The sequence below is a fragment of the Lampetra fluviatilis genome, chromosome 14 (genome assembly GCF_964198595.1).
Source record: "Lampetra fluviatilis chromosome 14, kcLamFluv1.1, whole genome shotgun sequence".
Classification (NCBI taxonomy): Eukaryota; Metazoa; Chordata; class Hyperoartia; order Petromyzontiformes; family Petromyzontidae; genus Lampetra; species Lampetra fluviatilis.
In genome coordinates, this window is record NC_136288.1 from 5,490,956 (window position 1) to 5,619,699 (window position 128,744).

The window sequence follows — 128,744 nt, forward strand, 5'->3', positions numbered from 1 at the left end:
CACCACGCATCTCACGTGTAACATTGCCAGGGAACTGGCGAAACGGTATCATGCGGGTAACAATTCTTCTTCTTGGTTCTTTCGGTAAAGTCAAGTAGAAGGGAAATAATAAAGTAATAAAAAAAAATAATAAAAACATTGATTTTTTTATTTTATTATGTTTAATTTTATTATTTAATTACTTCCCTTCTACGTGACTTTACCGAAAGAACCAAGAAGATGAATCCCTGCAGTCACGAAAGCTTTAAATCGAAAAAATGCAATTATTATTACTTTGGCAATTGCATTATTTAAACAAAGTGCTCGCGAGCATACAGTCGTGGATGTTGACTTCAAATGATATCCATAATGCGGGGGCGTGCCTGCCGCAGTTTAGGAGCTAGTTGCTGACGAGAAAACCAAAGCGTAAATGGTCTCCATGCTCAGACAACAGGCGTTACTTTATTTCCTATGACAGCCTTGAGAAAGTAGCGAAAATTCCACATTTCTATGTCAGGGGCTGTTATCTCTAAAGGTCAACCAATGCTGTAGAAAGTTCTGATATGAATCACCGTGAGTGGCTCTCGAAATGGAGGCGGAAAGTCGATTTTAATGGGGTCTAAATAATACAAGAGGTTCGATAGCCAGCAGCTGTGAGGTTATGGATTTCTGTTGAATAGCAAAACACATTTCGCAAGCAATGGTTTCTTCGTGGGAATTCCCACTTATTCTAAACAGATGTATTCAAATGTATTTTCAAACATTTCAATCACACACACAACGGATTCATATACCCTTGCAAATTCTGGGAGAATATTAGAATATGAGGAAGCATTGAGTTCTGCAAAAACTTATGTTACCCGTGCCCATAATCTTCTTATTGTCCACCATCATCCGCAATTTCAACGATGGAATGATGTCCAATTACCTACTTATTATCAGCTGATTGTCTTTTCCCCATGGACAAGTAGTGTAGTTGCGAATAACCCCACGGAAAATAGGATCCACAATATTGGTCTCCATATCATGACGGATAATTGTTCTCCTGTCCTACATTGTGCCCGGCATGGAAGCTTCTCTCACATTATCTCAGTTGGGACGGTCAGCTGATACACCACATCATGGCTATACCGTACTGGATTCCCATTGGCCATTGTTAAAGCCCCAAAAATAAGCGGTTAACTTTGCAAAGTAGGCCGAGGCTCGCTTACCTGTATGACATACCTGGTTTAGACAGTATTAGATTTGGTGTTTTGTGAACCACAATACCTTGTTGATCTCGTCAAGGATCATAAACCATCACACGAACTCCGGTCACTCTCGCAGCGGATTTTGTCTAGTCATCGAACAAAGACGGACACTGCATTGCGCACTTTCAGATGCGCTTCTGCAGCCGTCTGGAATGCTCTTCCTTCCGATATTAAGAAGCCACTGGAACAATGCACCTTTACATGTCGATTGAAATCTCATTTCTTTAGAACTGCTTTTTTGTCTATAGTTTGTCGTCCTTTCCCCCAACCTCCGATTAGCACGGTTGGCGACGTACGGTGCAAAATAAGTGAACCATACATGCATTGTGCCCCACAGGCGTCCCACTGCACGGAGAGGGATGACATGCACCAAGATAAACGTGGGTTTGAGATGGCAGGAGCGAGCTGTACCCGCCCGAAGCAGCAGGGCGTCGTTGATTAAAAATTCCAATCCGTCTTCAGTCGGGCATAACTGTTGAATGTGCCTTTGTTAAAGCACAGCTCATTCCATGGCTTAACAGTACTGGGAGGAGGAATTGTGTCTTTACAAGGTGACACGGCCTCACGTTGCAAACAAGCTGTGCACCATTGGACGAACGCTATTTTAAAATGTGTTCACCGCGTACACATGCCACGATATGTATGCTGAATATTGCTACTAACTTTGTCAGATTGTATTGCAGCTGGAATTTCAGCAAACAAGGACAAGTGTTTGATTTGTTAACGAACACTCCACAGTATTTTAGAAAGCAGTGTTAAGACTGACCAGGTGGCTCAGCTGTGGAGGGAACAGCTCGCAATAGGAAGGCTGCAAAGTTCAAAACCTGGTTAGTTGGTTGGCTTGACCCATCATCCCGCTGTACTCAGTTCAATGAGTACCGCTTTGTGGGAGACGTTAACATTGTTTGTGCTTCATATAGACGCACCCCTGCCATATGAATGTCCACCACTTAACTGAGGGATGTGAGCGGATGAGCACCGCCGTAATGCTCATTTGAATAAGGCATCACTCTGACTCTTTCGGCTGTGTTTAAATAAGTACAACTGTGTTATATGTGAGCTCGTCTATATTTTGTAAAAGTGTATTCGTTGAAAAAAGAAGTCACGTTTTTTTTCTTTGTTGCCAACTGTTTCCAGCACAGTAGTTTCTGAGAGATCATGCATATCTATCAGTACTTGTGTGATATCATATATGCTCCCATTTGAGTCATTGCAAAACTTACATTTAGGAAAGTTTTTTTTAATTTTACAGTCATTGCAGAAATTGTCAAACCATAAAATGTCGGTCTAATGTAAAATTGGCCACGCAACTTTGGTCATTCATTTTACAATTCCATTAGCCACATTTCCAAAAGCTCATGGTTGTCTAAGCAGATTAAATATTGGGCAAGCTTAATTATCTGGTCCTGGATATGTCAGCCCAATGTGTAAAAAAACCTGCAGGGAGTCAACAGCCAAGTAGCTTTGTGGTGGGGTAAAGTGTGAGCAGCCTTTGTCCAATGTGCCAGTTGCAGCTAGCTTTAATACATGTACAGAAGGCACACTGTTCTTTATATGACGCCTAATGTGTCTTGATGTTTCAACAAGTAGCCAGTTATAGCCACAGTGATTTGCAAGTGTGGTGTCTTGTATTTGATGGGCCTCTTTCTTAAAGGCGTATACCACCATCTTCTGGTGAAGAGTAGATATTTTCCAGAGAGCACTATGAAGTGACAGAATGAAGGTGAGTACATTGGATCTAATGCCGATCTCGACACAATTGTGGTCCTTTCGCATGAATAATATGAATAAAAGTGGAAACGCTGAGTAGCAATTTGTCGCTTTAGAAATCTGTAGAAGCATGATAATAATTATCGATGTGCTTGTTGTTACTGCTGTGATTACTGAGCAACATAACGCCACGGATTCACAACTGCGATTTGACCAAGTTACATTGTTATTTTGGATTAAAACAGTTGATCTGAATTTTTACCTTTCGGTGTCCCTTTGACCTTACAGAAATTCGTATTTTCAGTTGTAAACTAAGGTTTATTTATTTTTTGCGATTTTCTTTAGAGGTTGTCCTGAGTACAAGACGGCCATTCCGTATTTTATTTTGAATAAAAAAAAATCAAACTGATCAAAAAACTTTAGCTTACATTTACTCAGTTTTTAAATCAGTACATTGTCGCCGATTATAATTATGATTTTAAAATGCATGAGTGGAGATTCAAATAAGTTAATTAACTACAGCGGTATGGTCAGAGTAGCATAATTCATGGTCTGTTATTACCAATGTTACATAATCCAGGCTGATTATAGCCATATCACTGTTGCAGTACCAAGGGCGGTGTGAGTTTAAGTCCCAGCTTCGGTCAACTAAGCACAATCATCCTGCTTGAATACCCAGAATTTAGCACCACTTAATGGAGCATGCACAATGGTTGTATTGTGGAGAGACTGGTCCCTGTCATTAGGACAGAAGAACTTCCACCACTTGCCCTGGTCCAATTAATTGATACGAGCAGATCTCAAAATAAATTTGTTGTATATGAGCACACTGTGATCTGAAAAAAACTTTTCTGAAAATATTAACCTTACATTGGACATATTAAGGCATACAAAGTAATGACCCATGGCACGTGCAATATTTTAAGATAAATTTTAAAAAGCACACCTGAACACATCAAAGTTTTATGAAAAATACACGTAAAAATACAAAATGCATAAACTGAACAATATTATTGATCGAAATAATGAAAACATACTTTGAATAGCACCATTTCAAATGTTTACACAAAAGTACGTGTTACTTGTGGCAGCTAACTTGGAATATGGAACACGTAAAACAATGATAACAGTAACAACGTATGACTACGGTGCGAAATGTTAATGCTAAAGCATGCAAAGCACAATAAATACTGCATATCTTTTACATTTCAATGGACAGATTTTTGGAAACAGCAAGACGTGGTGCAATGACGGCTCAGCCGCTCATGCCTAACCATTGCCCCCCACCCGAACTCGAATTCATAAATTACAGGGCATCCAATAAGCAAATAACTGTTCATGATTTGTTGACAGATGAGAAACTCATTTCTTTAGAACTGCTTTTTGTGTTTAGTTTGTTGTCCTTCCCCTCGCACCTTCGAGCGTGGTTGGCTACGTACGGCAGGGAATAAGTTCAACATACATATATACAACACAGTTTTGACAGTGATCTAAAAAAAATGCACACTGCTCTAAAGTCCCATCTTCTCGATATTAATCTGAGATACGTTTGATTTATTCCATCATGTTGTCACGATCGCCTAGGATTTGTAGTACACTGGCATATGGCATCAGCTGTTTTAAATGGTCCCTTTAAAATGACACGTGTGTAGTGAAGTGAGCCACAGGACAAGAATTGGTACACTCATAAGTGTGACAATATTCATGGCTGTGGGATGACATGCACATGTGTTCGGGCATGTATCATGAAGGCAGAAGCGAATTGGCATTTCACACCGCAATCAAATGAACTTAACAGTGATTGTTTGTAATACCATTCACTTCCCTGCCTATTGACATTGTGTTTGGTTAAGCCCAGCCGAGCACAAAGAGGCCCGTTAAGTGGAACATTCTGTGATCAGATGGAGGGCAAATGCACGTGGCACATTTTGTTCCCTTCGATCTTGGACGTGTTCAAGAGCGACGAGTTGGTTTAAGTGCGGTAGCAAGTTGTGGATCAGACAAGACTTGAAATCCGATAGAAAAAGAGACTCATACAATGGTGCCGGTCAATGTGTGCACTTTTTCTTTCTACTATACTTTGTTGGGATTTAACAACGCGCGAGTGTGTGACATTAAAGGTTGAAAGAGACACTTTGGTTAAGTGACTTCACGTCAATATAAAGGGGGGGGGGGGGGGTAGAAATAAATGTATCGATATTCACTTAAGTTCATGTGTTAACGGAATATCATTTTTATGCCAAAATATTGCATGTTATATTCTGCCGATCGGTCACTTTCTCATCATAGATCAGTGGAAAATTCGATTATACCAACACTTGAACCTAGCCCTTACTATAGTCGTTGCATGGCTTACAGGGTGCAGCTCAAGATGCGGTGAGTTCAGGATTGTTAACGTTTCGCACAGAAACAAACACCGATGATGGGCAATTGTTGCCATATGTGTGCTTACTCGAGTACATGAGTAGTGAAGCGGGAACAGGCTTCAAAATAAGCCCAACATTAACTTGTTGTGACTCTTTAGTGTCGTGTTCTCAATAACGTTTGGACTGCAATTCACTGCAATTCACAAGCATGTGTGCGTGAACTGCGAAGAGCAATATTAGAATAGAGAAGCCTTAACAAAAACAAAACGTAAAATAATCGAATAAGTCCTGATAGACAAAGCGATGGACAGCAAGATATGTAATGTCTTGAAAGTAGCACAATTCAATGCTCGCCATTTCAGAATATAACACATGATTATAGGGACTTTTTGTATTGTGTTGTTTTAACTACAGAACTGAAACTGTAGGTCACAGATCAAACAAATATAACCCAAGACAACAATTGTTAGCACACGTTTCATTTGCCATCGAAGTTTATATTAGAAAGCACCAAAGCGGACATGTAATGCTAAAACCGTGAATGAAATAATATTGTTTCACAATGTAAAGGTGGTCACCGTACGCAGGGCACTGCGGCCATTCGTTCAGCAATTGCACATTCGCTGTGGTGTATTTCTGCACGGAATGAAAATGCGTTGCACAACGGGGGGCTCAAGGTACAACGCTTACCACGGTGTCTCAGTCTGCCTCTTGTGCAGGATTGAATAACGATGATGACGATGACAACAAACCCCATTAAAATATAATAAGCGTGACGATTTTAGGAAGCGCTGTTTATATCTATGTAATTCAGACTAATGTGAGCAACTGCCAAATGGGTTAAAATCAAAAGCTTAACAAGCATGTTAAATCGTATTTCGTAGATATTTGTTATATTTACATTATTCCCTGCTCTTGTTTTTTTTTTTAAACATAATGCTCGATAGTATTGCCACAACATAAGTATAGAGTCAAATGCTTTTTAAATCACTACCGTTGTTAAATGCTAACTTAATCCATGGACACAATTGTAAAAAAAATGCGTTTATCAGACATTCCCTTACGAGGCCTATAACATACAAAGTGGTCTACTAGAAATGTTAAAGTATCAGAATATATATATAAAAATACTGAATATAAAACATATGAAGGAATGTGTTGTATGTATGTTTGAACAAAGCCAAAATGACTACTGCTCACTTGAGGGGACACCTTTGGTAAAGTTAATGCACTCTCTCCTTCAACTCAAGAGCTTGACTTATCAGGACACAAAAGTAGGTGCTGTTGAGCGTGTGACATTGTGATGTGTTCTATGATGGACTGGAGTCATAAGAGTTCGCGATAACACATTTTCAGACCTACTTAAGTAATGGCGAGCATGCGTCCAGAGATAGCCATCGATATTGGTTCCATGTGCTGTTATGGCATTATTTGTCTTTATCGTAAACCCTACCAATAATTATTTTAACATTTTTAATCTATACTGAAGATGAAAAGGTACAGATTTAAAATAAATGTCAATTAAGTAATTTTTTTAGAATGTTCTTGTTATAATATAATCCAACAATATTACCATTTGTATGAACTGCCCACTTCACTTGCTTCATCTCTATCAGATAGTCAACGGCCACTTTTAGTGAATGGCTGCGGAGATACACATACCAAGTTGAAAAGTGATATCTTAAATCTTGCCTACACACGGTGACATCCCCGAATAAACTCCGCACAGAAACTCCCTTCGGACCTACATATTTGTACAGGCTCTGGTGCAAGTGGTTAAGCATGGGATAGTTGATATGATGTCTTAACTACTGTACAGGGGAAACAAAGAGACCACTAAAATCAATGTGTGGTCTGGTGTAAACGACCCAGGCACCCAGGAACATGGATTTTTTCTTTCAAGACTGGGCTAGCACACCATTAATTCACTTTGAAAAAGGTCTCCAGTCAAAGACTATAGTGCGTTATTTTAGTAGCATTTTCCCAATAAATGTTAGATGAGCAGTGATTGAACATGTATATTCATGTTGAACATCATGTCTGCCTTATTCTTTGTCATACTCACATCATAGTACTTTACTCTTAGGCGGGATAATGTAATGCACATTAGTTTTAGAAAAAAAATGATATTGTAAAATCTTGCCTCTAACGATGATTAAGTTTTTCCCACACCAACTATAAAGAAATGCTTTCTCCAGCGCAAGTCACAATCTTCTATAAACCCTATCTCTCTCTGCTCTGATGAAAAGCCACTGAGAGAATTACGTGAACGTATTACATATTTTATCCAAGTAAAAAGGCAGCTTTAATTTTCGATTTAAAGCTTTCGTGACTGCAGGGATTCATCTTCTTGGTTCAAGAAGAGGCAGCTTTAATATTATGGATAGTAAGTGTATCATTTCTATATATTGAAAAAAATGATCTAAGCATAAACTGAACTTAAAATGATTGCCACACTACAACTGATAACAACTGAAGGGGTACTATGAAGCTGTCATGAAATCTGTCGACAGCGTGCCCTGCTAACTCAACCCCTGGCCTGAAAGTGTGGCCTTCGCCTATGTTCCTTGCTCTGCTGATGACGCCGCGGTCCCATTCGACCGAGCTCAAGGTCCCTTCACGTTCTTCTGAGACATGCCCATGTCCACGTGGCCCCCGTGGTGGAAGCATTGGTGAGGGGCGCACTGCCCGTCGCGGCCAGAGGGCCCTTTAGAACCTGTCGCCCCAGGGACCCCCGGGTTGCCTTGAGGCCCCATGGAGCCCGGCTCTCCACTTTTTCCGTAGCCTGGAGGCCCTGCTGGACCTGAAATTATAAGGCAGAGACACCAGACGTGAGTACACACCCGCTGGCCCCATAGAAAATATACATTCTCAACATGTGTGTGTTGCTCATTTACCACCGGCACCATCGCCATCATCACCACCACCAGCAACACATCACCATCACCACCATTGCCATTACCAACAACATCACCACCATCAGCAACACCAAACAAAGACAAATATCCTCCAAATATCCTTCAACAGACTGTTAGGGCAACTGCTTTTAGTGGTCACATATAAAGGCCAGCACGGTACACAAGGGGGTGGGTGGCCAGCACCACCCCTGACTGTCTTTATTTACCTATTCGCAATATTTTAACCACACCAGGTCCAGGTCATCATTTGAGGCTGAGTCGACCTAGGGAAGGCCAACAATCGGTTCAGAGAATCGTCACTGGTGTTAGCCATGAGTGGGAATTGAGCTACTGGCACCGGGTTTATAGCGCAGTGCGGGAACCGCTGCACCACCACTTTGATGCCGGCACAGACGTGTACTACCACCACTAGCACCCACCATCACATGGGAATCCAACATCGAAGTATGCCAAAAGTGTACCGATTGAAAGCGTGAACAGCATATTACCATTGTAAGATGAATTGGCAAACACACGCAGATGCAGTAATGTTGCATGTAATATTATTAATGTATTACTGAATTAATAATACCCTTGATATGCTTCTGTTTCAACAGTAACATCTCATATGATTAACTAATTCCACTTCTGCCTTACCAGGTGGGCCAGCAGGGCCCGGTTCTCCAATGATGCTCTGTCCAGGTGACCCCCTTTCTCCATTCGTACCTGGTTCACCTGTTGGAGATACGATTTTTGTTTCATTGTGCATGGCATTTTGTACTTTGCACCTCCGATAAGCATGGTTGGCTACGTATGACGTGAAAGAAATTAAAAATACATACAAATCACGATTACATTTGGGATTAATGCCATTCTCATCACGCAAAGTATACGAAAAAGGCATTGTGTTTCACAGCCAAATGACAATCTGCAATAGTTTTACAGCAGGGCGCATGTTTGAAGTTGCTTTACCAAATTGGCCAAACTTGGACACGCACACACACAAAAAAGACAAAGATCCCCCGTATAGCCTTAACAGACTGTAGGGGCAAGTGCTGTTAGTGAGCACCTACAAAGGCCGGCATGGCAGACGAGGGGGTGGGTGACCAACACCACGCCCGGCCGCCTTTGTCTCCCCAGTGGCGATGTTTACACATCGCAATGGGTACTCATTTGAGGCTGAGTCGACCTAGGGGAGGCCCAGGACCGGTTCAGATAATCGTCACTGGTGTTGGTCGTGAGCAAGAATCGAACCCGGGTCGCCAGTTTCGTAGCGCAGCGCACTAACCGCTACACTACCGCTCCCCAACAAACACACGCACACACGCACACACGCGTGCGGTCTAATCATTTTTGAAGAGCGTCACATCGTTGGTCTCCAACCGGGAACCTTCACAACAAGCAGCGACTGCACTACCACTCGCCAACATTTAGAGGCTGACACCACCACTGTGCGTAGATGCACATATGCTCAAGATGCAGAAACCCACGCAAGTCACTCTGAGATCATACTCCCTGTGCCATAACCTTAAGCCTCATGTTAATTATCATCATCAGTGCAGCTTCCGCTTCCAAATTACAATGTCCTTATGTGCTTTGACAAAAAAATTGGATGTGCATAATAACTAATTTGATTTGATATTTAATTGGACACTTAGCCCATCTTTCTTAATTCAAATGGAAATTGAAAAGCAACTGACACAAAACATGATCGCTGTGTGTTGAGTTTGATAAATCCATTCGATTGCTTCAGAACTTGCTAAATATATAGCGTTCGTACCTCCTATGTTTGTGTATAAAGGACAGCAGTCGATTTACGTGAATAGCAGTGTGCACTTCACCAGATTCACAAAAGGGTGGCTCTCTCATCATCCCTTTGTGAAGGAGATAGCCACAGCTGCCGTGTGATACTCGAACGCAGTGAGGCGCAGCCCAATTGCCTTCTATGCAGGCTGGTGCCAGTCGGGTTATAGACTGTGCAGAGCCTCAATAAAGGGGTCACTTGATGATGTGCAACGCAGGTGGGGGGAAACTCATGATAATAAGGTCATACTCATTCCACACAAAGTACCTGCCACAAATGAACCATCATACCTTGCTGATCTCGTTAAGGAGTATAAACCATCATGCAAACTCTGGTCATCCTGGCTAGCCATCAAACAAAGACGGTCACTGCATCACGCGCTTTCAGATGAACTTCTGCGGGCCATCTGGAACGCTCTTCCTTCCGATATGAGGAAGCCACTGAAGCTATGCCCTTTAAAAACGAGATTGAAAACTCACTTCTTGAGAACTGCTTTTTGTGTTTAGTTTCTTGTCCTTCCGCCGCACCTCCAATTAGCGCGGTTGGCTACGGACGGTGCGAAATAAGTTCAACACAGGCACACACATAATGTATACCTTTGTGTCCAGGAGGGCCTGGCCGCCCCTCTCTGCCAAAGGGGCCCTGAGGGCCGGGCATGCCGGGAGGTCCTGGCCGGCCTGCGTTGCCATCCTTGCCAGGGGAACCCGGGGGTCCGGGTCTCCCCGGAGATGGAGCCACGACGGGCGGTGCGGGAATGCGAGCCAGCAGCTGGTTTAGCCGGCCTGACGGTAGGGACACACGGAGACTTAGACTCCCTTGGATGACAAGTGGACACCACCACTCAGGAGACCGTGTGGTGTGGTCTGTTTAGCGATCGTTTCACAAGTACAACGTGGGCTGAAACAAAGTGTTGCGCGTGTAATGTGGTGTTATTTAATTATAATCTTGATTAGCATACACAGCACAATGGTGACATCACAAGGTGGTATCAATGTTGAAGTTGAAGGCAAGGGTATATTGTAGATATCATAAAGTTCACCAACCCGATCGTAAGTGGAGCTCCTGTCTCTTAGGCACTTGTGACTTAGGCAGGATCCAAAGCGAATCACGGGGGGTGGGGCAAGGAGGGAAGTTTGGTTTTGGGAGGTGCTCTGATGTAATATCAACTCAGAGGATTGGTGTCCACTACAAGTGGGTGATTAACAATGAAGGGAACCGGATCCCAAATTATTTCTCGGTTTAAAATGATGTATAACCTATTGGTCCGGTGAAACATTAATGGGCTGGTTAGATATAGAGGGAGGCTCATGATTTTTTTGATAGATGGTTGTAATGTATGGCTTTTATAAACGCTCAAATGTTGATAAAGCTCTTCCTCTGAGAGTTAACAGGTGTTATTTTTCTCTCTCCAAGGTTTATTTCAGTTCTCCCATCAGCATCATGCCATAAGATGACGTGTCTGTCCATTTGGAGCACTCAGGCAGCACATTCTTACAGAACATCCTGTGGCAACGATGCTATTACAGAACGATTTCTGCTACAGCAATAACTAAAACCCATCAAACCCATGTTCTCAGCAGTCCTGGCTGCAGTACTCTGACCCACGAGCCACCCATTCACCTCACGATTCAACATTTCACTCCTTTAGGAGGATCAGAAAGGGCATGGCGGATGAGAAAGACAAACCACACACGCCGTGTACTCTTTTAAGCATTGAATAACGTTGAATGTTACATAACTGCAAGGGTGTAATGCGACAATGTTAGTAATTTTGTCTTATTTGACGTTATTTGCAGCTGTGTCATGAACTATTTTTGCAATATTTTAATAAGACCCCCAATTGGCCACATTTTCAATAAAGTTAAGCATGGTGTGAGACCTGAACATTCCCACACTTAAATAGGTTGACTGCAAAATGAACACATTACATGTGAAATATCCGATGTTTTTATTCTGTTCATAGTTGCGGTTCTGAAAAGATGAACTGTTATATTGCATAGTCTTTTGTGTTAAAAATGTGCACTCCTTCTCAGTCTAGGATATTTGTCATAAAGTGTTCACGGTTATGTTAGCTACCCACTGTGTGTTGAGTTGGCAGGCACTTAAAACTTGACAGGTATCTAAACAATTGTTAAAAATCCATCCATTTTGGTGAGAATAACCATATAAAACCCTTCACGTTATATGATAAACATGCTCGTCTCTTATGATGATGTGTTTCAGCATTACGATGATTGCCTTTGCCATATTTATTTATCAAATGCCACAAGTGAAACAACACCACTACTTAAATAGACGCAATTCTAAAAAGTAGCAAAATCATCGCAGCAATTCATTTGTTCAAGTTCAATCAGTTCCCCTCAGCGTTTCATCTGTCGTGCATATTTAGAGTGTACGATTATTGCATAGTTTTTTTAAAGTATGAAGCCAGACTTTTAATGGGTGCCATTTATATTTTTTAGGAGAAACTACTGGACAGATAGTTAATGTGAATGAAAATCAAAAATTGTAATAACAGTAACATCAGGTCTCACGAGGGTCGGAGTGTCTATAATTCTCCGGCAGAAAAACCTACCGTCAAGCTGCCTTGCAATTTCATCCACAATGAATCTCTTTATTTCATCAAACGATGGAGCTTCACCCTGGCAAAGATCATAGTTGAGAAGCGGGGGAGGAAGGGGGGGCAGGGGAACCCAATGATGAACATGTCAATCACGTTTGAATGATACAGAATCCGTGAATAATTCGTATCCATTTACAGGTAATGCATAATTTACGTCACCCAATTTTATACCTGAACATAGCCACATTTTAAATTCGACGTATAAAACAATGTATATCAAACGTTTAGGACATTTTTTTGAATGCTTTTTCGTAACGTATTATTTTGCGTATGCCTGTTGAACTCCTTTCGCACCATACATAGCCAACTGCGCTAATCGGAGGTGTAATAGAGAGAGGATATGGATGCTCATGATGAATGATACGGATGATTTGCAATGTCAAGTGGTCTAACATGTATTGGTGTTTGAAAAGTTTAATTAACACGTGAAAAAACAGAATGCTACAAAGATCATAAAAATCACATGTATATCTTATTGACAATTATAACAAATGCCAAAGTTTTACTCATATTTGTTTATCCATAATTTTATGCTGATCTTGTTACGTGTCACATCATGAGATCAAGTTTCCATTTGGATTTCGAGGTCAGCAATGCAACTCTTCTTGCTAGAGAGTGGCGAATGCAAGTAGATATCACAGAGCCACTTTATGAGATCCCTTTAAGTGACCTCTGGCCCACACAGTAGGAGGGCAGCACTTGTTCACTCACTCCACATATGGTAAGACATTGACAAAGGCTGATGATGACGATGATGACATGTTAAATAATACACGTTAAAATTGGCACACATATTGCAAAATGAAGTCACGGAGTGTTCTACCACTGCGAGGGAAACAACTAAGGCAGCACCTGTGGTCCAGGGCTGCCTGGTGTCCCTGCGGTCCCTGCTGGTCCTGGAAATCCTCTTTCTCCTGGAAGTCCCCTGGGTCCGCTCATGCCCTCAAAGCCCTTCCAACCAGAATTCCCAGGCGGTCCGGGCAATCCCCTTTCTCCAGATGTGCCCTTTGCTCCTGCCACGCCTTGTTCACCCTGCACAATTGAAATGCACACAAAGCAAGCTCATTCACGCACGTAACCACATGAGCGTAACCACACGTTTGCAAAACGGTCAAATGGAAAGGTGTAACCCTGTCATTTCTTGCTCACGCCACTGCTGGTATAGGGGGCTCCACTAGAGATAGCTATAAAAAGGCCCTGCGGATGATGTTTTGGCCTACTCTTCCATGCTGGCCAGACATCTTCGAAGAAGTGTCACTACCCAGGCTTTACCCCACTACAAATGATCTTCCAAATTAGTCACTGCGGTGTATCCATATATGCTGTTGGGTGAGCATAGTTTAAGAAACGTGTCCCATTGTTTAAAGTGAAGCGCCAGGAGATCGAACCGGCGACCTCTAGATTGCACGTCCAATGGTATTAACCATGACGCCATGGTGGCAGCATCACACACCGTAACCTGGGCACTATGTAGGCAGAGTTTCTGTACTCGTTGTGTGTAAGGCTAACTCGTAAGGCTGTAAGGCAGCATGTGAGAGCCACTACAGCAATGGGTTCTTTCACCTGACCTGTGTCAATGTTGGACACAGTATCTCCTCATATTGTGTGTGTTTTCTAGGGGTATCATGAGTCATTGCCAATGCAAAGTATGTATTAAGGTTATGGCTGAACATCCCGAGGAATGAAATTAGAGAAAATGAACATTTGATTGTGAACCCCCATCCACCCCCGATCAAATGTTGCAGTTGGATGTGAAATGAATAGAATGCGAGTGCCTCTTACAGGTAAGCGTGAGATGCTGTGTTTCGTAACATATATAGCGCATAACAACACCACGTGCATTGTGTCAATCAGGTGATACTGACCTGGTCTCCTTTAGGCCCCTTTTCACCAGACTTTCCTGGTGAACCCTAATAAAAAACACAAACGGGAATATAACATAAAAATAAACGCAACAAAAAAGTGTGCGCAATTTCCAATACACGTGAAAAAAAAAATCATGACATCAATATCACATGAGAGGTTGCGAAAATAATGTCGCGATTAGAATACAACGCATTTTTAATAATCAAACACACATCATTTGTCGAGTTTGTTATTACAATAGAAATCACGAGCACACTTGCTCTCTGTGCCATTCTTCTGGCGCACGGTTATTACGGGGGGGAGGGGGGGGCGTTATGTCGCAGAGACGATGATAGTTTGCAGCTGTCTCACAGGAGGGGGGCGATGCTGCTATGAAGCGGCACCCAATTAGGTAATTTGCGAGTCATTTTTTTTTCCCATTTTGTACCGGCTCACTGGCACACATGGCCTACAAATTGTAAATGCCAATGCGGTTGTAATATGATAATAACAGGTGTTTTAAAAATAATATTTGACAGCCTTATCAAATACATTACCTCTTGTGAGAAAGATTTGGGTAAATGTAAATACCACGTTATATCGAGACAGCTACAATTTATGTACTGTGACGTGTTTTTGTGGGTTGTATTCGCATTTGAAATTTGGGCTATAGTTGACCTATTTTTTCAGGTGATGCATTTAATATATCTTTAAAGACCTAGCAGTAGTAGATGTCAACTGCACAAAATGAATGTTTTGAGAATGGCAGGAACTGAAATGTGGACTCCACCATAGAGTAACTCTGAGTAAAATGCACTGCCCATGATATCATTCAGCAGCTTAAACATAGATCAGGCTATGACCATCATCACAACTTTAAAACACACATGAGGGATATTGTCATAATATAGGGTATTTATTTTAAGTATTACATCTTTGGCATGGAGATTAATTTGCTAAATGTTACCTTGGTAAAAATTTTTAATACATTTTTTTTTAAAAGCTCTTTAATATGACATTTCAAAATCAACACAAAAATATGTTCATTGAATTGACAGCAAAGCACAATTGATCTTACATCTTTTCCTGCTTGACCATCAAAGCCACCAGGGCCCTGTAAGAAAACACCACAGCATTATTAGCAAAATACATTTTGTGAAGATTATTTTGGAAATGTGTGCATCTTTACGTGAATGTGTTCTTTAGAGTAAGGTCCACTGTACACTATGAGACCTCCTTTACCAGTGGCAAAATATAGTAATAGGTTTTTACCCTTTTGGCGTCATCTGGTCCAACACCAATGGAGACTAGGCTCTAAAAAAAGCTGTCTCAGATGTGGACCAATCAACTTCAAGGACAGTGCATATCATTATCATCATCAGAGTTGTTTATTTTTGTTTGCATTTTTACTGCTTGTGTTGTGGTTATTGCAAACATGATGCCTTGTATAAAGGTGTCAGTTTTGTACCAGTTGAAAGGGTAAAAACCTATTACTATAAGGTCCACTGTGTCTATGTTCGTACAGTGCAAAGTGAATTTACTCTCAGAATCAGAATCTTTATATATCCTGGAGAAATCCCACGATCAATGAAGCTCTTTTTCACAGATGTCCTTTAAAGGCAGGTGAGAAAGTTACTGTGGTGAGTGTCCTCTGTGAGTGGTGGTGAGTGAGTGTCTCAGTTACTCACCGGTTCTCCAGGTCTTCCTCTGGGACCAGGGAATCCAATGTCACCTGATGATCCCTTTTCACCTTTTCCACCCTGCATTGACGAAGCAAAATGCAGAAATCTCGACAAGAAATCTGCAATGATGTTATCTTGTGTATAGGTGGGACGACGTCTGTGTAGGGGGAATAATGAGAATATTAAAACAATTCTAATACATTCATTATACTCTGAATTCTGGTTAAACCATGTTGGGCATTAAGAGATTTTACTTCATTGGGTTTGGTGGCATAGTGATTAGTGAAATTCCATAAAACTAACAAAACATGTTTTGTGATACTGCATTGGCAGTGGTGCACAAGTACAAATGATGCCATTTTATATAACAGGCGACATTTTGACAAATTAGCATTCTTCACAGCACACTAATGGCAAATATGTCTCTGCTATGAAGAAGAAACAGTGCCGGAAACACCGGCTGGTATATATATACATATTTTCCCTCTTTAGGAAAGAAAACCATGATTGATTCAAACCTTTGCAAAACATCGTTAGAAACGAGCTTTCTTTCAAATGGCCTGGTCCACCGCAATGTCAACTCAGCCTTAACAACTCCATATATTACTTTTTTGCATGAGTATCAGGACACAAATGTGGCTGATTCATAATTAGTTTCTTTTTGGTTAGATCATGTAGGTATAATGTGAAATCTAAACTATAACCCTCCAACACCTGAAAAAACCAAGCTATCGCAGGAGAGCGTAGCTTTTGTTAACACCCGAGAACCCTCGATGTAATCGCCAGTAAAACGTGGTACCAAATTGGCAACATTAAGCTTGCTTTCGAGTGGTGGAGGGTTGTAGTTGAAACATTGACATTATACCTACACGACGATCTAACGCAAAAAACACAATTACAAATCATAATATTTGTTGTGAGAGCCTCCGCATAAAATGAACCAACCTCTATGGGGAGGATACAAATGAGGCTTGAAACAGGCACCATTACTGCTGGTGGCCTTGCTTGTCTTTCTGCCCTCTGCTATACTCACCTTAATATGTGCTCACAAACACTACGATTGTTCGTGCTAAGAGGGTATTATATAAGATAATATTTGTAGGATTTTAATGCCTATACAACAAGATGACCATACTGTATGTGCAATATCCAACTGTGGCACAGCAGGTTATAAAATGTTCAAAGGTAGGTTCATTGAACAGACACCCAAAGATGCACTGTGGATTTTAGAATAGTACTGTCCCCTGCCAGAATGCGTCGTAGTCACCTTAACATTTGTAATCATAACTTAAAGGGTAAAGCCATTCAATATCTTGACATTGGCAAAAAGAACCCCACAGATAAAGGAGACTTCCTGTTTTGGAAATGCTCTTCGCTGTGCAGAAACTGATGCCGGAAGCACAATTTTCAAAGGGCATGTGAAATTAAGTGTCCTCCACTTACAGGTTCCCCAGATGGCCCAGGTGACCCATTACTTCCAGATGGACCAACAGGACCCTGTGTATAAGAAAGAAAACACAATTAATCAAACATTTTTCCAAAACGTTTAGCACCATCAATTCTTACAACATTACAGTCAGGCGATGGGCAAGACCAGAAATTGGTACCAGCTAAGATGATGGGATTTTTATGGTACACCATAAACACCACAGCATGGGGAGGTCTTGATCTATCACTCTATAGAAAAATTAGATGTGTTTTTATATGGTCAATAAAAAAGAATTATGTTATAATCTTTCAATAAAGTTTTGAGTATATGCACATATGCATTGCATATTCTAACACACACAATATATATCGTGCACATTTCAGTCTTCCAGTTTATATAATTAAATCAGAAAATAACAACAATAATTAACTAATTTAAACAAAATCATAATGCAAAATCAATAGTCTAATTATGTCCCAGAACCACGTAATGGAAGGGAATAAACAGCCTTCTGCAAATCTCACATTCAGCAGAGCCTATCCCTCACATCATGTCAGATAATGGCCCCCAGAAAATGACACCACAGAACTATGTCTGGAGTCACTTCAAGAGGCCTTTCTAACACTAGACCGGTGCTCCTTTATGCTCACTGAAGCGTGGCCTTTTTCCTGTCAATCATCCAATATATTTTTAGATCTGTATCGCTCGGGGCTGAAATATGTCAAATTGATTTAATGTAATGGGTATTTTTTTTCCTCACAGTAATTGGTGACCAGGCTGAGAATATCAACTATCCCAGGATTTCAGAACCTGTTTTTTTTTAGCTCACACTGGTAGCTGAAACCTGGATTAAAACCCAGGTATTTGATGGCACTGCCTCAGCGCTATAGCATGGGTAATGGCCACCTGTGTCACTTTGGCCTCCTCTTGCACTTGAACGTTATTAAATCCATTACCGTCTCCCCTCTTGTGCCTGAAGGTCCCTGTGGCCCAGGGGGCCCTGGTCGTCCCTGTGGTGAAAAGAACAAAATATAAATCAATATCATTGGCTTAGACATAAAATGATATATGAGACAAATTATACACCTGGTGTCTCCACTCCTGCCATTTTGTAGTTCGATGGGAAAAAAAATAATTGGTGCCATTTTGTTGTCAAAGGAATGTCCATCTGCAGCAGGGTTAGATTTCAAAGCTCCTGCTGTAAATATAAAATTAACATTGTGTCTGGAACCCTCATCTGATTGCATTCCAGACTGAGCACTTAAAATGTACGTTTCTTATTTGTATTTCCCCTGATGTTATTCTGATTGTCCTATTGGCATAATGTTTTTTTCCGAAACTCAGAAGTTCGTTTATTTCTTCATATATTGGGTCCACTTCATAAACCTCGTATCACAAGGATATGGCTTCTTCATGAAGATCATTGGGAACAGACTAATTAACCATTTAGTGGTCAAGAAACCACATGAGAAAGCTGGATTTAGAAAAGTGAACAGATATAAACTTCCATTGTGCCTAGTATTTGTCAGTTATGATAACGCATTTGACTCAGCGGACATTGATATAGTCATCCAAGTTCTCACAAATCAATGACTAAATAAAAAAAACATATTTCAAGATTATCAAAACCATCTACAAGCATATAACAGCTACACATCTTCTTTGTCGCGTCTCCTGTCCAACCTCTATGGTATTTGCCCAATATTCTGCACAGGCCACCGCTTCTGGTGTTGGCATTGCCGAATCTTGAAGAGTGCATTGTGGTGCTGCAGGGCATCACAGGACATGACCGATGGTTTGCTTCTCCTGACAAGCACATTGGTCGGTTGTGTAGAAGTCTCATGATTTCATGAGAGCGGCACTAACAATGCATACATAAATTACCAATATATATCATAAGAAGAGTCAGGCAAGGAGATATGCACTTTGCGCAAGTTATCCAGAGTGATATGATAAGATATCTTCTGATAATGTATTGAATAAATATTGATACAGATTTAGATGGAAAAAATATTCACCATCTCGGATTTGCCCATTAAATAGTTATACCAACAACTAATGTAAATTAATTACAGGAAATTGTTGAAAGTTGGGGTCAAGATGAATAGGAGAAAAGCTAAAACCGTGTAAAAATTTTGCAAAAAATGCAGATATTTGTTGGTGGAACACAACTGGAAAACACATCATGGTATGTATCCCGAGGGCAGCTACAATTATGTATGGCTACCACTCAAAATCGCATAAATTGAACATAATTTTCCAATAAGAAACAAAGGAAATTGTTGGGGTTAGGGAGAACACGCTCCCGAACCTCATTCTTATGTCTACATATTTCACTGGTTACAGTATATATTATATTTACAATCCACCATACATGTATTAAAGATAGTAACAGCTTATTCAAAGAAAGAAAAAATAAAGTAAAAAAATATTTAAAAAATTATGCTTACCAGACATTATTCGGCAAATGTGTGCACAAGACAAAGTTCACGCGGACAAGATCTTCACAATGGCGTGCGAGAAGAAGATGCTGATGCTGCCCGCGCTTGTGGTTGTTGTACTGCACCTCAGGGATTGCTACTGTAGTTTGCTTCCTGACTAACCATTAGCTCGCAGCGCGTTCCGTACACCATGGCCAACACGTTGGGGCACGTTATTTAAAAAAATAGAGCGTGCACAACAGAAATACGTGTAAATTAATCTAACACGCTATTTCAAAATCGCATTACGTAAACATGCGTAAAACGCGAGGCGACTGTACCACATAAGCAAGGGAAGATTGCAGTGCTTTTGAAAAAAAAAACTGAATTTGATCATATTAAAATAGTGAGTGCGCAATGTATGGAAACGTGGAGAGGTACGCGCCTTGATTTACACTGAGAGACAGCGAGGAGAACACACTGATCACAGAATAAATGCAACTTGGTAATATCATATCGACCCTGAAGAAAAACAAGTGGGCTTGGGGTCAGGACACATCACTATAAGGGTCGATGGTTGGATGGTTGAGACTCACGACGGAGTAGCAGTTGAAAGAGGGAACACACGCGGAAGGATGACCACCTTAGAAATGGACTAATGAGATCAGCCCATGGGCAGGAGCTAGAGATGACAATGACTTGAGATCTTCATACAGCAGTGGATAGAGCACAGGTGATACATTTTACCACCGGCGTTGGTAGTAAAAATGCATCTGTTGGCATTAAGCAGTCACAGGCCTTTAAGCAATTTTTGGTAGGTGACCAGCAGAATATAAGTATGCGTGAGCACGATTATCTTTCCAATAAAGTCCAATATTTCTAATATCAGGCCACAGGGCTATTGGTCATGATAGAATTGCTCTTTAGAAGACCTTGTTAAAACAAAGTTGATACATTAAATGGTATATCTGTCATGGTGCAGTCACTCCCCTGTGAATGAGCATCAATGTTGTTCACACGTTTTGATGGATGGTTACATTAATGCTCTAAAGCAGATGCTTTTAAACCAGTTACAAGCACATGCAGCTGTGCAATTGGTTTGGAGAATTGATGTTGTCAGACTGTGCAGGGATCTTGAATTGTTCATTATCAACGCGTTGCCTCTCACGTGTGATGTAGAGTGTAGATGGGATGCATTCTGGTGGCTTCTGTTTTAAAAAGTAAAGTTTTTTTTTTAACAGAAAAATGTTCAGCATAGTGGAAAGAAATGCCATCAATAAAATGGGTTACACGTTTTAAGCTTTTAATTGTATAACACTTATGAATATAATTGTGTTAAGATACATTACGATTTAATATTACCCTATGTTGTGGGTGAATAATAATGTGTGTAGTGATACACACAAGCACACTGTTTTTCACTCGCGTATATCCCAGTCATGCTTTTACTGCCTGTACTAAGTCACATTTTCCGAATTCCAAATCACCCGGAATACATCCTATCTCGTGAATCCTGGAAATTAAGCAGACCTTGAGCACGAATAGTTATTGGATGAGTAACCACCATGCATGCCAGGTTGTCACAGGGCTTTTGGAGCTAAGTGATGGGCAGCAGAGAACATCATTTGTTGTACTGCACGCCTATGCTCCTACATATATGCTGCCCACCTTCACCAATCCGCACTGATCAGCGTGGCGAAGTATGGGCAGCCGATTGACAACAGGGCTGTATTCGTGCATTACCTCATTTTCTTAATTAAAATAACATCGCAATCATTAAAACTTCTCTACCCCCGATGAGCATGGTTGGTTACTTTCGGTGCGAAAGAAGTTCAACACACATACATACACATTTTCCTCCAAGTGACTTTAACGCGCATTTGTTCTGAGATGTAATGCAGTTCACGAGCACAGGACATGAATGTTGCTGCCAAACTCACATCTGTCCCTGGAGGACCTTCTCGGCCAGTGATGCCCCTTACTCCAGAAGGTCCCTGCGTGGACAAAACACCTTCAGTTCATCAACTTGCTACATGTTTTTACACCATTGGAACCTCATTTGCCAGTAAAAAATATGATAATTGTTTTTTTTATCCTTCTATCTGGCAACACAACTGACACCTTTTTTACAAGGAGTCATGTTTGCATAGACCACAATACCTGCAGTCATAATGCAAACAAAAAAACATAACTATGATAATGTGCACTGTCCTTGAAGTTGAAAAAATGCGCCTTTTGGCGTCATCTGGTCCAACCCATGTGAGACAAGGCTCTAAGGAAAGCTGTCTCGGGTGTGGACCAATCAACTATTAATGAACGACAGTAATTTCGAGAAATAAAAAAGGTGTCAGTTTTTTTGCCAGATTAAAGGGTAAAAAAACAATTCTCATATTTTGCTACTGGCAAAGGAGGTTCCAATGGACAGTAATTTAGATTGCATAGATTTAGCTGAATGTTTCTGCCAATCTACATAATCTATTTTATAGATTAAAAGTAAATGTTCCAAGTCTATTATGGAACCAACATTTTGACGTATTTAAATGTAAGTTATATTTCTACAGTTTCTTTCAGTAACACCATTACAGGTATGTTTTCTTTAAAAATCCAATGTGATAATACGAAAGAGTGGGTGGATTTTCCTATATGGCATTGACATTTAAATCTAATCCCGGTTACCCAAATCCAATTCATGCCACGCACAACATTAGTGGCTGTTATTATCTGAAATTCACTCTGGGACAGTTGAGTTTTTGCTCCAGTGTAGTGGCCACAAGACCTTGATATAATCCACACTGCCCCTTAAAAAACATTGTGTGTTGGCCTTAAACAGACGTTCACTAACAGCTCTTAACCAGATGATCTATACAGCAAAGGTAAATGGGAGATCTCTGTCCATGCGTATCCGTAGAGGACTAAGGGTCAACAAAAGCTGCATAATGCCAACACGTGAGGGTTTATGTGCGGAGTATATCCAATTACATTCCATAATTCATCGAATGCAGGGAGGTCATGCGTCAGCAGATTCCCTGGTGCTCTCTGCAACGTGCGGACCCTATTGTGAACTACGACACGGCCCTAATGTGTAGCATTAGGTTTAATGACTAATAAAACACCATCATCGCCATCACTTACCATTGGGCCTGGCATTCCAGGTTCACCCTTGTGGCCTTTGTAACCCTGTTGAAGAGGCAGAGCAATTTGTCAGGTCAGTGAACCTGCGAGACACGTGATGGTAATTTCACGCGATTTTCTTTTTTACCTTCGGAGCAAGGAACGTGTATACCCAGGATAGACTCCTGGGTATACACTGCAATGACGAGTACCTTAAAGATGCAAAGTTGTATGAGTTGCATTGCCTATACACACACATATGAAGGTATAATTCACTTATACAGTAATGACATAGATGTTAAATGCACCGCTTTATTATTTACATTATCATCCGGTTAAAATCATATTCCAGGTTCAGCTTCCAATGACAAACATTGGAATCTAAACCTCGAATCCCTGCCTAAGTTGACTCAAGTGGTTAATATTAGGATTGGGGAGACAAAGGTAGCCAATTATGATGGTAGCCAAACCGGCAACATCTGTACCATACTGACCTTCAGTGCTCGCTGACAGCACTTGCCCTGACATTATTTCATTATAATTGGATACTCGTTGTCTACATACACGCAGATATGCATCCATCCATGCTGCCATCAAACTCTTCTTCTGCCCCAATTAGAGCAAATGGTTACACTCCTCGTAATGCAATTTCCAGATGGTAGTGAAAATCAAGCTACTGAATCCATACGTAATGGCTCTGTAGCAAGCTCACACGGGCTCAGGCATTCAGCTGTGCAATAAAACCTGCATGGACGAAAGTCAGGCTTCCACGCAGATATAGTTACGAAATTAAGGAGGCTTTTCAATGGGGAGGAAAACACCGGAGATCTGTTGCTGCATCAGGAGGATTTTCTTTGAGGCATGCAAGTGATAGGCTTGGTCGACACTTGGGGGCAGGTCTTTGATCCATGAGCATACTGAGCTGCAGGCCATGACAGATACTCCGAGAAGCGTGGCATTAAGAGAACGTGGCCTTGAAGAAACAACAGGGCTCCTCAGTTGTGTGCGCTCCTCTTGAAAGATGCATGGTATAACTGGGTAGGGGTGGGGGGGGTCACACTGCGAGAGTCTCTGCCATCCATGCTTTGGTGCCAACTCAAAAATGGGGTGGCACCCTTTTTTCTCTCTATCGCTGTGCCATAGTTGTAAAACCGTGGACGGCTCTGTGGTATGTGTTGTCGACGTTCGAGACAAGATTCCTCTACCGGATATCCTTTGATGCCATCTTTCCCAGGAGCACCTGGGGCACCGGCAGGCCCCTGCAATATAAAACATGTGATATGATGAGAAGCGTGCACATTCGTGTACATTTAATTCGGCTCTGCAAGAACATGGTTGCTTCACAACGTTATATAATACGGTACTGGTTCGGTATGGAACATGGGCCCTTCTTGACGATGGAGTGTCCTAGGATATAACATCTGAAAAATTCAATTATAACACACCTGACTTTGCTTATGAGACCCAAAAGGTGAGAGTGGGTCCAGGGTTTTCTTATTTGAACAAATGCTGTCGGATGACATTCTTTTAGAAAGCCCATAGGCTGATACACTCAAGTATTTATACGTAGAGAAATAAGCCAAAGTCTGCTAGTATCCATACCCATATCCATACTCCACGACCACAAATCATTATTTATATTACAGACATATACACTTGATACATATGTAGTGGTGATACGCGCTGGGTGTATATGTCGTGTGCCAGCGCGTATGTACGGGTGTGTGTGTGGTGACGCGCGCTGACGGGGAGGAGCAGGCGTCAGTGCGCGGGTGGGGGTAGTGCTGCTGATTGGCTGTGTGCCGGTGACGCGCCCAGAGGGAGTGATCGGGTAGCAGCGCGGTGTGATTGGTCGGGGAGTGGAAACACGCGCTGAGCGGAACCGGATCGTAGGGATAGCGCGTGGGGATTGGGTAACTGAGGAGCGGTGCCGACGTTGAGGTCCGCATCCGCTCCGTCTCCCGGGAAGAAGGGGTATATAAGGTGATGCACAGAGGAGCAGGGGCAGAAGTGGAACCATCTAAGAATGAAGACGAAGGTGCAGAGATAGAGCCCGGAGAGGAGAGTAATGGAGAGTAATGGAGAGTAGAGGAGAGTAAGGTATAAGTGTGTAGCCAGCGAGAGAGAACGGTCTACACGAGCTGAGTAATGTATAGTGTGTAGCCAGCGAGAGAGAACGGTCTACACGAGCTGAGTAATGTATAGTGTGTAGCCAGCGAGAGAGAACGGTCTACACGAGCTGAGTAATGTATAGTGTGTAGCCAGCGAGAGAGAACGGTCTACACGAGCTGAGTAATGTATAGTGTGTAGCCAGCGAGAGAGAACGGTCTACACGAGCTGAGTAATGTATAGTGTGTAGCCAGCGAGAGAGAACGGTCTACACGAGCCGAGTATGCATACGGTGTAGCCAGAGAGAGAGGAAGGTCTACACGAGCCGAGTATGCATACGGTGTAGCCAGAGAGAGAGATGCAAAGTCTACACGAGGCGAGTGGAGAGTGTAGCAGAGGCGCAGAGTCTACACGAGGCGAGAGAGGAGTGTAGCCGAGGCGCGGAGTCTACACGAGGCACAGAGAGCCGGCAGCACAGAATCCAGAGTCAAGAGAAGCGCATTGTGAAGAAGAGAGGCCACGCGTTGTATTGTTACAAGTCAAGATTTAATAAAAGAAGTGTGTTCCCGTCAAGGAGTTTCCTGCCGTCATTTTCAAATACTTCATCTGGCGTCAGAAGTGAAACGGGCTTCCAAGTATGGAGACGAGGAAGACCCGTAGGACCCACGGGATTGACCGCGAGGAAGACCTGGACGACTCGGGGCCGCTGGTGGCGGGGGGTGAGGAAGAGGACTTGCCCACGCTGCAGGGTCCGTCGACGGCGCCGGCCGAGCGACCGGGGACAGACGCCGGGCTTCGTGAGGCGCACTCCCGACTGGCGGAGCTGCTGCTCGCCGCCGCGTCCATCTTGGCGGAGATCAGCTCGTCGGGAGGAGCGGGGACGGTGGGGGACATTTTACAAGGTCGCCCCGCAGATTCCCGCCAAAACGAATGGGGGATTCCCGCCATTGCGCCTGGGCCTACTTTTGGCGGGAACGGCGAGCGCCACGTGGTGGTGGGTTCCCAAGCGCGCGCATCGACGTCATCAGCGCGCGAGGGGGTCCGCCATCTTACGTCTGCTGCTGGAGCCGCCATCTTAGACACCGACGGACAGGCGGAGAGGAACCACGAGGCGGATGACTTCATTTTTCAGCAGCGCCTGCCCACGTTGTCAGCCTTCAAGGCGGAAGGCGGAGACTGGGGCCAATTTCAGCGAAGGTTTTTGGTGCATCAAGAGATGTCAGCGTGGTCCGATGCTACGGCGCTGCGGGCATTGCCCGCCATGCTGGACGACGATGCGCTCGCGGCCTTCAGGGCTGCACGGAAGTCGGACCGCTCCACGCTGAAGGATGCGCTGGGTTTGTTGGCCAGGGTCTACGGGCCTCCCTCTACGTGCCGCCATCAGTTCTACGCAAGACGGAAAGCGGCCACGGAGACCGCGCTGGCCTATCGCACGGCGTTGCTGGCTCTTGCTGATGCTGCGTTCCCTCGGATGGACGAGGAGGGCCAAGACGCGATGGTTTTGGAGCAGCTGCTCAAGTTGGCGCAGGACCTGGGGGTCCCTATCAACACAGCTGACGAGATTGATATTTCTTCTTTGAGAGTCGCCACGAGTATTCAAGCGCACGAGGCCCTACAACGGAAGCAAGGCGTTGGTTGCAACGCTGCTGTCGTCGCAGCCCCGGGTTTGGTGGTCGCCGAACCCCAAGTCGTCAGCCCACGAGAGGAGGCGTTCGCCACGGGACGACCAGGGGACTGGAGGCCGGGGGCCCGGTCGCCTCTGCGATCGGGCCGAAAGTCGGAGCAACCAAGATCTACTCCGACCCTCGTCACGTGCTATAACTGCGGCCTCCGGGGCCACGTGGCGTCCGGGTGCCGCGCTCCGCGGCAGCGCGCCATGGGAGCTCGGCTGGACGACGACCGAGAGCCCAAGTCATCTCTACAATCCCCGGTGTCTCGGAACTGACAGCTGCCGATCACCGGCGGCCGGATCTCCGCGGCGGGGCCGGCCCTTTCAGGCCCGTTCCGCGCCGTCTGGAGCAGCCGGAACCGCCGGACGGTCGTCAGTGTCCCGCCCCATACGATGGACCAGCCAGACGGACTCGCGCCAGGTCGTGCTACTTTGCATGACCTGCCTCGTGAGGAGTCGGGGCAGTTGGAGCGCCTCGTCAATGCGTGTAGTCGCAGGGACGTGGGGCGCGTTCGTTTCGAATTTGCTCGTATCGTGTTATTGTTGACTTTTCGGGTTCATTGTCAATCTGTACATAGTTATTCTTGTTGTTGTTGTTGTTGTGTTATGTTACGGGGCACACTCGGGGGGTTACGGGGTTTTTTTTTGTTGGTTGTCGTTTTATCGTCGCGGTTGGTTGTTGTTAGCAGCCGGGCCGGCTGCGAGCTATGTGGGAGGGGGTGATGTAGTGGTGATACGCGCTGGGTGTATATGTCGTGTGCCAGCGCGTATGTACGGGTGTGTGTGTGGTGACGCGCGCTGACGGGGAGGAGCAGGCGTCAGTGCGCGGGTGGGGGTAGTGCTGCTGATTGGCTGTGTGCCGGTGACGCGCCCAGAGGGAGTGATCGGGTAGCAGCGCGGTGTGATTGGTCGGGGAGTGGAAACACGCGCTGAGCGGAACCGGATCGTAGGGATAGCGCGTGGGGATTGGGTAACTGAGGAGCGGTGCCGACGTTGAGGTCCGCATCCGCTCCGTCTCCCGGGAAGAAGGGGTATATAAGGTGATGCACAGAGGAGCAGGGGCAGAAGTGGAACCATCTAAGAATGAAGACGAAGGTGCAGAGATAGAGCCCGGAGAGGAGAGTAATGGAGAGTAATGGAGAGTAGAGGAGAGTAAGGTATAAGTGTGTAGCCAGCGAGAGAGAACGGTCTACACGAGCTGAGTAATGTATAGTGTGTAGCCAGCGAGAGAGAACGGTCTACACGAGCTGAGTAATGTATAGTGTGTAGCCAGCGAGAGAGAACGGTCTACACGAGCTGAGTAATGTATAGTGTGTAGCCAGCGAGAGAGAACGGTCTACACGAGCTGAGTAATGTATAGTGTGTAGCCAGCGAGAGAGAACGGTCTACACGAGCTGAGTAATGTATAGTGTGTAGCCAGCGAGAGAGAACGGTCTACACGAGCCGAGTATGCATACGGTGTAGCCAGAGAGAGAGGAAGGTCTACACGAGCCGAGTATGCATACGGTGTAGCCAGAGAGAGAGATGCAAAGTCTACACGAGGCGAGTGGAGAGTGTAGCAGAGGCGCAGAGTCTACACGAGGCGAGAGAGGAGTGTAGCCGAGGCGCGGAGTCTACACGAGGCACAGAGAGCCGGCAGCACAGAATCCAGAGTCAAGAGAAGCGCATTGTGAAGAAGAGAGGCCACGCGTTGTATTGTTACAAGTCAAGATTTAATAAAAGAAGTGTGTTCCCGTCAAGGAGTTTCCTGCCGTCATTTTCCAATACTTCACATATATACAGTACATCCATGAATCCTCAATGAATGCAGATGGCATCTACGCATGACCAATCTCTCCACAGCACAGCCACTCTTGACGTCCCACAAAATGGTGCCAACTTTTTCATCTCCGGAAAAAAACATGATGGGTTGAGTCAATCCCAGGCGGGGATATGAACAAACACCATTACAATTCTGATCATAGCGTGCGAACTGCAATGCCACCAAGCCAGAGAGATACGACAGTAGAATCCATTGCAGCTGTACCTTCTCTCCCGGAGGACCTTTTCTGCCATCAGCACCCTCTAGTCCAGGGGGACCCTGTACGAACAAAGTGCATTATTGATACATTCGGGACACACAACTATACACGTGCATATGTTTGTGCGGACGTGAATGCAGAAAACTGATAGATTAGCTGACCTGAGCGCCTGGGAGCCCCGGAGGTCCTCTAGCTCCTGGAAAACCATCTTTGCCCTGACAAGAGCACGGAAACACGCATCACCTCGGTGTAGCTCTCCGACGTGTGTCCAGGTTGTACCCTGCGCGGCGTTCGACATGATGTCTGGTGTTTACGCCCCACGTGTTGAGAACTCCCTAAAAGAGCGGCTGCCGAAGCTCCCAGCACGCGGAGCGAAACGTCGGACGGACGTGCCAAACAACGCGTGCGGTAAAACCCGAACGAAACAAGCTTTGGAGAGTGGTACAGCACAACCGCGATAACCTCAGTGGTCACAATAAGCTGCAGCAGCCAGAAATGGATGCCAACAATTTTCTAAGCTCTGTGGTCTCCCAGTAAGGAGGGGGGGGGCGATATTTGCTGTGTGCCATGCCAATTGAGTAATTTTCGGGTAATTTTTTACATTTGAACCATGATGCCTGCACACAACGGTCTACTGCTGTGACTGACGTCACAGGATATATAATGTCCATAGTTAAGAAGACAGAGCGTAGTAGTAATTTTAGGATTATTACGCCCGCAGTATTCAATCGAGTGGCCGCTGGATTTGAACCATGAACCTCTGAAACGAGCAGCGATCACTCTACCCCTCAACCACTTCACCGCCCCTTTACTTAAAATTGTAAATGCGTGCAGACATACACGTAGCACGGGATCGTGCATATGTGTGTGCTTATATGACATTGGTTTTAACCAGGTGATACAAACAAAACACTGGGTTGCTAAGAATATGTCAAATGTGAATCACAGTTGCATGTTCTGTACAGATGTCACTGATACTGCACTCACAGAAACACAGTTGAAATAACTCATTAATTAACGGTGCTGTTAAGGTATGTTATTTTTCCAACCCTTTACCTTATCACCAGAAGTTCCGGAAGGTCCTACAATTCCTGCTTCCCCTTTAGCTCCCTGTAAAAACAGAATGTTTTGTATTTGTTAAAGCCATCGACCTTATACATTTACCATCACTAACTTCCATTGTCGCTGGAACATAGCTTTGGTGAGAATGTATCTCCTATTAGTCTATTAAGTGATAATACAAATTGGTTTGGAGAAATAAAGACATCAAGATGCAAGTCTTGACCATCTCAGATTCGCTGATGACATATCACAAGTAATGGTAACGAAGACAAGGAAATGATGGAAGAAATTAACAAAAAGAATGCAAAGTTGCGCAAAAGATAAAATGAGCAGACAAAAAGTTACGGACAAAAGTTGGCAGAATAAAAATAAATATGGTGTCAGAGAGATTTAACTGGAAATGACAAAAGAGTTTGTATTTCTAGAGCAAATACTAAGTCCAGGATCAAAATGATAACATAAAGAGGTGAGTGAGAGGAAGGTAGAGTGTTTTTGGAATATAAAAATAACATACCAATGTGCCAATAGAAAAATGACCATGACATATGGACATAAAAATCGGACGAAAAAATACGGAGCAAAATCTTAAAAGTGTGCAAAGAAGCATGGAGAGACACGTGCTGGGAATTACACATAGAGACCACAAAAAGGAACGCGTGGATAAGAGAACAAACACAAATGGTAGACTTTATATTCAATGCTAAGAAAGTTAAGTGTGCTTGAGTAGGACACTTCACTAGAAATGAAAACAGATGGACAAGACTGGTGATGGAATAGCAGACAAAGGAGTGAATACACTTAAGAGGATGACTACCAAAGAGAAGCAGCGATTTGATCAGCTTATGTGGATCGTGGTTGCACAGGATAATACGGAATAGAAATAATTGATGAAGGCCTTCGTCCAGTCGTGGATAGAAAACATAAAAAGTGACACATGACGTAAAGAATAATAATATAACAATACAATTGCTATTCTTTTGGTGTTTCAGTAAAGCCAACGTAGATAGAAAAAATAATAAAACTATCACGATGTTTCGATCGCAACACAAGTAATTGTCATCAGGTGAAAAAATACCTATTAGCAACATCAGTAAGGATGAGCGCTTTGAGCTTTCTCAACTAAAAAATAGAGATGACAGAGTCATCCTCTCAGCCGACAAGGGCAATGCCACTGTCATCATGGACAAAACCACATACAATAACACAATTCAGGACCTACTTAATGATGGTAGCTATACCAAAATCAATAGAGATCCCACCAACCGCCTGGTTACGAAAACCAACAGTATCATTACTGATTCAACATCTTTAATCGAACCAACCAAGCGGCTTTCCTTAAAACCCTCTACTGCTAGACCACCCAGATTTTATGGCTTACTAAAAATTCATAAAGAAGGTACACCACTTCGTCCCATCGTCTCCACCATTGACTCACCCACCTACCAACTGGCCCGATTTCTGTCTGAGACCTTACAACCATTTCCTGGTAAGACCACCTCAGCTGTACTTAACTCAGCTCACTTGATATCGTTAATAAAGGACATCTCACTATCTCCATGTGATTTGCTTGTCAGTTTAGACGTAGTATCTTTGTTTACCAAAGTTCCTGTGCCTGACACCATTGCAATTATTGAAGATTTGGTCCAACAAGGACTGCATTCTAATGTACCGGCCCTGGTTACATACTGCCTCACAAACACATACTTCACCGGGAATGGAACATTCTACAAACAAGTTGAAGGTACCCCAATCGGTTCTCCCTTATCTCCAGTTGTAGCCTATGTTTTCATTGAAAATTTTGAGACAGATGCCATCCAGGCATCCACCTTACATCCTTCCTTGTGGAAGAGGTACATAGATGACACGTTCGTCATCTGGCCACATGGCCTACCAGCTCTGGGCCAATTCTTCAACCACATCAATTCCATACAGCCAGCCATCAAATTCACCATGGAGGTGTAAAGGATGTCAAGTTACCATTCTTGGATGTTTTAATCGAAAAGAGACCAGATGGCTCAATGGGACACTGTCTACAGGAAAGCCACCCATATGGATGTCTACCTAAAACTTGACTCCCACCACCATCCATCCCAGAATAATTCCCTCATCAAAACTCTACACCATAGAGCTCGATGTTTTCCGACCATCACCACCTAGCCAGTGAACTGGAACACGTACACCAAGCCCTCAAGATGAATGGATATTCAGACTACACAATCTGTAAAGCTATCACCCCAGCCGTTGGGAAAGAACCATCTGAGGACCCAATCAAAACTATCACCTTGCCATACATAGCAAGGGTCACTAAAAAATTTCCAAAATCATGAGCAAACACAAGATCGAGGTTCGATTCAACACAGTATATCAAATTCGTGATCTGATCTCATCTGTGAAGGATGTGATCCCTGACATGCAATACCCCGGCGTCTACAAACTAAGCTGTGTCTGCGGCAGTAGTTACATTGGGGAAACTAAGCGACATGACTCGGACCGTGTTCGTGAACATAAGGCAGATCTGAAACACGGTAGGACCAATACCTCAACCATGGCTAATCATTGTTTTAACGCTGTGGGCACACACAAAATAGATTTTTCCAAGACGATGGTACTCTGCAAACACACTGGCTATCAGCAAAGATTCGTTCATGAAGCCATCCAGATATATAAACACAGACACAATTTCAACCGAGAAGATGGGTACAAACTGAGCAATCATTGGAAGGACATTATTAACCAGGTTAAGTCATAACTGGCTGTGATGTTTAGTAGTTATTTTCGACTCTCTGGTGTTACATTAACAGGTTAAATGTCTTTACATTAACAGGTTAAATGTCTCACCAACACAGCCACCATTGCTCATTTTCCTCGATTTGGCGGTGGCTCTACAATCTTACATTGGCATGTAATTCTCTCACAATACAATGGCCAACTCCACAGCTTCGTCGTCGTGGATGTGGCTCTCCGATTTACCCGATCTTACATTTACATGCAAATTTCATCACTAGCCCTGCCTACTTTGCTCATGACCCTTGGGCTGCACCCATCTCAAACCATTATAACATCCTGCCTCAGCAGCTTCACCTGATGACGATTGCCTGTGTTGCGATCGAAACGTCGTGATGTTTTTTTTTCTATCTTTACCGAAAGACCCAAAGAATATGAATTCCTGCACTCACGAAAGCTTTAAGTCAAGATTTAATACAATGACTGTGGATGTCACTGATTGTATATGCACAAATCTCCCAATCCTGACAACAGTGCTGCGTAGGGCCCATCACCATTGGTGATCCTTAATATATGGCATGTAATATTTTTTACCACAGGGACTGGAATCTCCAGAAGACAAACAGTGCTGAATTCCCATCAAGCGGTGCAGCTTCACGAGGTATGCTCACTTTACCTACCCCAGGGAGATGATGGGCTAAGTGGCCAGAATTTTAAATTGGTAATTCACTTTTGTCTATCTGCTGCTCAGCCAACCGAGCTGTAGGCTAGTGGTTATATATATATTGAAGTATATGAAAGGCCGTTAAGTATATGATTGGCCTTTAAGTATACAATTGCTCTTTCTTCTGTAGATACAGCACTGCATCGTAGGTTGCTAGGATGATATGTCAGCAACGTTTGCTAATTTTATTAATGTTTGTCTTTTGATTAGTTTGTCTAGTATTCAATATCAAATAATGTTCAAATTCCACTTTAAGTATGTTCACCTCTAGATATGTCCTTAAATCTGCATTTATATCAGGGCCCCATGGTCTATAGTGCAGCCTCCAACTATGCTTCACTCAATCGCACTGCCATCCATCTCTCTGCTATGAAGCAAGTCCATTGTCCGAAATGTATCCTATTATATCTACATCCTCTTTCGTTCAGTTATGAATGTATTGCGTTTTGAAATACATACTTATATATTAGGCATTTCTAAACCAAGAAATTATTTAGATACTCACAGATGAGCCAGATGGACCTGGAGGACCTGGGTACCCAGGTTGACCAGGCAACCCCTAAGTGGAAGGCACACACAAGAACCACCGCAGCATGCATCAATAATTCAACAGGCAAAATGCATTTGTTTATTATGGAGCCTGGTTGTTGCTGGACATTACTAATAACAGAACAAAGCAGAGAGGAACATGATAGCTTTTCTCTGTCTCTGCAGTAAGGCTCCGCTTAACAATATCCTCGTAATAACTGTTTTGTATTGTTATTGTCGACCAAAAGTATTATTATACTACACACACATACTGTACATCACGTATGTACATGTACACATATTGTGTACATAGCTGTATTGAGATAGTAGAATAGATTCCGTTGCCTTATATTAGTCTCTGGCACTCCATGTCAATATGTTGTTAAAGTAATTAACAGCTTGCCTAATTGAGATCAATACACATTTGTCAATGTCTGAACCAATGGACATTACTGCCAGCAAGCGCTGACCTTTTTCAATCACCAACCTTTCCATTCCTTTGTGATTTAGGTGAAAAAAACCCATTTCCCTCGGTTTCAACAAAATACTTGCTTCAGTGTGACTAAATCGTGCATAAAATAATGGATGGGAATTCTTACATACAAAGTCCATTATACGTGAAAAATACCGAGGAATGATATGTACACACAAAATAGGATAATAAAATAGCTAGACCAAGTAACCACTGAAATTCTGTAAATCAGCAAATTCACAAAAGTATGCGTAATTTCTTTAAAATTTAAATACAGCCATTACACACAGAGGTCATTATCATTACATTTAAAACAGTGGTCAATATCTTCTTGTTGGTGGGGGAGGGGGAAATCACATGACTAACCATTCAGGTTGTTCGTGATTGACATTTTAATTTTCAACTGTGGGTTGTAAGTTAATTGCATGACTGGAGGAAAAGTATTCCTTACACTGACCTTTATGATAATTACAACAGATGAAGATGATTGTTTTTTATACGGTTGGATTGATGTTCGGGAAAGCATAGACATCGTCGGCATGATGCCGCAGACAGCACTGCTCCATTTCACAGTGGCCCGTACATTGTAGTTATATCGTAATAGCCAGCATTTTAAGCCATGCATGTATGGTTCGGTTAACTTAACCTTAAGTGAGAATTACAGGCATTGGGAAGCAACTGTAATGCCTGGGCATGGTGCTGGCGAGACATACAATCGCCATCTTACGTACCAAGGGTGAAAAGAACGACACACCAGCCGTGCTTAATTCGAAGTCCATCCACAATAAAGCCTTTTCCCTTAGGCACGAAGATATTTCTATTGCGACCACTCAGCGAGAATGCGCCGATAATCACCTTCACGCATTATTTCAGTCAAGTTATACGAGTGGTTTAATTAGGACGAGACCCCTGAACCGCAATGGAAGGCTTTTTTTGTCATTGTAAAAAATGCATTAAACGGAGGAGAGGTACGATAATAATGTCTAGAGCAGGGTAATGTTGAGGTTCGCGCAGAGCAAAGCCTGCCGCACGGCAGCGAGTCCACAATAGGGCAACAGGCGTGTGAATGATGTCCGTGATTAGGCACTCACTTGATCACCCTTGTTAGCAGGCGACCCAGGCATTCCACGTTCACCTTTGGCTCCCTGATTAAGAAGGGAGGAGGAGGTGTCATTTGAAGAGAAGGGCAAACGCAGGCTATGAAATATTTAGCATCATTAAGTGAAGCTGCTCGACTAAAAACCATTAATTAATTATTAGTTTATTTCTACATCGTGGCAATCACACCGATGTATACCGCATCAGCTGCATTCGTATGAATTAAAAGGCATAGATAACACAATATAAAAATGAGCAAAAAACAAGTATGTGTATGTTCATCACCTTAAGGATGATTGCTCTCACTGATAGATAAGTCAGTTGAAACAATGGGAAGCACAGCGGGTTGCGAAGCGTCGAGTCACATACACACACAATGTGCAACTATATGTATGTAGAAAATTTTCCGCACCGCAAGTAGCCAACTGTGCTCATTGGAGGTGCGGGGGAAGGACAACAGAGCGGGGCTTCACATTTACCCATGTAAAGAGCCGCTCTGAGCAGAAGCCCACTTATTTGCACCACCAGGAGGTGCTATTAGCAAAGACAATGGGGTGTGCTCGTAGGCAGAACAATACATTTTGATTTAAAGCTTTCGTGACTGCAGGGATTCATATTCTTGGTTCTTTCGGTAAAAAAATAATAAAAATATAAAACAATACAAATTCTCACGACGTTTGAGAATTTGTATTGTTTTATATTTATATTATTTCATTATTATTTCCCTTCTACGTGACTTTACCGAAAGAACCAAGAACAATACATGTTCATGGGTAAACGTTTTATTTTGTTTTTCCATCTTACACTTGGTCCCGAGGATCCTGGGTCACCTGGAGAACCTGCTTCTCCTGATTCACCCTGCAAAGTGCAAATTATCAAGTTGCATCACATCATATACACTGTGTAGCCTTTCCCATGATCTATATATAGTGTGCAAGGCTGGTAGAGGGGGAGATGGCAGGGGGGGATCGAAGGGTGGGTTTTCCCGAGGCTTTACACATACAGAGGTTCTCACAAATGGCTCGTGGATGGAGGAATAATGTTGAAATAAGGGGGCCCATGTGGCGTTCTCCCTTGGGCCCGCAGGAAGCCCCTTGGCAGCTCTCATAGTAGGGGCATATCAGTGGATTCGTTTTGCTGAAAACAAGCTAAGCAGAAGCACCATATGTCATGATGTACATGCTCATCAATACTGACATGAATTCCAGCTGTCTATTGAAGCTTTTGTCTTTAAACAAATACCCTTTTCTACGAGTTTAACACGTAGGCTTTTTCTATAATGCAATGAGTGATTTCCAATCTTCCCCTATGCATATAATTATCTCACTTATCCAGATTTCAGAGGTGTTGTAAACAATAACACAGATTTTGAAAAATTCACTGGATTTATGAAAATGCTTTTTTGTCATAGGAAACACATTTGAGCATTTGCAAAACCTATTCATTGCCATTCCAAAATCATGTGTTTCTTAAAATCACATCATAAAAAAAGTATCCATGTCCCTTTTTTGGCTCCACGGGCAGTCTCAAAGGATTTTCTAGCCTATGTTTTATAAGGCACTTGCTTAGGATATTTGGCCAATGTTATCATTGGGTATTTTCATGTGTTAGATAATGTGAGTGGCTGGATAGAAAACAAGCACATATCATAGGAAATAATGTTCAAACACTCACACAAAGCAGTCAACAATTTACTTGCTGGTCTAATACAAGCTACGTATCACATGTGCCTATGGGAGTACAAAGCACACGATGAACTCTGTGTGATAACTCAAATGAAGTGAAAAAAAGAATAATAGACTCATGCACATTTGAGCTTTTCAATTTAGTTTAGTCTCATTTGCTGCGTATATTGTCCCTACCGAATTCTTATTCAACATTGTATTTGATCTGCACTCACTGAGTAATAATCTGAAATACCTCTCTGTCCTGTCGCCTCGAGATGTACTGCATGGGCGGCATAGTATAAATAATAATGATAATACTTCATGATGGTGATGCTGATGTGATCACCAACCTCATCTGCAATGTGTCGGATTAACGGCCCTTTGGTATGGTAACGGTAAAATATGTTTGTAGTCAACGTTATTCGAGGGTTGTTGCCGGACAAAACGATCAGAGCGGGGCCAGCTCTGGGTCAGGGTTCACCACGGTGTGGCCAGCACTGTTCGTCTTACCTTGTATCCGTCGCGTCCTGGAGGGCCCAGTGGGCCAGGCATCCCTCGGTCTCCCTTCATGCCCGGATAACCCGGGATGCCAGGATGACCTGCCATGCCTGGCTCGCATTTGTTGCACATGCCCTGGGAATGACGACAGACACAGACCCACATCTGTCAGTGCGTGTTAGTCACAGGCGTTTAACTCTCGATAGGTCTCGATGCAGGATTCTGATGTGCGCTAGACTGAATGGCTAATCTCTCCGACGTGTTTTCGTGTTGTTTGGCACGATGTCCGACGTTTCGCTCCAAGTTCCTGAAGAAGCTTTCAGCACGTGGAGTAAAACGTCGGACAAGCGGCACGACTAAAAAACACGTCGGACAGCTATGCAGCACAACCGCGAAAACCTACACAGTAGTACTGTTGGCTTCCCAACAGATTAGTCTTTCATAAGCAACTAAAACAAGACCCACTTTTTTTCGCAGCATTTTATTTTTATTTAAAACTTTCACCAAACATTCCGAAATTAGAGCCAAAATGCATAAAATATGCCTGTTCACAATGCTTATGTAAGACATACATTTAAGATCAAGATGGTGTTTGAGAAAATGACAGTATTTCCTCTATCCACACACTTACTTTGACCATATCTTGAATTTCCCGTTGAGTGGTGGTAGAATATGGTGCCTTAAAAACAAAGGAAATAACACATTTACATTTTGTATATTCATTGAATCACTTCTTTGTTGCCAAAATATAGTTCTAAAAAAATGAATATTATTTCAATGTAATTTTGTTAGCAAATTTTAAAAAGGACATACAATTAAATATTTGCTGAAAGATAAAAAGTAGAAGTTTGTTTTTGATGAAAATCAATGAGCTGTAACATTAACCAACTATAATTTTCTTTCTCAGCATCATTTTGTATTGCCTTGCATTTTCTCAATAATTAACACATACTATCATGGCAAGCAGCAATAGCAGCAGACGTAGCAAGGAGCTGGGACCATTAACAAAGCAAAGGGAATTGTATTTAATGGACAATGGCATGCTTACATTTGGCCCTGGTGAGCCCGGAGGACCAGGTTTTCCATCCCGCCCAGGAGAGCCCTAGGGAAGAATCCACCCGGAAGGTAGCAAACGTTAAGACGGTCTGAACTTGAGATGGTGACGGAATGTCTTGTTTTGTTTACTTACCCGAGATGTATTGAGAATCCGTGATCGCTAATGTGACTTGGGCTGTTTCCTTTTAAAAAGGGACATGTGCCACCCAAAATGCACTGCACTAACGTTTATAGATTTTTTTTGCTTTTATTTATTGCTGTTTGGCTTTTTTGCAATAGGTACAATTACATCACTTCTTATTTTCAAGTTGCGTTTAATAGCTCTAATTAATTTCATTTGTAAAGCATCAACACATTTCATGTCTGTCTGCTACATGTAATTGATTTGAGATATTGGAAAACTATTCATGTGCCAATATTTTTTACAATGTGTTGCAATTCGAAGACAAGATTGGTGCCTTTGTGGGTGATTACTGGCATGTTATACGATATTAATACATGAGTTGGCAAAATGTACCAATGCAGAATGCTCCTGAAAAACAGTTTAGTGGGGCTTTCCTGGATACATATTATATAAACATTCATTCGTCTATTTCTTTTCTATTTGTCTCAGAGGTTAGATTTAAATGTGTCCTTCATTACACTGTGGGTATTCATAATGGACCTTAGTTGTATTTCTCTATCGCTGATGTTAGGTATGGAAAAGTTCACATTCTTCGCGTGAAGATTCGGATGATAGCAGCCAAAATACCCACGTTCTTCATTAATACTACTGTACCTCATAAGATAAACATATATATAGAAGGCTAACATTGTAAATAATAGAGAGAAGGCTGAAGGATTGACTAACATGGAGACCTCCTTCTATAGGGTGGCGCCTTTAAGTCGTAAATTGATGAATGCTGACATATGAACAGTTTTGAATGAACATATGAACAGTTATCAATTACTAGATGTTGAGTAGAAAACACATCGCTAACAAGTAGAGCATGAATGTATAAGCTGCCTTTGGTTTCAGGTTTCCACTGGGATTAAGAGTTAATAAATCAGAGCCATAAAATTATTAAAATTAACTATAATACCAAAGAGCTGCATCATGGAATCCATGAAGGTATAAAATAAACAAGTAAAAATAAATATATACATTCATTAGCCTATGCGCTTGCTGAATCATTTGTTTAAGTAGGCAACACGGGGAAGTTTCAAATTTCTAAGTCTCATCAGCAAAGTTTTGCCTGTTAAACAAGTACTGCTGGCCGACCTGACGTTTAAAGTTAGAGCACTCCAGAAATACCGGGAGACCGATTTAGCACAGTACAGCAATATTTCATCATCACATTATTTTATAAATCATGTTGGTTTGGGTTTAATAATAATACAGAGGCGGGGCGTTTCACTGGGTCAAAATAAACACATAAAAACTAAATTTTGGTTCATCAACCTCTGAGTGCCAGCAATGTTATTCAGCAGAAGCAGTGAAGGCAATATTTGTTACGGTTGATGTGGTGCTTTGATATTGGCTACTTGTAACAGTGGTGGTTGGGGTGAATGAATGCACTAATGTGTGGAGGGGAACATATCACTCACATTCTGCCCAGCAGGACCGGGTGGCCCAGGTGGCCCAGGAAAGCCTCTTGGTCCCTGTGGAATGTTACAGTGGCATTTAATGAGGCAACACTACCAACCAAGATTGCACGTACCAGGTTTCTATTAAGGAGTAGCACAAACAGCATGAGAATATGCGAGTTAAACTGCATGAATACACGTTAAGTAAAATATATTGGCGTGGCCCTGCAATTGATTGGCGGCTCATTCACTGTATCCCAAATGCAGTTTTTGAAAAAAATATAAGGAACACAAAATGTTTAGGTTCTCAGAAACTAGGATATATTTAATTAGGGTGTATGCATTTTCATCACGTGCATTTTTGGGTTTCTTTCTTCATTTAATCACAATGTATCTACCTGGCCCTTGTAAATGGTTTGTATGATTTCGATTTTTTTCATTTTGACCTTCGTTTGTGACAGCTGGGCATAATGGTATTTGACATTCACTTGAACTTTCCATCATGGGATTGTATTCATTTGACTGATGATAGAAAAGCCTTTTCTGAATATGGCTTGCTTAACGGTTTGCTGGCATTGTCATCGACCTTCATGAACAATTTAAGCACAAGGCTCTAAAGTGGAGTGGGACAAAGGGGTACACTCTTGCTTAACGAATAAAGATATTTGTTGGGTGGGGGACGCATAACTGCATAACATATGATAATACGTGAACGTGGGACAATTATTGAATGTGGAGCAAAATTTAAGCGATAAAGAGGTGGTTCAGATTGCACTGCGTTCTGTCCGGCATGGTGCCCGACGTTTCACTTCACCTTGAGAAGCACCCAGCACGCGGGGCGAATTGCCGGACGTTGCACCGAAGAACGCGTGGTGCAACCCGAGCACTGTTTTAAAACTACACCGTTTCTACTTTACCAGCAAGGCCCACTGAGCTATAGAGCTCTTTTGCGGAAGCGACCTGGTCACAAATGATGACTCAACTAAGTGGCTTATCATCACGTGTAAATTTACAGCAGTCAAATACTCTAAACGCGTGATGTTGATTCCAAATGTGGAGGGAAAAACCGGAAGACCCGGAGAAAAATCCAAGTGACCACAGGGAGAACATGCAAACTCCAAATATGTATAGGCATCATCAGGGTTGGGATCGAACCCACGACCTCCTGCGTACCAGGCGAGGGAGATAACATCTCACCACCGCGGCGTCCCAAATACGTGGGAGAACTGTTCAGTGCAACCGAAAAAACCTGTACAGTAGACTTCAAATGTATTTGCAGTTATACATGCTTGCTTGTGAGAGAAAGTGCAATCTTTATGCATGTGATTTTTTACCATAGGATTGTTTTACTTCCTCAAGCAACACGTGATATCATACGTAAAATGTTTACGTATGACATTGGATGTAAAACATAATAATATATACTTTCCCCGTTTCTTCAAATAATAAAAATGAGTTTTTTTTCTGTGAGGGAAAATATATAAATAATACGAAGCACGCAATGTATTGAGTAAAATACACGAATAATACAATAAATCGGAAATGTTAAGTACCTCTTGTCCTTGCGAACCAGGTGACCCACTAGATCCCTGTTAAAAAAATCAGAACAACACGGCAGACATAAATTAAACAATGCGTGACATTAAAAATAACGACATCGTCATCGTGGCCCAAGCTGTTGATGCCACCATGTTACCAACTCTCCCTACCCTCCACCAGATCCCAAGGTTGCTGCGCAGTTCAAATGCACTGCTTTTTGCAAATGATGAAAAAAGTCATCGCAACTATATTTACGAATCCGAATGAGGGATGAAAACGGCCTCTTTGAAGCATTGCTGCCTTCTTGGGATGGCCACGTCTTTCAACCCTTTGAGTTGATGGTCTCAAACAACAATACGACCACACATTCAACTCAAGATTATGGTGGTCTGGACAAGGCTGAGACCATTGTACTGTGCATGCGATGTGGTGATCGCATGACATGAGTGCAAAACACGATGGGCGTTGTGTCTCCTTGTTTGTTTGTTAGCACAACTTTGCACGTCATTACAGCTGCTTCATCAGTAGATGCGCGATCTCCAAGATCTGGCCTAACGTCATAATCCCACCATATAGTCACAGTGCATTGCGTGATTGTGTCATACGAGTATAATGTAAAGATGCTGAAAATAATCAGCCGCGATTTACCGGCTGGCCATCGCGACCGATCCCAGGAGGACCCTTCATGCCGGGAGGCCCCAAAAGACCAGGGAGGCCTCTCTCTCCCTAAAGAGGAGTAAATAATAACTTTACAATACAGCAGTAATTACGAACACAACAAATGTAACCACCGCTTATGGCTATAGGGGTGATGTCAACCCATTACATGAAACATATAAAATAGAAAACGTTAGGTTCATGCGCATACAATTTTACGCAAAATATGTGAGTTTAAGGATATATATTAATAGATGCATTGTTAAATATTAGCCACTATTTAATATATATGAAAACACATACATTGTAAAACACGTACATTGCATTCATGGTGTGCATGCACAATGTGCATGCATAATGTATGTTGATTACCCTGAATAACCCAACCAGTAATGCGCATCTATTGTAATTATATGCATACATTCACTCCCCTCCCCACCCCACTCCTTTGGCCTTCGCACCTGATTGGCTCACAAGTGACGACATCACATTTATCAACGTATTTAAGACCAAAACAGGAGGATGTCTCTACAACTCTGGCTGTCGCCTGATGATGCTAGTTGTAATTACTGGCGAAACGTCATAATCGAATTGGAAATGTTGTGGGTTTACTCTCCAACACACTGGTGTGCTGTACTAGTGTAGTGTTGTAATCACGGACAAATAAACTTCTTTATGAGGCACACTCTGTTTATTGTCTTTCTTCCGACACGGTCCCTAACACACACAAGGGGTATATGGTCCCCTTACACGATACCTAGAGAGGTATGGCCTCCGGACTTGGCGGGACCTACTCACGGGTTACCCGCTAACCTAACGTCCTCCGGCTGGGACCTAGAGGAGGCTAATTGACCCGACCACGGAGTCTGTGGGTCCCGACCACTGGTTACACTGAGCCACAGCCCTTAGAAGGGCTGCAAGGCTTGGTTCCAGGGTCCTATCTATCTTCAGCCCGGGCTTCGGTCTTCGGGTGGAGAGAACTAACTCGAGCTCTCATTGCTCTGTCTTTTATGCAGGTTCGTGGCTGGCTCCGTCCCAGCCACGCCCCTTCTTGGAACCTTCTGATTGGTCCTTCCCGAACCTTCTGATTGGTCCTTCTCAAACCGTCGTTCTGATCCGCTTTCACCTTCTCTGACCCCGGGAATTTCCCCTAGTAGGAATTGGTGTTTTGATCCGCTCTCACCTCTGTTTGACCCCAGGCTTTTCCCTAGGGAGGTAACTCAGTGGTACTGCAGGTTACTGAATGGTGAGTGGCGATCACCTCTACACTAGTAACGAATTGGCATGTTCTGTTTACGTGACAAACCTTACTGATTGGCTATGTCAAGTGGTGGCGGATTTAACAAAACATTTATATTTACACGATCTAACCCCCCATAAAACTCTATTATGCGGTGTAACTATTTATACTGTTAGATGGACAATGGCGGGGAGGGGTGAATGCAGGTGGGGGGCGGGGGGGGATTTAAGATACCCGCCGCATTGTTTCAACTGTGGCATTGTTTCAACTGTGGCATTGTTTCAACTGTGGCATTGTTTCAACTGTGGCATTGTTTCAACTGTGGCACCGAGAGAATGAATCAGCGGCCACTGCGTTGCAAGTTGAGTGTGCAGAACCACTGCACCACAACACCCCAGAACCATTGCACCACAACACTAACCCAAAAACCTCTATTGTTGATACATTATAAAAGGAAGTAACGAGAGACCGAAGGAAGTGAAAAAAATTAATGGACACTTACTTGCATTCCAGGGACACCAGACGGGCCTTGTTTTCCTGACTCACCCTGAAAAGAAAAGCCAATGAGTAATCATCAAAGGTATTCACAGGAGACTAACGGTGTTGTCCTACATTCAGTGGTGTGGTTTTTATGTTCTGACCGTAGAGTATGAGAGAGGGGGGTAAAAAACACACACAACAGGAAGATATCATATTTTTATGCTCAGCACATAACCCTGGCTTGCACTTGACATTGCATGTGCCGGAACGCTTTCAAAAGGTTTCCTAAAATCTATGGCATCGAGGCACATATCCGCAAATGAAATCTGTGCAGATCTAAAAAAAAACGATACCACCAGTCCTGTAATGTCAAGAGATGGGTTTTGCTTATTACATTTAAAGCAAAAATCTAATTGCAGCCACTTGTGAATATTAATCACTGATTGATAATAATTTTGAGCTATTTCCTGCATATGCTGGCCATTTAAATGCACAGCAGCAAAGATTGAGAGTGTGGGTAATCAGTGAATCTGATTAGATCACTCAGGCCATGGCTCATACGTTAATGAGAGAGCGCAGCTACACCAGCTTAGCTGCAGCGCTCATTGAAAAGTATCCATCACTGGGATAGCGAATGCTATCGTCAAATGTAGCGTTCGCCATTTTGTGGGATATAACGGTTCACAACAGTAGTTAGCAACAACATAGCTACAAAATCCAGTGGTTTTTGCTTACAAAACCAATGCATTGCAGCTTATCTCCGCCAAATGGATAGCCTGCAAACACGAGGTGAATATGTAAGTGTGTGTACTCATTTGAGGTAAAACACAACATGTAGGCCACACCTCCAAAACTGTGACTGCCACACATGTCTGACAATGGATTTTCAGGCTTACTTGCCGTGCAGCACCACGTCTGTTGACCACTCATTGATATGCTATTTTTTTCTCTAACCCCCCTTCCTTCTCTCTGCCTCCGCCCCCCCCCCTCTGTCTATTTAAGGCCACCCCACAGAGACGATCACCCCTCTCTGTTACCTGTGTTGCTCCCGCTATGTATCTTGGTGATATCTGTCTGCTAATATGTCTGTCTATAGTTTTCTGGTTAGATTTTATGTCGCTATTTCATTATACCTGATGATGATTGCTTGTGTTGCAATCGAAACGTCGTATTCTATTATTTAATTTAATTTATTATTTTATCTTTAGACGTGACTTAACCGAAAGAACCAAATAATAATTCCTGCAGTCACGAAAGTTCTAAAATTAAGGTCTGACAATGGAATTATGCATTTCTGTGAATAAATTGCCGTGTACAACAGGCCAATGACTACACAAAGTAATGCACACAGCCCACTTCTACACCCACGGACCATTTCGTATCTATCCACTCTTTACGCTGGTTCAAAGGAAGGTAGCAACATTTTGTGATACATTTCTCAATCGTGTCTTTGTTAGAAAATCTCACAGGCAATCCCTGAATCCCCTCTCCGATGGGGCCTTGCATTCCTGGAAGCCCAGGAGGTCCTCTGCTTCCAGAGTCTCCCCTGGATCCATCCAAACCCCGGTCCCCCTGTAGAAGAAGGCAAAACACAAGATACACACAAATACAAACACACGTAGACACACAGGCTTACACACATACACAGAGATATACAGAGATACACACACTCGCACCAGCATGCACACACAAACACACTATCAGACACATACAGCAAAGAGAAAGACAAGATGCCCCATATAGCCTTAATAAGATTCTTGGGGCAAGTGCTGTTAGTTACCACCTGTTAAGGCCAGCACGGTACACAAGAGGGTGGGTGGTCAGCACCATATCTGGCTGTTTTTTTTGTCTCCACAGTGGTGATGTGTGTACACCACACCAAGTACTCAGTGAAGGCGAGGTCGGCCGAGAGGAGTCGCAGGACCGGTTCAGAAAATTGCGACTGATGTAAGACATGGCTGGGAATCGAACTCAGGTGGCCACGTTCGCAGCATATTTTGCTAACCACAAGCCTCCGTTCCCCACACAAAGATCTCCCCTATAGCTTTTAACAGTAGGCCAGCATAGCACATGTGTGAGTGGGTGAACAACACCACGCCCGGTTGCCCTTCTCTCCCCAGTGCTGATGTTTAGACACTGCTACAAGTACAGTACTCATTTAAGGCTGAGTCGACCTAAGAAAGGCCCAGAACCAGGTCAAATACTGTATTTACCACTCTTATGGGTCGTGAACAGGAATTTAACTTGGGACAGCGGGTTCATGGCACAGTGCGCTCACCACTACGCTTCCGCTCCGCACACATAAAGACACCCAAACATGCGCATTCATTCACACGTCTATATTTGCATGCACGCATGCACTTCTTATAAATGAATGCCTCCCCAAGCCAGATTGTTCATGGGGGTGTTTAACCATACTTCACCATGCTGCTCAGTGCAGGTTTGTGAAGCAGGAGATCAAGGATCAGTTTAGATATCACTGAATGAAATTCACCAGGTTCATAGGTCACCAGGTTCATTGCTCAGTGCAATAATTCATTGTGCCAACACTCCACACGCACGCGTGTTGCATAGCACGAGAGAGAGAGAGGTTCAATAACTCACCTTGTCTCCTTTCAGTCCGGCAGGTCCAGCTGGTCCCTGTGGTCCCTGGAAACCCTGGGGATAAAAAAACAACACGAATGCAAACCAGCGAGTTTCACACCTCACTCGACTCAAACTGTGTCCGTTTCCTCTGTTGTGCGTCTTCCGCTCTGTTCTGATCGCATGCAACTCACGAGTGCCTTAGCCTTTTCTGTAGAAAGAGGACACGTTTGTGTGAATGTGCAGACACAAATGTGCATATAACGTAGGCCTGTTAGCACCACACAATGTATGTTTATAATTGTGACTCACTCGTGTTGTGCACTATATATAAATTGCAGCGATGAAGTGTTCTTGTTCCAGTGGCTATGGGCCAGTTTCATATAATAAAATAAAAACCAACGCAAAACATTGTTTTGATAATTTTGCCCAATTATTATTATTATTATTTATCGGAGACAGATATATTCAGAAAAAACGACAAAAAGGTACAATCTATATATTATGCTAATGTTAGCTGATGGACCAGGAAAGAATCGTGATTAAATGTATGTAAGTATACATTAATATAGTATATATAAAGTATAAACAAGCGGAGTGCTACATGAGACAGTTTATCTCTTGGACAAATCATACCAAAATAACGGGTACATAATTCTTTAGGGTGATATTGCATCTAAGCTTAGACTTTTTTTCTATACGACTTAATGCGACATTAAACTAAGCACGCGTCAGGCTGTGGTCGCTGCGTAATTTATTCACAACTTACATATTCAGTGCATTTTCTAATGAAAATACGAAATGCAAATATATGAGCAAGGGACACTCACGTGAGGTCCAGGCACACCAGGAGGCCCCATTGGACCCTGAGATCCTGGCACACCCTGAACAAACACAGACACAGCTTTAATGAAAACAAGTATTGTATTTAAATGCCACACATTCATACATGTCAACCCATACGGCTTCTTGTACAGGAAAATTTAGTTTCCAAGGTCCATACGGCGTACAGCCGTTTCAATACGGGAAACATGTTTTTTTGTCTATTTGTTTGTGTTTCTCCCTTGTGATAGGACTCTGTAGGGTGAACGTTGAGATTTATAAGAACATGGGGTGACCAATGGGGTCTGAATTGGTATTTAATAAGGTAGGCACTGATAAGCGGTTGACAGGTATGCACATTAGACCACGCAAGGTCATTTTTTTTTTAGTCAAAGTTCCTCCATGCTCAAGTGAGCATAAAACGGCACTCTTTACAATTCGTTTTCTTGAGTTTGTTGGTATGAATTCCAAGTCATTGTGGCAGGGACAGGCCTTCCATGGGACAACCACTGAGCTAGGCTGTGATCATTTTACTGACCCATGCCAGCACTTGAACCCATGAGCTCATGAATGGAATCTCTGTTGTCCTACCCACCCAGCGCTGTCCTGGCTCTGAATCACTATTTTGTAAGCAAAGCTAACACATAACCAAAGGTCACCAGAATCTTTAAGCTATACATTTAACTAATCTTCATTGTTAACAGCCAACATTAGACGAGGGGCTGCAGTGTACATTAAACGCTTTTGAGATCCTGTTCTAAATAAGGCAGGAAGACCCTTATCACCGCCTGGCCTGTGGAGGATACGCAAGGCATTTGTCTAAACCTTCATTAAGAGAGGGTGACTCCTAAAGGGCGTGAGAGCACGGTGGCCTGAAGGAGGACGGTGCCCCCCATGAGCACGGTGCCCACACATCAAAATATGTTTTCTTGTTCATGTTTTTGTTTGTTGCGGTTGCACCCGATTCAAGAGCCGAATGGCTCAGAGGGCTATACCTAATAAATTAAACTGAAAACCCAGCGAACACCTCAGACAACGCATTTGTGAGAACTCACGCAGTTTCCAAAAATGTTTTCACATTCATCGGCATCGACGAGGTTCCCGATCATGACACCAAGAGGCGAACACGCTAATTTCTCTACTCACCTGTGTCAGTTTACACTTGCATGCAATGTATTCCTATACCATTGCACAATGCAACACGCCCAGCTTGGTGCTTCTTTCGTTTGTCAAGGTGCACTTATGTACCTTGACGACGACTTAGATTGCGATGATGGTGATGATGATAATGAAGTGGAAAATAAAACACTTCTGAAAGCATTCCAAATCAGCCCGTGTGCATGTGCTGGGTGGCTTTTGTGTCAGCGGGACCATGGAGGAGGACGACAGCTTGGGGAGGCCTTCATCCAGCAGTGGAATGACCATGGCCTTATGGTGATGTCGATGAAACATTGCATAATCCATGCATATGCGTGCCTTGTCCATGTGCCTTATAGTTCTACGACTCCCTGCTGTGGAGTCTGCTTTGTGTGTATTATTTTGGTCAAAACTTATTGGAGCACAAGATGAAGTAAACTCGAAAATGATGACATGGGACAGCCAAGGTTAGCCATTTAAGCACTAGCTATAGTATGACTGTGCAATACACAAGCCATTGAACAAAGATGTTCACTGCATCGCGTGTTCTCTGATGCGCTTCTGCGGCCGTCTGAAACGCTCTTCCTTCCGATATTAGGAAGCCATACACAAGCACAACCCAATTCAAGGCATGCTATTTATCTCTGATAGGTATTTCAACATGGCACTTGGGGTCAAGAGGCATTCAAGAGTGTCAGGACATCTCGCTTGCTGATTACAATTTCTATCATGACCATTCGATGAGCCATTGCTTATTATAATCGGTACCATATTTATGCAGAATCGGCCAAAGTATATGGTTGAGTAGTTATTCCTGAGCATGTAGTTCATGTTATCAGTGTAATTAAGCACACTAATGAACATTATTTAGAAAATTACAGCAACTATGTGGGGAAGTGACACCGGCACATTGAAGATACGGACGCAAGCCCTGATCCACGCCACCGCGGACAAAGCACCGTGCCCCAGTGTGGAGTGCCAGCTCTCACACAGACCTCGTCAACCCCGAAATCAACACCGCACTTCGTATCGTCAGCAGCGCACCTTGAAGTCCACTCCACTCCCGTGGCTTCCGGTGCCGGCGAACATCGCCCCGGCCGACATTCAGGCACGATGCCGCGACAACCCGGGAGTAACCACAAGATTTATGGACATCGTCACTCTGCCGCTCCAACGAGACCTACAAGAACCCCACTTCCCGACGTCATCAGTTCAAATCCACGAAACCGCATTCGGGCGCAACGTGGGAGATTAAAGGATCGCCGAACTGCGATTGCAATGAGGTCCAAACCGCACAGCGTCTAATGCTTCCTCATGGGAACGGTTGACGAAAGTTAACGTTCAACTATAACATTTTTCACAACTCTTGCCTTTCCATCCTAACGTGAGCAAGAAGAATAAAGCACGCACCATGTCTCCTCTATCTCCGGGGAGGCCCGGGGCACCTGCTTCTCCTCTTTCACCCTGGGAAAAAAAACGTGTTTAAAGAAGAACAAACCACCAGCATCATAATATATCGTAATGTGTACACCCTTGATTGCCTATTATTTGGAAACTGCTGCTATTCTGATGTCCTTATTAAACGCCTTTTGTTTTTGATTGTTTTAGTTTTAAAAGCTTTAACATCTCCGTTTGCCCACTGTAATAACTTTCGGGGCAAGTTGCTGTGAGCGAGCACCTAACGAAGGGCCAGAACGACACACGAGGGGGTGGGTGGCCAGCACCACGTCCCGCCACCTTTGTCTCCCCAGTGGCGATGTTTTTACGCACCGCACCAGATACTCATTTGAGGCTGAATCGACCTAGGGGAGGCCCAAGACCGGTTCAGACAATCGTCCCTGATTGTTGGCCATGAGCGGGAATCGAACTCGGGACACCAGGTTCGTAGCGCGGCGCGCTAACCGCTACACCACCGCTCCCCCCAACGAAGGACAGCACGGTGCAGTGCACGTGCGCTTTGGGACACGCGCGACTCTTCGGTGAAGTCACCAGGAGGTGGCACCGACGCTGCGTCGTACTCGGAGCATGGCGGCAACAGATACATCTCAACACAAGGGGGTTTCAGGCACGGGCAAGCGAGGTGGGGAGCCACTGCACACACAGAGGCTTACAAGGACACTAATGAAATCAATCGTCGTCTATTTAGTGATTAAACAAAAGCCTGACACAGAAGGAACGCTTTAGCCTTCAGCCCATGGGTATTTTTCAAGAGGAGGAAAAAAATATCGCGCTCAGCATTTAGGAGGGGTGCACTTGAAATGACCTTCATAATCCACGAACTTACATTCATGAAGCATAAAAACTAAACGATATTGTGGGAGAAGATGCTTTAGCATCATCGGTATCAGTGGTCAATTGCAAGCTTTTAATCAAGGTGAGACATGACGCTTTGATGGATATGCTGAGCTTTGTAATGTGTCACTGCTCTCACCTTCGGTCCAACAGGGCCCATTATGCCAGGAGAACCATCTCTTCCAGCATATCCCTAAAACATTGCACGATAATACGTGCATAGTAAATACATATATATACACACACACATCATACATAAACATGCAATGCTGGCTTTTCACAGAGGCTCCATCTTAGAATCATGATGGACAGTAAACCTTTAACTAAGATCATAACTGGGGCTTCCTAACCCCCAAACTCCAGAGCTTCGGCTGAAATTGCGTTGTTGAGAGTCATGACTCTGGCATCACCTAGCCACATTATATTTACATTACAGTGTTTAACATTTCAGTAAATTAACGTGTTGAGAGCAATAAGACAGCAAGAAAAAATGTTAAAATAATGACGCACTAAACGGTAATTTTCTATTAACACGCAGTGTAAAGCTCCGTGGTTTCTTTCGTTAATAATATACCAATTTTGTCACTAGCATAACAAGAAGTCCCCCATCAACAGCACAGCAACACGCCTTGACAGATAACAACCCTGAAAGCTGACACTCGTAAACTGGCCGAGCGTTCCAGCTTGCGATAAATTACGCGTCGCTGCTTCTTGGAATGTTTTATTTTATTTATTTAATTCTCCAACGTGACTACAGCCTAATTATATACGCCAATGCTATTTTTGCACAGTGTTATGCGTGCAATCAATGGTAACTAAGCCGAGTTCATAAAACTCGCTGATAAAAAATGTACCTAAATCCCAGGTGGCAACCCTGGGCTGGGACATAGAGGTGCAGCGGTTGAGTGTTGTCGGGGTCCTCGCTCAGAATTCCAACACAGTTTTTAGAAGAAGAAAAATGTTGAATGTGAAATCACATTGGGAGATTAAGTGCTCAGTATGAATCATCATCATCATCATCATTATTATTGGTATTTTATTGACCTTGCGCATGCAAACACCAGTGATGTCATGAGGTGATGGCAGGGTACTGCTGCTGCTGCTCTACTTACCCTCTCGCCTGGCTCCCCACGATCCCCCTTCTCTCCCCTCAGGCCTGGCACGCCCTGCATCCCATTGCACAAAGGTCACACTCCAGAATTTAAGACAATTTTGAATCATCAACACGTGCAATTTGTTTTAAGCAGGTGCGTGATAATTATACAATAGAGTGGTGGGTAGAAGTGACATAGGATGTTTAATACTGTATGGGCAATCCTATTAGTTTTGAAAAAACCTGATGTCGTGGTGGTTACATTTCGGGCCAATTGATTTAAGTCCATATAACATAATTATTGTCATCCAATTGGCAATTTGCTGCCAGTTGAAAGCTTCCCTATGCCACGTCGATCATCAGAGTTGTTGAACAACACTTCACGCTGATCAGTGTAGGTTAGTCAAGAGGAAGAAAAAACAACGTTTTCTTTGGTTAGATCGCGTAAATATGAATGTGTCGTTACACCGTCACCACCTGACATAGCCAGTTAGTAAGGTTTGTCACGTAAACTAACGACTGAAACAAGAAAACAGGAAGACTTCTTCACAATTCATGAAGCTGGTTGTAATCACCAGCGATAAGTCGTACTCAAATTGTTAATGTTGTGGGTTTGCTCTCCAACACACCAGTGTGCTGAAGCAGTAACTAATTGGCATAATTTGTTTACGTGACAAACCTCACTAATTGGCTGTGTCGGATGGTGGCGGGCTAACGACATATTTATATTTATGCAATCTATTCCAAAAAAGCCCTTTTTGATTAATAATATTGGCCATGAAAGCTTACATGGTAAACTGATAGAGGAAGGTGGTGGCCTGGACTGATCCATATGTCATTATATGCTAACAATAACTATGGCGCCCCACGCTCAGAAATATATTTCTAGGCATTGGGGAATGGTGAGATGTTAACTCCCTTGCCTGGTATACAGGAAGCCGTTTGCTCAATCCCGACCCTGACGATGCCTATATATTTGAAGTTTGCATGTTCTCCCCGTGGTTGCGAGGATTTTTCTCCAGGCCCTCCGTTTTTCCCCTCCACATTTAGAAACATACGTGAAGAGTATTTGCCTGCTATACATTTCCACTTTGTTGAGCTATAATTTGTGGCCAGGTCCCTTATGAAAAAAGCTATATAGCTCAGTGGGCCTTACATGGTAAAATATACACGTTTTAGTTTAGTATTCCAGGTCAGAGCACCCCATAACACAGTGCACAAATGACGGAGCCAGCATTCTCCCCATAGGCTTATGTTTGAGTGCTTAATTAAAATAAAATATGAGAAAATAAATTCAAGAGCACAATCATTACCATATTCTTGTAGTCACATCCACAAACACACAAATGTTCAGACCTCAACTTGCATGAACAAAGATAAGTCGGCTAACACTTCAGGGACCGAGACGTTTAAAGATGTATTGCTACTACAAAGGACACTGGCATTCCAGTGTATGGGCACACACTGTTTAAATATTATGGTGGTTCTGTGGAGTAAAAAATCAATGCTACTTACGTGCATCCCACCGTCCAAGTGGCTTGCCATTAAACCGTCTCCCTGAAGGCAATAATTGTTTTAAACGAGTATAAAAAACCACTCCATAACGAAAGCTTGGTGTCACGGAATCACATCCACAGGTATGTTTCAACAAATAATAGACTTTCGACTGAATTTTAGATTCGTTATTAAATACATCGATATTGTTTTGAGATTAGTAATCAATAACTACGTTTTCTGAAAGATTGCCACATGTGTAATACATTTTTTTATATATATATATTACAACAACAAAAAATAAAGTTTCTAAAATATACATTTCACTTGAGTTTGGAAAATATGCAGACACTAAGTATGGTAATGCAATACTTAAAATAAGCGAAAGAGTAAAGGTGCAACCCTCTCATTACTTGCTCACGCCACTGTTGGCAGACATGCATATCTTTAAATGCTCTGAAAATGTGACGCAAACTATTTGGTTTTTTTCGGTGACTTTACCGAAAAAACCCAAGGAGTATGGATCCTTGCAGTCACGAAAACTTCAAATCTAGAATGTGTGACCCAAATTAAACAAAATAATTATTTTAATTTATTTCCGAGAGCCGAAACTTCGTGCCAAACTATGAAGTGAAACTTCCAAATGTAATATCGTGGCATTTCTGTGCAGTCATTGTGACCATGCTTGAGGCCATCAACTCGATCAAATGAGGTTCAGGGAAATGTGCAGCCATCCGATTGTCTCAAGCCACTGGTCGCCCAGGGGGCGTCCACTGGCCAGCTCTCCAGAGCCCCTCTGGAGGGTACGTGGATTGCTCTTCCATGCCGGCCAGACATCTTTCAAGAGGGTGGGGAGTACCCACACTTCACCGCAGCAGATGCGACCTGTCCATAGACCCACTGTGGTGAACCACCCGTATGTACTGCTGAGTAGACAGAGACGCAGGGGCATTTAAGAAGTTTGTCCCATTGTTTTAACTGCCGTGCGCACGAAAGAATGAACCAGCGACCTCTGGATTTTTATGTCCGGTGTGCTGACTATTACGTCATGGGAGCAGCATCTCTTAAGGCAAACAGATTAGAGTACATCTTCAAGAATATAGTTCTCAAACCCATTTCCAACAAAAATAAACATACTCGCACAACGTATGAATAAAGGCACACAAATACCCTTTACAATGGGCACATATTAAAATAGATATAAAAAAAGGTTATTCAGCAAGCATGAAAATATCCATATATGAAATATAATCTCCATTTATTAATATTAGGTCCTAATGATATGACATTTTTCCCAAACGAAAGCCTGGGGGAAGTGGGAAATTCATATTTAGTTATTAATACATTCTTATTAACTCGTTTGCAGTATTTTTTTAAAATGTGGGATTGGGGCTCTGATATGAGAGGAACAGGACCAACTTTGGTGAAAGGCAGCAGAGGGTCAGCTACATTTACTTCCCAGCAGATAATGAGCTTTGACAACGACAATTTATCCAATGAACGCTATCCTCCACTTGCTTAATAAACGCATTGTTAAGCAATTAGCGGATTTGAACGATTCAACACATACAAATGAGCCCGGTGGCAAATCATTGTTTTCAAGCCATGTAATCATGTGCTGAGGATATAAAAATAAACAATAACTATGACTCAAGAGCTATTCTGTGCCCGAGGCAAAGAATATTATTTCAATATGAATTTTAAACACTCACGATTCCTGGGTAGCCTGGAGGTCCTCTTGGTCCCGCATCCCCCTAAGAAATATAATTACAGGGCAAGATTAGTCACATGTTGTTAGCAATTCATTTGTCAGCACCAATACACATATAATGTAAAGCTATGTTGTCAGGCAACAATTCGTAATGGTAATTGTGTTGCCAATACAGTATTTACAAGCACATTATAAATGTATGTCCCATGAACATTACAGCTGATGCAATATTTGTGAGTTATACCAACATGCTGGACTTTAGAGCCGGTAGGCTATGCAGAATTAAACAACAAAACCCCTAATTGGAGATCTCCACAGAGTGGATTCATGTCAGAATACACACGGGCAATAGTAGAGTCATAGAATAGCGTCATAGAATAACTTCAAAGGGCATTCATAATAGAAGAGCTTCGAAGAGTGGATTCGTACAGACGAGTCTGATTGGAGATCATATCTGAGGATCCTCATCGGAGCGATGAACAGTGAAGCCTCGTAAAGAAACCTCGCGTTGAACTCTCAAAGAGGGGGAACGACAGAGCCTTCTCGGAGAGAAGCGTCAAAGCCCCCCTATGGGGGTCTCATCGAAGGGGACAACAAATAATATCACAACACAAGAAGCTTATATGAGAACCCCATGGAGGAGCCTGGTAATGAACTCATAAGAAAAGGCCCATAAAGGAGAGCCATTGTGAAGCACCTCGGAGCAGTATTCTATAAAAAAAGCCACGTAGGCATCAGTCATGGTCATAACGAAGAGTTGTGTAAGAAACTTTACAGCTCTCAATAAAAGAGAGAGAGATAGAGAGAGAGATAGAAGCTTCACAACAGCCTGAGGAGTCTCACGCCTTCTCTCAAACATTTTCCCGGTCCCTCACAATGACATTTTTTTGCCAACAGTCTGTATGTGTGCATAACTGCATATAATGTGAGGAGCGGTAGTGCATCGGTTAGCACGCTGCACCATAAACCCGGCGACCTAAGTTCGAGTCCCGCTCATGGCCAACATAAGTGACGATTATCTGAACCAGTCACGGGCCTCCCCTAAGTCGACTCAGCCTCAAATGAGTATCTCATGCGGTGCGTAAAATCATCGCCACTAGGGAGACAAAGGTGGCCGGGCATGGTGCTGGCCACCCAGATTATCGTGTGCCGTGCCAGCCTTCATAGCTGCTCGCTAACAGAACTTGCCCCAACGGTCTGCTATAGGCTATGCTGGGGGATCTTTGTTTTTATATACAAATATTGCATTGAGTAAATAATCGCAATTCAATCGTTAATATGACGTACGTCTTCATGTCGAACAGTAAAGGACATTCCAATGGAATGTGGTCTTCCGTTGTGTGAGTGAATGGCAATGGGGCATAGGGCAAAGAACCTCACCCTTTCTCCTCGGTCCCCTTTGTCCCCTTTAAGGCCTGCATATCCAGGGGCCCCCTGTTACACAAAAAAACAACAATCGTTACATATCACAGAGCAGTGTAAAATATATAATAATTATCATTATGCCAGGTGCTTAATGATATTTAACCTACTCACGCCGGCTTGTGCCCGCCCTCACAGTCGGCCATATTTACGGAATACACCACGCCGCCGTTGACCCTGGCCATTGACTGAGCAACCCAACGTTCTTACCAGCTCCCTCCGCAGGAATGTGTTCTTTATGAGGTCGATAAACGAACACCACTTTGTGGAAAAGTCCTATGAGTAGACTTGCCCCTGCCACAGGAAACTTAAATTTCCACCAATGTAACAGCAAAGTTTACCTGTTCCCCCTTCTCTCCTGTGATCCCCTGGCTTCCAGGGATTCCAGTGATGCCCCTTTCTCCCTAAACACACACACACAGGGCATCTTCCATGAGCACAGTCTATGAGGTCGTGCTGCGATATGGTGATACGACTATATATTGTACGATAAAAGGTCCACGGTTAACCAAAGTGTTTGGTTATATGTCAAACAAACATAGTTCTGAATCATAATTATATTTGCTCATTATTTTGTTTCAATGTACCTTTCGTTTTTAGACGAACATATATTCATGCAATTACAAATAAAGTCATTAAACGTCTAAATAAATAGCTACTTTACCCATAAAATTAGTGCTTGGAAAAACATTTCATGGGGTGATGGTTATACGACGTAATTGTGTTTTAATTTAATGTAATCGATTGATTAATTGTACGAGTAACTGACAGCGTGTGTGAGTGTTATGCAGTATTGTTTTTAAAGGAGCGATGATTGGAAGGTTTATGCTTAATGAACTGCAGTGAAAGAACTATGTAGAAATTGTTGATGAAGTTAGTTGTAATTACTGGCGAAACGTTGTACTCAGATTCTAAATGTTGTGGCTTGGCTCTCCAACACACCAGTGTGCTGTACTGGTGACGAATTGGCACGTTCTGTTTACGTGACAACCCTTACTAGTTGGCTGTGTCCGGTGGTGGCGGGTTTAACGACACATTTATATATTTATGCAATCTACCCCAAAAAACCCTGTATTATGAATGATATTGGTCGCGAAAGCCTACGTGCTAAACTGTTTGTTCTCAGCAGGAAGTACAGCAAATCAGAAAGACAATACAATAATAATTTTAAATATAATTACAAATATGGGAAACTGATATTGTCATGATCGTCAAGTACTGAGAATGTATATTGTATGGTAATGTATTCTAAAATAAGATTCTGCTGCAAGCCTAATGTTAAGACTGTCATGGCATATTAAGAGGTGGTATGGTCAGTACAAAGCTTACCTAGCCCCCTTTGTCTCTCCCGTGCTACCTTCCACCATACAACTCCATTAAATATTAACTCAATATAGGAGAGGTGCATATTCTGTTAAGATATCAAACTACCATTGGTGGGTGATGATGTGTCTGGCCAGGAATCAATCCAGTAAGTAGTGCCATAACCATAGGATCCACACAAACAAAAACACAAAGATCCCCTGTATAGCCTTTAACAGACTGTTGGGGCAAGTGCTGTTAACGAGCACCTATTCATGAGGGGGCAAGTGCCTGGCCGCCTTTGTCTTCCCAGTGCTGATGATTGTACACTGCACGAGGCACTCATTTAAGGCTCAGGACATGTTCATATATTTGTCACTGATGTTGGCCGTGTGCGGGAATAGAATTCGGGTCGCCTGTTTCATAACACAGTGTGCTAACACACCACAGTAGCACATGCGCGCACACATTTACTGCGCGTATAATTGTCTGAAAACAAATCAAACATGGCATAGCTTATTTATTTGAAGGCACATCTAACAGCTATATAAATGTCGGTGCATTTCTAAACTACAGAAGCATTACATCTAATCTGGTGAGGTAGGCCCGTCAGAAGGTTAAGACAACCGTGGTAATGAGGGAAGCAAAATAAACAAATCAATCCTGAGGATAAAAGTAACTCGGGCATAATTATACAATGAAACAATATAAACAAAACTAACCACACACTCTTTAGCTATAAAGAACAATTCTGGGAATGTAGATACATTCAAACATCCATCACAAATGTGGCCAGATCAAACAGCAGAGAAATGTATATTCTTGGTTCTTTTGGTAAATTCACGTAGAAGGGAAATAATAAAGTAATAAAAATATCAAACAATTAAAATTCTCACGACGTTCCGACTGAAACACAAGCAATCATCATCAGGTGTGAAATCCACAGCAATACATTTTCACACCTGATGATGATTGCTTGTGTTGCAGTCGAAACGTCGTGAGGATTTTAATTGTTTGATATTTTTATTATTTTATTATTTCCCTTCTACGTGACTTTACCGAAAGAACCAAGAATATGAATCCCTGCAGTCACGAAAGCTTTAAATCAAAATTTAGCAGAGATATGGTACAGATTTGGGCCACGTGTTCATCACGTGCTCCTTTATGCTAATAGAATGAGGATGGGGGAAGAATCAAAGGCCGTATAACACCTCCACTTTAATGAGAGAGAGAGAGAACATTCCACTCCCAGGGCAAGAAATAAGATGGGGCCTAAACGTAGTGCAACGCCTGGGGAGAGAACAGTCTATCTTAACACAATATGGTGCCGACCTTTAATACAGGTTAATATTATCATATTGGAAAAAGCGGAGAGAATTCTATTTTTTTCCGGAATTTAAAAGCAGTATCATACCCTCGGATTCAAGCACTGGATGATATAAAGTACTTTTATTACTTTTTTTAAAGTCAAAGATCTCATGCTCAAATGAGATTCTACATGCGTATGGCAGGGACAAACACTTCTATAGGATAGTATTGGTTCTTTCGGTAAAGTCACGTAGATAGAAAATAAAATATATATTTTTAAAATCATTTTTGGTTATTAATATTATTATTTATGGTTAGTTTTATTTTATATCTACGTGGCTTTACCGAAAGAACCAATAATGTGAATTCCTGCAGTCACGAAAGTTTTAAGTCGAAACTTCTATAGGAGAGATGCGACGAACATCCCCACAAGCGGTGGCGCCTCACCACGTGGTGCTCATTTTACCCATCCGAGATCCGGTGACGAAAATGATAGGCCAAGTTCATCCCTGTTGAGAGTTAAACTCATGATTTGATTTTTAGAAACCTTGCTTCTCTAACCAACTCCCCAACATGTCAGGATTATCGGAATTTTTTTTAAAAATTGCATTCAAAAGAAAGAAGAGTAATCAATGCTTATTCTTTGGGTCTTTCAGTAAAGTCACGTAGAAAATAACCAAAAAAACAAAAACTACGACGTTTCGATCGCAACAAAAGCAGTCGTCGATATCAATACAAGACGACCGCTTGTGCTGCAATCGAAACGTCGTAGTTTTTATTTTTTGTTATGTCCTTTGAACCTATCTACATGGCTTTACCAAAAGACCCAAAGAATATGAATTCCTGCAGTCACGAAAGCTTTAAGTCAAGAAGCAATCAATGCATTTATAGAATGCCAACATGTCCATGAATGCTGATTTGTTTCCCAAGTCCAAATACAGCTGGGGTGAAATTCATTTTCAATATGAAGCTGCGCTACAACAATCAGAAAAAAACCCCTGAACTGTGCTGAGATCAAAGCATGAACTGGCCAAGCAATGCCTTGACGTTCATCATGGGCACAGGCACACTTGAGAAGTGAATGGTTCCCGGTGATTATTGATTGGATCACACCGAATGTGCAGTGACTCATTATTTGCAAATGCTATTATTTCGTTACAATTGCCATACTTAATGTAGTAATGACAAATCCTATTAAACATATCCTTGACCAGGGCCGCATTATTTTGTCGGCGTCTCTTAGCCACATCTAAAAAAAAGATGTCGCGGGTGTCCGGACCTCCACGTTGGCTGCACCCCTGACATGCATTCCAAGTGGAGTTTAGAGTCAGTGGGAAAGTGAAAGTTATCCCCAGCCCATGGGCCAATGTGCAATTAGAAGCAATCGAATAGGGACTTCAAGTCAGCATAAGAGCATGTTAATTGGTGCTGTTGTGATGGCTGCATTGAATTGCTATGTGAAAATAAAATAAATAAAACGTTTAGATTTTCGTGTGTATGAGAACAAACACACGCAAGACTAAACCATTTTTTGTTTATTTTACCAGGTCAAAAGCGACTTATCCACAAGCTGCACACACGTGTGCTCAAGTGCACACACACACACATCAACCACACACGTACTCATACTTCACATCGTGACACCATCTCACACACTCCACTCATCAAGTATCACAAATTTCACTGCGGGAGGTCGGGTACATTTTAATAAAGTAGCAGCGTATAGCTGCTAGATCAAATATAAGACCGGTAGGCCCTGAGAGCAATAATGTAATAAAACACGAAAGTATCGAGTGCTGTTGAGGTCCCATCTCACCTTCTCACCTGGGAGTCCATTCCTCCCAGCCTGACCGGTCTCTCCCTGCCACATTGTAAACGACACGCGATGAGACAGGGGGCACCACAGACTTCTCCCACGTGCTCACAGCATGGGATGAGCCGAAACCGTGTTCCAATCGGACCGCGTGCACATGTACCGTGACGAGCGTTCTAATGAGAGCTTTGCAAGCCACACGAGCGGCAGCGTATCTGGGGCCATTAACACGCGCACACGTGCAAAGGGTGTAACCGGCTCATTTGAAAAATGCTGGCATTTTGTCTTAACCCTGCGTCGAAGCCCCCCCCCCCCCCCAATTGTATCGCCAGGCTGAAGAAGGTTTTCATAGGGCAAAAGGGGAAGTGGATTGCCGACAGGTTCAATTTAGGCATGGCACCCTGGAGTAGAGGTTACGGGGGTGTGAGGTATCGTGACAATGATGGCTCACAACCTCGATCCCCGGTAAATACGCCACCGCGGGTGTGAAACAATTAAAAATGTAGCCAACTAAAGCAACGCACGCATTTCTTATGCATGGGCTTCTAGAGAAGCATTAAAAAAAGCGTTGTATTACTGCACACAAGCCATGTGTGGGTGTGTTATCCAACATGGCTTTAGCTTTTTTTTGCTTTGTACATTTCCTATTTATCATTGCGATTCGGCCTGGGTAAGGAACTGCTGTAGTTACCGTTGAGCCAGGTTTTCCAGGAAAACCATCCGCCCCCGACTGACCTGCCTCACCCTAGAAAGACATACAAACAGGACAAGGACCATGCTGTTTACAGTATTTTATTTATCTATTTTGTTTTGTTAGCTGTTTATTTTAATTTTAACCCTTTCACCAGATGAGGACATAGTGACCGTGTCATTTTCAATGCTATGAAATGTGTTTTTTTTCCATTGAATGGTTTTAGAACTGTTCTGAATTACTGTGGGAGATTCTCACAGAGATTATGATGGCGTCTGGTTGTGACTGCAGCTTGTGCATCGGTGTGCAGGGAAATTAATTGTAAAACATGATACTGAGGCCAAAAACAAGTTTAGGGACTTCAATGGCAGTCGTGCAGACACAGACTGAACACCAGACCACTATAATCCATAACATTCAATCTTATATTAAAATTAAAGACAGTTAAGAAATGGGAAAATGCTACATTTTCAAATCAATGCCACTTCTGTTTCCAAGAAGAGTCAATGGTAGCAACATCGGTCTCATGTATAATTTCAAGTCGGTTAATGGCATTATTAGTTCACGATAACCTTTGCAAAGTATTCTCAGCTTGTTACTAAGAAATGATTCAACTTCACTGTTGTGTTTACATGACTGCAGGTGAAAGGGTTAGTTAAACAGATTAAAAAATTACGCAATTTGGTCACGTTTATAGTTGACATTTACATTTCAGATTGGAATTTTGTGCAGAATATATTCAAGAAAACATTTTGCCTTTTGTCACTCAATCATGCAGGAATACAAGCTGCATAATGGCACTGCAACAGAAGCAAGCAAATTAAAACATTAAGGCAAAGCCGAAAGATCGCAGCTGAAAAAAAGAAACACGCTCACATACAAAAGAAGACAAAAAATGTTAAAAATAAGCGAAAAACAATAAAATACAAACTCAGCATTCAGTGGAATCTGCTCAACACCACTACATTAAGCAAAACATATCAAACTGCGGACGTGAAAATCTATTGGACAAGTCATTTTCTTAAGTGGGTTAGGTTTGTTTACAGATGTTATTTTCAGCATGGGGTGAACGATTCTTAAAATTAGAGCTTCAACATAACACAAACCAAGTTGTGCCGTTGTTATAATGAGCTAGTGTGCCACAGGGAGGAGGAAGGAATTTAACTGTTGACCTTTAAATTGAGGAAGCCAGTTTCTAACCCTCATATTACCTAGCAACCAAATGTCAATGGTCAGCAGTGCTTATTATCCACTACGCAGCATTTTTGTATTACAATAAGCAGCACGTATTAAGCTGGTTCCACCGTCTTGGTTTTTTTTTCCCAACAGGTACATGAATGTGGATATCAAGTGTCTTGATTATAAGGACATTTACAGAGTATTCAGATGTGGTTGATGTTAGTGAGTCGGAATCACCTTAGCTGGTAAATTGCACGCATTACACATCAGCGAATATACATGTTTTGCATCAGTCTTTGGATGAACACATTCTTAGCTTGTACAGGTTTGTATATCACAGACTCATTTATAAAAATAATTTCCCTACAGCTCAAAGTTTCTTCAATGTATGTCCGCATATTTCAAACAAGCTTTACATGTATATTAGATAATCATAAATGCACAAAAAATTAAAGCCTTATTTGAATCATCTGCTTCATGACGGTCTCTCAATGCCGTGTTGTTCATTGAGGTTGTTTGACTATACTTCACCACACCCGTCAGTGTGGCTTGGTGAAGTGGGGAGACCAGCATCGGTAAAGATAAAACTTTACCACTGATGGTTAGCCATGGCAGCAATTGTACTTGGGTCACTGGGTTTCTCATGCAGTGCGAAAACGCATGTGCCACTGTTCCACCCGAGCTCATAGTGTCGAATTCTCCTTTAAAGCCATTTTATCTGACCAGTTTCCACAGATGGGACTGTTCACAACCTCAATTCGTAACAATGCCAATCAGCATACCTAACAGCAGCTTAAGTTGAGACTAATTTGTATTTCATTTGCCAAACAATTTGGAAGACAGATTACACACTAAAAATGATTTAAATGCATTAAGACTGTAACATTTCCTACATGTGCAGAACAATACCGCTGCAAGGCAGACTTTTCTGACAGAACAAAGAAATGTAATTATGTTGAGGTATACACAAAAACATTTTTTTTTACATCACGGGCACATTCATTTCTGACAGGGCAGCAGGTCAGAATATTAATGCTATCGAGATGAACAATGAAAGCTTTGTCAAAAAACGTAATTCTCAAAATTTCAGGTAAAAAATAAAATTAACGACTGAGGCCCACAAAAAAGGGGGATTTTGTGTGCCCATTATGGGGAGTACCTTCATCCCAGGTGCCCCGTGATCTCCTGGTCTTCCGCTCATGCCAGGCTGTCCCTGTAACAAGGGAACTCATTACTGCTTAATTAGAGCATGTATGGACACAGATAAAGGCTACTCGGTTAATTAGTAAGCAGACATAGTAGACATTTTTTTCTACCTGAAGTTCAAAGTGTTCACGATTTTTGGCAACTGCTGTACATAAATGAACTGGAACTAGAAAAGACAAACATGTTGAATTTAATTATAGTCTGCACTGTAAGTCTGAAGTGAGAAATCAGCATATGCATTTTAAACGGATTATTACTACAAATCGTTTATGAGCGCTAAACACTTGGGGTTGCGGTAGAGTAGGCGGCTCGCAAAGCGAAAGGTTGCGAGTCAGCCCATCATCTCCGTGAGGTCGATAAAACGAGTACCACTTCGTGGGGAAGTCAACAGTTGGTGTCTCCTATGGATAAACTCTCTCCTGCCATAGGAAAGTGGAATTTCCACCATTGTCTCATGGTTGTAAAATGGAGACTAGCAAAGCATACATGCTTATTTGAGCCAGACATCTCTTTGAATTTTAGAGTGTGCTATCCACACAGAGGCAAATATTAAGATGGACAATTTATACGACGTGGAATGTTCGTGGAATTTCTGTTTGCGAGTGGCTGTTAATGGTGTTCTAAACACCTTTTGCTGTGAGTGGGAGGTGTGTCCAGCACCACACTTCGCCATGCTTATGTTAAATGTCAGCGTTAAATTATATTTTAAAGATGTCTTATATCACTAGTTTCCAAGAACAGAGCTGATGTTCATATACTGCACTGACTCATTTTTGGCTAAGTTTAACGAAGACCCAAGCCAAGTTTCAAATACCAATGACCATGAGTGCTGTGTGTGAACAGACATCAAGACAAGGAAATGTTCCATGCACACAGTAACATGCCAATCCATCCTTGTCTCTCCACTGCTGATGTTTGCATACCACCCCGCATTTACTAATTTAAGGCCGAGTCAACCTAGGGGAAGACTAAGACAGGTTGACATACCGCTTGCCACCAACGTTGTTTTTCCACTCCGCTTACGTCACACGCAATGAACGGGTCGAGTCACAGCGTATGACGAAAACGATTAACCGTACCCGCTGGCTCTGCTGAGCTCTGAGCTAGATTCAGATGTCTTGTGAGGACAGACATTCACGGTTTGGTTCGAGTTTATGTTAACAGCCAGTGGAAAACCACCAGTACTGTGCGGGCCGCGTGCTGGCATTAGGCTCAGATGTGCCAGTAGAAAACGGGTAGGGGGCCGTCTATAAATGACGTCACGCGATTTTGGACGATTTTTTAACCCCCCCCCCTTCGTCACACGACGTCACAAAAAGTCAGACCCCCCCTCAAATATGATGTCACAAAGCTCTGCCCACCCCCCCCCCATATAAAACATGCTTCAAATCGCTTTAAACTATTGTCATTGTAGTGCTTATTTAATGTGGTGCTGCACTCTGATTTTGTAGGAGAAAGCATTTATTAATACGTCTATTTAATTAAGTAGAACGTGTTGTCTATATTTATTTAACGTTGCGCATTTTGATGTGACGTCACATCTCTCACCCCCCCCCCCTCCTTGTCACACATCGTCACAAATGTCTGACCCCCCCCCCCCTAGGTGCGTGACGTCATTTATGGACGGCCCCTAGGATATTCTGTGGCTGGAAATTGAAGTCAGGCCACTGAGTTCATTGTATAGCAATTCTAACCCACAATGCCATACCTTTCCAGAGCACACACACGCCCAACATGTGTACACAGACACAATAAAAGGACAGCGCAAGTTGAATTGGCATGAAATTGAACTAACCGGTGGTCCAGAACTTCCTGGGATGCCCGGCTTGCCAGTTTCTCCTGGGAAACCCTACAAGGGGGCACCACACAATTCAAACAAATCAAAACATACACAAACACAGCTCGCAATATGAGAACAGAAATTACAGCAAACAAGCTATGACACAACACTATACCAATTTAAACACCTAACGCATACAAGTGACCATACAATGGAAACAATCACCAATGTGATATCGTGATATGCCACATACACTCGCAGCACGGGAACAATTTGGAAGTGAAGGACAATTATATTACCATGCATAGGGGCTCATGAAAGGCTGCTTATGGGGTAACGTGGATTTGATACCAGGTTCAAACATCTTCATGTGCCTTGTTGTTGGTGAATATGGTGACGGTAAACAAGTTAATCACGTTTGAACCACCTCTACGGGGAGGATTTGAGTTTGTTTTATCTCTCTCTGTGTGTCTCTGTGTCGTCTCTCTCTGCTTGTGTGTCTGTCTGTGTGTCTCTGAGTCTGTGTTTTGTCTCTCTCTCAAATTTTGCAATCTTTGGAAGAACGTAATCAACCAGGTAGGGTGTTGACTGTTGTGTTAGCCGACTCTCTGTGTTGTATTGCATTATATTTCTAAGTTTACTAGGTTTGTTTTCTCATTCTTTCTTACCTGATGACGATTGCTTGTGTTGCAATAGAAACGTCGTTTTATTATTATTTATTTATTTATTTAAATTCTACGTTACTTTACCGAAAGAACCAAAGAGTAATGGGTGATGGTGGTTTTTGTGATGTTGGTGTGGTAGTGTGGTTATAATGGCCTGGCACAAGCGTCGTGGTGACGTCACCGCCACTTAGTGGCAAATTGCGGTTGTTGTTGTTGTTGTTATAATGGCCGTAGCCGGCTATAGAGGTTGCTGGTTGTAGAGGTATTGCTCTCATGCTGAATGTGGTGATGAGTATTGTGACGATTGTGGTGATGCTGTTGATGTTTGTGGTGGTAATGGTTGTGGTGTGATGCTGGGAGTGATTTTGATAGTCGTGGTAATTGTGGTGGTGGTTGAGCATAATAATGTGTATGGTATTGTTGATGGTTAAGGTAGTTGTGGTATTGGTTATGGTTGTAATTAATATGAATGGTAATGGTGGTATTAGTCGTGGTCGTTGTTTTCGTGTTATATTTTTTGGTTGTACTTCTGGTGATGGTGGTGGTGTTGGCGGTAGGGGTGTCGGCGGTAACATTGTTGATGGTTATAGTGGTTGTGGTTATTGTGGTGGTGATGGTCTTGTAGCATTACTTTGGCTCTGTCCGTAATTGTCCCAGGCACAGCATGTGCCATGCGACGCTGGCAAATAGCTATCAGATTGGAAGTTTTTACTCCCAAAAACAACGACGTTCATTTTATTTTTAGGAAACCAAATAAAAAATGTTCTCGGTATGAGTTGGAAGCCAAAGAGATGGGAGGCCATGGGCACCCATTGGTTAGCCAAGGGTGGAGGGAGAGGAAACAATTGTGGGGAGCACCATATAGCTTGCTCCTCCGGTTCAGATATCTGAGGAAGAATGTATGTATGTTGAACTTCTTTCACACTGTACATAGCCAACCGTGTTAATTGGAGGTGCAGGTGAAGGATACCAATCTAAACACAAAAAGCAGTTCTAAAGAAATGAGTTTTCAATCGAGATCATTTAAAAGTGCATAACTCCAGTGACTTCCTAATATCAGAAGGAAGAGCGTTCCAGGTAGCCGTGGAAGCACATCTGAAAGCACGTGATGCAGTGACCGTCTTTTTACAATAGCGAGCCAAAAGCTGCTGCGAGTAGCTGCATGTACCTAGCTGCATTACCTCTGCATTCTGTGTTTCAATGGCAATTAGCATCGTGTTATTCGAATAGTAAAGATGAAAAATTGTAGAATTCAATAAAAATTGACTTCTTTTTAGTTGGGCTATTACGCTGTTCCTCTTATCCAACATGCTAGGCCATGCCTGTTTATGTTCTGTAAAGAATATATCACTGAAACGTTCATGTTCACGATGCAGCTCTGTCAACATATGTAATAAATATATAAAGATGATTGTATCAATTCAGCGACATATTAACAGTGCACAAATTGTGTGGTGGTCCTGCGTTGGTCGTAGAGCACAAGCGTAATTAACAAAAAACACTCAACACATTCGTCAATAACAAGCTCTTGAGAGTAAAAACATATAATCGGTGACATTTTTGACAATGGCCCTTCTCCAGAAACGGTGATTGAATCCAGCAATGCAATGCAAAGTGTATATTGCCCTATGCCTACAGGAACACATGTTCCCACAATGCAATGTGCCAGCAACATTTTTATAATTTAGCCTTCAATCAAAATTGTTGATTTCATCATAAATACTTTTTAATAATTGAAGGCTTTGGCTGTTACCCAATAGCTAACATTAGTTCACCATTCATATTACAATACAAAAATAAAATTGGTCATCATAAGACATGAAATAAAAATAAATATAATCAGGTCCTATGGAATCCAGTGCCGTCTCCAACTGTGATTATCCACTCTGTCTGGTCTCTTTATTTGTGTGCGATGAAGAAGGGCCAAAGCCTAAATGACACCTATTATTTTATTGAGGCCACGGTGTTATTTACCCATGTGCTGGGTTAACAGTGATGTATTACGAAAGCATGCTAATCTTGAGTTTACCTATGTGGCTTATCACATTTCAACTCGTGACCTCAATGGTGCTAAATAAATGTTCCCGATGAGATGATGCAATCGTTGAGCTGCCCAACCACGATTTTTTTTTGTAAATGCGAGAGCATGCATAGACTAAAGAAAATTAAAACGTTTACATGCCCTGCAGAGATCACAAGACTTTCGTGTGTGAAAGGGTTATTGTTAACACGTGGGTGTGCATACCATCGGACCGGATAAACCAGGGGGCCCAGGAAAGCCAGGGGGACCCTACGTGAAACAAACAACGGAGACATTAGCTGGTGCGGCAAAATAATCAATGCACAGGGCAAGACATAACATGTATTAAGATTCCGATTTAAAGCTTTCGTGACTGCAGGGTTTCATCTTCTTGGTTCTTTCGGTAAAGTCACGTAGAAGGGAAATAATAAAATAATAAAAATAAACCATTTATTATTTCCCTTCTACGTGACTTTACCGAAAGAACCAAGAAGATGTATTAAGATGATTGAATACTTTATTTTCCACATAGATTCATAAAAATCAACCGGAACCAAATAATATTGTCCCTATATGTTTGGATACAGGCGTTAAGCACACAATACACAACCATGGGTCAAAAACGATTGTCCTACGGGAAGCGTTGTTACCACCGGAGGAATGCAGATTGTTTTCGTCTCTACCAACAGAGGAGGAGAGACTGCCCTGGTGTGACAGCCAGCACACACCCCACTTGCAATCCAGAGGTCGCCGGTTCGATTTGAACTCCCGGCGGGGCAGTTGAAACGATGGTACAAGTTTCTTAAATCCTGTCCTCCCAGCAGCGTGTCCATGGATACGTACGTGAATGGTTAGTCGCGTACATGGGTATGGGGACGGTTAGTCACATACATGGGTATGGATTGGTGAGGCGTATATACGGGTATGGGAAGGGTTGGTCATATAAATGGGTACGTCAATGTTAGTCGTATATATATTGGTATGGGAATGGTAAGTCGTATATGTGGGTACGTGACTGTTAGTCGTATTCATTGGGACGGGAATGGTAAGTCATATATGTGGGTACAAGTGGAGGTACTTTTGATCAAGGCATGTCAGGGCTGCACCTTTTACTAACAGAGCTCTGCACTCTTGTGAGCAGGGAGACCCTCGAAGACAGATTCACATCTGAATTAAATGGTCATCACCTCAGCATTGCTCTTTTGTTCATGCCGTATGGATCAGCAAGTTCGTTATCGGATAAAAATGAACATTAGTAAAGACGTGAATTGGGGCCTTAGTGTGAATTAAGAGAAAGAGGCAATTATAAGCCCCCACAAAAAATTCACATTCAACAACATACATTTTCATCAAATAATACGAACCTCACATTTTTGAATAGATTAAATATAATTGCTTACAAATTCTAAGAATATTAATTTGTCATTAGACTACGCTAATGCATTTAACTCTGTAATTAGACTATGTTAATGACGTGATTAAAATGGACGCTTGTGTTGCAGCATAATTAGAAGATATGATATTGCACAAAATGTCTAAGTATACATTTGCCACCATTACGCGCTAACATCTATATATAACATACTGAACAACAATTAATGTAATTGTCGCTCATTTGCAACACTGTATAATAATACAATACAGTATAATAAAATCTGTTCATGTAATATAACAATCTATCAATAAATCACGAAATACTTTTTGGTTCTTTCGGTAAAGTCACGTAGGTATGAAATAAAATGAATTCTATTTTATATTCTATTTTAAACCGACGTGACTTTACCGACGTGACTTTACCGAAAGAACCAAAGAGTATGGATCCCTGCAGTCACGAAAACTTGAAATCTAATTTAGGAAATACATTTTCCTTAGATGATATCAAAAGTAATATACTGTACAACATTTATATATATATGAATAAAAGTATGTCTGTCTGTTCCGAATACAAAGCCACACCGTTAAAGCTATCGCCACCAAACTTGGCAGGGTTACCTTTGAAAACCCCACGGGAAACTTGGAAGTACATGGCACGCCAACATTCTTCTATATGTGGGTGCACAGAACCTCCCAAAGGGCACCCCACACGGTCCCAGTGATGTCACCATCCCGAACCCAGCACGCATTAATCTGGCCACGCAAATCTAATACTTACATAATGACCCCATCCTGCCCATAAAGTTAGCCTAACAATTGCCGTTGATTGTAGCAGCCAAAACCCCGTTGGTGGTGATTCCAATTAACGGTCAACCTCCGTGAGCACGCCCACCATAGTCTCTCTGTGCGAGACAAACGACATCGTTCACTCTTCAAAACAAAGCTCCGCTTTATCGTTGTGTACCCCATTGTGGACACGCTTTATGACATTTATTACAGGCCCCATGGCACGGCAAAATCTTAACAGTTGCTGTAACGCCATTGACCCCCTCCTCCTTCTGAATACAGCGATTTAGCCACTCTACATTCGCAAGTGCCCGGGCAATGCCTTGTATTTCCCGCTTGTGTTATATATACAATAAGCTTCATAATGTGCCACTTACAATAGCAATTATACATTCGAAACTGCTGTAGATGCAAAGTAATTACAGCGATTTAATAACGCGTGTTTGTTTGTACCTTGCACGAACCCAATGTGGGGCAGAACAATTTTCGTATTAATCCCGTGTTCAATCTACAAACTAAATGTGATATCTAAATATATTATGATGTTGGCTCATTAATGCCACGTAAGCAATATTCCAAACAATTATCGTATAATCTGTGGCAATTAGTAAATTGCAGTACGCATTGAATAGTGGTAACCATTACATTTTTAGTTTGCAGTTATACACATGAACACTGGGGGGGCGTCTAACACCGCGGATTCAAGGAGCTGCTGGTGCGGATTCAAGACATGGATGATCCCTGTCGCAGTTGACAGCACACAATGCTCGTCCATGTTGTACGAGGCACCATCCAGCAATGCGTTTGTAAAGTGTCTCCCATTGCACACACACACACATATCTTCATATGAATGTTAGCAAATTGAGTGATCATTGATTTGAGTGATCTCCAGCAGGGCCTTTTTTTAGGTCTCGATTGGTCTTCGATTATAGATCAAATAGGGTACCCTATTTTCTAAGCATCCAGCTGAAATGGAAAACCAATGCCAGGTACTGAAAACAACTCCTGATTTTTTTTTATGTAACAGTTCTATATGAAAATTGCACTGTTACTGGTTCAGCTTTTTGTAATCAATGGGCGATTCGAATATTTTGGCTCAATCGACATAAGCGAGGTTTTGGAATTTGTTTTCTCGCTCTCTAAAACATGTCTTTCTTCGCATTTCTCCCTCGAGAAATTATATCCCGACGTTGCTAATTTATGTCAAAGCGCAGAGCATTATGTGAACTTTTGGATTTGCCCCTTGAAAAAAAAGAGACTCTGTAGAAATACTTTCCGTACTTCTTCAGTCAGCCCTCTCTTTTACCACAACCACACAACAACAGTGTTCCTTCATCTTTACAGATACGTGGTATGGTTCTATGTATCCGACAATGCGCTGTACTGCATATAAAGAGAACATTCATTCTGTGCTATTAACTGCTGGGGGCAAATGCTGTTCGTATGTATGTTGCATGTACGTACGTTGAACTTCTTTCGCACCGTACAGCCAATCCTGCTAATCGAAGGTCCGGAGTGTAGTATGACCAGTGCCATGTCTGGTCACCTACCTTTCCTCAATTATAACGTTTTTACACATTGCAACCGATAACCATATTAAAGCTGAGTCATTAAAACGGGCTCAGGGCAGGATAAGACATAAATTGCCACTTATGCTACACATACACAGAAATCAAACGCAGGCAACCGTAATCGCAATGTTGCATGGTAGCCGCTGTGCCACTGCTCCCCAAAATACAAAGATCCACCATGTAGCCTAAACAGACGATTGGGGTAAGTGCTGTTAGCGAGCACGTATGAAGGGCAGGATGGTACACGAGTGAGTGGGTAGCCAGCACCACGCCCACGTGCTTTTTGTCTCCCGAATGGCCATTTATACACATTGCACCAGGTACTAAATTTGAGGTTGAGTCGACCTAAGAAAGGCACAGGACTGGTTCAAATAGTAGTCACTTGTGTTGTCCATGAGTGGGAAACGCACTTGGGTCAATGGGTTTCTAACGCAGTGTGCTCACCGTTATATTGGCTCTCCCCATTAAATGCACACTCACATAGTGTGCCTTTGAGAGTTGTGATGAATCCAATTATTTGCAGAACCAAGGTGCATTTCTATGTGAATTGTGAAAATGCTGAAACTAGAGAACTCACAATGCAGACATCTGTCTTACTTGAGGAGGTCACTCCACGATCTCGGTGATTCTGGTTTTGTACTATTGGACTGGCTTAGGTGCCCTAAGCCAATTGATCAACTAAAGAGTTGTGTTTCTTTTTAAGTCAGCCAAGAAATTAATAAACGTATATATTACGTTTATTAAGCAGTCTGCGATTAAACTGTGTTCTCAAGTGCACTGTGTCATCAATTAATGCATGCAAAAAACATGTAACGTTAAAATTGGTTCTTCACTTACATTTGGCTCAATTCCAGCTCTGAGAATTGCAAATATTGGTTTGACTGTTAGTGTGGAAAGTGCTGCCCCGTACCGCGTGGTCTAGAGGTCACTTGAAGGGAACTCAAGAGCTACCTCTGTGGTGTCTGCTTCCTTGGGTCGTTAACTCACGCGAAGGGAAGTACGGATTTCCATTCATGAGTGGTTGGCATGTGGTAGAATACTAGATTATACTGGAAAATTAAGGGCTCACGTCCAAAGCTCCACACAGATGGATTCAATCCAACCCACGCATCCCAAGTACAGCATTAAAGTAATTTGCCACTGCCCCTGGCTATAATATGATAATCTAAATATTCTTCAAATCTAAATACAAAATAAACTAAAAATAAACCATAAACTATGTTTTTATTTTAGCAGGTAAGGCCCACTGAGCTAAATAGCTCTTTTCCAAAAGCGACCAGGCTACAAATGATAGCTCATCAAAGTGACTTATAACGTCAGAATTTGTTGCAGTAAAATACTCAAAAACATGTTTTTACATCTGGAGGGAAAAATCGGAGTATCCGGAAAAAAATCCATGTGACCACACGGGGAGAACATGCAAACTCCAAGTATACAGGCGTCAGAGTCGATATCAAACCCACAACCTCCTCCATACCAGGTGAGGGAGTTAACATCTCAGCGCCGCGGCGCCCCAAAGTATACATTGTATCTTAACAGTTATCATACATGGAAAACAATACATTTGTTATACATGTGAATAAACGTTTGCAGAAAAATTTTTTGAACCTGTAGACAAAATTATGATTTGAGGAATTAAACATATATTTTTTTTAAATGCCAGCCTTGCTCATGCTACCAATTAGAGGGTGCTCGAGAAGGTATTCGGCCTACTCTTCCACTGTGACGAGATATCATGGAAGGGTACTCTTTGTTTTTTTCGGTAAAGTCACGTAGGTAGAAAATTTAAATAACTTAAATCACGACTTTTCGGGAGCAACACAAGCCTCCGTCATCAGGTGTAACCGCTCCAGTAAAATTGCTGTAGCATAGGCTTGTGTTGCTTCCGAAAGTCGTGATTTAATTAATTGTATTTTTCTACCTACGTGACTTTACCGAAAAAAACAAAGAGTATGAATCATTGCAGTCACGAAAAATTCAAATCTAGAAGTCATGGAAGGAGTTTATATTACCCCACACTCTATGCAATCACACGTGGCCTCCTGATCGAGTCAATTTACCAAAAAGAAAGAGTTACCCCAATCTCACCTGAGGTCCCCTTGGCCCCTCGTTGCCCGGGGGTCCTGTTTCTCCCCTCCTGCCCTGCGGATGGAACAGCAAAGAGCAGGAATATTGGTACTGTTCAGCATATTTTAACAAAAACGCAACGCAGGTATGCACGTGACCTCATACTCATGACACTCAGCATAAAAATCCAAAAACAAACCGTAGGCAACAATAAACAAAGTGATGCGAACATTACAACTGTGCCCAGAAAAATGTTTTTGCCAGCTAACCTTTATTGAAACAAGAATATCTGCTACACTCTCAGCTTCTGGCCCTTAACAGCATTTCTCATCCACTGCTTCCATCTTATGACACAAATTGACATACAAACCAATTCGCAAAAAGCACAATTTGCAACAAAAACAGACTGACATTCAGTAAAATGCTTATATCCCAATCATGTTTGGACTTTTTTACATAATGCTCTGCAGAATGTGCAAAGAGCTGTGCGAATCATGTGGAATTAGGTACACACAGAACCATTACATAATCAGTAATAACAAAGGATGGAGGTGGTTTTTAAAAGTGTATGGCAACATATTACGTTTTTATTCTCTGTGTTACAAAAGGAAAGAAATTGGTCAAACATAGCAATAATATTGTTATTATTACTATTTTAGAGAAAGGCACTGGTTTGACTTTAACACCAAATGACAGGTGTTACACTTCAATGTCTTCCCATATCCTTAAGTGCATTTACGCAAATTTAGTAGCCTGTGAATAACAGATGGCATCCTTTGGCCATACTTCACAGTTATATCCATCAGTGATGAATGCGCGTCATAGATGGCTGTATATTGCTGATGGATGCATGTGAATGTAAACGGGTGAGGAAATACACTTTGTTTCACAATTGGCGAGACTGTTGTCCAAAGTGAAGTGTACAAACTCCGTGCTCTGCACATTTTTCCTGACTTAATTAGCATTTTTATTCCACATATATACAAGTGGATGGGTGTTTTCAATATAAATGAAGTGCATTGTACACTGTGGCCAAACCTTTGCATGCAATACGAATGTGCCACTTGCACGCATTACCGAGTGAAATCCAAAATGTCTATAGCGCAGGGGGTAAATGTTGCATCTAAATTATGATTTTCACTGGTCTTTTTTTTTAAGGCAATTGCTAAGTACAGGCCCAAAGAACCAAAACTTCCATCGGACAACAACCATTATCAACGTTGAAATCGAACATATGTAACATGCTTATTGTATTGGGAAAGGTCACAATGGCTTGGTAAAAAGCAAACGACATGTGTGGAGGGAATTCCAAAGTCAAGCTGTGCAAGGAAAAGATGCAGAAAATGTCATTGTTGTGACCTGCAATGTGGTGAGTGGGTGAGTCATTTGGTGAATGAGTGAGTGTATCTATGGGACCAACTCGAACAATTGCAACTTATATACTTGCATTGCGTTTGTCCTGTTCGCCTTTTGGCGTTCTCTGCTCTAACACTAGTGAGACAAGGCCAATCAGTTTCAGGGACAATGCATATATTATCAGAGCACGTTTATTTGCATGTCTTTCCAGAATGTACGTGTGGTTAATACATACTTGATGCCTTGCTATAGGTGTCTATTTGGTGTTTGAACATCTAACACCTGTTTTATTGTCAGAAAGGGTAAAGTATATTGTGTCGTGGTGGCTGGACATGGTGTGGATGAGATGAAACAGTCAGCCTGGTAGACCAAGTCCTCCATAAGGGGTGCAGGAATCAATGATTGAGGTTCACCGGAACAGACGCCATGTTAGCAGTGATAGAAAATAAGCATGTCTATAAGTGGCACATTGTTATCTAGCTTCAGCACACTGGCTGGTGTCCTCTTGGGCATATTCATCCCTTTGGCTGCCACTCCAGTCTCAGCCTCAACCACCGGCCATCATCCCTTCTATCAACGGGCCCTGCCCAAGCCTATTTTACCCATTTACATTTTTTAACGGTGAATATTATGTCTCTAACATTGCATTTGCGCTCTGATCCATGTGTTCCTCTTTCTGCCTCGCAATGTAAATCTAAGCATGTGTCTCTCCATGCCTCTTTGGAGACCTCTCAGCTTTTGTTCCACAGTCTGTCTGGGTCCATGTTGCTGATTCGTACGTCACAGCAGGTAATACGTACTGATTGAAACAGTTTTTAGGCACATTGGAATGTTGCTTTTCATTACAAAGTAATTTTTTCCAAACGCACTCCAGAGCGGTCTTGTGTGTGCCTTTTTACTGTACGTCATAATTTTGATTGCAGTCTGAATTCAATAGCTGCCTTAATTATACATACTCTGATGTGTTTTCCTTTTTTTGTTTCCCGTCAGCAGATATCTTCAATTGTTCAGATTACTTTTTTTACTAGATATTTATCTGTAGTCCAACTTTGCAGTCTTGTTTATTACGTTCAATTATTTTCAGGAGTGAAATACATTTTCTATTATAATGACGATGACATCAGCAAATCTGACATCGTTAAAATGTTCTCCTTTATGTTTATGCATTTACTTCTCAATACAATTTTCAGAAACCATCTTTAAATGTCTATGTGAATAAATTTAGTAAAATAATGGCTCTTCTCATTTTTGCAAATGTTTTTTATGAACACAAAGATATATCACATTTGTATTATTCGTTCATTTGTGACAGCTTGGATAACTACATAATTTCCCACAGAGTCAAAACATGTTTTATGCTCTTATGCAGGCTAGGCACAATGGTTATGCATATTATTGTTTCTTATAAATAATATTTTGCATAGTGTGTATGTGGTCAATATTCGAGAAACGTTTCCAAACATCCCCTTGCTCATGTAGTTAGTTGACCTAGACAATATAGCATTAATGTGTGTTCTTCTTCTTGGTTCTTTCGGTAAAGTCACGTAGAAGGGAAGTAATAAAATAATAAAAAGAAAACATAATAAAATAATTATATTATTTTATATTATATTATTTTATTATATCACATTATTATATTATTTTATCATGTTTTATTTGTATTATTTTATTACTTCCCTTCTACGTGACTTTACCGAAAGAACCAAGAAGATGAATTCCTGCAGTCACGAAAGCTTTAAATCGAAATTTAGCATTAATGTTATTTTAAAAAAATCCTAAGTATTTATATTCATACGTTAAGAGGATAATGGGTCAGCAAATATTTCAAGGCAGTTTATCGCCATTTTTATAAAAGAAAAATGCTTAAGGTTAATGATTCTGTGTAAACATTTGATAAAGGAGGTCCACTAATCCTGTCCTGCTTCTTTAATAATTATATCATCCGCACCAGGGAGCTTTAACTTTTTTCATACCAAGAAGGGCAGAGACGACTTATAAAGTGTGACATGGAATATCTTCCCTTCATCTGACAAACGGTTTAATTCATGGGGTGTATGATTTTAATGAGATATAGACATGCGTAACATTTCTGCACTTATTTTAATAATATATGTCGATCACCTTTAATGGTTACATTTCTTGCCTGGAGGGCATTTGTAAAGTTGACAATTATGCAGTTCATTCTCGTTGCCTGCTCCAATGTTTTTTTTTTATCCCATTGCTGGCTTGCTATGGCATTGTGATAAATGTTTACGGCGGCGTGTTCTCCAATTTCTTTTCTGACCCATTTCGTAATCGTCTTACAGGGTTCTGTTTTCCATATTTTGTTTAGCAACTCCATCTCCCTTCATAGCTCCCTCTTCCTCAACACGTCTCTCACGCTTTCCGATGCATTTGTTCTCCGTCTATCTTTCAACTTAACCCCCCTCCCCCACTACTATGCTAGTTTTTGTATTGTTTAAACTAGTAACATCCTGTGCAGTACTGAGATAATCTACCTCAATATCAAGAGGAGAAATAATGCTATCAATTATACCTCTAGGCATTTGAATCTGTTCTTTATAGTTAGTTTAAAATCAGCTAGATCTTGACCGAGATTTTATATGTTAATTATCGAGTTCCCCCACCCACCTGCAATTAGCTTTGCCCTCTCCTTGGCGATGATGAAGTGCGATTAACATCACACCAGCCTCTGATGTCATCCCAGGCTGTGCTGTACCCATTAGCTGTAATGTATGCTGTGCACCTTGCCAAACTAGATTAAGAATAAAGAAAAAAAGGGTACACTGGATGCTGCTATGTAATGGGTACGAGCGATAATATTTTTTTGTTTAAATGATTTCACGAACAAAATTTTTAATACTGTGACCGTAATCATATGGCAGTGTGAAGATGTAATTTCAGGGCTGGTAAATAATGGGTATTAAAGGCATTTGCTGACATTTCAGACTGTAGTCAAATACTAATATTATACAATTCCTTCTCCATTTCAGGATTCAGAGGAATGCATTGTAACTCCCAGAATAAAAATGTACTATTGGAGGAAAGTGTACAAATATGTGTACGTGAAAAGCTACAATGATATTTCGCATTTGACCTTTGTAATATGACCAGCTAATATTACTTTGTAATAATTTTGTGCAAAGTTTACACCGTATCAAATGCATGGTAAACAAACAAAATAAAAACCCAGAAAACCGAAACATATTTTGCTTCTAATCTAGGACTTTGGTAATATACAGAAGAGCCACTCTTTTTGATACACTCTTGCATGAACTTTCATAAACTGTTGCTCTTCCAGCCACAAAGCTCGGGATTAATGTTAAAGGTTGACATTAGGAAAATCTACTTCACATAAAAAAGAATGCGTGCTAATGGCAACCCTTAAGTATGTGCCCTTTTCATATTAAAACTGACAGTTGGGTTTGTTTATTTATATATATTTCCAATTGCATACGGTCCACTCACTCACATCTCTAAATAGCCTGCATGTCACGTCTATAGGGTGGTCAAGTGAATGTTTATGGTTCTGCCATAATTATCCTCCGAAAATAAATTGCACAAAATGTATTGAGAACTATGCGCTACGTAGGTGGTATTTAAACTTATTAATGCCAAGTACAACCGATTAAAAGAAGTTAACCTCAAAATAACTTACAGAAAATTATGATGCTAGTACATATAACCACAATTATAGCCACTTACAAAATGTCACCACATATTTGTACAAGGCTAGGTACAATTTAAAGCGAAATGGAGTGTTTATTCCCCATGTCATCATTATAGGCCACTGTCTCTTCACTGCTGAAGAAAACAAACCTCCGTGTCATTGCCATTCATTATAATTATATGATTACCACAACAACAACCGCATCTGCTACTAAGTGGCGGTGACATCACCACGGTGCCTGTGCCAGGCTATGTGCACGTTAAGGCCACATGAAGTGTCGAACGCCCGCTGGCAGGAAGTCACGGGACAGCCCCAGGTGCCATGGGTCGACTGACTGAGATGACTGAGATGACTGGCCGATGCACCACCTGTCCCCCCTACTGTGCCAACTTGCTGTGTTTTAGCCACCTGGCGCTCCGCTCATTGTTGTGAGCACAACACACACACATGCACAAATAGGTATCTGCCAAATAAAAATAAAATTAATACAGCCAATGTCTGAGAGGGTTTGACCTTCTCAAAGATGTGAAAACTACAAAAAGAGGAAAGTTATATGAAACCGCGAGTGCTGTAATGATATGTCAGAGCGGCCGAACTTAACAAGACACAATTGTGGTAAACTTGATCCCTCCTTTTGGATGGCTGCAGACTTTACCAGAAACGTAGAACAATTGTTCTCCATTTGTGTCACATTTGACATGCAAGTGAATTGTTATTTACCTTCTTGATGATTTGCCGGAAACATTGCAAATATTTTATTCATACTTGGGCTAAACAATTTTGCGTCTAAATCCCTGACTAAAAGTTGATCTTTCGATTTAAAGCTTTCGTGACTGCAGGGATTCATCTTATTGGTTCTTTCGGTAAAGTCACGTAGAAGGGAAATAATAAAATAATAAAAATAAAACAGCTATCGTGCTGTGACGGTTCCACCTGAAGACGGAACGTCGTGAGAATTATTTTATAATGTTTTATTTTTATTATTTTATTATTTCCCTTCTACGTGACTTTACCGAAAGAGCCAAGACGATACAAGTTGATCTTGAAACCACACGTAGGAGGGGGGTCTGGTTAGTCAAGGTTAAGAGCAGTGAGATGGTACCACTGGGATTCTGGGTTTGAATTGGGGCAGCCACCCATGGTTAAGAAGGATTCATAAGTGTATTGCAGTGAAGAGTGTTGTGGTGCAATGGTTCTGCACACTCGACTTGCAACGCAGTGGCCGCTGGTTCATTCTCTCGGTGCCACAGTTGAAACAATGCCACAGTTGAAACAATACAGCGGGTATCTTAAATATCCCCCCCCCCCCAGTCCCCACCTGTGTCCACCCCTCCCCGCCATTGTCCACCCAACGGTATAGATAGGTACACCACATGATATATGTTTTTTGGGTTAGATCGCGTGGAGATAAATGTGTCGTTAAACCCTCCACCACCCGACACAGCCAATTAGTAAGGTTTGTCACGTAAACAAAACGTGCCAATTCGTTACGAGTTCAGCTCACCGGTGTGTTGGAGAGTAAACCCACAACATTTACAATTGGAGTACGACGTTTCGCCAGTAATTACAACCAGCCTCATCAGGCAACAGCCAGAGTTGCGGAGAAATCTAACCCAAAAAACATCCATTATGGATAACATTGGTCGCGAAAGCATACGTGTGAAACAATTACACCGCAGTTTGCTGATGCGTAGGTCGTAAGTGCTGGGGTAAAGTGTGGGTACGCCCCACCCTCTTGCAAAATGTCTGGCCAGCACGGAAGAGCAATCCAAGTACCCTCCAGAGGGGCTCTGGCAGAGGTGGGACAAAGTCATTGTTATGCAAGTCCAAGTCGAGTCGCAAGTCATCAAATTCATGACTCGAGTCTGACTCGAGTCCAAGTCACACGACTCGAGTCCACATCTCATAGGTGGGACAAAGTCATTGTTATGCAAGTCCAAGTCGAGTCGCAAGTCATCAAATTCATGACTCGAGTCTGACTCGAGTCCAAGTCACATGACTCGAGTCCACACCTCTGGGCTCTGGAGAGCGGGCCAGTGGACGCCCCCCCGGCGACCAATGGCTTGAGACAATCGGAAGGCTGCACCTTTCCCTGAACCTCATTTTGTCGAGTTGTTGGCCTCAAGCCCATTTGCAATGACTGCACAGAAACCACATCATATTGAATTTGGGTTTTCACTTAGTTTGGCACAAAGTTTCAGCTCTCGGAATAAAATATTAAATATTTGATTGATATGTGATCACAAATGTTTGCAGAGCATTCAAATGTATGCCCCTGGTGTTAACGAAGAGGTATATTGATGTGGAGTACTTTCTCAGGGCTGATCTCTAACAGAGCATGGTGCTCTGTCAGGTGTGAGCATGGCAAATGGAAATGTCTTTATCTGATGACATAATACTAATAGCACTATTAGAATATAATGTATGTAATATTGGCGGGAATTCCACCAGAAATGTACCCAGTTATCTGATGTTACTGTAGAGGAGTAACGCGCGTGGGGTTTTGCAAACAGTGGGCATGCACGTGTGAGAAGTCACGTCAAGGCAAACAGGTGCGGAGAGTAATCCAGAGAGAGACGACCAATTAGAATGCATAGCGGTGATTGGCTGGCTGCAAATGCAGACACGGTGTAGGCGCCTGGGAGTCTGCAGATGGAGGCGATCGCAGCAGATGCCACGCACGAGAGGAGACGGGAGGAGCAGAATAAATACGGCAATGTGTGAGGCAGGCGTTGAGTTGGTTGGAGTGAAGAGAAGAATGAACACCAGAGAAGTCCCAGGCCCTGCTCGCCACACCTCCTCCTCTCCAGCGGTGATGGCTGATCCCCCACTGGAGGCAAGGGCGAGGTTGGAGAGGCGAGGGTAGAGAGGCTAGCAGTAGAGTAGCTAGCGGAATCCTAGGTGTGAGTGCGTGAAGACTAGCAGTAGAGAAGCTAGCAGAGTATATAACGAGAAGCTAGCAGAGTGTATAGTAATAGGCCAGCAGTGGAGAGGCTAGCAGAGTGTATGGTGGGAAGCTACCAGAGTGTGTAGTAATAGGCTAGCAGTGGAGAGGCTAGCAGAGTGAGAGAGTGGAGCGCGCGGAGCGTGGCAGACAGGCTAGCAGAGTGAGAGAGAGGAGGCAGTGGAGAGGCTGGGAGAGAGAGAGCGGAGTGAGCGAAGCAGGCGAGCGGCGCAAGTGGGAGAGTTGCGAAGAATTTACGTGGTGTTGAACGCGAGGAGTCCTGTTCGAATAAAAGTGACACAGGATAAAAAAAAGTGGTCCGCGTGAAATAACACCACTACATTACTATGACATCCAGCAGTTCCTTACTGCTTGTGCAGAGGCATAATTCATGCAATTTCTTGAGCTTGGATGCTCGTGATTTACCATTCCAATGGGAAAAATAGCCACGACTGAAAATATATTAGCATACATTATGGATCTTCATTTAAAGCTTTCGTGACTGCAGGAATTCATTCTCGTTGGGTCTTTAGGCAAAGTCACGTAGGTCTACGTGACTTTACCGAAAGATCAAAGAGTATACAAGAGTATACTGTACATTATGGAGTTATAAATTAAAATTATTTATTTTAAAACCAAACATGAATTGAATGATGCAAGCCTCCTTGTGTCAGTAATTCCACATTTCTAAACCTGTCAAGAATGCCTTTTCTATCGAATGAATGGAATTGTGAACTCACATTTATAAGTGGGTCTTTTCGATTTAAAATGACAAAGCTGGAAAAATGCAGCGACAAAACACTTCGCAAACGAAAATTGGGAATGTGTTAAGTACACCGTGAAATTCCAAGTTAGGATTCCGTGTGTTGATACGTTTTCACTGTGCCTTGTCTTTTGTAACCTGGTCAGATAAAGAGCCACTGTCATATGAATACATTTCAACGTAGACAATGCATAAGCACGCAAATGCATTCACACGTGCATACACATGCACAACAAAATATGTAATTCGCAAACCAATTGGCAGTTACATCATCACGGCGCTTGTGTCAGGCTAAATGCACATCGAGGCCTCATGAAGTGTGCACAGCTTGCTGACTGGTGACGGTACAAACTCAGGTGCCATTGGTTGACTGAGATGGCTGGCAGGTGCCCAACCTGTACTCCTCACTGTGCCAGCTTGCTGTGGTTTAGCTACCCCACGTTCTGCTCGTTGTTTTGAGCATCATACACACACAAAAACAAAACAAAGATCCCCGTGTTGCCTTAACAGACTGTTGGGGCACACATCACACCAGATACTAATTTTAGGGGTGGCCCAGCACTGGTTCAGATAATCGTCACTGGCGTTGGCCGTGAGCGGGAATTGAAATTGGGTCGCCGGGTTCGTAGCGCAGTGTGCTAACCATTACACTTCTGCTCACAGCACACATACACGCGAATAAAATCGCAACGTAAAATAGATGAAGATCTTGTATATAGTTACATAGTCTATTTGGGCAATTACTGTGAGTGAGCATCTATGAAAGCCGCATGGTATACAAAGGGCCAAAGGGGTGGTGTGGTGAGCACCACAATCTGGCCACCCTTGTCTGTGCAGTACTTTATAGTTACAAGCCACACTGATACGTACTCAATTAAGGTTGAGTCAACATAGGTAAGGCCAGAGAGATGATCTAATTTCACTTGACACTGATATTATTCATAGCCAGGATTCTGATTTTGTGCAGTCTGTCGTAGAGCAATGTGCTCACCACTGGACCATGGACTTAACTCAAACACATACTGCACAAACATACGTGATACTTACAATAAAATACGCACGCAATTTTAGTTTTTTTTGAAGGGTAACAATCATCTTTGGGCATGCAATTTTAGTGCCTCAGAAAGCAATGATTACTGTTGAAAAGCCTGGGACTATCAAATAATACTATTGACCACTTAGATTCAAATATGATCAGTTTCATTGATTTAGGAACACTAATTATGAGCTCCATGAGCTGCCCAGCTACCTTCATCAAATTCATGACAAGGAGGTTAAAGATGCAGCCTTGCAATTTCCTGCTCATGCCACTGCTGGCAGAAGGGCCTCCACTCAAGGGAGCTCTAGAACAGCCCGGTGATTGGTCTATTCTCCGCCAATGAGCAGACACTGCTGAAGGGGTATGAGTACCCACACTTTACCCCATCAGCTGTGGTGTAGCCATGTACACTGTTGGATGCACAGTCCTCTAGATTGTAAGGCCAGTGTGCTAACCATTACACCACGGGAGCACCTGTGAGGAAATGATGTGGAGAGAAGTTTAACAAATATATACACAATTAGCCTAACATGAATATCTGTAAAACCCATATCAATGCTAAAAAAAATGTCCAGTTTATCAAACCTCAGTAGGCTTTTAAAGCCACAGGTCACATTTTAACTTAATGAACAGACTGCAGTTCAGCAAAATGACCTTTGACAAACGTGTTGTGTAACGTCCTAACGTAAAATGACCTCGACTTGAAATATATACAATTGCTAAACCAACCTCTGGATGATCCTGCATTTCTTAAAGTTTCAGACAAATGGTTGCAAAGGGGATTGCACAATGCAGAACACATTTACAGCAGCGCAGGTTGAATTGTTTATGCGGAGTTTCAGATCGATCTTCGCATACAATAACTAAACCATCGACAGAGAAACGTAACTATCACTTCAAAGTGGAATGTAATTTTCTCGTAATCTAAGTCTAGAAAAATAGCAATTAACTAGAGCTTGCAAAACCGATGAAACTGTACTGTTTATGATATAAATGTCAGGCCTATCAAGGCCAATAGCTTTCACACATATTGTATTACTCTGCAATAATAAATGGATAATTTTGATTTGAAGCACGATATCTGCTGCCTTGTGACATCGTGCTGCTCGCAGCAGATATGGCGGCTATCGCGATTTTCACCTGAAGACGATGGCTTGTGTTGCTATCGAAACGTCGTGATTTCTTTCGTGTTATTTCTACCTACGCGACTTTACCGAAAGAACCAAAGAGTATGTAATGAATGGATAGTTGCATATATCCACTTATAATAAATATAACAATCAAAGAAATGTTGATTGCATAAAACATATGTGAGTTTACACTTGAAAAATATATATGGTGTGTTTAATTGGAATAACTTGTGGGTAAGAGTTAATAAAATACAACCTACAAGGTAACCAGCTGAATCAGAGCTCAGATTAGTAAGTCTATAAGTTCTAGAACGATGAGGCAGATTCCATTTCAGATGCCAAACATTGAAAATGTGTTGTTTGTAACAATAACATATTATACCACTTTTACGTTCAGCTTACTGCTCAGGAGCCCACTGCAAATGGCTTGCATGCAGTGATGTGACGTTGACTTCTGCTGCTAACTACCGGCATGACCTGAATACTGGAGCCATTTACAGTTTTCAGCAGTAAATGACAGCCGTTGCAAATTAATCAAGCGGGGGTGGGGTGTCTTATTTATTAGCCACTTTTAATATATACCTTGCGACATAAGCTGTCACTGCTGAGATCGTGGGTTAAAATCCAGTGATTAAACTGAATTGAATGTGGTTTTGCACTTTAGTTGGCCAACAGTTCAGAGCCGAGAATAAACAAATAGCAATATTGCTTTGAATGTCGTGCTGCAATCTCATAACACAGGGCCTGTGGGGAAGTGCTCTCCCGATTATGGTAGAGGATAAAAAAGCCACTTGAAGATGTTTTTCTTATTCATGTTTTTTCTGCTCCATGTGATTTCCGAATGATGTTTACTTCTCACGACGTGGTGCCAATAGCAGAACAGGAGTACATTGTGGCAAAGAAGAACACACAAACCCACCCCCCATTGCATGGCATAGTCACCTGTTCAGCACATATTGTCTCTCTTTTGTATGGCATTTGAAACGAAACTGGAAAAAATGATAACTGTATGTTGAGTTTGATAATTATCATTTATATTTTTTATTACTGATGCCAGGGAATCGATTATAATCAGTTATAAAAATTTGAAAAATCAGAGGTGTACAGTATAGCACCCGTAACTGAGCATCGATTACGGACTGCCTATCATCGCTGGCTATCATCACTGCCCGATAACGCAGTCTGCGTGGAAGCCTGTTTGGTTAGCGGAGAGTGACGAGCAAGGTTCAGAATACATGCCACTGTTTTTTTCTTCCATGGTTGAAAATGTAAACTCAGGTTTCTGGAATAAAGTAAAGTGTTTTAATTTGCAGACACAAACACCCAATTAACTCTTAACTCCTACTAAATTTATGCGAGTATTATTATTGTGATTCATGTATTCACACGCTGTTTGGTAGGCATTGTATCATCGTAAATAAATGTCTAACAAATTTGCCTCATATAACACAAAACAGAGCGATACAAAATAAGTCGGTGTAGAAAATGTAATAATAACTCTAGCTACGAACATTAGATATCTCCGTTTAAGCAAATGTAAACGAATCAGCCCTATCTCACTAGGCTCATCGAAAAGAAAGTAAATTGATGGTCAACATATGCTTTTGACTTGAGTAGTATAAAAGCTACATAACGTCCAGACCACCCACTGGCACCCTCAGGCTTCCTATAACATATCCACATCGCACATTCTGTTCCAAGAACACAGCGTGATCTCACAGCTTCCTGGAGGTTATATTTCGATGCATATTTTAATGTACCAAATGTCATACTTGAAATTTCGCCCAAACCACATGCAGAAACACAGTTGACTTTTTATACATATGTAAAGACGACTCTACTGTCATTACACATTTATCCAATCTAAGACTAGTAGATTCACACTGCCATATTCTTAGCAGTGTATTCTAATTATGTCAACACCTTTTCCATTTGGCAGGGTACCTCAGTGATAAAGTGAACAGCTCGCGATCAGACGGTTGCAAATAAAAATCCCAGTTCGGGGTCGACTCAACCATGCATTGATGAAATGAGGATCACTTTGTTGGAAATTCAAAAGTGTTTGTCTAAAGTGAAGACCCCAGCCACCACCATAGAAATGTGGAATTTCCAATATTGACTCAGGACTATAAATGGGAGATCCGTATTGTTCCTAGCTCAATAACGTTTTTTTGTTCTCCTTACATCTCTGACACACTCAATGCAACACCATAAATACAATTCTATTTTCATGACAGATTATTAAAATAAAGTACATTGGCATGATGCAGTTCACAATCTAAATGAGACGTCAGATATTTCACAAAAAATTGTGATGAAATAAATGTCGCGCTATCCTATATGCAGCACCATGGAAAGCTATTTGAACAACATTTGCATGTTATGTATGCCATTAATATAATAATGTCCAGATGGTAATATTACATTAGCATATATCATTCATTATACATTTTTGTAAGATTTTTTACATTTGCTTTGATTTTTGCTAAAAACTATTTTATTAAACATTTCACCTGGAAAATCCCTCGAGATGGAACATCTCATTCTCAATTACACCATACAAACATGTACGAACATGAATACAGTATGCATTTTAAAGCTATTTTTTTTTAAACCAAGTATTTTATTTTTTGTCCCAATTTTATGTATTTTTACAATTTTTCACAAGTGTTGAGTCAAATTAGCTTGCATCAAAACAAATATAATTTATCTCCAAACTTTTAAACTATTCAGGATGGTATAGGTCATGTTTATAGCTTTGCAGCCAAAGTCATATTTCCTTCAACAAAGTACAGGAGACTTTCAGCAAATGAAACAGCCAACGTGATAAGACCCAGAATTCCATTACCAGTTTCTATTGGACTGAGGGCCACTTGGGATTCATGGCATCACATGGCTCCTTTTTGGACGCAAAGTCCCAATGTTAAATTAGTGGGATAAAAAGGCTGAGTTATAACCTGAGCCCTACCAAGAGTGAACACTGCCCATTGACAGACCCACATCAAAGCACGCAGCATCAGAAACTCCGAGGGTGAAAAGTCACTGTTAACATAGGACCTGCGAAATATTAATCATAAATCGTAAAACCCTACACCTGTCCAACAAGACTTACAATAAGATGTTTTTTTCTCCAAATGTATATTATCAACCCCAGGATATGAAGAATACTTCTTGAAAGTTTTTTTAATATGAATTTCCAAAAGTCACAAAATGCAGAAAACTTTCCAAATATTGTGCTTAGTGGTCATAAACCCCACACTCAACAAGAAAATAAACAATTTCATATTGCCATCTTGATGATATATATTTACAGAGAAAACCATCACTGATCTTAATACTAATTTCTATTCATGTCCTGCTTGGGATGTTTTATTGTTTTCAAAGTATTCTTGCATGAGACAAAAATAAAAATACAATGTTCTCAGAAATAAATAAATAATTGGCCCCTCAAATAACTGATGTCAGGGACTGACAATTAACCCTAATTGATGTCAGGGACTCAAAGACATGCACAACATGCGTATTTATTTGTGAGTGTAGGGTCGTATGCCAGTAATTCAGCCACTTTAATGTAGGATTTGCACATCTCATAGAGGTGAAACCATCATGTGAGGAAAGAATGCCGAAACTGCACACACAGGGCAAAAACCTACTTTCTCCACTGCCTCCTGCAGGTGCTATGTTCCCTGTTGGTGAGAAATTTATACACATGATGGTTTCACCTATGTCAGATTTACATTCAAGTAGCTGGTTTAGTGGCACACGGCCCCACACTCAACAATGAATATGCATATTGACCATGTGCACCATGGTCTGCCTCCACGCCGCCTCGGGTAGAATGGCAGTTACTGACATCAATGCATTTTAGAATTTTATATACGCATTTTATTTATCACAGCTTGTAATTTAGAAAAGTTTGTTTTAAATAAAACACAAAGCTAACAACAATAACGGTAAATGATGCAACTATAATACAATATGAAGCTAAATGTCGACATTTTCTTTTTTAGGTACTGCAATAATGTTGAATTAAACTTACTCTCTGCCCAGAATTCCCGGCCAAGCCAGGAAACCCATTCAGAACACCCTGGGAAAAAAACATGACAAATACAAGAATGCAAGTAACGACACCTTAATTTGGTTTTCTTGAGTGTGTGTGATAATATACACACTCAGATGTACAACGTTGCTGTGATTGTTATTGGTTTTTTTATTCTATGTTAATAATTAAAACAGAGTGCTGCATTAATAACAATAATAATGATAGTGATATTAATTGTGATTATTATACGTTAAAATCAAAACAACATTTTAGTCCATCAGCCTATGGTGCCTAATAAAGAAATGTTATTCTTCAGCAGAATGTTGTTCTTGTTACTGTACCAGGCAAACTCTAGAACCAAATACAACTTTCGGTGACTTCATGATTAGAGTGAGGCCTACAAAACAAAAACCTTACTTGGGTTACCTGGTGTTAGGCAACATTGCCGTCCACCAATATAGCGTGGGGCTTGTTTAATGCAGACAGGAAAACTGCACAAAATCCCGTATGCACTCCCATGTAGTGGCTGCTGAAGTAAAAGTGTATGTTGTCATGCATAATTTAATTCCTCAAAGGCCACCATTCTAACAAATCATATACCGGGCACAACGTTGCTGCATTGTGCTGAGTGGAGCCCTTGGTATTCATGGAGGACTTGTCTGAAATAACAGCCAATCACAGGACACGGTCTGCTGATGAAATGAGTTGACTCAAAACTGGCCCACATTTAGTTTGCTCAAAGAAATACGACTGTAATAGATTTGAGCAGTTGTCACATTGGCTGAGAGACTAAAATGTTGTTTTATTTTTACAGGTGAAACAGACCTCGTGATTTTATTGTTTTATTGTTATGATTGCTATAATCCATAACGTGCCATGACAGTGCTAAATAAATATTGTAAAATTCCACGGCATCATGACTTAACACAAAATGTTATTCATACAACCTTTAAGAGGCACAACATACCCCTGCCCCAGAGAGATCAGGAAAAGCAGGTGGGCCTTTGGTGACTGGATATCTCTGCGATAAAAGTTTACACAAGACTGTCACAAATGCATCATTAAATGCCGCCAAGCATCGAGATATGCATTTCACATATCTGAGCAGGATATGTGGTTTCAAAAAGCAGAAGACAATTGATCCTTTAGGTATACTGGGCATTGACACTAGACTTCGACATTTAATAATGACAAAGCAACTTTCAAATACATATCACAAATGAGAACTATTAACAAGAGCAATATATGTGATTTAATATGGCATTTCTTATATTTATTTAAAGGTTAAACGTGTTATACATTTTTCTTTTAAAAATCAAATGATCAAAAATTACTTTGTAACATTGTTACAGGGAAAAATAAAACATCATAAATATTCAATTGCACACAATGGTTTCCTTATGGAAACCAAACATATATTCGAGACTGCAGGAATTAATATTTTTGGGTCTTTCGGTAAAGTCACGTACATAGGTTCAAAGAAAAGAATAAAAAAAATTACAGAAAACTACGACGTTTCGATCGCAACACAAGCGGTCGTCTTCAGGAAAAGGGGGGTTAGCTTCCAAAGGAAAACTGTCTATAAGGGTTTGAAATGGGCATAGCCCAAATGTCAGCAGCCAATGATAATGTAAGTGGTGGGCAGCCAACCTGACGGTGTTTAGTTTTCCACCAATCAAAGGGCTGCCAGGTGAAAATTAGCATGTTAAAGAGAGATTAGCATGTTAATGGGAGATCGCAGAGCCGCAACCAAGGGGTCGGCACGCGAAGTGACTGTAAAGAAAACGCAAGTTTGAAATGGGCGTAAAGCACAACATTGGAAGGTGGTCGGATGGGAACATCATAGCCAATTATGACTTAAACTGGTTGATAACATCCTTCCATTGATTGCTCAGTTTGTACCCATCTTCTCGGTTTAAATTGTGTCTGTGTCTATATATATGGATGGCTTCATGAACTAATCTTTGTTGATAGCCAGTGGGCTTGCAAAGTACCTTCGTCTTAGAGAAATCAATTTAAATTTTCACCTGGCAGCCCTTTGATTGGTGGAAAACCAACCACCGTCGGGTTGGCTGTTCACCACTTACATTATCATTGGCTGCTGACATTTGGGCGATGCCCATTTCAAACCCTTATAGACAGTTTGCCTTGGAAGCTAACCCCTCTTTTCCTAAAAACGACTGCTTGTGTTGCAATCGAAACGTCGTAGTTTTTGGTTATTTTTGGTTATTTTCTTTGAACCTATCTACGTGACTTTACCGAAAGACCCAAGAATATATTTGAGAATGTATTAACCTACCATCCCAAGCAGGACCTGTATTTTATAAAACCTTGAATCAGTGAGGTTTTCTTCAGGTAAAGTTTTTTAAGTTCATAATTTATAATAACCGGATTAACAGCAGAATACAAGCATGGCTATACTGTACAGATGAGTCCAAAAGATAATTACACCGGTATGCAGTTCTCAGCTATTTTGAGCTGGTGGCTGTTATGAGGCTATGTGCACACAAACGATGATATCATCTCAACATACAAAGCATTAATGTTATGTTGTGATTCCGAATAATCGTTTTGCATTACTAATCTAATTATTGCATTCATTTAACAATACATTTTGGTAAAACAAGGACGAAAATGTGGCTACGTGAAATATTATGTTTAACAGAGCAACAACATAATTTTGCAATAGTTTGTTGAAAATGCTAATTATGATTTGAAAATAGAACTGGCATACTGCTAGGATTGTGATTCATACCATTTTTTTGTATGTCATAAAACCCTCCTCCATCCGACACAGCCGATTAATAAAGTCTTCACTTGAACAAACATAGCAATACATACTTGTTTCAGCTTACCGGTGTGTGAGAACACAATCTGACAACATTTAAATGGGCACGACATTTCATTGATAGTTACAAAAAGCATCATCAGGCAGGAGCCAGAGTTGCGAAAATGTCCTCCTTTCTTGGGCCTTAAATCGGGTGTATGATGTCATCAATGTGCATTCACAAGGGAGCAGGGAGTGGCAGGAAGTGCTACTTATGATGAATGTATTGACATAAATCATGTTATTTTATCTTACGATAAGTTACGTGAGCGAACCGTCACACCCATTTAAACGTTGTGAGATTGCTCTAAACGGTGTATTGTGCATTTGTTGTTGAAGCAGTAATGAATAGGCACGTTTGTTCACGTGACAACTTTATTAATTGGCTGTCTGGTGGAAGAAGGTATACGACTCACATTTTATTTATGTGATCTGACCGAAAAAGTTAATTATGAATAAATAATATTTGTTCACGGAAAGTATCCGTGTTACATTTACTGTGATTGTCTGATGATGGTAAAAATAATTGCGTTCAAAATGATTATTATTACTTACACTTCCTCCAGGGACATTGGGTGGTCTGGCAGATCCCTGGGAAAAACAAACAAAAATGGTAAACAACACAAAATTAAACTGAGTTGGAAAAAAAATCCCTTCCAAAACTGGATTTTTAGTGACTCACAAACAAATAATATATATTTGGAAACAATAACATGCAATACCTTTGATTTAAAGCTTTCGTGACTGCAGGGATTCATATTCTTGGTTCTTTCGGTAAAGTCACGTAGAAGGGAAATAATAAAAATATAAAAAATTCTCACGACGTTTTGACTGCAACACAAGCAATCATCATCAGGTGTGAAGTCCAGGTGTGATGATGATTGCTTGTGTTGCAGTCGAAGCGTCGTGAGAATTTAATTGTTTTATATTTTTATTATTTCCCTTCTACGTGACTTTACCGAAAGAACCAAGAATATGCAAGACCTTGTTGCTGATTGCAAATGTACATTCTTTGAACCTTTCAAAATGCACTTCAGTCTAATTGGGTTATCAACATGCCACAAGCGAAACAATAAAATTGCAGTCCCTTGTGCTTGTTTTTATTTTAAGCTGCTTTTGGTGGGTGTACATCTTAACTCGGTTACATGCCATATAGTATAACGTGTGTGATTAAAAATGCATTCTTCTGCCAAATTTCAATAGACCACGTGAAGAAAGTGTGTTCTATAATGTTCTGCTCATATAATCTGTTGGCCGAGAATATAATGCCGCCCTGACTTTCTCTGGCCACTTCCCACTTGCCGCAACCACATCCAAAGAGCTATAGGACTGCCAGGCAAGCAAGTGCTTAAACCCCAGCCAGAATAAAACCAAGTGCAGTCATCTGTTTATATACAGCGTCATCCATTTACAGACACCTCACTGCTCTCTAATTATCCTGTATTAATTTATTCTCAACAGTGGATTTAATATTGTAAAAGCAATGGCTGCCGTATCTTACAGTTAACGGTGGTGGCATGGATTGAGAGTCACGGATCTGTGGTACATTTTACATACACAGCGTGTGCCACAAAAGGAAATGTCATTACAAATTGTATCGCAAATTATGTGACACTTAATTTTTTTTTCGTGACTGCGGGAATTCATATTATTTCGTTTGTTTCGGTAAAGTCACGTAGATTTCGACTGCTTGTTTTGCGATCGAAACGTCGTGAGTTTTTGTTGTTGTTTACTATCTACGTGACTTTACCGAAAGAACCAAAGAATATGTGACACTTGGTTCGATTAATTAATATGGGAAAAAACATAATAAAAACTACATTAACTGAGGAGATTTTGTGGCATACACAGGATGCCACGTTGAACAGTCCTCAACACAACCTATGATTGTATTATTTCTGTACTTTCTATGACTTGGTAGGTTAAATATACAAGGATCACCCTGGACTGTAGTTAATGATAACAATTTAATCTTGCAATAAACACAGTATTTGCTCACTCTCGAACAGGGAGAATGACTCGAATGTGCGAGGAACCATTGACAAGCAGAAAGACAGCAGCCACGCAATGAGAGGGCAACACTCTATCCCACACAGATGGAACAGATGGAGTTCAAATTTACTGTACCACCCTCTCCTAGTGAACCAGGCTATGGCACCTTGATACCCATGGATTACAGGTGTGTATTGCAACAATTAATGAAATTAACCACTTTTTTTCCTGATTTTAAACCTCTCTTTCCAAGCCCACGATTCAAACCTCCCAGCTGTATGTCCTGAAACAGTCCTGCCAAGATTCGTTACGACTCAAATTGAGTTGTTATGCATTATTAACAATTGCAAAATTAAGTGCAAGACATTACACCAATCATCATGTGTTTCCACTTTCCTCTGTCTTGTGCCAATATGCTCAAGTAGTGCACATCTTTCTGGCACCAATATATATAACGTCGTCAAGCCATTCTTTGTTAGCCCTTCCTCTCTTTCTGGTTCCTTCCTTTTTTCCGAACAACACACTTTAAATTTTACTGTTATTGTCCATCCTACATATGTTATTGGTGTATGTATTATATATATATTACTAGCTTTTTCACCGTCACTTTCTGTAAAGAAACGTCATTTTTGAAGCCACTTTGCGTAATGAATTATTTAATTCAGCTCAACCTCCCTCTGCGTTAATGTAAAAATCCACCCACTCATGAATGTTAATGAGGGGGGGTGGGCATCATATGGAGTGATGTCACGCGGGGGGGTGGGCCTCATGTGGAGTGACGTCACGTGCGGGACACACACACATTTTTGGCTTATTATAGTTGTAATATCTGTACATGTTTGATGTCATCCTAAATGAGTATGCATTCATCTCATAAGATTTCTGATGCTAAGCTTGCATGAGCATGGCGAGTACTTCAGAATCATAACCTGTATTTATGCTGGAGGAATCCGATGAGCGATAATGCTCTTTTTCACAGATATCCAGTCGGGGCAGGTCAGAACGTTATAACAACGAACAATACAAAACACAATAGGAATGCAAAGTATAGGAAATGTAAGCAAATCGCTAAATGTGTTTTTAAATAAAACGAAACTATTTATATTTTATCAGGTAAAGCCCACTGAGCTGTTAGCTTCTTATTCAGAAGCAACCTGGCCACAAATGATAGCTCAACGAAGTGGCTCAACATGTGGAAATGTATAGCAGCCAAATAATTAAAAAAAATGCATGCACTTGGATGGTTTACCATCAGGGCCTGGCAGGTTTTGTAGACGTGAGGGGTTGAGGCGTGACATGGATATGGGTGGAGTTATTTTTTTGGCCGCTACAATTTCCTCCCACATGCCAAACACTAATTTATGGAATTGGCCCAACATCACAATGCAGGACCCTCCTGAATAATAGTCTTGGCGCTCAAGGACGCTGGCTACATAAAATTAGTAGCACAGATATAGTATTTTGATTATGATTTTTTTAGATTTTTCTCATAGTGTCACTGCACAATATCTGAATGTGTTTCTCCGTGCTTATATATCATGTTATATTTACAATATTTTGAGTCTGCACTTAATGTTATACTTTCTACAGCTTCGTCCAGGTCCTTCTTGAAAAGAGACCGGCTGTCCTATTGGACTCTTGCCTGCCTTTAAATAGCATTCACAAATTGACTTATGATTTGGCCCCGTTCTTTCATGCTGGCCAAATACGATGGCATCACCCCAACACAGACGATGCACTAATTGCCTTTTTTTATGAAACCCACATTGCTGCTCAATAAGTGATCACGTCTCTGAAACTTGCCGAACGTTTTTAGTGGCCTTCACCTGGATCTGAGCCAAGTACTCTCGCTATAGATTTTGAGGCCTACTTTTATCACCCGCAAATAATTAATTTTATTCATGGCACGATATGAGCATGCCATGTGCAATACTTTTCTGTTTTGAATGGATGAAACCAATATCCTGGCTGGTGGGTTTGTCGTAATATTTGTTCCAATGAAGTCTTACATATATCATAATTTGTATTGTGTCACAAACAAAAAAACAAAAACTTTATTCAGAACTCGATGAGCACATCAATCAATCTGTATATCGTAAAATAGGGACGTTTGTTACAAAGATTTCAAAACAATTACAACACGATACAGACAGATCCACAAAATAAAACGAAGGTATAGACAAGAAAAAATAATATCACTTTAAGTGAAAAAATGGCATCCAACAATTGTAAAATATTAACACAATAATTAATGTCAGTGATTATTGTTCGTGCAATATAAACAATTTCATCATTATGAAGCAATTAAATAACTGTCCCTAACATGCACTATGCCTAGCTGATAGTGAAGATTTAAAAAATAAGCTATCATTCACCACCTCTTTATTAGTAGACACTTCAGCATAAATAATCACGGCCGTATCAGACTAGAAGCACTTTACACATATTAATACACTGTGGCAATAGCCCTGACCTCGAGCTGCCAAACTAAGTCACTCAGTCTGCCATGATGTCCGCATTTGTGATCAAAAAGCACAACAAATGCACAATGAACAAAGCATCTCACTTGCGATCATGATGACTCATTTATTTTCCCATACAAAAGACACCATCTGACTGGAACTTGGACTATTATCTTTTCATTAAGTTGATTAAACATTATTACTCTATGGCACTCATGTGTCTATTTACTTATGACCTTGGCCTTCTAATAATGTGAAAATTCAAAGCGCCAACATTTAAACAGCATTTGATTAATGTGCAGTGCTTACAATAATGCCATTGTTCATATCAAGCAGATATTTGCTATCAAATTGTATGTAAACAAAGTGTTGCATGTCATTGCATAGTGCAAACCTGTGCGTAACACATTATGGGCCATGCTGGATTTATAGAGACTTTGTGGTGTACTTTGTGTGCAAAGGTTTGACTTATTTATCCAGGAGAGTTGCAATGAGTCGTATGGCTCTTTTTCGTTTTAAGAAGTGTTTCAGTCAATTAACGATGAGCGGTTATTTTGTACGTGTTTGGAGGAATTCAGACCGCACGGAAAAAACCGACAAGTACGAGGGGGCAACACCCTATCCCCGTATAGATGGAAACAAATGGCGATTATTTCACTTGCTGTACTGCCTTCTCGGGGAGAGTCCAGAGGATGGCACCTCGATGCCCATGGGAAGGCAAGTCGCAAGACGTCTGTGCGATCCGTCAACCCCTCGCTGCCTCCACAGTGCTGGATTTCAGGCCATGTGCACAGTCGCCATATTGGGTCACATCCCGATTTGGGTGACTTACTTTCGGGTTTGTTTGAAAAGTGGCCACATTTTGAACAGGGATATCCAACAAACCACACAGAACAGCTTGTAATTTCTCTGGGATTACATGTAACAACATCGCTCCCGACTGTGAAACTATTTCAGACTGTTTGTAAATCAGAGCCTTCATGACAGCCTTGCTCTATGAGAATGGTGCGAAATACCGGTTGTAATAGATTGTCATTGTCATGTATGATACAAAACACTCAAAATGCTTGTTTACATTTCTACAAAGTGTGGGGCTGAGAGGGAACTGAGATAGTATTATTGTATTTCGATTTAAAGCTTTCGTGACTGCAGGGATTCATCTTCTTGGTTCTTTCGGTAAAGTCACGTAGAAAGAACCAAGAAGAAGTATTATTGTAGTCAAGACATATAAGACTGGAAAACCTCAGCTATACATACATAGCCGGAATACCTCTTGTTTAAACGGTAGGACATGATGTTTCCCAATTCAGAAATGCAGTTTTTGTTTTCATCATCACAGTAGTTTCCATTCCACAGAGCCTCATTCACACGTACAGCAATGCAGGATATGCTGTGCAGTCCAAGAAAATGGCCTATTCATACAGCCGTTTTAATTACACAATCACATTTGGCCAATGAGAAAATTGATTGAACTTCTGCACTTCTCTCAGTCAATCTGCATACTAACTCTAGGTGTGCGTACAAACATAGTGAACGCTCATGACCCGTTACACACCAAATGGTCCATAAAATTACATCACAGACTGCTCAAACCCACTGGCCATAATCTATTACTTAAGACTGTGTGCAAACCTCCATATTTCCTGAAGAAGGGTAATCAACTGAAACACCAAGAGCTTATTTTCCTCACAGTGACAGCTAACAAGATCCGTGTTATTACAGTATTTGCGTTAACCTCTTATTTATGTGTACGTTCACTGAAGGCAATGCATGTGTAGTTATGAAGGCTCTTCATGTAATGAGATGTAACTTCAGAAATACTGTACCTCACAGAATAGATGCAATACTCAATTTTCCATACGAAGAATTAATTGTGTGGCTACTGAAAAATCACAACATTCTGATAGCAACCTGTAACCCACTGCTTTGGAAGCAAAGGATAGTTGAACATATAGATCTGTACTGCCAGGAGATGGCAGCACAGAAAGCGAGTTTGCAAACCTGTCTATGCAGACCTTAAGTAAATGGGGTTTCTACCGGCATTGCTGTTTCCTCCTATGAACAAAACATTCTTTGAACAAATAATTGGTTCAGCATCCTCATGTATGATCCTCCTTAAACAAGAAAATCTTCAACCTCAGGGAGGGATTATTTAATAAAAAAAAATTCACTGTAAATATTACCGTTTCATTTGGCTTTCTAATCATTAACTGTTTGTTGTGAATCAATCAGGGTCTCTGGAAAGCCGATGCTTTCTACACAACATCACGTATGATCAATGAATAACACATTCCCTCACAAGATGCAAGCACAAAGCCAAATAAAATTCCTGGACTGGAGCCACCGTTAGAGATGTTAGATGCATCGATTTGCAATGCAGATGCTTTGTGACCCACTCCCTCTCAGCTAATTTATAATCCAGTGTCTCCCCGCCTCAAGTGCGCATTTGGGGCAGAACTCATCTTCATCAGAAGCTCTTATCGATTCGTGGAAAGTCCACGTGCCTATTCCAGGGCGCGAGCCTCCCCATTATAAGATGACCACTGTTGACTTCCCACAAAATATCACTCATTTTAACTGACCCCGCAAGGACAATAAGCCGAGTTGACAGCCACCTCTGATTAGCACGCACGGTGTGAAAGACGTTCAACATACATATATACATACACCTGGGATTTGAACCGACGCACCTTCTGTTGGTGCGTCTAGCACTCTGACTTGGTGTGTAACAATGCTCCTTCCCCTTGTGACTCAATTAGATGTCACAAGTCAGGCACCACAATGTGATGCACACATTGATTACGTTGTTCACAGTGTGGTGAATGTAGCGGTTTCTAGCAATTGGGGGTGTGGGTCACATGAACCTGTTACAGTATGTACAATGTGCTGGATATGAACATAAAATATTGGATTCTTACACAAACTGTTCAAGGTATTTATCCTAAAAATATGCCAATTAATCAATACACCATTCCGCTCCCAACTCGAATGACAGCACAGCCCTCCCAGAAGTGTTATATTTTAAGGAATGAATCCCACCTCTATTGATTACAAATGTAAACATCCAGACCTGCAATTGCTTTTAATGCTTCCGTTGCAATGAGGCCCTTCAATAGCAGGGGCTTTTGAGAGCCTACTCTTCAAAAATGGTTCGGTCTCTTGGAAGAGGTGTATGTACCCACACTTTACCTCACCACACATGACCATCCAATCGACTAACAGCGGTGGACCCAATTATACTGCTGGGTGGAAAGAGGTGGAAGGGAATGTAAGAAACTTGCCCCATTGTTTCAACTGGCACACTGGGAATTTCAACCGGTGACCTCTGGATCGAAACCCAGCGTGCTGCTAACCATTATCCCATTGCAGCATCCACCTTCATCAATGGCAATTCATTCAAATATAAAAACCTCGCCCAACAGACTGTACAGCCAAATGGAACCTATTATTATTATTATTTTGCATTTAAACATTTTCCTACTGCGCAAGCATGTAAAGTGTGGATGTGTGCAAACCCAATGTGTGATGCTGGTGTTGTTGTAGTATTGCCACTTATGTGTAATGCTCGTGCTCCCAAGTGTATTTGTTTGCTACACGGACACCGTGTGCACCTGACCCCCCTGTTCTCTATAGTTACCTCACATCGCTCACATTGTGTACCTTGCCAGTCTCATCCCCTAGAGGTCTGCCAATTGGCCCCATTTGCCCGGTGAGTTTTCTAAATTCACCATACGATAGCCCCACACGCACAAACCATACATGTATTTAGTCCTTTGTTTGACTTGCCAGTTTTATGTTTTCTGTGCAAAACAGAATCAAAACTCTCCATCGCAATGCCCTCCTGCACTCCCGTAAGTTGAAGCCTTTGTACTCCACCCAAGACCAACCAGTCCACTGCTTGATGAAGGCCTCTCTCACACATCTCGTCGAACATGGGGAGTCAGTGATGCTTTTTATTTACCCAGGAAGGCCTAATTTAGCTTCAATATACATTTCCAGGCGGGTTGATCGTCGGGATTTTTTGGCCATATGGATGAATGACTGTTTGGTGTGTGGGAGTCAGTCAGTGCCTCTAAAAACCCACTTCATTTGGGTGCAGGGATGTGCTCAAAGCTCTGCATTGATATAATCGAGCATTCATAGCTGTTCTGCCATCCCTTAGGCACCACGCAAGCCAAGCCTACGACAAAAGCTGATATTCCTAGACAGTATCCCATCCAATTTCTAGTCAGGCTGTCAGATCTCAGAATAACTTCCACATTCTAGAATCGCTTCTGAAATCCGACAAAACCCCATGCAGAGTGATGTATTTCTATGAATAACCGTTGGATAATTATAGGTACCGAGACCTATTATATTTGTGAAATTAATTATTAACAGGTGTAGGGAATACTGGGGTTTGCTGTAAAGCCGAAGGAAACTCACAACCAAGTGCCAAGCAACTATTCAAAGAAAGAGGGTAAAGAAGACTAAAACGAGCTATAAATCGGCTGCAGGGTAGTGTCACATGAGTTATGTGTGTATATCCACGCCTTTAAAACACCTACGCAAATAATGTGGAGTATGCATAGTATTACCACAACCTTTGCTTTGGTTGACCGTTGTCTAATGTGCAAATTTGATTGGACAGAGGGCAGGATTTGTGTCTGTTGGTGTGCTTAACAATTGATGTCAAATTGTCGGTGTAATTTATCCACGAAGGACGAAGGAATTCAAGTTCAATTCAGTATTTTCAAACGCACAGATCCATCGATGCATTGTCTTCGAGACACACAACGACAGACATAAACATAACCACTATGTGGTGGTGACAAGACCAGGGCGCTTGTGCCAGGCTAGGTGCACCTTGAGGTCACATGAAGTGTCGAAGGTTCGCTAAAGATAGACACACCACCATACCACAAAGTAAAATAGCCCCCCAAAAATTAGCGTGCAGTTGGGATGTCGATGTTCAGGGATATAAGAGCATAGCTGATAAATATATATTTATAAATAAAATAGCTATGCAATATATATAGCCACTTCAACTGTTACGCTTATCCATATTATACACACGTACATATGTAAAACACGACATCAAAGATAAATGCAAACATTTTATATGTGGACATTTAAATGGCTACATATGCATGCCTACGTAATTTAAATACATGACAATAATACTCATAAGACTTTAAAGCCAATGCGGTGTGGACAAGGGAAGTGAGAAGACATTCTTTGTTATTATCTGGTACAGTTTGATTATATTGGTCTCACTTGCAAGGCTTGTAGAGTGAGCTCCATATGTAACCTTTAGATTGCCAATATAGTTCAATGGCTGCTGAATAGTGCCAGAGGAAATCTATAGCTCTGAAGGAACAACCTTCCCAGCACTGAGGTCATTTAACACCATGTTCAGTTTTAAGAGTCATCTTCAAAATGTCAATTAGAAAGCATGCCTGTCCCCACGGATAATGATTTTGCCATAATGACCTCAAATGTCCTGAATCTATAACTAGTAATTCATCCGAAGATATGTTAATTGTCGTGCGACAAGTTAATGTGCAAAGTGTGGGCGCAAAATGAGCCGACTAGTCTACAGCGATGTGACGACAAGGTTAGGGAATGTGAAGATTTGTTAACACGAGTCGATGCTACCTATGGTTATGTTTTTAATTTTTGTTAAGTGCACTGGAGCATAACCGTAAAATGCAATTTTAATGGAATCTGCATCTGGATTAACTGGTGTTTTGTGTCATGCGTGTGCGTCATCCACTTGCATTAAAATGTCATGAGATCTGGTGATTCTGGGTTAGATGTATGCAACATATTAAAACAGTTGTGTTTTTTTGCATGCTCTTAGAATGATACCAGTGCCTTCATGCTATCACATTATAACATGCAATGGGTCGACATTCTTTCAATGCAGGATTGCTCTGTGGCTCAGGGGGATATCGCTATGGCTATACCAAAGTATAATTTACCATCTCAATTTGTCAACCTGTCCCCCATAGACAAATATGTATATTCAATGTCAAATACAAAATTAAGGTATTGCATTGGCAGGTGTGTACAACACACACCCCACATTTTCTGGTATCCATATATTTACCTGTATCTTAACAAATTATAAGCTGGAATTTATCATCGAATATTTTATTGTTTAGTTATTTTTTTACACATCTACAACCCTGTGTTAATCCAGTATTGGATTAAGGCTTCCATACACCACGTCAGCCATGGTGATGGTCTGATCATACTTCACCAAGCTGGCCAGTACAGGTTGGTGAAGGGGGTCATAGGACTGACTCATATATCACTTGCCACTGATGTTATCCATGGCCAGAAATCATGTTCAGGTCGCTGGGTTCAGGACACATTTCTCGAACCACTCTGTGATGTGACATGCAACAAACAATCTTCAGCATTACAAGAAAACAAATATCGCTCCATGAAGATTTTTCGATTTTCAGAAAAGCTTGCTGGAGGACAACACAGGATTTGAAAGCAGGAGGAAAGGTGGGAGGGAAGTGTTTGGGGGGACAACCCAGCATGCATCCTGCCAAAAAAACCACATCCAAGAGGTCTCTGTATTTTAGTCTATGTGCATGTATGTACGTATGTATGTGTGCCCATGTAGGGGAGTGGTAGTGTAGCGGTTAGCACACTGCACGACGAACCTGGCGACCCAGAGTTCGATTCCCGCTCACGGCCAACACTAGTGACGATTATCTGAACCTGAGCCTCCTCTAGGTCGACTCAGCCTCAAATTAGTACCTGGTGCGGTGTGTAAACATTGCCACTAGGGAGACAAATGCGAACCGGGCATGGTGCTGGCCACCCACCCCTCTGTGTGGCGTGCCGGCTTTCATAGATGCTCGCTAACAGCACTTGCCCCAACAGTCTCTTAGAGGTTATACGAGGGATATTTGTCTTTGCTGTGTCTGTTTTTGCGTGCACACAAGTGTTGTGGTGACGTCACTGGCACTAAGTAGCGAACGGCGGTTGTTGTGATTGTGTGTGCATGCAAGTGTGCATGTCTGTGTGTGCATGTGACAGTTGTAAATAAGAATGGAGAAGATCCCATATTCGGGCAACATGATCATGGTTCACTTCAGTTTAGCAGCAGAGGTTTACATTTGCATCAATCGAGCAGCATTATCTTTTGATCGACTGCATAGTGCTGTGTGGAAAATACCTGGCGTATAAACACAGTAATGCCCTTTCTCCTCTATGCTTGAGAAACGTGTACCCCTTTAAAGAAAACATGTGTTCCGGCTTCAAACGTTCATGCTCGCATGCCTACTCTCCATTCTGGGTTTAACCAGGCTGGATTGTGTGAGGACCTCACAGATCCTGGAAATAGCTGCACACAATTCCATAAGTGAGCTTCTCCGGCAGGCTGGGCTGCATTGGCTGGGTAACATAACCTGCATGCCGAAGGAGCTTTTATTTGGCGAGATAAAGGGGCTAAGTGGGCATGGCATTGAGTAGAAAATAGATGGCCTGATGTGGTTCAGGAGAATGTAAAGCTGATTGAAATTTCTGATGATTGGTACACGCGCTGTCAAGATCGGATTTTGTGGAGGAGGCTCATGAAGGATACTGGGAAGGTGAAGGCAGTCGCCCTCCAACAACAACAAACAGTGGAGGAGCGACACTCACAACAACGAGTGGAGCACCGGGCAGCTGAAACACAACAAAGTATGGGACAGTAGGGAGTACAGCTGGTACATCTGACAGTCATTCTAGTCAGTGAGCCCTTAACACCTGGGTCTGTCTCGTGATATCTTTCCAACGAGTCTTTAATATTTTACGTGTCCTCAAGGTGCATTTAGCATGCCACAAGCGCTGCGGTGACATGCACATCACCACCACTTAGTGGTGAATGGTGTCTGTATGCATGTGTGTACTCATGTGTGCACAGTATGCAGAGACAGATAAAAATTACCCATATTAGAGTCGCCAATGCGCGTTACAGCGGCACGGCGCCCGGGAGATTGTGCGGATGTGGTTGTTTGGGGCCTGGCACACAGACTGTGACTCACTTTTGAGAAAGGAGGAGCCGGTTGGCCTGGTCCACCTGCCTCTCCTTGGTCACCCTAGAAGGACACAAACCGTGTTCACAAGATCCCAAACAGCACCGACCAAAGAGTAATCATAGCAACAGAAAGTTGTTCATTTCATGCAGTTTAAACAAATGGATTGAAGCTGAGAAAGTCAAGGGCACATGACTCACTGTTTCAGCCAAAAGTCCCTTTACATGTTTATCGGTGAAATTATTTTACAAAGTGATGTTGCTCTCGCTTTTCTATCCTACATGTATAGTTGCATGTATGTACAGTACACAATAAAAGATAAGACATTAATCATCACCCTGTTCTTGCCATGGGCAATGCAATTTTTTTATTCATAAACATTTACTCATGAAGAAAGTAAAACTTGAACAGAAATAAAAATGTGGTGACAATTTCCATATTAATTGGAAATGTTGAACTGGTTTATTTCCATTTGTCGTTTTTCATCAATTTCCATGTATAGAAGGACCGTAATAAATATTTACAGCCCTTTGTCAATCTACTCCTGGATTAAGGCAGCCGCATGCCATTTCAATTCCGGGGATTGTTTGACCATACTTCACCAAAATGGTTCGTGTTATTTAATGAGGGTAGCAAAGTGGGGGGGGGGGGGGGGGTTAGGAGGAACTACGGAACGATTCAGATGTCATGCCCCATTGAAGTAGCCATGGCTGGGAATTGAACTCAGATTGCCAGATTCATAGTGCAGCGCACGAACCAATGTGCCACTGCTCTATCCCCTATTTACCAAAATGACCATTATATTTCCACCATTCCTTATTTTACCCATGTAAATAGGCACATTTACATATTAATAAAGGCTTATTATTCTCAGATACGGTTTTATATGACGGGCAGCTCGTTGCACTATGAACCTGGTGAGATGAGTTAAATTCCTGGCCACTCTAACAGTAGTGGCGGCGAGGGATATGTGATCCAAGTATGGGTCTCCCTAGCTCCCTTCACCAACTCAGACTGACCAGCGTGGTGAAGCATGGTCGATAGACAAAAACGAAGATCGCCGATAGGAGAAGCACATAAGGCCCAGGACGAGTTCAAATATTCATTACTGTTATGGGTTGTGAGGAAGATATTTAATTTGGGTCATCAGATTCACAGGGCAGTGTGCTAACCATTACGATACCGCTCCCGACATGGTCAAACAACCCCCACGACCAACACAGCACGGGCAGGCCTTCATCTAGCAAGGGGCTGCAAATCATAAAATACTCACAACAACATTATTAACACATTTGTGATAACAGAAAGCAATCGGATGCCCTGCGACATTTCTCAGTTTGTAATATATAAGTAGACATTTAATTTATGGTAATAATCCCTTGTCACAAACCTACTGTATATAGTTAACATTTCAAAAAATATATATAATATATTTTTCAGCATTATTGTGTTAAAAGAAAAAAAAACATTAAAATACCTTTTCCCCTTTTAAAAATCCCTCGCCATGATATCCTGGCCAACTCTAGAGAACGGGAATGGAAGTGCATTAACAGATAATTACTTTCTTTTCAACACGACATGTAAATAAAAAATGTTGTCGCCAAAGGTTTATATGCCAGAAAAAGGTAATTTAGCAAGGTAAAAAAGTAAACAACATTTACAGACTTTATATCCCACTGAAATGAACATCTGCAGTTCTGACATTCACTGCACTTTGTATAATGAAAAGTAACGGCATTTAGCAGCAGGTTTTTTCACTTCAAACCATACATTTTAATTATGGATGTAGATTCTGCCTCTGTAAGAATGAATCAGCCTTATTTTTCAAGTGAGTAACAGTATGATAACCCATTGGGCAGCGGTGACATTTGGTCATAGTTCTGAACCAGTGGTGGAAAATCCACACAACTGTAGTTAGGAGAAGCCTTGCCACGAGACAGCCACTTTTAGATTCCAACAAAGCAGGTACACAGCAGGTGGTGTTTGTTTTATTGATCCCATATATATAATAGCGGAGTCAATCCTGGCTGAGCCTTCATCTTGTAGGACCTGATTCATGTAGCTATTTGGACCATCGTTTTGCCACTTTTTTGCAGAATGACGGCCAATTATACATAAAATCGAGACGATTTTGCACCTGGCATTTCATGTATGGCCATTGAAAAGCAAAACCAATCCTCCACGAATTATTGCACAATTGCGAAATGGCCCAAAGTGTGTGGCAGTTAGGGCAGAGTTGGCAATTGTAGAAACTTTCTGCAAATATGGTGATTTAAGCAATTCTCAAACCTGCTGGGCTGGGAGATGGCCTGATGGTTTCCGCACAGCAATGGATTATTGACTATATCTGTGTGGAGCTTTGAATGAAACTCCCTCATGTGTGGATTTTCTCTGGGTCCTAAAATATCCTCCCAAATGCCAAACACTAAACATGAATTGAAGACTCAGCGTGGCTTTACGATGAATACTTCCTCTTCTGCATCAACATCATCGTCTTCTTCATCATGTGCAGCAGCATTAATTTAACAGTATCGTGAGCACGAATATAGAATCATCATCATAAGAATTATTATGATTATCTATATACCATCATTTTCAGTGCTATCATCTTATTCATACTTTTCAACACCATCTTCATAATCAAGAAGGGTGTCGTTTTGTTGCAATTGCCCTTCTTGTGCTATGAGGAAGGGTCATTTCCGAAACGTCACCTATTATTAATGTTTCCTTTTAGCAAACATGTTGAGATTGTTTGTGGTATTTGTGCTTGTGCATCACTGCCAAACGTGGCATCGCCCACTTGTTGATCGTTTAAATAGAGACAATGCAATGAACAATTTATTCGTTTTACGTTAATTAAGGGAAAACTTTTGTTTGCATTCTTTGTCAATTGTGGTTCAGTATGAATGGGACATCCATTTACTGCACATAAACATAAATAAACAATAATAATTATAACCCTGATCAAAAGTACATTATGTATGCTTAACTGCAGGCAGAGTTAAGGCACTCACAGATGATCGGAATGGGCCCTCTGGAAAAGGCATTCCTTCAAGGTCTTGGTAATTCTGTGAAAAATAAAGACGAAATATCACATTTGCATGAATCAACAGTTGAATATGAAAATTATATATTTGTATGCTTTGATCAACAAACCATAATCACAACTGAAGAGTTGTTATAAAATCATGTCAGACGAAATGTCACCACATCGAGTATTGTCTTACCCCAGAATAAATTGAATTAAATTACATATATATTTACGATGAAAAAAGTTGACACGGCTTTGTTTTGATGTTATTTTTTAATAACATAAAAAACAATCACCATAAAAGTAAATTGCTAAGGCTATCTTCAGTCTGGTGTCACCAAAACACAATTCGACCAAAGAAAATGTGATCAATGTTTTATATTTCCACAGGCATTACATTTACAGGCCAGTTTATTCTCCCCCCCCCCCTCAACATCTGCGTATTGTAGTGTTTGTCCCAAATTCCTTTAATAAGTACTATCACTATGTCACGTGAGCTGCGACTTTAACCTCTGCAGGTGGTGTAGGTCATCTGGGCAAGGTATCAAGCCACCCACCGGCTGCGTACAGTCAAGTGGTCACATCCACCCAAAACACCCACAAATGCACAATTAAAATTCCATTACTTTTTCTAACCATCCGTCAAGAAGACTGCAGAGTTTAATTGCGTCGTGCAGAAGAGGGCACCAAACGCGTAGCCATTTCGTTATGCACGGCTCTTTGAGCATTCGATTATTGCATCGAATTAGGCGGCACGCGCAGCTCTGCATTACACAAACTGCATATTAAAATGTAAAGCTTGAGAAGGGATTGCAATTCAAAGCAAGGTTGATGGCTCGACACGAACATGAACGGCATTAACCGAGAATGCAGCAGAATATATTTCTGTTTGTGAGCACAGGAACCATTAGGCAGGCTATGAAACAGAATGTAGCCATGTGTAGGAATTTCCAGCACATTTGTCTTAGTAATACAATGTCTCCCGAGCCCCCTGATGGTATAAACTTTGTTTTTCTTGCTGATGCATAGCCCAACGGTTTAAAATATCGCAGCTGCTTCTATCCCAATAAGCACGGCTGCAATTTCATGGCTCAGTGACGCAATACTGACAGTTTATAAGAAATGAATTTTGCTTTGAAATACCTTATATTTTAAATATAATTGTGCGCCCTAAACATACTTTAAAATATGAGCACCAATGGTTTGGTTTCACTCATATTTGCGATGCACCTTTTAAAATCCAGTATATAAAAGGTGCATGGTATTTTTTTCGTCTACTTGAAGCCATGAACCTTTCTACAAGCCACCATAATGGGAAAATACTACAACAATGATCTAAATAAGTAGACAAAGTATTAGCCTGTACAAGGCTGTACAATGAGAACACATAGTGCTGATACATTTCCTGGCCATAACAAACCCCGTTTCCCCAGTAATCACCGCCTTAACTGCCTCACACTGGCTCGTACCTGGCTATGACATACTCTTTGGTTCTTTCGGTAAAGTCACGTAGGTATAAAATAAAATAAATTAAATCACGACGTTTCGGGCGCAACACAAGCGTCCGTCATCAGGTGGGACAACCACAGCAAGAAAAACAATTGCTCAAGTGGGCAAAAGAACTGCCGTGACAAGAGGCCATATAGGTAAGAGGCGGGGGAGGAGCAAGGGAGGAGAGATAGAGAGGGGGTGTCACACCTGATGACGGGCGCTTGTGTTGCGCCCGAAACGTCGCGATTTAATTTAATTTATTTTATACCTACGTGACTTTACCGAAAGAACCAAAGAGTATGGATCCCTGCAATCACGAAAACTTCGAATCTAGATTGGCTATGACTTCTTAATGTGTTACAATGGATTGATTTTATGTTTTGAAACTACAGTTCCCAGGCCGTCCAATAATCTATGTTTAAAGGTGTATCACGTTTCTTTTTCAATTCGTATTAGGTAATGACTAATGTAAATATAATTAGCTTGTTCTTGCTAGAACATTGTCTACATATGTTTCTTGGTAAAAATTGGCAGGTACGAGAAAATGTATTTTAGGAACCCTTGGGTGAAACATTTATTATTTCGTATTGCTTACCGCTCGGAAGGACAGCCAATATGGCTATTTTACTGGAAATCGATAAAGACGTTCTTTGATTGACATATTAATCGATTTTGCATATTGCTTTGTATACATATTTAAAATATATGTGAAAGACTGCTATCTGAGTAATCTACTGACAGTTAAATTGTGCCATGCCAATCATGTTATAAACTGTAATATTTAATATTTTGAGTTCATGGTTTATGAAAGAATATGAGAACCATACGCTTTAAAAAAAAAACTACAGTATTGCATTCAACAATAATAATGCAAAAGGTGAATCCACTTGGAGAATGATGCTAAATCACAAAAACAAGTTTGCTCGCTGGATTCGTGCCTGGATTCCTGGCTGGCGAGCGGCCAAGTGATAGTGCGGCGGTGTTGACGTCATCACGCACATCTGCGTGATGACGTCACTCAACACATCCCCACCCAACACGCAAATGCGATACGAGAAACAGATGGAGGGTGGAGATAGGGGGAGGTGAGGGAGGGAGATGGAAGATGAAGGGGGGATCAAGAGAAAGGAACGGAGAGGAGAGGGCTGGGGTGAGAGTGAACGGGCGTGAAACAGAAAGAAAAGACTTTGACTTTTAAACAACTTTTATTGCCGCCAGCAGCAACAGCACTGGAGGCGATTTCGATATGAAATACACAAAGTCACCAGCAAACAAATGAAAATAAACGCTACAAATCCACGCGCTGTGGCGCTAAAAGCACCGCGCAAAACACGAAAGAAAAGTCACGTGGTGGTTGTGGTGGTCATCGCGCACGCCACGGTGACGAGCGAGCGCTTCAGAAGGTGAACATGAGAAAGAAAAGAGAGAGCAAAACGGAAAGAGGATAGCGAGGGAAAGTGATACGGTGGTGGAGGGAGGATTAAGGAGAGGCAAGAAAGGTTGAGCTGGGAAAGGAAGAGGTGGGGAATAAGGAGAGAGAGAGAAACAGGGAAAGAGATGGTGGGGGGGTATAGTGGAGAAAGGAGAGGAATATAGGGGGAGGCAGGGACAGGTATAAGAGGGGACAGAGGAATAGAGAAACACGGAAGAGAGAAACAGAGAGAGTGACAAATCGAGATAAATTGGGATGTACGGCAGAGAGAAGGCAAGATAAATGTGGAGAGGGACAGGGCTCTATCTGAGATTAAACGTGTTGCTGGCTGGCTGGCTGGGAGGGCCCGACACATGGCCACATCCAAAGGACACGTTGGTATTTTTTTTTCAAACAAACATAAAATAAGGATACTCTAAATATAATGTAATATTTTGTTTCACAGTCTACTGCTATACTGTCATTTGTGTTTATGCATTCTGGGTGCCTGCTATATTAACCCAAAAAGTATTCCATAAATGTTGAAGCACCATCAATATTTAGGCCACTGCCCTCCATCAGAAGAAGCATCATTCCTCATCTATCTACTGCTGAATGAAGGCCTCCCAAACCCATTACCATCTATCACGAGAAGAAGAAACATGCATCTTGCTCCGACATACGAGCTGATGGCATTGCTCCATCTCTGCCCTGAGTGTGCCTCTCAGGTGTGTTCCTCCCCCTTGTTTTACCAATGAATTTTTATTTATTTCAAAATGTAATTTTTTTAAAGTTATTTTTGGTGCCATTTCCCGAGATAAAACCTCGTTAAAGCCTAACATTTTGACGTTGATGACATGATATTCCATACATTATCTACAGGTGCAGCTAAACAAAAGATGTATACAGTTGGATGTTGAAAGTGGAGGTTAATTATGTTATAAAGTATCGTGTTTATAAGTTGCGAATGATGTTCCTTTTTAAACATTTCTGGATACCCCAATAAAATGGTCGGTTTTAATTATGTAGACACCAACATTTCACCGATCTCAATGTATCTATTACATATTTTAACACAGCCATCTCTGTAAGATATTCTGTGGAGCAGAAAGTAAGAGGGCAATTCGAAATCAGTGGGGTATCTATAAATGGATTGACCTGTGTTTGCATCACTTATTTGCACTACGGTTGTCACAGCAGAAATAAACTAAAACTAACTTTTTATTTTACCAGGTATGGCCCACTGAGCTACATACATCTTTTTCAGAAGCGACCTGGCCACAAATCACAGCTCAACGACGCGGCTTAGAATGTGGAAATTTATCACAAGCCAAATACTCTAAACGTGGAGGGAAAACACGGGAGCACCGGGAGAAAAATCCACGCGGCCACGGGGAGAGAGAACATACAAACTCCAAATATACAGGCGTAAGGGTCAGGGTTGAACCTACGACCTGCTCAATACCAGGCGAGGTAGTTAACATCTTGCCACCGCGGTGCTGAAATGATTTGTAATCAAAGCACGTTTGCCTTATTGTTAACTTGCAATTGATTAAAGTTGTTAATTATTGGAATACAAAGTAAATTATTGGAATACAATTTCACTACAAAGCCATTGCAGTACGATCCACTAAAATGCATGTAATTTTAAAGCCAGATAACTGCCCGAGAGGTGTGATTTGTTGTGACATTTTAGCAGCGGTGCATAATGCTTTACTCATCGCAAATGTAGTAAACTAAGGAACCCCTGCAAGCGTGAGTGTGCTAAAGAGATAGAACATGCAAACTGTAGATGCTTAAAACTATTAACCCAAATGCATTATATATTCGTAACAAGTAAAGATGCAGCCGTGCAATTATTTGCTCACACCACTGCTGGGAAGATGGCCCAGATGTCTTGCAAGAGGTGACAGTACCCACATCCTACCCACACTTTACTCCACCACACGACCCACTGACCGACTTTATACTGCTGGTTGGACAGAGGCAGGGGGATTTAAGAAACTTGCCCCTTTATTTCAAAAGCCATGCCGGGAGATTGACCTCGTGACCTCTGGAATTGCAAGCTCAGTCTGCTAAGGTTTTAGACTGGGCCCCTGAAAAAAATTCTGAGACTTAACATTCAGATTATTGACCATCTTTGTCTTTCAGTGATTGAGTAATACCATAATTGAGAAAGAACATAACGCCTGGAGGTGCCTATAATGAAAATGAAACACTTGGTATTCAGCTGTGAAAACTCTTGACTCTTACTTCATACATTATGTGTGGAGTAAAAAAAAACATTCCCATGTAAATGCATATTAGATCATTTATTTGGGACTATGGTGATTAACTCCCAGCAGTTATGCTCTCCAGGTAGATGCATGTTATATTATTCTACGTGAAATAAATAACTCCCTGAAGTTATTAAAATTTTAATATAAATAGCCGGCATAACCACTTCATAAAATGGGTAGGCTGAGGCACATAAAAGGTTGGATAAGCTTACTAAATCCTATTTCTGAGCCTGCCAGTGCATAATATATAAGGAGAATAAATATTGCATGCTATGCGTGATAACCATACAGATACAAGTTAAGGAACATGTGCCCTACGGCAATATCTTTTTTCACTTTCAAATTCTATCTGATTTTGTACACGGCATGTACAAAATGACACAAGAACATTCATGCACTTAAGCACACACACATATATACAAAAAGTGCCCTCTTTCGTTGTAAATTGGGAAAGCACAGCCAAAGTTTTGGCAGCATTTAAAAATCCACACGTTTGAAAGGTTATGGATTTTTTTACAGTGATTTTATCTCCAAAAACAGCCATTTTTGCACGGATCTACCTACCCATCTTTTATACAAATATAATCATCAGTCTCTTCAGGAGGATTGCAAGCGGACAGATATCAACAAGCTATCCTGGGATTGCAGCCGCATGCGTGCTGCGTTATGGCCACCAACTTCGTAGCACTGCATGCGATGGGAATTCACACTGGAAAGTGTGTTAATTAGTCTCTTGGAACCAAAATAAAGCATCTCCGTGAGTTGCATCAGCAATTTACAACAATGCGTAAGCACATGTTGTGCTAAAAAATAGGACATTATGGCCTTATTTAACAAATTGGGAGCAGGAGCAACAGCTTGCACTGACATTTGCACCGAAAGAAACGGCCTCTTTTGAAACCTGCTTGCACTGTGAGACACCCCCCAATCAAGCATTTTATTGCCTTTCTCTTCTCCAGAGGCCCAGCAGTGCATGCCACAGCCAATTAAACCCAGCACATTTCCCACATGTTTATCTGCGATGCGTGGCATGTCATCTTCATAAAGCGCTGGGTGCCATAACGGCGTAAAGTATTTTTTTTTGCATTAATATTACTTCATATGCATTGAATAAAAAATAGCAATGGCTCTGCTTTCTAATATTCATACGTAAACTTTGATTTTCATTCATGAATATATCGCTTTATAAAAAAAACAATGAATGCATTTTATGACGAAAATTAATGACCACTATTCTCAATACACCATCACATGCCATTGGCAATCGTGCTATACAACAAGAATCGACTGGCATGTGATCATAACACTCAGCAGCAAGTCAAAATATACAATACATTCGGCAACATGTATTCCAGAGCCAAAACAGCCACCTCCAAATAAATCAGTATTTAAGTGAAATAGACACACCCCAGGATGCTGTCGTGGTGCAATGGTAAGGCCACTGAAGTTGTAATCCAGAGGTCAAGGGTTCGTTCTCTCAGCACGGTAGTTGAAACAATGGTCCAGCTTCCTCATTCCCCGGACCTCTTCATCCCAGCAGTGTTAAAAGGTATGCCACAGTTCGTTGATTGGGAGGTCGCATATGGTGTGGTAGAGCATATATACTGTCAGCTCTTCTTGGCCAGCATGGGAAGACGATGCCAAATGCCCTTTAGAGGAGCTCTGTACAGCTCTTTCTAGTGAAATCCTTTTTGCCAGCAGTGGCGTGACCAATTGATTGCAGGGCTGCACCTTTATATTTTATATATACAAGTGATGCATTGTTGGCTGAGTGCTCAAGTCACAACACGATTCAGATGTATTGTCCTGGTCGGGGATTATCATCCCACCACAGTGAAATGAAAATGCGTACCACTTTGAAGAATCTGCACAAGTGTTCATTGTAAACAGTGGAGCGGCTAGCCTATGACATGAGAATGTTGACTCGTTACTAGCTTAGGGCTAGTGCAGCCCCAAGACTCGCTTGAGCATGGGGGACACTGACTTGACACACGCATTAGCTGGATTTCAGATTTGCCTGGTTTAGATTAAACCCTAAACCTCAGAGAATGTACTGGGGGAAAGCACATTATGTGGACCAGAAATGGTGTTCCGAGTCTGGTTTTGGCTCTTTGCAGGCTGTGCCATTTCAAAGAAGCCCATGCTTTTACATCTGCGAGCGCCACAGTGTGGTTATCATTGTGTAGGCGATGGCCTCCACCTGGCTAAGTGGCAAGATAGCATCCTTTGCAATTCCGTACAGCATAATGACCTTGACATTAAAATTGCTCTTTTTTCCAAGAAAGACCTTTATGACTTCAAAGAAGTAAAGATAGATGAAGAATGCTCTTTTCAAAGATAAGTTGGCAGCAAAAAGAGACGAAAGAAAATGTGTGGGAACTAATTAAGTATCTTAAAATGTCAAACTACAAATGTAGCCAACTGTGCTGAGGTAAAGTTTAGTCTGCCTTCTAAATTGGAAAGTGGTTGGGATTCCACAAATGGGTTTTGGGTTCAAAGTTGAGGAAAAATAATGTTATTCTCATTAATATAAAAAAAAACACTCAGAAGCATGAAGTTAAAAGCCACTGAAAGTGTTATATAATATCAAGGTACTCACTTTAGTAAGCACCTACCAATACCAGCACAACACACACACACACAACATGTAAAGGCCAGTACGATGCCCTCATCTCTCAGTTGCTGATAGTCACACAAAACAAAAACAGGTACTCACTTTAGGGTGGGTGGATCTGGAGGAGGCCCAGGTTATATTTAGATGAAAATGTACACTGCTATTGAGCATCATTGACAGGAATCGTATGAGGGGTTAATAGTATAGTAATGTGATGTGCTAACTTCTATTGCCACCGTTCTTCATAGTGCACACACACGTGTGGTGGTAGTATATTGTGTAACGAATACAATATATGCAAGGGACAGTCAACGCACTTTTAGAATGAAATGTGGTAATAAACGTCACACAAATATAATACCGAATATATTTGAATATGCATTCTTAACGGTGAGGCCTTTGTCCAGCAGTGGATTGACCATGGTTGATGGTGATTACATTTAATTTACAGCAATAATGACATATTAAGTGCATTGATGATAGGGTTTAAACATGGGCAGAGTTTGCGGGGGGGGGGGGCAATCCCCCCCTCAAAGTGGACTCCTGTATTAATTTATTTTCAGCAGTTTACAATTAAGATTATAAACAATTTAATTATATGCACCCGCGATTCATGTGAGGGACAAAGTGACCCCCCCCCGCCCACAAATATAGGAGTTAAACTCCGCCTATGGGTTTGAAATTTGTTTAATTATACGTGTGCGTGCATACTTTATAACCACATTGTTACAGCTTTTCGATGACCTTAGGTTATGCGTAAATTAAACATACTGATCTGTGGCCGTGTCCTTCCACAGCAGGGGGAACAATGCTTCCCCCATTCATTTAGCTCACACTCTCGTTAAATCTGTGGATTCTACACACGCGACGTGTAGTAGTGGCATTGATGGGCGCGATGCGCGATAACCACGCCTGTAGTACTGGTCCCGTGTCAACAGGAGGCAGAAGAAGGGCCGAACGAGATTGCCCGGATTAAGTCGGGCCGTTGGGCTCAGGTGACTCCCAGCGAGGCTGGTGAACGGACTCACCGGAGGTGCAGACCCCAGACCCCCAAGAGGGGGCTGGGGGGATGACGTCACACTCCAGGTCCCTCTCGAAGGTTCGAGAAGGAAGGCCTGGCTAGGGGCAGAGAGAGCTGGGACCCCGTTAGCCGGAAGACTGACACTAGAGCTGTTCCTCCAGTGTGTAGGGCATGCTAGCCCAGAGGACATACCTCCCCTAGAGTATCGGGTGGAAGGGGTCGTTACCCCTTTGTGTCAGGGACTGTTATCATATTGTTATAATAAACGTGTTGCCTCCAGAGAAGCCTCTCTCTCTCCATTTATACCCACTACACATGCACAACGTGCAGAACGAGTCCATTCCAACAAAGTATTTCTCAATAAGCGACCCTGTATGCATGAGGAGACTTTCCAAACGGCCTTAGTGAAAATGCTTTTTGTACAACAGCTTGCGTTTTAACTTCAACAGTTGGCACGCCTCTTTATTCAACTCTGCCAAGGGTGGGGAATGAACAGAATATTTACCCGGTCTCCGTAGGAAATGTCCAAGTCGACATCTGCGGAATCCTGCTGCAGTCTTCCGTGCTGGGAATAATGTAAAAATAGAACATTAACAAAAACACTAAATGCACGATAATTGATCAATTGAATGCCAGTGGTGGACATTTATACGTACAATTTATATATTTCCACACGATGGTGATGCGTATTATATGGAATACTCAACATGGGTTGTGCAGAATCTATATTTTAATGAAAAAATTCGAAGCAATGCTGTATGGGAGAAATTGAAATTTTGGGCATGATATGTTTGGGGAGAATCCAAAGCTTGGATTCATTACAAGTCCCAGAAATAAAACCAGCAACTGTGGGAGTCTCATCGCCATCTGCACAGAAACTATTCAACACCCTTTATAATGAAATGGGTTCTTTCTGCTGCTTGGAAGTGATACATATTAAATTTATATAGAAGATTGCCATAACTAGGTTTGACAGCACATTGCTACAAGTTGAGGGTATTTGCAAATACATATCTTGCCGATTCCACATGTGGTCAACATGAATTCTTCATGAAATAAAATGTCCGTTTCTTTTCCTCCGTATTACGTAAATATATACGCGCTGCGGGTACAAGGCTGCCTTTGTGTGGATCACATGAACTGTACATAGATTTGTGCCGTGTTTCGTTGGACTAGAACTTGCGGAACAAGACATCCGTCAAGTCCAGACACAACAACTGGTCTCCAAATGACTGTCTCTTTACATTAGCATCATACCATGACCACACATGGGTCTGCGGGGATGTTCTTTCCTTGTGCATTATGAAACCTACATGCAAAAGTGCGGCGAATATCAGATACAGTATTAATACCATATTGATGTGCCTCTATAGGGTGGCAGTGTTAAAATGCCATGCTGACTCAGACGCTTGAACAAACAAAAATATGGCCTAAGTTGATGGTCAAGCCAAGAAAAACTAATTTTTTTATCGACTTGAAGCCAATAGCCGCAATAATTGTGAAATAGAAGCAAAACCCAGTCCCACGTTTAATTTGTTTGGTTTCCACAATTTAAATATGAATTCATGTTTGCATTTTGGCATCCTCTGGTCTAACACTGTTTAAGACTAATCTCTAAAGAAAGACTAAGCTCTAAAGAAAGACAATGCAAAAACTGCCAGAGCATGTTTTTTTTTTACATATTCACCACAAGTATATGTGGTTGATGCATCAGTCCCAGCCATTGCAAAAGGTTTCAGTTTAGTGTTTTAATATCTTAACACCTTATATCGTAGGACAGTGTCGAACCTTAATACCATTGCACCACATGCAATTATATGGCCTTAGACTGCCACACACATCCATGATTTTTCACTAAATAAGGACAATGCAAAATTGAGTTAGTGGTTCTGTGAACACCAAACTTGACCACCTTCGTCTCCGTAGTACTAACTACTGTGTTGATACACCACACCAGGTTTTCTTTTTAGGCTGAGTCAACCTATGTTGAGGTGCAGATGCCAAGTATCACTAGAATTGCACGCGGCTAAGAATCAAACCATGGTCAAAGAAATGATTGTGCAGTGCACTACTTTTTCACAACTCCCTAAATGCACACACATGCGAACACATTGACAAAGATCCCCTGTGTAGTCGTGAGCAGACTGTTGGGGAAAGCACGATTAGCGAGCACCTACGAAGGTGAATACAGCACACGAGGGGGTGGGTGGCCAGCACTACGCCCGGCCAGCACTACGCCTGGCCACCTTTGTCTCTGAGTGCTGATGTTAACACGAGGTACTCATTTAAGGTGGTGTCAACCTATTTGGAAGCCCATGACCGGTTCAGATATTCGTCACTGATGTGAGTCATTAGGAGCAATTGAATGCAGATCGCCAGGTTTGTAGCCACCACTGCCCACACATGCAAACAAAAATCAAGATCTCCCTCATAGCCTTCGTAGACAATTGGGGCAAGGGATGTTAGCGAGCACCTATGGAGGCCGGAACGGCACACAAAGGGGTGAGTGGCCAGCACCATCTCCGGCTGCCTTTGTCTCCTAAGTGGTCATGTTTACCCATTGCACCAGGTACTTATTTGAGGCTGAGTCGACTTAGCGGAGGCCCAGGACCGGTTCAGATATTCGTCACTGGTGTTGGTCATGAGCGGGAATCAAACTCGGGCCACCAGGTTCATTGTGCACCCCCCCCCCACACATGCAAAACACATACGGACACACACACAAAAAGATCCAGTCAAGCAGACGGAGCTCTATAACCATTATTTAACACGGGTCACATACAGTAGTGGAAAATGTACACTTGGCTGACTCTGAGCCATATGGTTACTGGAAATGCATATGCACACTGTTTCTGAAAACTGGCCTTTTCTTATGTAATCAGAAAAAAACACAAACAATTATAACTACCATATACGATTTACACATTGTAAAAGACAAGAACCTGAAGAATTATATTGATTTCAAATGTCCTAAATGTTGCGGATATGATAGATCTAGTGGTTATTTTCAGACCAATCCACTGTGTGTTGTTTTAATGGATCACGCTGTACGTGTGAAAATTACCTATCAACTAAGCTTCCTATATCTGTGAGACTTTGATTAACGAAGCCAAGGCCAGGGTTGAAGCCTGCAGCCTTTTAGGTAAAGCCCAGTGTCCAGGCAGGTCTAGGCCAGATATTCTAGGCTGAGGATTGTATTAAGCCATTGACAATAATTTCGAACGATAATTTGCAGTTCATGTAAAAAAAAGATACAACAGTCGTATAAAATTCACCTTAATTTGAGGTACATTTCTTCAAGAAGGACACACTCACGTATTTTATGAAAGCTTTAGAAACCTGAATATTTTCTGAAAGTTATAATTCTGAGAAATCGCACATGACCAGTCTGAAATAGGACCCAATTCCTCAAAAGGCTTGCAGTGCAGCACCTGTGGCCAGATCAAGGTCAAGAAAGAGAGTTGAGAAAATGTCCTTGAGCCAACCTCGAGGCTGAGGTCTGGGCTCGAAGACCCAACACTGAGGTCACGTGTGGCCTAAATATAAACTTTCTCTGGGCCCCATCACAGGAATGTGGAATGTACACTACTATCTCAGGAATTAACATTGAGATGAGCCCTGCACAAAGCTTTCATGAGTACAGAAACACACTTTTACATACCATAGCATAGCCATATCCACTTAGGTCTGACTTGCAAAGATATAATATCTCAGTGTGCTATCTGCTGGTTTAATAAATTATAATGAAATAACTTTTTTTTTTAAAACAGATAATAAAACGAACAAAACACGATGCTGAAAATAAGCTCTGATTATTCTGATAGTTTCAAATCAGCATCGACAATAATGTGTGAAAAATATACCAAAAACATTCCACACGACACTTCATAACAAATCACTTAAGCCTTCACACAAGATCAACAGAAGGGAATCAGATGGTATCTTTTGTCTTTCAACTCCTGGTTGCCCTTCACGGTGGCAATTTCAGATAGAGGGCAAAGCAGGCATTTTAAGCGAGACACCGTGATGCAGAGATACTGATCATGTGTTTCTGCATTTGTGACCTAATCAAACCCGCAAAACCTAACCAACAATTAAGTTTGGAGGTGAATGCTAAATTCAAGTCCCTGTTGTCCCCTATAAATAGGCTGTCTAATACAATTCTGCGTGTATTATGTATTGAGTAATGGATTTATCTTTTCGTTGATAAATATATGTTCACATTCTTTAACAAGGATGCCACGATTGTGTGTTTGAGATAATACCCTTTTAATTGCGTGAATATATCAACTTTAAATGAGAAAAAAGTGTGTTTCTGCTTAACATTCCAAATGCTACGCTCTACGAAAATACTATAAATATTTTATAATTTAAAAGACATGCTTTATATTACAGCTAAAATAGATTAAGTGACTAGTGATGCAAGAAAAGTGCATGTTAAATGCAATATACATTTGGTTCATCAATGACCTATTACAATATATGGTTGGAACTTACACATATCGCTAACATTTACTTCTCCTGATTGTTTCGTGTAGATGCCTTAGGTTATCTCTACAAGGCTTCATCGTGTACAATTAAATTAATCGTCATCATTAGCCATGATCAATTCACTGCTGGAAGAGACCTCGCTAAGCAACAGTCCATTTAGGTCCTGGACATGAGCTCATGTTATTGCTCCATCCCTGTGGCGGTTATCCTCCCAGGTGAGTTTCCTCCTTCAGCTGCCACTCTATCATCAGTCCCAGCCATTGGGGCCATCATTCCTTCTCATAACGTGTCCCAAACCAAGCACACTTTCTTTCGGGTGCCCAAGTGGCAAGATGTTAACTACCTCGCCTGGCATAATGGAAGTCGTGGGTTTGATCCCAACCCTGACGCCTGCATATTTGGAGTTTGCATGTTCTCCCCGTGGTCGCGTGGATTTTTCTCTGGGTCCTTCCGTTTTCCCCTCCCTATTTAGAAACATGCGTTTAGAGTATTTCGCTGCTATAAATGTCCACATGGTAAGCCACTTCGTTGAGCTATCACTTGTGACCAGGTCACTTATGAAAAAAGCTATATCGCTGTGTGCTTTACCTGGTGAAATATTATTATTGCTTTAAGTTTATAGTTTTACTTTCTATAACAGTCAACATGATTTCCCTAATTTGTATTTATTCTTTGGTCAATGTATTTGTGACTCCCCACGCATCTTTGTATACTTTTTAAAAGTTGTGTTCTATTTTCTTTGTGAGTGACCATCTTTGCGATCAATGTCATCACAGATAAAATGCACTAATTAAACACATTCTTTGTGAGGCACATTGCTTTGGTGCTTTTGATTTTCCAAAAGCACTCGATGTCGTTTGTACTTGCTCACCTCGATATTTCATCACTTTGATCACAACCCGACTTTAGCAATTTGACTTGTAAATACAAACTCTATCGTCGCCTCCTGTCCCAAGCAATCATATAACCTTGCTCAAATAATAAAACATATGAACTCTTACCTGCTACAACTTTGACAGAGCTGTTCGTTGCTGGCTGATTGACAATTTAGGTATTTGGGCTTATGCCCAGCAAATCTATATATATACTGCATAGTATTTTCATCCTGTGTCTCTCAAAAAAATATCTTATTTAGTTTAGCAAACTTAGTGTACACAACATTTGTTTTGCTTGTATTTATCTTGAGCCCAGCGTTTCAGCCTCCTTTAGTAGCTTCTTCAAACAAATCCCGGAGTTAATTTAAATTTGTTGTCTTAATGACTATGTTATCAGCAGATTTATAATTGTGAATATTTGATCCATATATGTAAATGCCTTGGTATTCTATAATCCAATTTGTGGAAAATAGTTTCTGTTACCGTCAAATGCATTGTTACTTTTGCTATTTAATCTCTGCGTAGTCGTTTTACCACTATACACAGTATTTTTAAAAAAATAAAAATCATATATACCCCAATGATTACAATTTTAAACACGCATACACAATATATAGTACCATTAAATGACAATGGATAATCACATGCGTCAATGACCCCTAGGTGCGTGTCGTCATTTATGGACGCCCTCCCCCCCTGAGTTCAATTCCCGGCCAGGGAAAATGCCAATGGCACCTGTTTTGAGCCTCCCAAGGGGCGACTCACTCAGCCTTACGTGGTTTCAAGTGCAACGTGTACACATCATTGTTGCACATTTGCTATCCAGCGCTTTGAAGGCAATGGTTGGTGGATCATCATGGGATATGATTTGAAGTAGATTGGACGACCAGGCATTTGGCAGATAATCATTAGTTACAGCAGCGTCTTGATTATTATAATGATATCATCACCTGCGATGAGCACGTTAGGCGACGTACGGTGCGAAAAAATGTACGTTCAAATTAAACATTCAATTTTCTTAGGTTTTTTCGGTAAAGTCACGTACCGAAAAAACCTAAGAATATGATTCCTTGCAGTCACGAAAGCTTCAAATCTAGAGTTAAACATTCAAATTCCCCACAATTACTGTCATCATCACCAACGCAATCACTATCATCACCAACATTGATTTTAATTCACGCTAACCCATCGTTGTGCACCTTAGTGGAGAGCAAAGCAAACTACTCACACGCATTAGCGCGAGTGTTTGTGTGTGGCTGGGCGTGGTGTTGGCCACCCACCCCTCTCGTGTGCCGTGCCAGTTCTTCATCAGTGCTCGCTCACGGCACTTGCCACAACAGTCTGTTCAACCTATACGGGTGCTCTCCGTCTTTGTGTGGGAGCGCTCAGCGCTACGCTGCGCTACGAACCCCCGCTCATGGCCAACACCAGTTATGGTTATCTGAACCATCAGTGGCCCTCCCCTAGGTCGATTCAGCCTCAAATGAGTAGTAAACATCACCGCTGCGGGAGACAAAGGGGGCCGGGCGTGGTGCTGGCCACCAAACACCTTTCGTGTGCCGTGCTGGCCTTCATTAGGTGCTCGCTAACAGCACTTGCCCCCAACAGTCTGTTTGGGCTGTACGTGGAGGGGGGTGGGGGTGATCTTTGTCGTGCTCGTGTGCGAGACGGGTGAAGCCTGATCCGTCACGGCAGTCTGACAGCAGGGTGAGCGTGCTGGCGTCGGCGCGCACACGACCCCAATTCCCATCGGCACCCTCCCCCCCAGCTATTGCCTGGCCGGTGGGATCTTTTGTGCGTAATGGGGTGGGGGGGGGGCGGCTCTGCCCACTCTGCCCAGCGAATATGGGTTTAACAAACAAAAAAACCTTCACGTGCATTTGGAACCAATCGCTTTTGGGCAATATCCAGCCAGTGCCGGAAGTCGGCAAAACGACTTCAAACCAATTCAGGAGGTCGCTTCTGAAACAAAACAAGCTAATACCTCACTGCGCTTTGCCTCGTAGCATGTGGATGGTTTAGTTGCACATGCATGTTTTTGGATGATCTATTTACCTTTCTTGTCCTTTACACTCCTGTCATGTTTTTTATTGTTTGTTGTAACGTTCTTGCCCGCCCCTACTGGACATCGTGAAAAAGAGCTTTACAGCTCATCGGATTCGTCCAGTATAAATACATATTCTGAAATTCTGACAAGCCGTCATCATTCTGCTGTCACCTGATTAATAGCGTCAGGCTAGCGATGCATTATTGGGAAGTCAACAAATGTTCTATGGAGAGACTGGTCACAACCATAGGAATGTGTAGTTTCGACCCACTGGCTCTGAAGAAGAACACCACCTAATGCTTTTCTTAGAATCAGCCAACACCGATTTGTTCAAATGCTGTGCGTGTAAGCTCTTCGATTACAAAAAAGTATTCCACGGCAATGGTCGCGTGTATGCATACCACGTCTCACGGCTTTTCGCAGCATCGGCTATGCATGTTACAAGACAAAGGCAGGTTACAACGGTGAGAGGGAGAATGGAAAGCGCATGACTTGTAACTGATGACTCAGCACGCACGCGCACACGCACACACGTTACCAGTTCTCCCCGAGTCCCTCTAGGGCCAAGTGGGCCCTGTTATGTCTTTTATTACTGCCACTAATCAGGCATTGTTCCCCGCAGGCTGTGTGTAACACCGAGCGATGCCTGCACATGATCAGTTTGCGGTTTAAACCGCACAGGTGATCAATTGAGACGCAGTGTGGTGAACGTGTGTGATGGAGAATTATAAAACAGCTACCTAACACATTGCTGCAGGAGTGTAGCACACGTTAGAGTTGATATTACAAATGCATCTTTCACGATGTTTGTGCTTTTCGTTCATAGCGTTTACCTTTAGCGGTACGGCACAACGCCCATGAATGGACTCTACCGCGTTGTGAAGCGATACAATCCTCTAGATAAGGGACTTGACGTATTGATTGGCATGCAGTCAAGCAGTCCCACTTGCAAGTGTAGCGACATTTATGTCACGTGGAAGATCATAAATTCTCAAGACAACGGGATCTCCATCGTTCAGACCAGAGCGAAGTGGTAATCCGGTATTGCCTGGCAACGACCGTTACTGCCATCAGTAATGTGCTGGTAACGACCATCGCCAAGCAACCGGGCCAATAACGTGAAATTGCCGCTTTATGATCGGTGTGGCCAACGGGATTCCAGGTTGGCTAATTTCGCCTGCCCGGAGTTTTCCGTGCACATGTTCGGAAACGTTGCGCGTGCACGCGTGTGCGCGCGTGTGTTTGTGCGGGCGTAAATGCGGCTTCGAGTGGGCTGGGGATGACGGGTGAAGGAGGAGAGAAGGAGTGGGCGAGTGGATGTGGGTGTTTGGGTGAGTGGATGTGGGTAGTGGGGGAGAAGATGCGGGCCTGCGTTGAGGGGGAAGATGGAAGCTTTGGTGCTCAGGCTAATGGGGCACACCGTGACGGCATTGCCTGGGAGTGGCAGGCAATCAATCGTTCAGCCGCATTGAGGATCTCTGCTTTTCAGTCATTGGATGATTTTAAAATAATGCATGCTGGCGTCGGTGGGAGCAAAGACCTGAACATTTTTGACACTGAGTGAGCTTACGGTTTCATTATTCCTTTGATATTTTTTTGGATTTTCCCTATCTGCAGCTTGTGTTAAATAGCAACATTACATTTGTATATGTGGACATAAAAAAGAGTAATGTTCTTCCACTTTGTATTGATTTTGATTGGGATGCTGGCGTCAGGCGCGTGTGTGTGGGGGGAGCGGTGGTGTAGCGGTTAGCGCGCTGCGCTACGAACCCAGCGACCCGAGTTCGATTCCCGCTCACGGCCAACACCCAGTGACGATTATATCTGGGCCTGCCCGAAGCCGACTCAGTCTCAAATGAGTTCCTGGTGTGATGGGCAAACATCGCTACTAGGGAGACGTAGGTGGTCTGGCGTGGTGCTGGCCACCCATCCCCTCCGTGTGCTGTGCCGGCCTTCATAGTTGATCGCTACCAACACTTGCCAAAACAGTCTGTTAAGGTTATACGGGGGATCTTTTTTTAATTTTTGGAGCAGTAGTGCAGTAGTTAGCACTCTGCGCTATGATCCATGCGACCCGTGTTCGATTCCCACTCATGACCAACACTGGTGACGATTATATCTGGACCGGTCCTGGGCCTCCCCTAGGTCAACCGAGTATTAAAATGGGTACCTGGCACACTTTGTAGTAAACATCAGCACTGGACGTGGTTCTGGCCACCCACCCGCTTTCGTGCATGTGTGGCCCTTCACAAATGACAGCGCTTGGCCCAACAGTCTTTTAAAGGCTATACTGGGATTGTTGTCTTGTGTTAAAAAGTGCCTTGGTTAGCACATTGATTCCTCCACATGGCCAACATCAGCGAACTCAGATTCAGCCTTAAATGTGTGGTACAGTTTGGCGCCAGGTATCATAGAGTGCGGTCGAGTTGCTACAGTTCTCCGTGGTGATTACAATGTATTTTAAAACAATGGCGCTATGCCTCTCTGAATGAAATTAACGCTGAGCTGCTTTCCGAGATTCGGCAGTGAACGGGACCCAACCTTCAACTTGCAGACGTCTCGTAACGGGTTAATCGGTGCTCCCTAATTGGACTTGGCTTAACAGTCTGTCAAAGGCGAGACAGGGGATCTTTGTATATGCATGTACGTGTGCACATACACTAGCGAGTCCGAGGAATACCAGCTGCCAAACTGCTCGGGGCAGCCTTAGCCAACCAACACTCCTGCCCTAAAACAGGTATGATCCACCCTTGGGAAGCCATGGAATCCAATCGAAGACCTCTTTGGCAACTGCCCAAGTAAATCGAACGTCAGACACGTTAAAACTGCAAAGCCAATAGACTTGTATATGGTGATAGCCAAGAACCGTCCAACATTTATAGCTTAAACCGGGCATAGCATTACAAACTCTTCCAAGCAGGAAAATCACTTTAGCACTCAGCTCAAGAAACGAGTCTTCTATAAATTCTCACGTGATATTTTAACACCGAATGTTGGTGCTCTACACCTCGCTGCAATGTTGCGAAAAAGGTCACCCACACAAAAGCCATTACAGGGAAAGGGGCCGTCCATAAATGACGTCACACGATTTTGGACGATTTTTGACCCCCCCCTTTCGTCACACGACGTCACAAAAAGTCAGACCCCCCTCAAATATGACGTCACAAAGGTCTGTCCCCCCCAAAAAAAAAAACATAAAACATGCTTCAAATCGCTTTAAACTATTGTCATTGTAGTGCGTATTTAATGTGGCACTGATGTTGTAGGAGAAAACATTGATTAAAAAGTGTATTTAATTAAGTAGAACGTGTTATCTATATTTATTTAAAGTTGCGCATTTTGATGTGACGTCAAATTTCTCAACCCCCCCCCCCCCCCCTTCGTCACACATCGTCACAAATGTCTGACCCCCCCCCCCCCCCCTAGGTGTGTGACGTCATTTATGGACGGCCCCAAATGGCTTTGCTGTGTAGTCATTCCTATCCTACAGCATGTTCGGTCTGAAGAGGGGGCTTAATCAATGGGTTAAAACACACATCAGGTAAATGGTCAACACCTCTATCATTCTCGGTCCAAGCCTTGGTAACTAAGATGTATAAGAGGGGTTGAATACACAGTGACGGGATAGCGTATGCCAAGTTATTACTGATGCCTGGTAAAAAAAAAAAATGTGTACACAAATTGGAAGTCGCTCATTACGTGTAAGTCCTTTCCATATTTTAAGTCAAGTATTGAAATTTTATTGACAACAATATCCCACAGGGCCAAATGGCACTTTTTGGGGCCGCATGTCAAAACCGACTGCATTGTTGGCTGTGTAGCTTACTCGTATGATTCGTTCACCATGGGTAATGCAATGGGGAAAACATCTATATTTAATCAAATAACGTTGCTGAATGGCCTTCTGTCAATGAGAACTGCAAATCTCATCCAGTTGTCCTTTACAAAGTTGGTATGTCACTGAGCTGAGGATGGCTCTCTTGCAGATGTCATTATGCCTAACCTTTGCTGATTATCATCTCACTAACCGCATCCCAACGCACACAAATTTGAATGAAAACTAAAATCTAGGTACATTTTTGGTCACAGAAACATTATTGCAAAATTCCTGTCAATTGTTGGTGATAAAGGTAATATGCATTTGATGGTGGCTTATTCGATAAACAGTGGTTGCAATAAAACAAATTGATCATAACTTGCGAGTCATAGGCACAATTGATCCTGGATGTCATTTGAGGAAAAGTGAAATAAATTAGCAATGCCTCGTGTGGATAAGAAACAAGCAAATAAGTGGACAGCAGCGCTATTTTATGTGGCGGTCTTTTCTTGAGTTGCTTTAGGTCACAACCAATAAACAGGTGGAAGCGTCTCGTGCAGCAACTTAACCTCCACATTGTTCCATAAATGGGCAGCTGGCAATAGAATGGGAGGCCGTTATTCTTGAAGACCAGAAATGTAGCATGTGCATTGCTTGAGGAAGACAGGTGACAAGTCAATGACTCACCCGGTAGCTGTGATGTCCTTGCGGACAGCTACAATTAGCGTCCTTCCGTTGCAGGTCAAACTTGGAGCCTCCCTCGGCTTGATCCATTAGGTAAGCAGAGTTCGAATCTTGCTGTGCGGAGTAACACTTGCAGAATAGAGACGGGGAGGAAGCATTAATGTCATTGCTGTGTAAAGTAGGCACGGAGAAATACC

General features: G+C 41.9%; 2 protein-coding genes across 2 annotated transcripts; both read right to left on the reverse strand.

The window, feature by feature from the left end:
* Window positions 1-7,251: 7,251 nt before the first annotated feature.
* Window positions 7,252-61,290, reverse strand: LOC144935838 (uncharacterized). Its single transcript, XM_078862635.1, has 37 exons — window positions 61,207-61,290; window positions 57,122-57,184; window positions 56,739-56,792; window positions 55,360-55,401; window positions 53,669-53,710; window positions 52,173-52,226; window positions 51,200-51,253; window positions 50,179-50,232; window positions 47,640-47,693; window positions 46,831-46,884; window positions 45,694-45,798; window positions 44,249-44,293; window positions 42,498-42,575; window positions 41,864-41,899; window positions 40,332-40,385; window positions 38,737-38,790; window positions 38,320-38,367; window positions 37,701-37,823; window positions 36,328-36,381; window positions 35,517-35,570; window positions 33,931-33,984; window positions 29,972-30,025; window positions 29,077-29,130; window positions 28,921-28,974; window positions 24,322-24,375; window positions 23,138-23,182; window positions 21,946-21,999; window positions 18,542-18,595; window positions 17,600-17,653; window positions 16,163-16,234; window positions 15,553-15,588; window positions 14,495-14,539; window positions 13,482-13,661; window positions 12,582-12,648; window positions 10,603-10,788; window positions 8,860-8,937; window positions 7,252-8,108 (listed from the first exon to the last, which is right to left on the reverse strand). Exons 1-37 carry the CDS (start codon window positions 61,258-61,260, stop codon window positions 7,912-7,914), a joined length of 2,514 nt encoding a protein of 837 aa, XP_078718761.1. The 5' UTR covers window positions 61,261-61,290; the 3' UTR covers window positions 7,252-7,911.
* An 89-nt stretch (window positions 61,291-61,379) lies between these two features.
* On the reverse strand, window positions 61,380-105,981 carry LOC144935774 (uncharacterized). Its single transcript, XM_078862514.1, has 11 exons — window positions 105,965-105,981; window positions 104,796-104,849; window positions 104,430-104,436; window positions 90,455-90,508; window positions 89,485-89,532; window positions 74,565-74,618; window positions 68,970-69,014; window positions 66,075-66,128; window positions 64,233-64,286; window positions 61,895-61,948; window positions 61,380-61,418 (listed from the first exon to the last, which is right to left on the reverse strand). Exons 1-11 carry the CDS (start codon window positions 105,979-105,981, stop codon window positions 61,380-61,382), a joined length of 480 nt encoding a protein of 159 aa, XP_078718640.1.
* Between the last annotated feature and the right edge of the window lie 22,763 nt (window positions 105,982-128,744).

Excerpts from the sequence above, each read along its gene's own strand:
- LOC144935838 (XM_078862635.1), bottom strand. The coding sequence starts at position 61,260 with ATGTGGCAGGGAGAGACCGGTCAGGCTGGGAGGAATGGACTCCCAGGT. Across the intron at positions 18,596-21,945 it reads AAGGTCCTCCAGGGACAGAT|GGACGACCAGGGCCCCCTGG; the intron begins GTGAGTTTGGCA and ends TTTTCACCACAG. Across the intron at positions 12,649-13,481 it reads CAGGCAGCCCTGGACCACAG|GGTGAAGCTCCATCGTTTGA; the intron begins GTGCTGCCTTAG and ends GATCTTTGCCAG.
- LOC144935774 (XM_078862514.1), bottom strand. Across the intron at positions 64,287-66,074 it reads CAGGAAGTTCTGGACCACCG|GGACAGCCTGGCATGAGCGG; the intron begins GTTAGTTCAATT and ends CCCTTGTTACAG. Across the intron at positions 61,949-64,232 it reads ACGGGGCACCTGGGATGAAG|GGTGAGGCAGGTCAGTCGGG; the intron begins GTACTCCCCATA and ends ATGTCTTTCTAG.